Source organism: Anastrepha obliqua, chromosome 1, assembly GCF_027943255.1.
Source record: "Anastrepha obliqua isolate idAnaObli1 chromosome 1, idAnaObli1_1.0, whole genome shotgun sequence".
In the NCBI taxonomy this organism is placed as follows: Eukaryota; Metazoa; Arthropoda; class Insecta; order Diptera; family Tephritidae; genus Anastrepha; species Anastrepha obliqua.
The window spans coordinates 152,395,654-152,539,832 of record NC_072892.1 but is presented as its reverse complement, the minus strand read 5'-3'; the positions used below and the strand labels follow the sequence as shown (position 1 = coordinate 152,539,832).

At 37.2% G+C, this 144,179-nt stretch overlaps 7 protein-coding genes across 10 annotated transcripts; 3 read left to right on the top strand and 4 right to left on the bottom strand.

Annotated features, from left to right (window-relative positions):
- Positions 1 to 12,747: 12,747 nt before the first annotated feature.
- LOC129235846 (sarcocystatin-A-like) lies at positions 12,748 to 14,380 on the bottom strand. Of its 2 annotated transcripts, none has more exons than XM_054870927.1 (3): positions 14,297 to 14,380; positions 13,937 to 14,046; positions 12,748 to 12,983 (listed from the first exon to the last, which is right to left on the bottom strand). In XM_054870927.1, the coding sequence occupies exons 1-3, from the start codon at positions 14,297 to 14,299 to the stop codon at positions 12,785 to 12,787; spliced, it is 312 nt and encodes a 103-aa protein (XP_054726902.1). In that variant the 5' UTR covers positions 14,300 to 14,380; the 3' UTR covers positions 12,748 to 12,784. The 2 variants fall into 2 exon arrangements, with proteins under 2 accessions (XP_054726902.1, XP_054726257.1); XM_054870282.1 differs by having other exon boundaries at positions 14,231 to 14,360.
- Positions 14,381 to 27,359: 12,979 nt separating this feature from the next.
- Positions 27,360 to 67,494, top strand: LOC129253283 (actin nucleation-promoting factor WASL). Its single transcript, XM_054869103.1, has 7 exons — positions 27,360 to 28,565; positions 61,535 to 61,762; positions 65,200 to 65,299; positions 65,382 to 65,935; positions 66,011 to 66,208; positions 66,278 to 66,454; positions 66,527 to 67,494. The coding sequence occupies exons 1-7, from the start codon at positions 28,434 to 28,436 to the stop codon at positions 66,788 to 66,790; spliced, it is 1,653 nt and encodes a 550-aa protein (XP_054725078.1). The 5' UTR covers positions 27,360 to 28,433; the 3' UTR covers positions 66,791 to 67,494.
- Positions 67,495 to 86,356: 18,862 nt separating this feature from the next.
- LOC129248429 (uncharacterized) lies at positions 86,357 to 92,836 on the bottom strand. The gene is made up of 6 exons (XM_054890557.1): positions 92,392 to 92,836; positions 92,183 to 92,329; positions 91,787 to 92,034; positions 91,324 to 91,620; positions 90,244 to 91,246; positions 86,357 to 90,179 (listed from the first exon to the last, which is right to left on the bottom strand). Exons 1-6 carry the CDS (start codon positions 92,578 to 92,580, stop codon positions 87,594 to 87,596), a joined length of 4,470 nt encoding a protein of 1,489 aa, XP_054746532.1. The 5' UTR covers positions 92,581 to 92,836; the 3' UTR covers positions 86,357 to 87,593.
- A 4,547-nt stretch (positions 92,837 to 97,383) lies between these two features.
- LOC129235331 (pre-mRNA-processing factor 39) lies at positions 97,384 to 106,769 on the top strand. 2 transcript variants are annotated; one of them, XM_054872885.1, is made up of 8 exons: positions 97,384 to 97,498; positions 97,806 to 97,903; positions 98,153 to 99,248; positions 99,305 to 99,531; positions 99,674 to 99,799; positions 101,603 to 101,877; positions 104,405 to 105,688; positions 105,766 to 106,769. In XM_054872885.1, the coding sequence occupies exons 1-8, from the start codon at positions 97,459 to 97,461 to the stop codon at positions 106,028 to 106,030; spliced, it is 3,411 nt and encodes a 1,136-aa protein (XP_054728860.1). In that variant the 5' UTR covers positions 97,384 to 97,458; the 3' UTR covers positions 106,031 to 106,769. The 2 variants fall into 2 exon arrangements, with proteins under 2 accessions (XP_054728860.1, XP_054736311.1); XM_054880336.1 differs by lacking the exon at positions 97,384 to 97,498 and adding an exon at positions 97,571 to 97,673.
- A 4,305-nt stretch (positions 106,770 to 111,074) lies between these two features.
- On the bottom strand, positions 111,075 to 115,922 carry LOC129236487 (protein dalmatian). Its single transcript, XM_054870916.1, has 9 exons — positions 115,431 to 115,922; positions 115,075 to 115,368; positions 114,823 to 114,996; positions 114,677 to 114,760; positions 114,303 to 114,509; positions 113,760 to 114,215; positions 113,031 to 113,698; positions 111,902 to 112,963; positions 111,075 to 111,560 (listed from the first exon to the last, which is right to left on the bottom strand). The coding sequence occupies exons 1-9, from the start codon at positions 115,477 to 115,479 to the stop codon at positions 111,309 to 111,311; spliced, it is 3,246 nt and encodes a 1,081-aa protein (XP_054726891.1). The 5' UTR covers positions 115,480 to 115,922; the 3' UTR covers positions 111,075 to 111,308.
- Positions 115,923 to 117,615: 1,693 nt separating this feature from the next.
- Positions 117,616 to 122,506, top strand: LOC129236486 (lysine-specific demethylase 2B). Of its 2 annotated transcripts, none has more exons than XM_054870914.1 (6): positions 117,616 to 117,820; positions 118,714 to 119,401; positions 119,460 to 119,984; positions 121,271 to 121,682; positions 121,746 to 121,905; positions 121,977 to 122,506. In XM_054870914.1, exons 1-6 carry the CDS (start codon positions 117,762 to 117,764, stop codon positions 122,161 to 122,163), a joined length of 2,031 nt encoding a protein of 676 aa, XP_054726889.1. In that variant the 5' UTR covers positions 117,616 to 117,761; the 3' UTR covers positions 122,164 to 122,506. The 2 variants fall into 2 exon arrangements, with proteins under 2 accessions (XP_054726889.1, XP_054726890.1); XM_054870915.1 differs by lacking the exon at positions 117,616 to 117,820 and adding an exon at positions 118,400 to 118,543.
- A 7,277-nt stretch (positions 122,507 to 129,783) lies between these two features.
- Positions 129,784 to 142,719, bottom strand: LOC129236485 (phosphoinositide 3-kinase regulatory subunit 4). Its single transcript, XM_054870913.1, has 15 exons — positions 142,486 to 142,719; positions 142,244 to 142,424; positions 137,254 to 137,424; positions 136,904 to 137,187; positions 136,256 to 136,844; positions 135,027 to 135,222; positions 134,618 to 134,836; positions 134,069 to 134,549; positions 133,881 to 133,995; positions 131,992 to 132,199; positions 131,716 to 131,910; positions 131,137 to 131,593; positions 130,638 to 131,067; positions 130,393 to 130,568; positions 129,784 to 130,328 (listed from the first exon to the last, which is right to left on the bottom strand). The coding sequence occupies exons 1-15, from the start codon at positions 142,572 to 142,574 to the stop codon at positions 130,094 to 130,096; spliced, it is 4,026 nt and encodes a 1,341-aa protein (XP_054726888.1). The 5' UTR covers positions 142,575 to 142,719; the 3' UTR covers positions 129,784 to 130,093.
- Positions 142,720 to 144,179: the final 1,460 nt, after the last annotated feature.

Below are 144,179 nucleotides of genomic sequence, written 5' to 3'. Positions count from 1 at the left end.
ATTATTTTCCACATAGAAACTGCTCTTTGGATTATGATGAAAAAATTAAAAATACCAATTTCTCAAGTATCAAAATGTTAATCAACATTTTAAGAAATATGAGGTAAGCACTGTTATTAAAAAGATCGCAACTGTACATATTCTCATGCGCGCTTCTTCTATTCGGCAGAAATACCAACAACTAACAGCACTAACCAAACGCTTAACTACCCTTGAATAATAAAAAACATTTTCTAAATCGTGCAAAATCGTAAGCAATTAATTCACGGCTAACAAACGGTGCGCCGGCTGCGGGGGTGACTGCTGGCAGCCCAGCCCAGCCCAACCCAGAAAAACGATAAAATGTTAAGAAAATTAAAACCATTAATTAAAACTAAAGTGAAGGGAAGAACAAATTAACACGCAAAACAGTTAAGCTAAACTGATGGCAACAACAAAATATGAAGCTAACCACAATAGATTGTTTCAATCTCTAGATAGGAATGTTAAGGCAGTTGGACAGTTAGGGCCGTTAAGGAGAAAGTGTTGAGATGATTCCATCTCATCCTCCAAACAAGTGTCGCAAAAAGGACTTGAGGTAATGCCGAGTCTCACAGCATGTGCATATACCTCGCTGTAAAGACACCCACGAAATTCGAGAGCTGAGACTTTCTTAACCTCAGGAGATCCCTCGAGCGCCTCCGATTCACTCGTGGCCAGAGAGATTTCGCAACCTTACAAGCTTGTGTACTTGCCCAGCGCTCGTTGAGTTGACGCGAAGCCCACTTCCACAGAAGTAGACCGCAGGTAGTCAACGGAATCCCAATCCATTAAGATACATCCTGTTAATATCTAGTTTTCCTACCATAATTTTGTTCACATACCGGTTATATAGAAGGGCATAAAAGATCAAGGTAGATGAGAAATACTCAGAATCCGTCCATGCGTCACTTGAGCAAAAACTAATTTATTTTAATGAAACTGGGTAAGAAACCTGTCGCCTATAATAGCCACCCAAGTTCTTAGAGAAAGTCGTGTTTGACGTCCAGAGATTTCTCAAAGATTTCTTAAGAGTGTGGGGATTTTCATCGGCCCAAATATGTATATAGTGAAAATTAATAGCTCTATCTCGTGTACTCCCAGGCCCATCAGTCAAAAGGATATTGTCAAGAAGTTGAAAGTTTTGCGCATCATTGCATAGAAACCAGCAGCTAGTTAATTTAAAACCTTTATTCGTTGTACATGGCACGGGGAATATTCAAACACAAGCAGCACCAATTCCTACCTCGCCTGATATTCTCCGCCTATTCGTCCCCGGATTATGTTCTATACTTGATGGACTTGATGGACTTGATGGACTTTGATGAAGAAGCTAACTGAGGACCAAAAATTGCTCAGGATTCAACATTCGAAATACCTCATCAGCGAGAAAAAACGAGAACTTCCTTGGGCCCCAGATGAGCCACCACTCTAAAAATCGCGTCTGGAGATGTCAAAAATCAAGTCGATGCTCATTTATTTTTACGATTCCAAGGGAGTTGTCCACAAGGAGCTCATGCCAATGGGCCAAATCGTCAATACAATTTTCAATCTTGGCGTTTTGAAGCAATTGTTGCATCGCATTCGTCGAATACGCCCTGAATACCGCGAGGAAGGAAGCTGGCGCTTATTGCATGACAATGCACCATCTCATAGATCCACTCTTGTACTGATTTTTTGAGTAGAAATCGCATTTAACCATCAATCGCTCACCGTCTTCGCCTGACATGGCTTCCTGTGACTTCTACCTATTCGGAAAATTTCATTTGGCCATGAAAGGAAAACGTTTTGCGTCCGTAGAGGCCATCAAAAAGGCTTGTATTGACATCCTGAAGGGCCTTCCGGATTCCGGTCAGTGACCTGAAACACTCTTTCGAAAAGCTTTTAGATCGCGCAAAACAGTGTATCGAGGCCAGAGGGGACTATTTTGAATAAATAAATTCGAAGTTATTAGAACAAAATTTCCTGTCTTGTGTACTTTGGACTTCACCACTAGACTTTGGACTACTTATATACCGCATTTACGAGCATTGGTTTTTCATGCTGAAGGGAAGAAAATCAATCAAATTACTATAATTTAGCATAAGGTCCGAAACATAATTGCAGAGGAACAGCGGGTAACGGGTTGACGAGTGGTGATCAGCTGATCCACTTCCGTCGAGGAAAATTCGGTCGTTTAAACACAACTGTGACTGGGACGGGAAACAATATGACGACGACACGGTTTCCAGCTGACATTTTGTGGTTACAATAATAAATTGATTTTTTAGTGGAACCTTTTAATTTGCTGTATTTGAAAAGCAACTCGTTGAAGCTCAGTGTTACCGGACAACAACTTCTATCACAATTATTGATATTTTGCGGGTTTTCTTGTGCAAACCGAATATTATTTACTCATTATTTGCCTGCTGTTGCTTCATCAAGTAATCAGAGACACAACCCTGAGCCGTTAACCCGTCGGAGAAAATAGAAATGAATCTAATTATTTTGCCACCCGAAAAACAACCCACGGCAAGAAATCCGTCTCCGCCGCAATTCTGTGAAATTTTATGCATTTAAATGTGTTCTAATTTTGACTGCGGGTATCCGTCAACCCATTACCCGTCGTCCGCTGCAATTCTGCTCAAATAAAAAATCAATTCAAAAGTGACATTACATATTCAAATATGTGCATACATACATACATACCCTACAAGACAGCTGGCTATCATATAAGCACTCATATTATCACCATCACTATCCTCATCCAACTACACATTTTTGTTCTAGCCGTGGGAAAGATCTGATAGTTTCATTTAGAAGAAATATATACATATTATTTAAAAACAAGTGGTTAACAAACAATGACATATACGATTAGTTGACAATTGATTACAAGGATTTTGCAAGATCTGTTGGTGTTTGACGGTTAAGCCGACTTTGGGTAGATTTTTCTTTATTTGGTAGTCTTCTCATCATAGGATTTGTATGCGTTAATAGTCTACTTATGTGTCTTCTGCTAGCGCTTTGTATTGTTTCATCAATAGTATCGATGTCAAGGTCGCGATGAATATCTGCGTTAGGTATGTACCAAGGTGCATTAGTTAAGGTCCTAAGTATTTATGAAAATAATGTTTCAATTCAATTGAGCAATGCTTTCTTTGACCAATTCTATATGGAAATGAATGCGTTTGCAAACGATGTTTTCGGCTATGAACAAATGTTGGAATCGAATGAAAAAGGAAAGAAACGCGAAATGATAAAAAAAATTCTTGGAAAATTTAAAATGAATGGTGCTTCATTGGAAAAATTCAAAGGTAATAAGAACATACACAAGATAAATTAGAATTCGAATTTTTAGATTTATTTTGTTTATTTCTCATTTTTTCAGAAGTACACCACACAACAACTCATTCCAACTCTGATTTTGAAATCCTGTTGGAATTGGTGATCGATAATTTTGTCACTATAATGGTCAATGGAAATTTGCGTGTATCAGACCCTGCATATTATTTACCATATCAACTTTTTATGGAACATATGGACCAAATGAACACAAAAAAATAATTTAGTTTTGTTTTGATTTTTTGCAACATTTTGGTTTTCAGTTAATACAATAAAAACAATACTGTTTTTTCGTGAACACAAAATTCTAAATTTATTACGTTGTTTGTTTAAAAAAGTAAATTTGTTTATTGTTGCTATTTGTGAAAGCGTAGATATTTGTAAGTATTTGACTATAATCCTAAAAGTTAATGGAATACCACTATGACAAATAGAAAACATTTTTTCAAAGGGGTGTTTTTCGAAAATTATAAAAAAATTGTTTTCAAAAATTTTGAAGAAATAAAGTAAAATAAAAAAATTTCGAAAGCATGAAATTTTTTCAAAACCAATTTTTCCTCAAAGAGATAAAAGAAATTTCTTCGAAGAGGTGTTTTTCTAAAATTACAAAAAAAAAATTTCAAAAATTTTAAACAAATAAAATAAAATAAAACTTTTTCAAGGGTATGAAATTTTTTCAAAACAAAATTTTCTGAAAACCCAAAAAAATTAAAAAAAAATGGTGTTTTCAAAGCATTTCATATTCCACTATTAATAGAGAATACATTTTTTCGAGGGGGTGTTTTTCAAAGCGGCAAAAAAATCTTTTTTAACAAATCAATTTAAACTTTTACAAAAGTATGAAATTTTTTCAAGAACAAAATTTTCTCAAAAACGTTAAATTAAAAAAAAATAGTTTTTTCAAAATATTTAATTTTCAGCAATTAACTGAGAAGAAATTTGTTAGAGCGAAGTGTTTTTCAAAACTTCAAAAAACACTTTTTAACCAAAAAAAATAAACCTTTTTTCAAAAACAACAGGAATGATAACATTGCCTAACAATTTCTGCACTTTTGCACAGTCTAAAGAGGCATTGATACAGAGTGTATTTCCAAACATAGTTCAACAGTACAAGAATCATGATTGACTCAGCGAAAGAGCAATTTTAGCTGGGAAAAATAAGGACGTCAATGATATAAATTCAGCTATTTTAGATCAAATACCTGGTGACATAGTTGCGTATAAGTCAATGGACACTATTACTGATCAAGATGAGGTCGTAAATTATCCAACTGAATTCTTAAACTCACTCGATTTGCCAGGCCTACCACCTCATAATTTACGATTAAAAATTGGAGCACCGATTATTATGCTGCGCAATAGTAATGTGCCCCGACTTTGCAACGGTACCAGACTCGGTGTGAAGAAGCTAATGGGTAACGTTATCGAAGCAACAATTTTGAAAGGGAAGTACAAAGGATAAGACATTTTGATAGCCTGAATTCCACTGATTCCGGCGGATTTACCATTCGATTTCAAACGTTTGCAGTTCCCTATTCGCCTTGCCTTCCCTATGAGAATTAATAAGGCGCAAGGACAGTCTCTACAAATGTGCGGTATTAATTTAGAATACCCAATTTTTTCTCATGGACAATTGTATGTAGCTTGCTCACGAGTTGGCAAACTATCGTCATTATTCACGCGAAAGATGAAAAAACCAAAAACGTTGTCTACCAAAAAGTGTTACAATAAAGTTCGAATGAAATTGTATCAAAGAATTTGCTTTGTTTCGTATTAATTTTATTCTCTTTCAGCAAATCATTGAATTTATCGTCTAGCGAAGCGGGCGAGGGTACGCTAGTATATTATATTTACATATTTAAATTTATTCTAATAATATATATTTTTTTTCATTTCTTGCTTACAAACTAAGAATTTTCATTTACATATTTACAGATTTAAAGGTTTTACATATTTACAAATTTAAAGTTTTTCTATTAATATATTTTTTTTGGTTACATCTATTGTGTATAATAGTTTTCAAATTTATAAGGAAAGCCTACAACAGAACCTAAAATTGGCCATAATGTCCGATTCGAACTTTTAAATACTTTCAGACCATCAATTCCAACATCTATATAAACCTTATCTACATCTTTCAAATATTCAAAATTTTTTTATTAAGAAAAAAAATGAAAAAACTAAAAGAGTTTTAGCGGATAAAGGTATTTCTTCAACCTTAACCTTCTTCAATGTTTGCAGTAAGTCAGTCAATGCACTTTTGTTGTTGCAACTTAAATTTTGATTGTAGACAAATTTATTTCGTGTATGATCTGAAAAAAAGAAAATTTTTGTTAGTTAGTATTTAACTACTTAAGTTTATGTTAGTAATTTACAATACCTTATTTAAAGTTCACGTTATATTTTCATTGATGACAAATTGCCGCTTTTATTTAATGTATAATCTTTTGAAAAAAAGAAAATTTTTATTATTTCTATATTATTATTTCATTATTATTATTATTTTTATATTATTATATTTATTATTTGTACTTTTTGTGAAAATATTATTTTATCGCAATTTTCACTATTTTGAACAAAATATCACAACTTCTTCAGAGCAGCCACAAAACTGCAACTTCACACGTTGTTGTTGTTTTTGTTGTAGAAGCATAAGCATTCTCCATACATATACGTAGAATACTGCTGAAGTGCAGTCCATGGCCGGATATTAATTCGGTAACGTAGAACGTTAAAAATGCTTATGAAACCACGATAAAATCACATTTGGTTAGAATTTGAATATGCATACCTGATTTACACTCGATTTATTCACAATCCACTTTTCACTGCGGCAATATTTTAAATAATACTCGTATCACAATAAGCACAACCGCCTTCCACGAGGAAAATTTTTACAATTATGGATAACTAGATGCGCTTTTTGTTTGAAAGCGCGCCTAGAAATTCCTTTCAATACTTCTTAGTATTGCCAATTCCTGGGAACAACTAATAGTCGCAATGGCGTGCTACCAGAAATGGAGCACAAAATATAATTGACGAAAACAGTTCGTTTTTACGTTAAAGGAAAAATTTCGCGATTTAAATGTAATGCATATAGTTAATTGTTTTAAAATATTATATAAGATGTATTGTGGGTCATAATATAATTTTTATGAGACCACTGTCAAATTCAATCACACTTTCCTGAATACATTTTGAATACATGTAATTCTATTGAAAACTGAGTGTTGGTTTTTGTATGTAAATATGTATGTTTTTTTTTTAATTTTTTGCTTATTTATGTATTTACACAGAGTATAGCTTTTTTTTTATACTTATATGTATCTACATCAATGAAAATAAGGAAACTGTAAATTCCCAATTTTTGTTGTAAAAAATACCCAATCAATATTTCTCCCGTTGTGGCATTACTGACGAATAGTATAAAAAAGGAGCATTTCAACAGCGCTTTCACGAGAAAAAGAGTTTCAAATTTAGTTATCTCTTTTGCTCATTCGACAATTTTCAATTTGTCAATGCGCATGTATTAGAGACTAATAAAATATTTGTCAATGTGTTGGAATTTTTGGCGAAAGTACTCAGCACTGTCTTGTAGGGATACCTATATGCCTCCTAAATGTATACTTTAATATGCTGAGTTAAAGAAACGTATTAAGCAGGAGTTTAAGAATGAAATTTAAATGAAGATTAATACTAGGCTGAAGGTAATGCGTATAACAACAAAGGTGAAGCGAAATTATTGGCAAGGAAAATAATAAAAATAAATATGAGCATAAAGATATATTATAGATAAAAAACCACATTTAAAGACAATTTAAGTTAATTTACTCATGCAATAAATATATACATTTTATTTAAAATATAATATTAGTTTGGGGAAAAAGAAATCCATTATTTTCTCGAAAGATGGTTGTAGTGATCGATATCTCGTAAAGTATCGATAATGCAATTTAAAGTTAATGCTCGTTGTCAAGGTGGCATTTCACACTAAAAAAAATCTTCTGTTGTTTTTTGATTGTTCCATCCTGTTGTGAGTTACAGGGTGTTAACAATGGAAGTCGACAAAGAGAAAATTCGGTAAAGGCGAAAATGCAATCCAGGCCAAGCAATTGTGAGTGGTGTTTATTAGGGCGGGTCGATTTAAAAATCGCTCATTGCTCTATGAAAATCGTATTCTAGGGATCAAAATAAGAAACTTTGCCGAAGAAACCATACCTCTAAAACGAATTCTGATGTCCCCCAATTTGGGTCGAACGAAAAATCCCACTTTGACCCATTTAGAGTGCTCCAATCGAGTCCAAATGTATGACCGACCCCCACTAACTTTGGACGGCCGATCCACACATGCCAGTGGCACACCCCCTGGAACTCCCGTGGGGGGTTCCCCATACAATCATTTCAAAATATCACCATTTTTGGCCTTTACATGAGAAAAGAAACTAAAAAGTTCGACCCAAATTGGGGGACATCAGAATTCGTTTTAGAGGTATGGTTCCTTCGGCAAAGTTTCTTATTTTGATCCCTAGAATATGATTTTCACAGAGCAATGGGCGATTTTTTTGCCTCCCCACAAATCGACCCGGCCTAGTGTTTATGGAGCCGATACTGGAACAGCTAATTACGTGCAGTTTTGGTTACGTCGATTCCGTTCAGGCATTTTTGATGATCAGTTAAAAATCGATGAGTTAAAGAAAATGTCGATAAAATCACAAAAAGAATCGAAGATGACCGTCAATTTAATAGTCGTAGCATCGCCCAGGAGTTAAAGATCGACCATAAAACAGTTTTAAATCAGCTACGCAAAAATAATGGATTTCTTTTTCCCCAAACTAATATTAAATTCAGATCAAACATTTTTCTGGGAATAAGTTTCCGCCCTCTTTAAGAGGTGTCGCTGCTGATACCAATTTTTTGTGCGCTCGAGCGATTTTTTCAACGCTCTTAACAAAGTGATTGTAATGAGCAATGTTAGTGGCGTTGGCCGTTTAACTGTCACGCGTGGCGGTAACGTCACTAGGTTACGTGACTGGGACTCTTCTAGCTGGGTTTAGTAATATACTGGTGATTTGAAGGTGTATATGTAAGGTCTCGATCGCAGTAGCTGACATTCGTTTCAAGCGTAAAGATCCTTTTTCATCTGACTTCACAAATTTCTACGTTCGTCCCGAAAAGCAGCATTTGCGGGAAATCATGCTTCATTATTACCTTTAAAAAAAAAGTGCAGTTGAAACGTATCGTATATTGATCAACATTTACGGTAATCACGCTTCATGAAATACATTTTGTAAAGTGTGGTTTCAACGCTTCCAATCTGGCAATTTCGATTTAAGTGATAAAGATCGCGAAGGGGTACCGAAAAAAAGAAGTTACTCAACTACAACAATTATTGGATGAAGACGCACATCGAACCATTCATGATATATCTAAGGAGTTGAATGTTGACAGATCAACCGTCGGTAAACGTTTGCACGCGATCGGAATGGTTCTGAAAGCAGGTAACTGGGTGCCACATCAATTGAAGGAGAGGGATATCGAGAGACGTTTGGTGACGTGTGAGATGTTTCTTGAACGGCAGAAAAGAAAAGGTTTTCTGCATCCCATTGTCACTGGCGATGAAAAATGGATCTATTATGATAACCCAAAGCGTCGAAAATGTTGGAGCCTGCCAGGCGAACCAGGCCACCGACAGCAAAAAAAAATATTCACACTTCAAAGGTTATATTGTGCATCTGGTGGGATCAGAAGGGTGTCATCTATTATGAACTCCTTAAAACCATCGCTGGCGATCGTTACCGACTGCAGCTTTTGCGTTTGAATCGAGCTCTCAAAGAAATGCGCCCGGAATGGAATGGTTGACATGACAAACTGATTTTGCTGCATGACAACGTCAGGCCACACGCTGCTAAATCGGTCCAGAAATATTTAGAGGAACTAAATTGGGGAATCTTCAGCCCTATCATGCAATTCATTGTAGACTTTTTTTCGTAGAAACTAAGAAATTGTAATCATACAATTCAAATAGCTCCGAACTTACATTCGAAACTCGTAGAGTAGCACTCACCGAATACACGCGTAACGTCAAATCATAGAGTTTCGTACAATTTTCTACGACAACGTTAGACTAACGGACAAAAATTAGAACGAGAAATAAAAAGAGGATTTAAAAGGAAAAAAATAAAAAGGTAATGTAAGTAAAATGTAAGTCCTATATTAACTAAATTATAAATAAAAAGAAATTTTGGAAGTATATGTACTTTTATGTGACTTCCATAGGTGTAAAGTTGTAACAACACGGCAGCATTACGCCACTTTGTTGGAGCTAATAAAGGAGAAATCAATCATGGCATGGATACTGTATTAGCCCTTCCGGTTGTAGTGGAGGAATTTTTCTTTAGTGGGGGAAATAACTTTTATGTGCGCCCCATCGACACACAAAATGATGCCAGGAAATCTGTATTTTTGATAGAATTCCATCTTGCTTTGCTGTTTTTCATTGGCACTCATGTCGAGATTTACCCACTGAGGACAGCAATCGAGTTTGTAGTGACGCCAATACGGCTTTGAGTACATAGCTAAATGGCGACTGACAGATTGGCACATCGAAATCTTTGCCAACTCCTTGCTGATAACCTGCCTCCACAAAAAGCCGTAAAACAGATGATAATCGGAGAACTGGAGTTATGAAAAAAGAATTCGCTGAGCTTACGCTGTCTTAAATAAAACTCAAAGCGTATGTAAATGCAGCTTTATTTAACTGGTAACTTTTTAAACCATATTTAAGTAAACTTTTTCTTTAACAAAAAGGCAAGCACTTACATTGGTTCGTCCATATCGAGAGGGTTGCCTGCATCTCTCCGTATTTTTCGCTCAATTCTGAGACTCCGTTTGCTTCTCTAACTTTCCTTCTCCATTAACCCAACTGCAAATGTTAAGGAATACATTTTAATTTGAAAATTCAGCTAACTTCACAAAAAACTTAAAGATTATTTGCTAAATTGTCTTGTTTACATTGAAGTGAGCTGTTGTCGAAATATTAAAATTTGACATTTGAGTTTGTCAGTACTTTTTTCGTGCTCTCATGTAACTCTCGATTACAATTTTTTCGTATTCGTAATAAACATTCATATTCGAAGGTTTTCTACGACGTATTCTACGATAGGGCTGCTTGGCCCACCCGCCGTATTCCCCAGACATTTCACCTTCGGATCTATTCCGTTCAAAGCTATCAGCACTTATTGGAGAGCGGTTCACTTCTTACGAGAGCATCGCAAACTGGCGCAATGAATCGATCAAGTCAAAAGAACTCGAATTTTTCGTCAGAGGCATCGGTATGCTGTCTGAAAGACGGAGTAAAGTTGTAGCTTCCAATGGCACATACTTCACATAATCGTTTAAATAATTCGTTACGGACGGAAACTTTTCCCATACCCAATAATTTTGTTTCAATAAAGTCTTTAGCATTGTTTTTTTTTTCTTTCTTTAAGGCACTTCTTTACAGCTTCAATTCAAAGGACATGTTTCCACCAAAAAGAAGCCCAGGGTTTGCAGATTTTGCGTTTGAGAGAACTGTCAACTGTTTCCACTTCGTGTTTGTTGGAAATTGTGTTTAGTACTTAGCTTTGGATATTTCTGTTTTATAACCAAACCAAGTTTTTAGTGCTTAATTGTAACTTTATTTTATAACAAAAACCAATGGTCGTGATAAATAGCTGTTTACACAACGAGAGACTAAACGTAAGTGACGTTACAAAATTAAAGCGAATTTATACTAGGCTTACGGTTTGTTAAAATATAGTAACGGGAAATAGGATTACCGTTGGCTTATGTACAGTAGGTTCTGTTTTTATGCGGTAGATACGTTCCGCAAGAAACAGCATAAAAAAAACAGCATAAAAAAAGCTACTAGTTCTATAGTAAAACTATGGATACGTTTCAAAAGTGCTAAAACCGCATAAATCTGAAATAGTGTAATAAAATCGCATAAAAAAGGGCACTAGTCCCATATTATAACTATAGATACGTTCCATAGACCGCATGAATCTGAAATAATTAAATAAAATCGCATAAACAAAATATTGTATTTTTGAAAAGTATATCTTTATTTAAGAAACGTCAGAATCGAAAAATAAATGTAAGTCAGAAATAGAATCAGACAATACCCACATGTTGCGCGTTCGTTTAGGATTTGGCGTAAAATCACTTTCGTCACTTGAGGAAATGTACACGTCTGATCTAGATAGTTATGCAGGCGGTTCCATACTTGTAGGGTTAGCATTTCTTATGTAATCTGTGATGAGTTTTTGCTTAGCTGGTTTAGAATCTTGTTTATATGTACAATTCCCGATAGGTCGACATACATTTTGTAATTTAAAAAAAAACCGCACTATTTCAAAACCGCATAAAAAAAAGCCGCATAAAAACAGAACCTACTGTACTAGAAATTTAAATGCCCGAAACAAATGAATTAAGCAAGAGTCAAATGAGCATCGAATATTAACAGTAAACAGGATAAAACGTAAGAGAAATTGAGTGATATGTTGTCGAGTCAGTTAGCTGGATAAAGGGTGCTCCACATATGATTAATTTTCTAATTTATTTGTTTTTGATTTGCATGTTCGCAAATTAAATAAAATGTGGAACTGAGTTCGCTAACCGATCGATTATAATAACAAAGAATGAAAAGTGCGCGAATACTAGGAAATACCCTAATAAATTTACGGTATTATTAAAAGAAATAAGCTGTACGCAGATTTTCTGATTGCCATATTTACAAGTTGCTGCAATACTTACCGTTATGTTTTCAACTATACATTTCTTTTGTGTTCTTAATCAATTTAATAATACTTGCAAGGTGTACGCAAACTTAATGGGTTATGTGTACATTTAAATTTTAGACGTCGACCGCCAATCAAATTGTCTCGACATTGACAAGATGCTTAGCATTGTTGCCACGCATCGATAAGAATGCAATAACAAAAGAGAAAAAATTGGGTAAATGAGCACTGCTGTCACCATTTATTATTGAAATGCCTGTGAAATGGGCTTGGGCTATGGTATTTGTGCGAGATTTTAGAAGTGTTATCGCTAATTTTTGCTCTTAAATACGCTGACGGTAGAAAACCCAAAAGTTACATAGCTGCGATGGAAACTTTATATTATCACGAGAATTCGTATTTTCTTCGGGTCAACTCCGCCGTTATCGGGTTCATTCAACCCTGATTGCACTGTATTTTGAATACATACTATGTAGCTCATCGGTTTGAGAGCACCTTAAGTAATTGAAAAGCACTCTACACTTTGGTTTGTTTTTTTTTTTTTTTTTTTGGTACTTGGTTTTTGTTATTATTGTAATTTTTTTTTTTGTTTTCTTTTTTTTTTTGTATTTGGTTTTTGTTATTTATCATTATTCGTTCTATTACTTCAGCTCATACAATAATACTTAAGGGCTGTGCTTCTTCTTCACTACTTCCTCGCCGGGGCATTTGAAAGTGACCTCTGTACCATTTTCCAACCATGGTTGATTCCAGATTTCAACATTGCAGTTCTTCTTAGCGCCATAGCTGTCAACCAATTCCACATCGTATTTGTAGAGAGTACCCGAGACAACTTGGCGGGTTACTGAGATGATTTTTGAGAGACTGTTTGAGAGAAAGCCAGTAAGATAAAGAAAAAGTAGGTGAATTAGCAAATGCACACTCTCAATTGCATACACACAGGTATGTGCATATTAATTTGCATATTTATATTGTATATCATCGGTTAATACTGGTGAAACCGGAAATTGTATATAACAGGCGCTAAACAGAATTTATGAACTGCGTTTTTAACTTCCAACACCATCCAATCCACACATTAATACCTTTCTCCCAATAACGCATTATTTTCTTTTGTTAAATATGTACATATGTATTTATATGTATCAATTTTTGTTTCTTCAAACAGCGCTAGGCGAACACTATTACTTTTTTATAGTTTTTGTAGTATAGTTTAAGCGAACAAACCTGAGCAGTACTTTCTCATGCGAATTTTCTACATATTTGCGTTAGCTGCTGCTTTCACCAGTGCGACATGCACTGACAACAGAACTTTTTTCTGTACCAAATGTGAAAAAATGATTTGTTAAAAACAATTATTTCATCGAGAAATTCTCAAAGTGTCCGAGATGTGGGAAAAAAGTTTAATGATCTGGGAATGATCTTCCTTTGAATATCTGAACATTCTACTTTACCAAATAGTATTTGATTACATAGAGATAATTGCGATAACTACGATAAATACATGCAGTACATACATACATACAAATATATATATACATTTGTATATATCCGGCGATTTCTGCAAAGTTCTTTTAGTTCCAAAAAAACATTTGCGAGAAGAGCGGTTTTCATATTTTTAATTTTATGTGACTCCCTAAGAAAATATAAAGACGCGCTAATATGAATTTTATACAAGGCATAAAAGCAGTCCATATCAGCTCTCTTTTTCATTTTATAATACTCTCCCATTCATATTACTCATTCCATTTCACTCAAAAACATATGTGCATATGTATGTTTCTGCATTATTTCAGTTGCACTATCAGCAAACTCACTTGTAGTTAGGTCCATCTCCGGCAGCCAATTTGCTTAAAGAGGTTTTTAAAGTTTCTTCAGCTTCTTTTAAATCAGCGCCACTAAGCTTGCTAGGGGCACCAACTAATTGCTGAATAAATATAAACGATGGAGAAAAGATATATAATATAAATAGATCTTACGACAATCTGACATGTATACACATACAAATTTACATATATAATATACATATATATAAGAATAGACAAACATTCTTAAAAGCTTTACATACAAGCACATACATACATTCCTATGTATCTATAGAATAAACTTACTCCTTGCGGCACAGCGAGAACTGCGACGAAAACACAACTGAGCAAAACAAATAACTTTGTACTAACCATAATGAATTTCGAGCTGGCTATACCTTCTCTGGAAGAATAAGAAAATTAAACTGTATATAACTTGAAACAAAGCTTGTTTATATACCCCAGTGAGCTTCACTATTCTCAAATTTATAAGTATGCACGTAAACAATGCTTTATGTATGTATATACTCGTATACACATGCACTTACTCATATACACAAGCCATATGAATACTCATATGTACGCCCATTGATTCCCATTGTAAGCAAATAAAATGAGAAGTGTTAAATAATAAATAACAAAAACATAACAACAAAGAAGTTCGTTCTCTCAAACTACAGTGTACTCCGGTCAATGTATACATTAACGTTCTCAGCGAGTCGTGTGTACGTGAACAACAGTCGGATGTCACCACCGGGTACGACGTCAGTAGGCATGAAACATTAAATGAACATAGAAAAAGTTATAAAAGCTGTCCGCACTTCGATAAAAAAAAAAATAAATAATTGGCGCATACACTTCTGTTAGGTGTTTGGCCGAGCTCCTCCTCCTATTTGTGGTGTGCGTCTTGATGTTGTTCCACAAATGGAGGGACCTACAGTTTCAAGCCGACTCCGAACGGCAGATATTTTTATGAGGAGCTTTTTCATGGCAGAAATACACTCGGAGGTTTGCCATTGCCTGCCGAGGGGCGACCGATATTAGAAAAATGTTTTTTTTAATTTTGCTTTCACCGAGATTCGAACCAACGACCTCTCTGTGAATTCCGAATGGTAATCACGCACCAACCCATTCGGCCACGGCGGCCGCCTGTCCGCACTTCGATAGACATCAATAAAACTCTGAGTGCACTTGTGTCTGAGTAATTTTTTTTTAGAGAAATTAGAACATCGAGATTTTTCAATTCATCAGTACAGTTCAGTACAGTTTTATAGTATTTAAATAAAAAAAAATTACAAACTTATTTAATTAAGTAACGAAATTAATTTCAAAATTTTTAGAACGAAAAATAGCTACATTTTTTTTATCATATGTATGTATGTGCCTACAATCAATGGGTATAAAGGAACTAATAGAAAATGCGAAAACGTATTTAAAAAGGAAAAATAATTACAGGGTCCGGTACTCAAAGTGTAACCAATTAAAAAGTCCATAAATTTAGTTTGGAAAATTACTTTTATTCAATTCAATGTAAAAAATGTGTGAAAATAATACAAAATTAAAAATCAATTTACTTTTGCTCGATATGAACACCTTTTACCTTTACTATGTCCTTGAGACGGTCCAGAAACGAAACGCAAGCTGCCCGAATGTGACTTGCAGGTATTTTAGCCCACTCGCGGACAATGGATTTTTCAGTGCCTCGAGACTGATGAATCTTCTAGTTCGGACCTCGCTCTCCGAAATGGCCCAAAGAGAATAATCCATCGATTTCACGTCTGGTTAATTTGAGAGCCATTGTGTGGACGTTATGAAAATCGGAACGTTGTTTTTTTGCCATTCTTGGTTCGCTTGAGCTTTGTGAGACAGTGCCGAGTCTCGTTGAAACACTGATGGTCTGTTACCAAAATGTTTGTCTGCACACGGCTTCAAAGCAACCTCCAGAATACTTTCCCGATAATATTTCACATTTACCTTGACGCCAGGCTCGATGAAAACGATTAGAGAGCACCCATCTGCGGTTACAGCGTCCCAAGCCATTACCTGTGGCGGGTGCTGCCTCCTGGTGGATAATCAATGACTCAAATTCTCATATGAACGGTCGGTCAAATAAATATTCGGAAGTTTACGAATTGGTCTATTTGAAAAATTTTGTCGTCAGAAAACACAATGTTCGAAAATTTACCGCTTTCGCCCAGCAAAGCAACTTCTTCGCTCTCTCAAGTCTGACTTGTTGCTGCTTTGGAGTGAGATCATACGCCTTTTGGGTCTTGTAAGGCTAGACTTTGAGATCCTTTTTCAGTATGCGGTGGATGCTACGGTCAAATATTTTCAGTTCTTTCGCCATTTGATTGGCCCTTCATCGGGGATTTCGCTCAAGTTGCTTCTTCAGTTTTTGAACTATTTCACGGGACGTTGCAGTCTTTTGATGACCATCTCCATGACGTTTCGTGATTCTCCCAGTATCATTGTAACGAGTAATGCTGCGATAAACAAAAACTTTATTTACTCTAAGGTGCTCGAGCTCATGAACAATTGCTGGTTGTGATTTTCCAGTCAATTATAATACAAACTATCGCATTTACTCTCGGCAAAATGCTTCCGCGCGCTTGTAAACAATACTCTGGACTGTCATTTACCCAACTCACAGACAGCTGATGCACGAGCGGTCTGAAGTTAGTTACACTTCGAGTGGCGGACCCTGTATTTTTTATTGTGAACATTATTTTGCCCACGGCTACAAGCCCTGAAAACTGAATTTTTTCATTTCATTACATTTAATTTTATTTATATCAGTAGTACAGATTATGACTTAGGTATTTTAATAGTACTTCAACATTATTTTATGCAACTAGAAGGATTTTAACATGAAAATTTCTTAATCTAAATTTGTGTACCTGTTCATTAACAAATCAATCCAATAAATGTAACTTAACAGTAGTAATAAGACACGGTTTTGATAGTAAGAAAATAAAAGGTAGATTAAGAAAAAGAAAAAAAGTAGTTATTTGATAATCAAGAGAAACATTTAATGCCCTAATTCCATGCAATCAAACACTTTTGAAGTAATCATAGAATTGTGCCCTGTCGTTAAATCTGTTAAGTCCAGCCTTCACAGTGTTGGGTAATGAGTTTCACACTCTAACAGCGTTAATGCAAGATAATCTAGCTGATGCTAGATAATTAAATGTTGGAACAATGCAACTTTTGTTGCCCCGACACCTTACTGATATCAGCTTCTCTAACAGATAGGCAGGTAACTTGAATATAGTAAGTTTGCACATAAATATGCAATTCATAGCAGACAGATGATTTTCAATACTGCAGCCAAGTATTTTTGTTATACAGGCAGAAATATGCTCATATCTACCAATCCCATATATAACGCATAAAATTATTAAATGCCACATTAAGTTTGTGGCAAGATATTCTACGATGTATTAGAATTTATTTAAACAGCTGTTGTACAGTTATTTAATAAATAGTTGAAAAATATATATCAATTTACATAGAAGAAAAATTTCAAACACAGTGTGACAATGAATCATTCAACGTACGTAAGTATGGACTATGTGTTTTACAATTAGCACAGAGAACGCCAATTAACTGCGGGAAATGTACCCCATGCTCAACGATGCGCATTTGCGGGGAATGAGCTTTTAGCGCGGGATTTGGGGATTCGCAAATGCAGCTCTATCAATTTCCACTACAGGAAACGTGATGATTCTACGACGAATGCCGATTGGCACCGCAGAGCACCTCTCGAAAAACATATCTCCAAAAAAACTCTGTCATGGGCTTATTTGTCAATATTTTATTATTAATATTTTTTAAAAACTTATTGAAAAGATGTACAATAACATGCAACTGATTTTATTAAAGTATCTTAAGCCATATTTCTGTAAAAAATTCAAAAAAAAAGTGTTTTTTGTTTTAGCGCTAAACCCTACCACCCCCTTAACACGAAACTGGAATACAAGGTGAAGTCGAAAATAAACAAGACTGGCGTCATAAAAATGTTTTTGATGGCGCAATCTTTTTAATCAGTTAGTGGGTTGGAAGTTACATCCCTAGCTGACTTTCAGTGAAAGCACATTCGGTTCAGTGGAGGCGATGTTATTACGTCTAAAGTGTCAGTTATTGCCCAAAATCAGTAATCACCGAAAACTCCATCGAAATTGTACGTAAAAGTGAACCGAAACCATCGTTGAATTTCATGGAATCGGAGTTGAATATCTCCAAAACATCGATTTAGCGCATTTTTACTGGGTTGGGGCTTACGATTGGTCTGTGCACGTTTCATTCCGCACAAGTAACTGAGGACCAAAAATTGCTCAGAATTCATTAAAGAGGCGAGAAAAGACGAGAACTTCCTTTACAACATTGTAACTGGTGATGAAACGTGGTGTTTCCAACATGAACCTGAAACCAAACGTCAAAGTGCCGAATGGAAGGCCTTAGACTGCCAACATCCAAAAAATCGTGTTTGGAGAAGTAAAAAATCAAGTCGATGCTCATTTGTTTTTACGATTCCAAGTGAATTGTCCACAAGGAGTTCATGCCAACGGGTAAAACCATCAAACGGGTAAATCCATCTGCGAAGGAGGAAGCTGGCGCTTATTGCATGATAATGCACCATCTCATCGATGCACTCTTGTGACTGATTTTTTGACTAGAAATCGCATTTTAACCATCAATCTTTCACCGTATTCGCCTGATATGGCTCCCTGTGAGTTCTACCTATTCGAAAAATTGCATTTGGCCATGAAGGGAAAATGTTTTAACCTAGCCTAAAGTAACTTAAAACTTGAAATCACCAAATAATAACGGGACTTATTGGAAAGCGTAGGTTGCTTTGTTAGAAAAATGAAATCAGTTAAAATTTAAAATTCGTGCTTTGTGTGAATAATTTTGTCCCTTAAAAATATGAGGAATTGTATAAATTTCGTTATGGAGTAAAGTTTTGTTAAGTTTATGTTGGATTTAAATAAACAATAAATTTTTATATTTTTCTCAGAATAACATTTTTATTTATTGTAATATACATTAATTTTTTCTCAAGATACAGCTTATCGAATGAAAAATTAGTGGTTGTGCGCATAATTTTGCCCGTGTTTGTATATGAAAAAATAAAAATTTTATACAAATTATTAGTGGAAAATTTATGCTTCTGGGTTGCCGCATCCATGCTGAATGTTCGCGAATTCACTAGTTCTCATGAAGGCCGCTCTAGCAGTTTCTTTTCTACCGCTTATTTCGTGATCTTTGTCCCATTGGTCGTTCAGCCATACTCTTAGGTATTTCAAGTTTTTTACTCTTACACACGTCCACTATAAAAACTTTCAATCTCGTCGTCAGCATTGGGAGCATATAACAGATGGGCTGAAAAGTCCCGGGCCCAAAACATATATGGCACCAGTTTTATTGCATTCACCTCCTTTCCTGTAAGTACTAATTCTAACCTTAAACAAACAGCTGTGAAAATTTCATGATATTCCTTTCATTAGTTCATGAGTTACTGCGCTAAGAGTGACGCTACTTTTGTTATTTTCAAAACAGTGGATCAAAAAGAATTTCGTGTTTTAATTGTACGCTGTTTCTTGGTGCGAAAAAATACCGTTCAAGCGCAGCAATGCCGTGAAAGTGTTACGGGGATTCCGCTCCATAAGCAACAACAAAAAAATGATGGTTTGCTGACTTCAAAAGTGGTCGTAGAGACACCGATGATGCACAATGCAGTGTACGTTCAAATGAGACGGTACCCCAGAAATATAAAAAAAAATCCACAAAATTGTTTTGAATGATCGAAAAGTGAAGTGGCGTGAGTGTGCTGACATCGTAAATATTTCAAAAGAGCGAGTTGGCTCTATATTGCATGAGCATTTGACCATAAGAATGCTCTGTTCAAAGTGGGTGCACCGTTTGCTCATCATTTTGTCACAAGTCAATCCAAACAATGGCACATCCACCGTATTCGCCAGACTTGGCTTCCAACTACCACTGGCTACACACAGACCTAAAAAACAGCTCGCCGGTAAGAAATTTTTCTCGAATGAAGAGGCTATCGACCTCGGTAGTCTAGCGTAAGTGCACTCGCCTGCCATCCCAGAGGTTGTGGGTTCGAATCCCACGTGAAGCACGGTCCACGCACTTTTCCTCATTTACCTACTTTCCCTCTTTCTAATAATTTTCCATCCCAAAAACATTTTCAAACTCACTCTCAAACCCAAATTTGTCCTTTCCATCCTCACTCCTGCTTAATAGACAGCGCATTATTTGCATTGTGGCTACTAAAACAAACAAAAAAAAAAGAGGTTGTCTGTAAAGTCGGTTTACTGACGATAGTTTAACGTGATAACGTCATAAGAAAATACTGATTGAATGGTTGCATTTTTCAAAAGAAAATTTTAATTTTATTTGTTTGATAGATATTTTGTATGGATATAGAGAATGAGTTAACATTAACATAACATAACATAATATACTTTAACATAGCATAACATAACATAACATAACATAACATAACATAACATAACGTAACATAACATAACATAACATAACATAACATAACATAACATAACATAACATAACATAACATAACATAACATAACATAACATAACATAACATAACATAACATAACATAACATAACATAACATAACATAACATAACATAACATAACATAACATAACATAACATAACATAACATAACATAACATAACATAACATAACATAACATAACATAACATAACATAACATAACATAACATAACATAACATAACATAACATAACATAACATAACATAACATAACATAACATAACATAACATAACATAACATAACATAACATAACATAACATAACATAACATAACATAACATAACATAACATAACATAACATAATATAACATAACATAACATAACATAACATAACATAACATAACATAACATAACATAACATAATATAACATAACATAACATAACATAACATAACATAACATATCATAACATAACATAACATAACATAACATATCATAACATAACATAACATAACATAACATAACATAACATAACATAACATAACATATCATAACATATCATAACATGCTGTTCAAGCAAGGTAACGACGCATGAGCAAGATAACGACGCATTTTTTGGTGCGTGCAGCCGGCTACATAGAATTATAAGACGTTATCACGTCAAAAAATAATAATAACATTAAAACAACAGGTATTATTAACTTGGTTTTATTTTAAATTCTTCAAGTAAATCAAATTAATAATAATCAATAAGAAGGCATATGTAAATACAAATACGTGAATTTATATACGTACATATGCGCATATACATACATATAATATATACGCTCACTTAAGTAGGAGAGAGCAAGATGTCGAACGTTGCCGTTCGTTTGCTTTGTTTGCTTTGTCGTTCGTTCCGCGCTTTCGCTTGCAGTTCATTCAAGGTAACGGCAATGAGCAAGGTAACACTAATGAGCAAGGTAACGACACATTTTTTCGTGCGTGCAGCCTGTTAAATCGAATTATAAGACGTTATCACGGCAAAAAAAAAAGAAAAGCACACAGTTACACATTGCATCAGCGACGCCAGTAAGAGAAAGCGGAAGCGGGCCACCGCGGTAATAGCGCAGACACTTCAACTTTAGCGAATTCCCCAACCATCTGTGCGATCCTTCTGGCAGGAAAATGTAAAACACAGATGGCCCTCATTGTGAATTTCGATCGCTCGACACATTTACAATAGATAATTTTTTCTCAGCTGATACAGCAAATCAAAATAAAAGAAAAACCGATTGTGTTGAAATTCTTTGCTAACAACATTTTTAAAAGTTAAAAAAATTATTTTTTGTGAAAATGAGTACAACGGAGTTGTGGTTCGACGATTCATCGGACGATGAAAGATTAGTGGAACTAGCTAGAAGTAGAAAATAGTTGAGGGGCGCATCCAACCCCCTAGAAATGGCTTCCACTGAGTAAGTTTAGAATTTTCAAAATGTGTTGACGTACTTAATATTACAGAAATTTCCTTACAGAGTTTCAAAGAACTTTAGATTATCCAAATCCATTCCAAATATTTTAAAGCTAGCCACAGTTCTGCGATTTTGTGCTCAGGGATCGTACCAATTGAGTATTGGTAATGAAGTTATGCTAGGACTTGCTCAACCCACTGTGCCTGTTGTGCTATCGGAAATAATAGAAGTCCTGGAAAATTATATTTGCCAAAGATGGATACAATTTAGTAGTACAGAAGCTGATCTGCAACAAAGAAAAGCACATTTTCATAGCAAATACCGGATTCCAGGAATAATTGGCTGTGTTGATGGCACGCATGTTAAAATTGTCGCTCCCAGGAAAGAAGTTCAGCATTTGTATTACAACAGGAAGGGATTCTACAGCATTAATGCTATGCTTGTAATTAGACTTTTGCATATATTTAAATATGAGTCATAAATTCTAAAAGCGAATAATGTAAATTTTAGGTTTGTGATCATACAATGAAAATAACCTATATAAATGCGAAAAATCCAGGAGCTACTCATGACTCCATGGCTTTCAAGATGTCGCCATTGAAAGCGCATTTAGAGGAGCAACATCTCAATGGCCGTCGCAATACTTGGCTCCTCGGTATGTAATAAACACCAATTGAAACTCCGTTTTTAATATTTTTTGTCTGTCTCAGGTGATGCTGGATACGCTCTAAAACCTTATTTAATGACGCTGTTCAGAAACTCTGAGGAAGGGTTTCCACAAAGAATATACAACAAACAACATGCTAAAGCGAGAAGTATCATTGAGAGAACAATTGGAGTCTTGAAAAACCGATTTAGATGTTTGTTGCAGACAAGAGCTCTCCACTATTCTCCAAAAAACGCAACACAAATTATTAATGTGTGTGCAGCTTTGCACAACATTTGTCTGCTTTACAATATTCAACTTCCGGATGAAGAGTTATCCGATGAGACCCTCAACGATGATGCTGAAGATATTGAAGTGGAGTCAAATAACGGAGAAGCAGAAAACATAAGAAATGAAATTCTTAGAATATTATGGAAAAAACTAAAAAGTATTAAATAAAAACCTTTACGCCATAGTTTCTTTTTTTTTTTTTGTTATAAATTTTCCTTATTCAAATAGTCGTCATTCAGCAGCCAATACCTGCCAAGGGAAAATAAAAATGTATTTCTACAAACATCACAAAAAAACCATTATTAACCTTAGTCCATTTTGCTGCCGTTCTAACTGGTGGTCCCAATCAATTCAGCTCCGTTGTAAACTCCTCCCATTTTTTTGCTGCTTGAACTGTTGTGTAAATCCCTTTTGCGAATTTTGGATTCTCTTCCATTAATGCAACTAGCCTTTCTAATTGCTGTTTGGTACTCACGACTTTTGACCTGCGTAAAATTAACAAAATTAGTATATCTTTATTATTTGGTTACTATAAAACAATAAATAATCGCAAAGAACTTACATTTTAACTAATTTTCCCACAATACGCTACACAATCGAAAGCAAAATTGCATTCGACTCTAAATTCGGTAAATAACGAAAATTTCGATAGAGTTGCACCGCTCATAATACCAAATTGACATTCGATTTTCGATCTTCGACAACCAGCGAATATCGAAGATCGAATCTAGCTCATAATAGGGGCCTAAGATACTTTGTTTGGAGTGCAAAAATAAATATTTCAATCATGCTAAACAGTAAATTTTGAAATTGCTGGCTGATAAAATTCTCATATCCTCACATTTTTCTTAGGCCCTGTATTTATCAATACAAATACATTATGTAGACTGGTATTATATTAAAGGGTTATATACAGTTAGGAGGCCGAAAAAAGGGAGTTTTCCACAATTTTTTCTGAGAAAACTTTTAAATTAATTGATCTAAAAATTTGTACACGTATTATGTTATCTTTTAACTATGCTTTAAGACTTAGTATTAGGATATTTATTGAGAAAGGAGCTACAGCTGATCTCCGGGAGCTCCTCTCAAAAAAGACGTTTTGGCTTGACGACTATATCTCTGAACTGGATCCTCTGAAACTAAAAAACGAAACAGATTTCGTTAAAGTAATGTTAAATCTAGTAGTTAATCGAAGGAATAAGCAAAATACTTTTTTTTTACAAAATGGCGGTTTCTCAAAAAAAATCGATTTTTGACCAACATTTCGGCCTTAAGGGGTTAGGGGTAGTCAGAGGCTCGAAAAAATGATGATTTTCACGAATTTTTTTTTGTTACTTAATTAATTTATTTAACAAAAATAAAAACATAGCATAAAAACATCATGTTTTAACTTGACTTCACCAAAATTTAAAAAAAAAAAATTAATAATTGCAAAAGTTATCGCTGTTTGTGTGAAGCCCGTTTCTCCAGAAGTCCCTTGCGGTGAACATCACAAGTCCTTGCAGATTCATCTAAAACCAATCGGACAAGAAAAATTAGTTTTATTAATAGATAATCTTGTGCCTGATCGAAGCTTTTTTTTTTCAAAATGAACAAAATGGCGGCCTCAGAAAATTTTTTTCCAGATTTTCGGGAAAAAACCAACAGTTAATTGTTAAAAAAAAATCGAAATTTTTGAAAAAAAAAATCCTTCGATCAGGCACAAGTTTTTTATGTTTTTCAAAAGCTGTATAAATTTTATTGAAATCTACGTAGCGGTTTTTAAGTTACAGTGTTCACCAGTTTTAAAAACATAGTTTTGAGAAAAACGCATTTAAAGTTTTGCTATCGGCTCCGGAGCGGCCGAGCGCCCTTTGTTAATTGTTGAATAACTTGAAAAGTATTTGTCGGATTCACTTCAAATTTTTACACAATATTTTTAAAACATTATACTTTAAGAAAATGCAAAAAAAAAATAAATCGATTTTTTGAAAATTCTGACTACCCCTAACCCCTTAAATTGAAATAAAAAAATAGTAATGAAGTAATAATAATTACTAAAGAATATATTTAAGAAGCTCGTGTTAAAATTTAGGACTAATCGATTTAGCCGTTTCCGAGTAATGTTGGTCACCGTTTTGAGAAAAACGCGTTTAAAGTTTAAAAAGCACTTTACATGGGCTAGGTAACGCCTTTTTAAATTGGCGTGTAACTTCGAAAATATTCACCGGAACGATATGAAATTTTCTGTGTGTATTTCTAAATATATGTATGTACATTAAGAAAAAAAAATCTAATTTTTTTTTAATTCTGACTACCCCTAACACCTTAATATAGTGCAGCATACAAAGTATTTGCCTCGAGCTTTGTGATGTACTGGTAAAAATGTAACAGAGACTCTAAGCAAATGTTACTTACATTGTTCACCTACAGGTCTTTCATAACATCCAGTTGCACAAAAAATCGCAGTGCAGCTAGAACGTAGTAATATGAAGACAGAATTTAGAATTGAATTTGCCTGAAGTTTACAAAATTTACCTCAGTCGAAAACACTGTTATTCTGGAGCCTCTAAGATGACAGTCTAGCTGAAAAATTATGTCCTCAGTCAAGGCTGGAGTTAACCGGAATAGTTTCTATAACTCCCATTCAGCCAAATAAATGTCAGTCCACTCTTTGAGAGCTCATTACCTCCTCTCCACGCGATAATTCTCGAAAGACATTTTCGCCTTTTTTTTTAATAGATGCAATTTTGGTAATTTAATTTCACGGCTTTAATTCGAACTACCAATTTTTGTTTTCTCGTTTAATTGAAATGCATCAAATTTTTGTCGTTTAGTTTGTGATAATCGAATTATACACCAAGACAGATGATTTTGTCTTATCGATTTTCGTTATGAAATGGGTTGCCGAATCGTTAGAATTGTGGTAACAATGCAAATATCGTGAAAATGTGTTAGTGAATGCCACTACTGAAACTATTTCAACACACTTTTTCACAAAGCGAATTGATTACCTTAGGTGGCGCCATTAAAAAACAAAACTTTATTTTTCAAGACTTTAACAAGTCTCACGTTATCAATACAAAAAAAAACACAAACAAAGCAAACAAAATTAGGGGAAATTACTTAAACACAAATATTGCCGCACTATTTTATAAACGTTTTGGAAGACGCCACCTTATGTATTCAATTCGCCTTGTTGTAAATTATAAAAAAAATGTTCAAGTGCTGCCAGATATCTTCAGAATCAAGATTACGCATGGACTTTTATTTTGTTTTTATTATCTTCATGCTATGATTTTTCTAACTAAAGGTCAGTCAGCAGACTGAGGCTGACGTTCTTGAATATTTTCACTATAAACACGCATTTTATAACGAATAAATGCAACTCTGTAAAAAATGACTATACCCTAAACAATATCAAAAGATACACAACAGTGTGTTCGATATTTCGAAAACTCAAAACAAAGTAAAGTAATGTTATGCGAGTTCCATTTCATAAATATGACTTTTTCAAGGATGATAGATAACCAGGTTTGGAGGTATTTTAATAATTCGTGCTTCAAAAATTTGACACACGGCACTTCCTCTTTCCTCGTTTGTTTAATTTAAAAGTCACAAATCTTTAAATCGCAATATTACCAACCCATTCATTAAATATTCGCAAACAAGCAATTTCTATTCCTTCTGTTTGATTCGTTTATACATATATTTGATTCTATTTCAAGCGATGACGTCGTAACTGGTTGCTAAGATCGCGAGAAATGAATTAGTGATTTTCGAAGGGCGCCACCTTTAGTTTCCGTACCCCGTGTGATGACAGTCAAATGTCAAATCCGCAAACATTCAAATTGCAGTTTTTGGAATTCGCCACCTTCGAATCTTTTCTTACAGAAAAGTGTAAATTACACTTTAAAAGCATTGACGACAGTACTTCGCAAAAAAGGTTCATCGAACACTTTTTCTTGTACTCTATTCATTGTACAGATACATAAATAAAAACAATCTCTGCTGGTTATCAAAAAATTTCCATAGCTCATCACCTGTTATCAAAACGCTCTTTTAGCATGGTAAAAATTACTTAAAAATTCAGATGTTTTTCACTAAAAACCATTATTACAGCTAAGAAATATATTAAATGTATTTGTTATTGTAAATTCTCCGAGTCAAAGATTTTATTTTGCATTTTTTTTTTAATTTACCCTGCCAATACGCTTAAGCAAAAAGCACTAACACCATCACACACTTAATCGCATGTCAAACTGACCCCAAGGATACCTATAAAAAAATAGCCAGATAATGTAAATACATATAATAAAATATATTATCATTATAATATATATAAATTTACGTTCCCTAAAATAGGAAGAATAATATTGTTTTTATTTTCGTACAATGGCTCTAGAGCAATCCCCGAACAGACCTAGTGAATTTTTAACAATGTTCTATTCCATACGTTCCAATTGTTGCAATTTCAAATATTTTTATATATTTGTCTCCCTGCAGCGCAGCTTTGTCCGTCAGTTGTTGTTTGACGTTTGATATCGCTGGTGAAAAGTTTCTGAAAAAAAGTTTTCTAATTGCAAAATTTTTCGATTCATTTGCATTTTGATTTTATAACTTCTCATTGGAATTCGCTTGTTAAAAACGACTATAACATATACTAATTGGTGCCAAGAAATTGAAACAGTGTATAGATTTGACGAAAACAAAACTCAAATGTGTGGCAAACGAAAACAACCAGTTTAAAAAAAAGAGTGGGAACGATACATTGCAAATATTGAAAACTCAATCCAGACGCGAAAAATCAATTGATGAAAATCAAAGTAACACTGGTATAGTTTTCTAATAGCGTCTAATAATTTTACAGCGCCAAAGCCTACAAAAGCTTCAAGACAACGTATCCACGCCCACATAAAATTGTTTCAGTAGTGAACGGTTGAAGGCTGTTTCCCGAACGTTAAATATTGTACTTAACACGTATTGTGTTTTTGTGCATTCCTCAGCTATAGTGAGTGGATAGCCTCATATATAGTGCCACAATTTTGATCCACGGCCATTGAATTGTAAACGATAGCTTCAATTTTCCATTCTGAAGTAGGCATCTATGCAGGAGACTCTTCATGTAACAACAACAACAAAGACGATTAAGACAGCAAAAACTACGTTAGTGACTCAACAGCAGCTGCTACTGCTTCCAACGCTACCAGCACAGCTCATTCCAGTTCGTTGTGTTGCGCTTCACACGCATTTGCTGTTGTTACAAGTGTTTCTCAACTGGCGGTATTACTATTGTCACTCACTAACCTTACTAGCTTTTAATGCTGCACACATATTAGTAATCAAGCAAATTTGGCAACTCGAGTGTTTCATTCATGTAGCTCCAGTGCTGCACGTCACTGCACTGGATCGGTCTTTTAATGGATTGTTTTGGAATGTACGCGTTTACGTAAACTTTAATTGAAGCAAAAATTTGCATGTTATGCCCCTCATATCAAGAGCAGAGCTCTATTGTTTGTTTTACTCATTACACAAAAAATAATAAAGAAACATTAAATAAAGCTGTTCTCGGTGCTTGAAAAAAGTCGAAACTAACAAATTTATAAATGAGTACCGGTATGAGATCACAGGAGGGACAGGCGGGGTCGGGACCACGACCAAAAATGAATACATCTAGTGCATTATTGACGACAGAGGAGAATGAGAGTGTCTTCAGACTGCTGGGGAAAAAGTGTCAGGTGAGTGCATGCATAAGCTTATGTACATGCATATATGTATGGCCGGCTAAGCAATTCAATACAAAATTTAAGCAAATCAAAATAATTTTCATAGGCACAAATCATGATTCAATTATTAAAAGTTTGCTCACTAGTGACACTCGAATTTTGACACTCCCTTACAAAAGGTTGTATTTAAGAAGGTGCATAAAAAAGAAAAAAATCAATCCTTTTTGGTAAAAATGGTAGCAAAATAGTATTATATTTTGTTACTTAAATGGAAACAAACTGGGAACGGTTTAAAAAATAAATTTTAATTAATATTTGAATGTAAATAATGGTATAGATAGAAGTGATTAGCGGAAATTGCCTAGTCTAATATTAAAACAAGAAATTATTTCACAAGTCCAAGATTTTATTTTGTGAATTAATTTTTAAATTTAAAACCAATCGCGACGTTTCGCCAATATGAAACTATTTTGTGAAAAATAAATAAATAATTGGCACGTAGAATTCTGTTAGGTGTTTCGCCGAGATCCTCCTCCTATTTGTAGCGCGCGCTCCACAATTGGAAGGCCCTACAGTTTAAAGCCGATTCCGGTAGATGGTTTTTTATGAGAAGCTCTTTCATACTGGTATTGTGCTTTTCTAAGCCTCCTCTGGACACTTCATCCATCCATAGGAAGGTGGGCTCATTGGAAACAAGTTCTGCCGATTTTTTTATAATGAGGTCTGCAATGTAATCGATTACGTCGGGACTATTCAATAATTCTCCCTTCTGTTACTCTTTAGCAAACGCTACCTCTTTGCAAAACATGAGTTCCGTTTAAATCACCACATCATAAAAAATAAAGCTTTGTAAATTCTCCATCTCGATCTCGGATTGCGTCAAATACTCTATCATGTCCTGACTTTAGCGGTATCTATTTCATGTCTTACTACCATAGTCTTGAACATACCGATGAAAACTCTTGAGCGAATTGTTGCTGGTAAGCAGTCCATTTTGAAAATGAAATGTTTTTCTACAAATTTTACTTTTCCTCCACTTTTAGTCAAAATTTCTAGAGCTAGCAACCCAGTGTCTTGCTAAGGGAGCCGATTTGTCAAGAGGGAATGAGAAAGCTGCTTACTGAGCAAACCTTTTATTATTGAATCATGGGCACAAATACATGTGGAACTTTTTTTATTATATTATCTTTTGATAATTTTAAGTTGGATTTCTGGGTTTACTGAGTGAGTGAAAAGCCTGGTCTAGTTATTTTACGTACATCTTGGGGGGAATGGCGTACCTACTTATGTGACGGCCTCCTTTAATTTCTTTTCCACTGGTCGGCCAGAACGTTATTAATCCTTAAGCTCAGCAAACCCAGTGAGAACTAAAATTTCATTTCATGGTATTTCAAGAGTGTGACTTTTATATCATCGAAATGCTTGTATTTAAATTCCTCATAATTTACTATTAAATTAATATTCTACCTACCATATACTACACACCGAGTGTCTGACGACGTTAAAATTATCACATTGAAGCTATAAAAAAGTACTTTTACGAGCCGTTTTACCAATGTCCGGTATTTAACCGAGAACAAACTTAACTGAATCACGAGTTGCAATTACAATTTCATTTTTACCAGCACCTGCGTGGGTGACATCAGGTTAGTTTGACCGTTAGGAGTATTTTACAACAGAATATACAAAACTCCATAATGAATACTCGTAAATTGCTCCAATTTCATTTGAGTTTTTATTTCGATTTTTTTTTACTTTTAATTGTATTTCCTAATATGTAATATAATTTAATAGTAATAGAAAATAAAACAAGACAATCGGCTGAGTGACACCTGAATCGTTCTCTCGGCAATCGGTTCTAAGTTATCGGAATCAGCCGAATTTATATGATAGTCCAATGCCAGCAGTATGCCCCCACAAAAACGACACCCCAATGTTATGGAAAACAAGTGGATGGTAGCGCTTTCTCTGGCGAAGAAGAAGCGATAGAGAATTTTAGAGAATCTCTAGAATGTTTGGAATAACTTTAAATATTATAATAATTAAAAGATTTCCGACTTCTAACAAATAATCTTTATGCACTTGCGAATCGTTGGCAAAATGGAATTGAATATATTAATTTCACTATTATCAGCTGCCATTTTTATTTCGTTCAGCACAAATTATTAGAAATTAACTGACAGATGTATGTTGGTCAAACATTTAGAAAATGGTCCTAAATTAATGCGATATACATTCGACGTCAAAAAAAAGTGTACACCGTACATATTGACAAGTTTTTACTAATTATTTAATTACTTTTCAATTTCAATTATTCTTTTATATACACACAGTTCGTAATACGTAATACAACAAAAGCTATATAAAACAAAGTTTCAAATTTTGTACACAATTTTTCGCAAAATTTAGGCAAATTCTCTAACTTTTTACTCAGAATTTCTGAAAAATTTTCAAGTATGCAATTTTATAGCTCATTAAAATTTGTGCAAGTGTTAAGTAGGTCAAAAATCACACTGTTTATTGAGAATTTTTTTCGGTCGCGGTCTTCTGCATTTTCTACATTTAACGCCTACTCCACATTTTTTTGTATGAAAGATAACACCCAACACCGTCAGTAGATAAAATGGTCAGAAATCAACGCGATTTTTAAACCACTTGAGACTGACATTTTATCGTAACCAAAAATCAATGAACTATAAAACTGAAATTTTTCTAAAAAATCTGGGTAAAAATTTGGTTATTTTGATGAAAATTTATAAAATGCAATAAATTTTCATCAAAATAACCAAATTTTTACCCAGATTTTTTAGAAAATTTTCAGTTTTACAGTTTTTATATAAAAACTTCAATGCAATAAATTTTCATCAAAATAACACAATTTTTACCCAGATTTTTTAGAAAATTTCAGTTTTTACGAATGGTATTTGTTGTAGTATAAACTAAATTTTTATAAAAAAATAATTAAAATTACATTTTTTTATTATTTCCAATACAAAGTACAATCTGTTAGTATTAACAATAAGTAATAGGCGTGGTTGGTTGGAATCAAAATGTTCTTTTCCTTTGGACGAGAGCATTATTGGCTTTCTTAGTTTCTTTCCGAGTTTAACAAAGCGCGCCAGTAGTTTCTTTCTCGTGCTAACCGGCGCCAGTTGGACACACCAAGTGAAGCCAAGTCCTTCTCCACCTGATTTTCCAACGCAAAAGAGGCCTTCTTCTTCCTCTGCTACCACCAACTGGTACCGCATCGAATACTTTCAGAGCAGGAGCGTTTGTGTCCATTTGGACGACATGACCCAGCCAACGTAGCCGCTGGAACTTTATTCGCTGTGCTATGCCTATGTCGTCGTAAAGCCCATAAAGCTCTTCGTTCCATCGCCTGCGATATTCGCCGTTGCCAACGTGCAAAGGTCCAAAAATCCTCCGCAGAATCTTTCTCTCAAACACTCCAAGCGTCGCTTCATCGGATGTTGTCATCGTCCAAGCTTCTGCGCCATACGTTAGGACGGGCATGATGAGAGTCTTGTAGAGTGTTATTTTCATTCGTCGAGAGAGGACTTTACTACTCAATTGCCTACTTACTCCAAAGTAGCACTTGTTGGCAAGAGAGATTCTACGTTGGATTTCAAGGCTGACATTGTTATCGGTGTTAATGCTGGTTGCTAGATAAACGAAGTTTCTTACAACCTCGAAATCATAACTGTCAACAGTGACGTGGGTGCCGATACGCGAGTGCGCCGACTGTTTGTTTAATAACAGGAGGTACTTCGTTTTGTCCTCGTTGACCACCAGACCGATTTGCTTTGCCTCTTTATCCAGTTTTGAGAAGGTAGAACTAAGGCGGATGATGTCAATATTGTTAAAGCCGATGATGTCAATATCATCGGCATACGCCAACAGTTGTACGCTCTTATAAAAAATTGTGCCTGAGCGATTAAGTTCTGCGGCTCGTACGATCCTTTCCAACATCAGGTTAAAGAAGTCCCACGACAGCGGGTCGCCCTGTCTAAAACCTCGTTTGGTACCAAACGGCTCGGAGAGGTCCTTCTAATTCTGTCGGCGATGCTGGTGTTGAGCAACGTCATCTTGCATAGCCGTATTAGTCTTGCGGGGATACCAAATTCAGGCATCGTGGCATATAGGTAACTCCTTTTCGTACTGTCGAATGCAGCTTTGAAGCCGGCGAAAAGATTGTGTGTGTCGATTCTCCTTTCATGGGTTTGTTTCCAGGCCTAAAGCCACACTGATAAGGTCCAATCAGTAGGTTGACGGTGGGCTTCAGCCTTTCACACAATACCTCGCTAAAACCTTATAGGCTTTAGTATTAGTATTTAGTTACAATTTTACTAGCATAAATAATATTAAAATACGATGAAAACCTGGTGGTATTTTGCGCTTAAGTCTTCTTGGTTGAAGTCCCATTACTAGACTCATTTTTAGACTCCTGGTATCAGACTCATTTTTAGGTTTTTGTGCTTTAGTTGTCGCAAGATATGCTTACTGCTGCTTCTCTTTACTGTTTCAGTGACTGTGTCTATGCCGAGGTCGTGGTGTATATTGCAATTTCTTATGTGCCAATCTGTGTTTGTGATTGTTCTTGGCATCTTAGATTGGCTGCTTTGTATAAATTGTAGGTTTGATTTACTGACAGTTCCCCATTTTTATAGTCTGTATGTCCATGTCGGTCTTCTTATTGATTTATACTCGTATATTATTTGCTTATTAAATGAGCTTAGGTTTGATTGTTTTCCTAGTAGCCAGTAGAGTAGTCGGAATTTGTTTGTCATCTCACTTCTCTTGTTCATTATGTGTTGTTTCAATCGTGTTTGAGCCAATTGATATTCCTAAATACTTTTTATTTGAGTATACTTTTATGTATTTTCTTTTAATTTGGATTAAATATCTTGCAGATTTTCTCTTTGTGTTTTGTCTGAATTGAGGTACTCCAGCTGTCGGGGTTATGATTTCAGAGCATTCATCGTCGTATTTTATGAAGTAGTGTCTGTCAGTTATATAGCTTTTAATTACAAAATAAATAAATAAATACTCAAAACTTATCAATATATGGTGTACGCTTTCTTTTGACGCTGAGTACATTTGAAGAAACTGATTTTGTATGAGGTACTGGGATGAGTAGAGGGCGCAAAACACCTTAAGGGGGCAGCTCTTGCAGACATCAAGTTTTTCAATTATTTTTTGCGAAAAACTGATAGTATTTATTATCTTAAAATAAATTACATATTAATATTCAATTTTTTTTTTAATAAAAATGGTTAGTGATAATTAATAATATATAAAAATTGAGGTACATGCAAATGCCAATAAGTTAAACAATATCGCTGTAAAATTTTAAGTTGATTGTTAACTTTTTGAGTTACCCTATGATCAGTTGATCAATGTTTAAATAAAATACAGGGAATGTTTAAATAAAACAACACAGAGTTAAATTTCAGGCAAATTTATTTTATTTCCTTTAAAATATGACTCGTCTGAAGCAATACACTTGTCCCAACGTTTAACTCAGTCCTCCATGGACTCCTGGTAGGATGATTAAGAGATGGCATTCAGCTCCTTCGTCGCATTCTCTTTGATCTCCTCTTTCGTTTGAAATCTCCTTCCATGAAGTGGTAACTTCAACTTGGGAAACAAAAAGAAGTCACACGGGGCCATATCAGATGAATACGGTGCTTGCACGATGGTAATTACTTGGTGTTTGGTCAAGTAATCCAGCACGATTTGGGCTCGGTGCGATGGCGCGTTATTATCATGCAAAATCCAAGAATTGTTTGCCCTCATAACGGATAAATAATATTCTTTATTGGCTGTCTGGCCTGATGGAAGGTACTCATGGTGTCCTACGCCTTGGCAATCGAAGAAAACAGTTAACATCACCTTCACGGTACTTTTTGATCATAGAGTATATTCGACAGCGCGGAAAAAAACGTATTGCGAGAAAAACACGGTTAAAGTTTTCGTTTTTACTCGTCTTTCCTTCGACGCTCATCACTTCACTGACTTTCTGGGGACTTTTTAGACTTTCTATTGAGCTTAAAACATTGACAAGATATTCTTTACATTGTATATGAATTTTTAAAGCAAAAAAAAAAAAATGGAAAATTTGAAAGTACTGGAGGAGCTGCCCCCCTTAGGGTCAAAGTGCGAGTTTTACCCTTCTTCAATTCGTTCCATGGCGCAAACATCCTTTGTTGGCTGTTTGGCCAAGCTTCTCATCTAATTTGTGTTGTGCCTCTTGAACGACAGATGGAACTTCTACATGGCACATCTTGCCATAGCTTGCCTATTAGAATAAAGCTCTTGTATCAGCACAGCAAATATGAAAGTTTATACATAGATTTCCAGCAGCATTTTTTACGAAAAATGTATACAAATCCAAATAATCTAAAATAAGGGCGACTGTTTATGGCAATTCTTTTTGTTGATTTTACAACAAATATCTTACCACATACACACTCGCATATTATTATTGTCGCTCTGAAGCTATGTTTTTACTTACGACCAAACGCTGTTGTAAACCTGTCGCCTTCGCCTCAGCCCATGTAGGCACTCAAATCAAAACCCATGCCTTACGTTTAAAAAGCGACCCAAATACGGGACTTGTATACATTCCGTCATCGTGGTCAGCTTAAAAAAGTCGATTTGCCATCTTTGTAATTATTGCACAAAACAAAAATGAAAAAAAAAACAAAAACAAAACAAATCCACGGGCTTAGTAAAAGTAGAGGCATAGATAAAAACAAACATTAACAATGGTAAAACGCGCTTTTAAAGAGCATACAATCGATTGCAACAACAATAATGGTTTTGACAAAAAGCCGATGAACGATAGATAAAGCAACAGAAATAAATAAATATACATTTAAAGAAAACAAACACGCAAGACACCAAAAGAGTAACTAATAGACACATTTTTTTGTGTGTTAATTTCCAAGACATCAAAAACGTAAGGCAATTATAAAGTTTTGTTATATTTGCATTATATTTACAGACATAAATCTCAGCTACATATAATACATACATACATATGTATGTAAATCACAATTCCACAAAACGATTGTGCATTCACAAAACATCTGTTCGTAAATTATACTCGTACAAATATTTACGATTACGTCTAACAACAAATTACGAATACTAGCGGGAATGTCGTTGGCTTTGCAGTCGGTTTTGCTTTGGTTTGCTAATATTTCAGTTTATAGGTCCACAGTTCTCGCAAAGTGCTGACAATGGAGCAGAATTTCCCAAATGTATCTAAGTTCTGTGTGTCACTGATTCGTTCTCTAAGTTCTCTTCGTATACTAAACGGTTTTCCGATAACAGGTGTTAGGCGTTAAACAGGAGAGATGATTAACAATTTTTTATGACCGTATTTGGATGGTATTAGTCTGGACACACTTTTATTTTCAACAAAACGGCGCTACGTGGCGCTACACAAGCAACGAAATCATTTATCATTTACGGGAAAAGTTTCCGGACCGTGTTATCTCTCGAAGAGGTGATCACAAATGGCCACCGAAATCTTGTGATTTAACTCCTTGTGACATTTTTCTTTGGGGCCACGTGAAAGAGTAGGTCTGCGCCAACAGCCCAGGGTCGATTCAAGACCTCAAAGATGGAATTAGTGAGGCTATCGAGGACATAGGGCAGCCACTTTGCAATTCGGTTATGGAAAATTTCATGAAAAGAATATTGTCATCTAAGCGTGGTCGTTGAGGTCATTTGCCTGATGTTATTTTCCACTATTAACGGCACACCTTCCTCTTTATAATGAAATAAACATCCGATCATTTATATTAAAAAGTAGCATTTTTCTTTGGATATCAAAATAACATCTCTCATTGGAAAACTCTGTATTTTACGAGCCATTATAAAATGACAGTAGGTTCTACATTACCAGATCGATCAGAATTTACATCGGGTCGAAGACTGTTACTTCGGTAGCATTTCTCAAATGTTTATACTTTAACAACAACAAGAACAAGTTTTAGAAAGCACACGGGTAAAGAAGGAGACAAATTCACTTAAGGTGGTCTAGAGCTCGAAAATCAGGAATTTTTTATACAATAAAACAAAATAAAAAACTATATTATATTTAAATTATTCCGGCTTTTTATTTAACTTATTTTACATACAAAAAAGAATTTTTTTTTTTTTAAATGGCGCTGAAGTTGACCCTCCCGAAAAATTGGACCTGAACGGGGTTGTGCATTTTTACTCTTCGATTTATCTGAAACACAAAAACCAAAAAAATTAATAATCAGTGGGCTTGTAGTAGCTATGCCCCGTACTTGAATAAAAAAAAATTTCACAAAATGGTGCGGTTTTGTATTTAACACTCTAAAAATCGGTTTCTTTTCAGTTTTTTAATCAAAAAAATACGAAATAATTGAAATAATAATATGATTGTAGTACGGGCTTTAGCCATTGTTGTTGTAAACAACATATTAAAATTACAAACGATTCGGTCGAATAGTTTGTTTTTGTATTTTGACAACACCAGGCCGAAAAAAGTCGTTTCGAGAAAAATGAGTTTAAAGTTTAAGGTACAGGAGGGCGCGCACCGCTCTCTACCTAATTAATGGGCTGTAGAAGCTATAATATGGGGAATTTCCGTATGAAAATTTCACAGTATATTCTTAAGATACTGTACTTTCGAAATATCGAAAAAACCAAAAATCGATTTTTCGAAATTTCTAGACCACCGTGTCGCCTTAAATGATAAACGTGACTTCGGCGGATATATTTGTTGAGCGGTCACAGCTTGAAAAACTTTGGAATATTTATGGTGGTGGTGGAGGTGTTGTCTGAGTGACACAGCCCAAACCCAATTAGCACAAAGATGCCATTTTGATACACCACTTGTAGAACCACTACTTTTTACTGGTCGAACCTTCTAGATTTGACTTTGAATCTGCCTGTGTCGTCTATTTTATTTTCTGCAATTTCTTTCAAGTTAACATCGAGCATTCTACTACGTAGAGCACCCAGACTTGCGCACTCTCACAGATGGTGAAATATAATACTATTTCTTTAGATTCTTCTTGAATGCAGCTTCTGCATCTCTCGTTGTACGTCCACCCCATCTGCCTGGCATAGCCTCCCAAATTATTGTTGACGTAACTCTGCGACGCATTATTTCTATTTGAACTGGTGTTTGCCCGGTAGCCGCCCAAAGATCATCGTTGCTTATATGATAGTATCAGGCCAGAATATCCGGATTGTCTTTCGTATCCAACGGTTTAGGAAGGATTGCAATGATTGTGATATGCTTGTTGTTAAGTTCCATGTTTCGCATCCGTACAGATCTATCGACTTCACGTTGGTATCAAATATTTTCAGTTTTGTGTGCCTGAAGATGAGGGTTGATCTCCATACCTTGTCTATCATGCCAAATGCAACGCTTCCTTTAGATATTCGATTGCGTATGTCAGTTATTGATCCGCCGTTTTTTGATTTTATGCTCCCAAGGTAAGCGACGTGTCGGCAATTTGAAGGACTTGCGATCGGTGTAGTTAATCCGCATAACTTTGGTCTTTGCTTTGTTAATTTTTAGACCTGTTTGTTCTACTGCATGGCATACCGCTTGTAGTTTAGCTGATGCATCTGAGTATTTGTGCGATAGTAAACAAATATCGTCCGCATAGTCTAGGTCTTCAAGCCGGCTGCCTAAACCCCAGCAAATGCCCCTGCTGACCGCACACGCTTGTCGCATTGCTAGGTTCAGGACTAGGTTGAACAAGAGTGGAGATAATACACATCCTTGCCTAACACCGGTTTGAACTTCGATACAACCACTTAGAGCGCGGCATAAGGAAAATATATGGTCCGTTTAAAACAATAGACTGCACTTACCGCATTCGCCCGCAACAATGAAATCGAAGAAATTCGTCAAAGACAAACTGTACGTTTTCTCAAAGCCCAACGGATTAACTGGATTGGACACGTACTGCGCATGACGAAAGAGCGAAATGCTAGGAAAGCTTTTATTTTAACACCCAATGGAGGAAGAAAACAAGGGCGCCCACGGAAAAGATTAGTAGATGCGTCGAATGAGGTATTAAGGAAATGAACGTACACAACTGGAGAGTTGAAGCCATGGATAAAATAAAGTGTAGAAAAATTGTTGATGAAGCTATGGTCCACCACGGACTGTGAAGCTAAGAAGAAGAGTAAGAAAATAAGTTCCTATAAATAATGTATTGCGACTGGCAAAGGGTTGTCATAGATTTCAGTAATAAAAACAGTTTATCTTTGTGTGCAGATCGCTCAGAAAGGTAGAAAATTGATATACGATAACATTTATGTTCTACTGTTTGGTATTTTTTATTAATACTTTTACAAAAGGTGCGTTCGAGAGTAAACAAACCTTTTAAGCAAATAAAAATGAAAAATTTTATTTTTGAACGGAAGATTTATAGAGCGAAGTTGGTAGCACGTTTGCGGAAAAAGTCCTGTTTAGCTTAGTATGCATTTTTTATGTAAATTTACCCCCGAAAGCTAGTAATTTGTCATTTCTTCTTTTGAAAATGTACTTTATAAGAAATTTTGTGACACAGGCATACCAATAGAATATTGAAAAATATCTACACTTTTTTAACAGTTATATAAATACGAGTAAGTGTGGTCATATACTATATATGTATGTATATATGTGTTTGTAGTTGCGATATACATGTGAGTATGTGTGTAATAGGTTGTGATAAGATAAGTTGTTGAAAAATTGCTGCTATAATATCAAAGTTATTAATACGCACACTCTTGTCGCTGCTATTTGAAATTCAAAGTTAAAAATTTGTTGAGTCGATTTTTACCTTACCTTTTTACTTTTTCTTCAGCTGACTAATTTCAAATATTTCTCTTGGTAAACATACTTCATTGCCACTACTATTTTAAATTAGTCACTTTACAGGGAAATATGCATCAGCGCAAAAATATTTTTGGAACAATTGGTTGGTTGGTTAAAGTGGTGATTATTCAACTAGCGATTCCGCACCGTTTTGTTGCCACATCCTCGCTTAAACGAGTTGTTAACAATAATTTACAGCAAAACTTTATTCAGTTTGTGCGGTTTAAGAACCTTATTGAGTTGTTAATATCTAAGCCAGACAGCTGTTCGAGACTCTCGAGACTCTGAAGAAAGATTGTTTCCTTTTTCTCCGGTTGTTTACAACTGTGACAGTATGTATTACAGGGTTTGATTGAAAAGTATTGTGCCTTATTTTTTTTAAGCAGTTTTATTAAACCTTTTGGCTTATACAACTAATATTCTTCAAAATAGGACCCTTGAGCGTCAATACACCGCTGGTAGCGGTCCTTCCACTACAGGAAATATTTTTTAAACTCATCTGCCGGAATCGCGTTCAATTCGGCTTTCACAGTTTTTTGGATCGCCTCAATGGAGTCGAAACACCTCCCCTTCAGCTTTTTTTTCAGGCGCGGGAACAAGAAGAAGTCCGGAGGGGACAGGTCTGGGCTGTAGGGAGCGTGGGGAAGCAGCGGAACCCCCATCTTGGCCAATGCAGATGTGCAGAGGTCGTTTGCGTCGTCGAAGCCCTTCCAGATCGTTGTTCGTCTTCGACGTCCTCCCGGCCTTCCTTGAACGACTTGTGCCATCGTTTTACCTGGGCACTGGACAGAAGCTTGGTCCCCGTAAGCCTCCTTGAGTAGCCCAATGGTTTCGGTACTCGTGTTGTTTAGCTTTACGCAAAATTTGATAGAGTAACGTTGCTCCAACGATCGCTGCATTTTCGCCACTGCAAAATCCTAACATACCAGCGAACCAGCGAACTGGGACCGGTTTCTAGTGGAAGGAGAAGGTCCAACGATCATTTTCCCCCACCAGCCGATTAAGTTCAGGCTCATTACTTTTCAATCAAACCCTGTATGAGGGATTCCCATTTTGTCTGCTTGTTCTCCGATGGACCAAAAGCCAGTTATGACTGCCGTTAGTCTCCAGACTTCACGTCGTTTCATGTTTATTAGTGTCGACGATTGCTTGAGGTTGTAGGTGGGCCATAACGTTCTACTAATTTTGCATGTCGTCTGGTCTCTCCATCTACAATCCGCGATTCGGAGGTATACATATTAGGGAAATTATTCTCTTGACTGCACCTGATGGTAAGAAAACCGATTCTACAAGATCGTTACTCATGGCAGATGCCCCTCTTGGCAGTTCATCTGCTTTTTCGTTCAATGTTCCGATGCCACGGGGCCCAGATTAAAGTAACTTTATAGTTTACGCTCAAGGTGTTAAGGCTATTCCACCCCTTTAGAGGTTGTTGTAGCCGAACCCAGTGGCTGGATTGCAGCTTGGCTATCCGAAAGAATAGCGATATTGCCCTTAAAAGAGAAATCTGAGATTAATAGTTTACAGGTTTCCCCAATTGCCAGTACCTCCGCCTGGAAGAAGGGAGACGCACAGATTTTTCAATTTTACCTCTGTGAGAATATATACCAACTCGAATACCACAATCCATTTCACTGCCATCTTAAAGACTGTAGTGCCGAAGTTGTTTAGAGAGAATCCCTTATTCCATTCTTCCTTAGATGGAAAGAGAGTGGCAAAATTCCTATTGAATGTTATCGGCGGGCCGATGTAGTCAGTCCTCTCCGAGGTTAACTGAGTTTGTCGCGGCAATAGGCTTGAACGAACATACTTTTTTTCTTCCCAGCGACCCGCTTGATTTAACCTAATCGCTTTTTTTTGCAGCAATATTTCACAAGAAAATACTCTGGCGCTGCTTAAAAATATGTTAAAAATGAGATGGCAATGAAATCAAGCAGGTTGTAAGTGACTTTAAGCACTCACCCACGCTTCAGTCAAATACTCTTTGCTTAAATATTTAAATTTTTTTTTTAATTTTTTTTTTTTTTTTAATTTTTCAAAACTATAATTCTAGAACCACAAAAACGCAAAATCATACTTATTTTTATCTATAACATTTGCCTTAGGTATTTGTTGAAATCTGTTTTTAAACCATTTCGGGGTCATTTGTATGCGCATAGGTATGTAAATTTTGATGATCACACAACTACTAGGCTGTTCAATAAGTTTTGTGGTTCGATAAAAAACACACAATTTTATGGTTTGAAATACGTTTTATTTTTCAGTATAGTCTCTCTGTACATCAGTACACCGGCTCCAACGAGATTCCAGTTTATGAATTTCATACCTGAAGTGAGAATCTTAAAGTGCTGCAAAAAACGCTTCCACAGCTGTTATGACCTCATTATTTGATGAAAAGCGCTTTCCACACATGAACTTTGTTAGGTCTGGAAACGGATGAAAGTCACTGGGGGCCAAATCTGGTGAATACGGTGAATGCTCCAACAATTTGAACTTTAATTCATGGATTTTAGCCATTGTCAAAATGCTTTTGTGACTCGGTGCATGCATTACCCCGACGAAATAGAATTTTTTCTTTTGCAAACTAAGTCTTTTTTCACGAATTTTTTCGTTTAGCTGGTCTAAAAGGTTACAAAAATATTGAGAATTTATTGGTTTACCAGTTTTCAGGTAGGTAATCCACAAACGAAATTCCTTTCGCATTCCAAATCACTGATGCTAAAATCTTGGCCAATTTCTGGACACAAACTCGTTTCGGAGCCGAAGAACCAGGTTCATACCACTGTTCAGCCTCTTCTTTTGTTTTGCAATCATGGTGATAAACCCAAGTTTCATCTATAGTGATGAATCGATGTACAAAATCCACTTTATCCTTTCAAAAACGCTATAAATGTTGCTGCGAAAGTCGCATTCGAATGTGTTTTTGTTCTATTGTAAGCGAATGCGGCACTCATTGTGCACACACTTTCAACATTCGTTCATAAATTTCTTTCCAAAAATTCAATCACTGCACGATACTTGATTTTTCCACTATGACATGTCGATACTAAATGGCTTGTAAACAAAAAATTAAATGACAGATTGAAATGAAACTGGACAAACGTTCTCTCTTATCGAACCGCAAGACTTATTGAACTACCTAGTAATATACAACCATATCTTTATCATTATTTTCTAGTAATAAGTAGGTGTACTATGGCTAATACTTTTGATTATTCTTATCAAAAATGTTTAGTTTGTGTTTGTTAATTGTCACAACAGTTTCGTTGCATAATGCGAGCCGCAAATCACCCAACACCTGCGTACAAATAAACAATGCTACAGAGTGCACTCTGCTCATATTGACCACTGATCGGTCCAGGGAAGTGAGCAAAGTGGCTGACATTGGCCTTTAATAAGCACCTGTAAAAATTAATACTCTGACATATTGATTTTTATACGCTCAGACCCCATGAATACATAAATACATACGTATGTGTATGTATGTGCTTATGGTGCTGCTTATACGTTCGTCTACTGCCGGCTGGCAAGCTGGAAGCAATAAGTACCGCATTAAGCTATTTGCACTCAGCTAATATTTACAACACTCAGTCTCTTATTGTTTTCTTAATGGCACACATCCGAATTGTTGTTGTTGTTAACCTCATATTCCTCTGGCCCACTTTTCGAATACTTGTGATGTGTGTCGCGAGGATTGTCTTCAAAATACGCGCTTATATTTCAACCCCGGCAAATGCTAATCGCATATTATTTCATATTTGGCTGCATTGTAAAGGGAAGGCCATCAGCTGGATTCTTTTTCAAGAAGTTATTAAACAAATAAATAAAATTAAATAAAATGGTGCGTAAACTTTTGTTATGTGTTTGGCCGAGCCCCTTCTCCTATTTGTGGCGCGCGTCTTGGTGCTGTTTTACAAATGAAGGGACCTACAGTTTCAAGCCGACTCCGAATGGCAGCTATTTTTTTATGAGGAGCTTTTTCATGGCAGAATATACTTGGAGGATTTCCATAGCCTGCCGAGGATTCATTTTTCTATCATTTTGCAGTTTCATGAACCTACGCACTAGTCACGCACCAGCCCATTCGGTTACGGCGGCCGTCTTATAAAACAAAATTCAATGGTTATGCTCACTAAAAAAAGTAAATCTTCCGAATATAATTCCATATCAATAGTTGCCTGCAGTAGCTCATCTACTAATCCTATTTTCCATGATCTCCTTGTTGGTTTCTCACGCACTCTTAAACTTAAGGGCCTAGAGCGCATAGCATCATTATGTGTCTAATCTCAGCTCCGAGGCGGGCAATTGGCACACATGAAAGAGTGAAAATGAGGAATACATTTCCACCCCACTGTCTTTTTTGTGCTCTACTCATTACATTACCTCATCCAAACCCAATCCCCTCAATAAACCAAAAAGCCGAGCGTAGGTGCCTTTCTTCCGGCCGAGATATTTAATCTTTAATTCTCACTATGGCATCACATTCGAGAAGAAGGTGTGTTGGAGCTTCCGAGAATTGGTCACAGAAACGACAGACGTCGGTGGACCATATCGCCAGGCTGTGAAGTTGACTGTGCAATCTGCAGTGACCTGTGATAACGCCAGTGAGCAGACTCTCTCTCTCTTTCTTAGCTTCAGAGTCTGAGGTGTACCATAGCTTCATCAACAATCCTACTCTAATTCAGTCTCACTCTGTTGCCTCATATCCCCAATTACGAACGTTAATTGCTTTTAAGTCTGTTTCGACGTCATCAAGTCATCTCTTTCTTGGTCGGCCTCTCTTTCTTCCTCCAATTGGTCGCACATTGGGTGTTTACTCCTTTTTTGGATTCTTTCTTTGGGCATTCTTATGATGTGGCCAATCCATTTAATCCGCTGCGCTTTAATAAAACATATTACATTTTCACCATCAATAAGGTTTTCAATTTCGTTGTTGGAACGGATGCGATACGTGCCGTTTTCAGGCCGAATAGGACCGTCGATTTTTCTCATTATGGTTCTTTCAAATCGCAATAGCTGGTTTATATCATTAACTTTCAGTGTCCAGATTTCAGTTAGCTGACTCAGTTTGTCCTTATATTATACTTAGGGAAGATTATGAGTTGCCTGATCCTCTTTTGATTATACCCACATATATATATATTTTCCCGTGGTTCCTAGGTGGAACAAAGGGCCTCAATGAACAAGTTAAAGTTAAATCTATTAGAAGCTAGGAATTTTATTTGCCGCCAGGAGCGGCCTGCTTGTTGCACTTCTGTTTCTACTAGTCGCCTCCACGTGTTAGATGGTCTGCCAGGTCTGCGGCTGCCTTGGGGGTTCCAATCCAGGGCTGCTCTAGTGATATCACCATATGGCTTTCGAAGTGTGTGACCGATCCATTTCCATTTGCGGCGTCGAATTTCGAGATATACCCACATAGTGCCAAAGAAATAGATTTTTTTAAGAACCGTGTGACAGAGTGCGCCACCCTTCTGAGACCAAAGGCCGTTCAAATCCATACCCTCGAACTCAGTCCATAAAATATTTTTCTAAGAGCCAATTTACACGATGACTTTTCACCCTGGGTGACTTTTTAGCGCAGCGAAATTCAAGGGTTTTTTGACATTTCGCTTTTATCGTATTCACATTTCGTATTTTTATTCATGTGTACTTTGGGCTCACCCTTAACGAACGGTTGGCCCAAGAAAATTGCCCGCTTAAACGTCAAAAAAACGAAAGAAAAACCGCAACAAAATTTTGAACTTTTTCAATTTTCGAAGTAATTGAAGTAATGCGCAAAAGTTTAAAGGAAAAAATGTTTGGTAAAGAGCTCTGCAAACATAAAGATTGCATTTCTGTGAGAACTTCAGAGTTTTTTTTTCCTATACTTATTTAATGAGCTGCATTTTTTGTATTATAAATAAATACTGGTTCTCCAAATCTAATTTCAACCCAAGGGTTCGGCTGTGCCCGTCTGGTCGCCTGGCACTAGTGATTCGCAGTGGACAAAGCTTCAAACTGGTCAAAATACATTCTTTCAGCTTTTAACCACGGAATGCAACACCTTCAAAAAGAAGCTTCCATACTCCCGGTCAAGGAGCTGAACAAACACAAGCACAACTAACTGGGCCGGACATTATATAGGCAGACATTACACGAACTTTGTCGAGAGGGTCTCACCACCTTCATAAACTCGCGACTCTATAATGCAGTCATCGGAGTCCATCCACCACCTATTGCAGACCTTCAGCTGCCTGATGAGATTCGCATGACTTTGACTCAGTTATTCGGAATCGATTAATACTTATTCAGAATCGACCCCGATATACTCAATATATGTCCACCATGTTAAAGCACACCGCACGGCACTTACCACCTATTCATATGCCCCCTTAAACCCACTCGTCTAACACCCCTCTCCCTCTGGACCCGACCTGTCGAAACGGCACGTTTTTGCTCCTACCGCACTATGAGGATCGGTGACTACACCGCACTGGCGGGGCCTAATGAACTGCCACAACAACAACAATATCAACAACTGCAGATGATGTCATTCCCTCGACAATCGGTTCAACATTATCGGAACGACCTGGATTTATATCTGACTGTCTCTCCAGCACCATTCCCCGCAATTGTATGTGGAATTTTTATGCTGTTACAACAACAAACGGCATTTAATAAAAGTAGTCCTTTGCAACGTAATTCTTAAACGAGAAGCAAAAAAGAGACATCATTACAATTAAAGTAAGTTCAGCCGATGGTTCACCCTTTGCAAGTGCGAATGTGGATAGGGCACCTGTGCCAATCATCAATGCGCTAATACCACCCGAACAAAGACAAAAGAAAAGCGTATGGCACTTATCAGAAAGTGGCAAAGTTGTTTGTTTGGCGTTAGATTTCGCATCGATTTGAAAATCTATGATAATAGTTTAATACTTGTACACTCAAGTCATATGAGTATTCACCACAGACTTACCTTACTTATGTATAGACATACATTCTGTAGATTGTAGGAGTTTACTGTTTTTTAGCCAGACCAAAAAGGTTATTTTTTTATTTGTGCAAATTTATTCCGAAATTTAATAAACAGTTGCCTAGTTTTGATTTAAACAAAAAGCAGTTTACGAGGGTCATTTGAAAAGTCCGCGCAAAGTCAGAGAGATGGCTCTATCGACGTATATCGAGGCTATGTTTAGTTAGTAGCGTCTCTTGAAAGAACACCCACCAAGTCTCAGCCAGATCGGTGTATTTCTTCCTTTTACATCACGACAACGTACCAGCTCACGCCACAGCAGTTGTGGTCGCAAAATTAATGAAAATAGGGTTCCAACTCGTTTCACATCCCTTCTATTCTCTGAATTTGGCTTCCTCAAATCCCTCGGATTTTCTCAATTTGATGAAATGGCTGGCAGGGAAAAAGATTTTTTTCAAACGAGGAGGTGATTGCAGAAATGAATGGCTATTTTTCAGACTTGGACAAATCCTACTATTCTTTCTTTCACCTACTTGCACAAAAGTGAGGTTATTTCGAAGTGTCATAAAATCATAGACACTTTTTGCGTTTTATTATTTCTAAATATATATTTGATGAATTTCGTTAAAGGGTTAAGAAGGTTTTGTTTTATATTCTAGCATTCTTGGCACTTATGATCCGCTGCCGCAGTGTTAGTTCCCGTCCCAACTGAAAAATGGTTGTAAGACCACATAGGAAGAAAAAATTATTTTGCTGTTTGTTATGCACTAAAAATTCAGGTCGCCTCTAATTATTTGCTTGCTTAAATCTCATGAATTGCTCTTAGTAGAGAGTAGTAATCGTTTGTCCAAGCGTTAGTAGGTCATAATGCACTTCTTCATTTTCTTGATTGGCGCGATAACCGCTTACGTGGCCGAGTTTAACAAAGCGCGTCAGTCATTTCTTTCTCGTGCTAACCGGCGCCTGTTGGACACACCAAGTAAAGCCAAGTCCTTTTCCACCTGAACTTTCCGACGCAGAGGAGGCCTTCTCTTCCTCTGCTACCACCAGCTGGTACTCCATCGAATACTGTCAGAGCCGGAGCGTTTGTATCCATTCGGACGACATGACCCAGCCAACGAAGCCGCTGGATCTTTATTCGCTGCGCTATGTTCTATGCCGTCGTAAAGCTCATACAACTCATTATTTCACCGCCTGCGATACACACCGTCACCAACATGCAAAGGTCCAAAAATCTTGCGCAGAGTATTTCTCTCAAACATTCCAAGGAATGCTTCATCGGATGTTGTCATTGTCCAAGCTTCTGCGCCATGCGTTAGAACGCGCATGATGAGAGCCTTTTAAAGTGTTAGTTTTGTTTGTCGAGAGAGAACTTTACTACTCAATCGCCTATTGAGTCCAAAGTGGCACTTGTTAGCAAGAGAGATTCTACGTTGCATTGCCTATTGAGCTATGTATGAATATTTTTCACCAGTTGCGCTACGTCTTACGGCAGATTCAGTAGCTAGACATTCTGCCACAATGTCAATCGGTGACAGGTTGAGCATTCTTTCATGCGCTGCTGTTGGAGTAGTTCACATCTCCCCTGTAGTGCAAAGTGCAGCAAGACGTTAAATACCACACTAAAGCACCGTAGGGTAATATTGGCTTTACTATAGCTGAATAGCACCAGTACATTTACATTATAGAAGAAGACAGACTCCATGTAGCTCCGAGCATCCTTTTATAGGGTGGACCATGTAAAATTTGCTTTTTGAATCGGTTATAAAAAAAAACTAATCAATATTTTTTCAAACTTTTTTTTTTATTTTGAAGATTGAACATTGTCATTTATGAATGAAAAATAATATCGTTCAAATGACTGCCACGTCTGGCTTTACAGTAGGCCATTCGATCAACCCAATTTTTAAGCACATTTTCGATTGTTTGGGCTCCAATTTCATGAATGGCAACATCGATTTCGTGTTTTAAAGCATCAATCGTCTCTGGATGGTTCGCATAGCATTTGTCCTGACGGCTCCCCACAAAAAATAGTCCAACGGGCTTAAATCACAGCTCCGAGGCGGCCAATTGATATCGGAATTTCGGTTGATTATTCGCTTTTCAAAAACGGTAGCCAAAAGTTCGAGTGTAACTTTGGCAGTGTGACAAGTTGCACCGTCCTGTTGAAACCAAATGTCGTCCATGTCATCCTCTTCAATTTTTGGAAAGAACTCGTTGAGCATGTCACGGTAACGCTCGCCATTTACTGTAACCTCGGAAGAAGAAGAAGACTCATCACTTTGGAAATAGGTTTTCAATATTTCCCAATTTTGTTCAAGCGCATGGCATCCCATTTCGTAAATGTCAAACCTTTAAGTAAATTATGAACACATTTGACATGTCATTTGTGCTACCATTCTCAAAAAAATAGGTGGTTCAAAAAGCAAACGCTATATGGCCCACCCTATACATGCATATAGTACGTTAGTGGCCTTTGCCTTCCTCTCTGATATATTGTACTTCCATGACAGTTTGCTGTCCAAGAGTCAGTTCTACGCCGACCAGCTTCGAGGGGAGCCAATTGGGGATCTTTTACTTTTTAGTGAAAAGCATTATGGTACTAGTTTCGATGCTGTACCTTGAAATTTATTTCAAAGCTGATTAACTGCGAGTAACCAAAGAAGTGGCGATAGAACACCACCTCGAGGCGTACGTAGCCAATTGGGTTGGTGCGTGACTACCAACTTTGTTTACCACTGCAAAAAGAACAAAAACAAAGCTTGCTGAAAAAATATAGAAACAAATAAAGGGTTTTCCAATAACAGGTGCTACAGGTGAATGGATTGCGCTAGAGGTAATTAACGATTTTTTATGGCCGGAATGAGATGGTATTGATCTGGACAACGTTTATTTTCAACAAGACGGCGTTACGTGCCACACAAGCAACGAAATCATTGATCTTTTACGGGAAAAGTTTCCGGACCGTGTTATCTCTCGAAGAGGTGACCACAATTGGCCACCAAGATCTTGTGATTTAACACCTTGTGACTTTTTTCTGTGGCGCCACGTGAAAGATAAGGTCTACGCCAACAGCCCAGGGTCAATTCAAGACCTGAAAGATGGAATTCGTGCGGCCATCGAGGACATAGGGCAGCCACTTTGCAATTCGGTTATGGAAAATTTCATAAAAAGGATATTGTCCTGGTCATTTACTTGATGTTATTTCCACTATTAACGGCATACCTTCCTCTTTATAATGAAATAAACATCCGATCATTTAGATTAAAAAATAGCATTTTTCTTTGAATATCAAAATAACACCTCTTATTAAAAACCCCTATAGTTTTCTCATCAAAATATGCTCACTGCTTAAAGAATGCAGTTTATTTTTTTTTTCTGAGAATACAATAACGTAAAATGTATTTTCTTCTGTTTAGCTTATCGTCTTAAGTCATTCTCAAAAAATGTATGTAAAGAAAAATTGAAAAAATTTAAATTGTTTAAAATGGGAGAACGGACCTCACTTGAAAAAAGGGAAAACGTTATTCGTCATTATAAAAAGAGCAAAAGCCAACGAAAAATTGCAGAAACTGTTGCTATTAGTTCCTCAACTGTCCAGCACATTATAGAAAGGTTTTGCCACGAAAACAGGATAGAAGATAAGGGCAGATCTGCGCCAAATAAAATATTTAATGATGCAGATAAGAGGGGATTGTTGGAAGTTAAAGAAAACCCCGATTTAAGCGCTCCAAAATTAACGAACGAAGTCGAAAAATACTTAGGCAAGATCTGTAACCCTGAAACTGTTCGTAGAGTTCTGCTACGAGTTCATGGAAGGACTGCCCGAAATAAGCCTTTGATTATTGCTCGTAATAGAAATAGAATAGAGTTTTGCAGACAAAGATATTTCGCGTTGAAAGTCCGTTGTTTTTGCAGATGAAAGCAAATTTGACCTTTTCAGGTCTGATGAGAAGTCCTGCGTTTGGAGTAAACCAAACACCGCGCTTCAACCATGTAACTTGCTCTCTAATTTGTGATGGTATGGGGTTGCATGTCCTATTCAGGCGTTAGAAATTTAACATTTATCGAAGGAAACATGAATAAAGAGATGTATCTGGATCTGCTAAAAAAAAATTTAGTAAAAAGTGCGGATAAAATGGGCATTAGGGGCTCGTTTAGATTCTACCAAGACAACGATCCCAAGCATACGTCTGTTATTGTAAAAACTTGGCTTATCTGGAACTGCCCACATGTAGTAGAGACACCTGCACAGAGTTTAGATCTCAACGTTATTGAGAGTTTGTGGTCAGCGCTGGAAAACAAAATAAGAAACCACAATATTTCTAATGCTTCTGATCTGAGACGGGCACTACAGGAAGAATGGGATAAAATTATGTAATATAGTTCCGATTATACAGCAAAACTTGTAGAATCAGTGAATTCCCGATTAAAAGCTGTTCTGAATCAAAAGGGATGCCCCACTAAGTATTAGCCGTAATAATTAAATCGAAATATTAGTGTGCTAATGTTTTTTGAATACTCTTAATTTACTGTATCATTTAAGCTGTGATCTCAAAACTGTAACTGAATTATTTTAATTTGCCATATATTTATTATAGAGCGGGGCTGTATGGAGTTGAGTGCGCAAAATGTGAGGACCGCATTCTATAAATAGTTTTGAACTCAGAAAAACTTGCAGATTATGATTCTGGATGTTGCCGGGAGACTTGATGGTCCATTTTTTTTTACCCCACCCCCTTAGTATTCAAGTAAATGGACTGAACAAGTGCTTTGAAACCATTTCAATGATTGTTTTAGTGGTAAAATTCAATTATTTCTTATGATTAAAGATAATTTTAGTTAGTCAATAAAAAAAAAGTAAAAAATAAAACACATATCTTTGATAAAAAATGATTTAATAAGAAAAAGAACATTTTAACATAAGTCATACAAAAAAATACAAATAATTAATCTTTTTTATTTTGGCAGTTATTATTAATACAGTTGCGCAACGAAATACAATTTAGTTGTAACTTTTTGCAAGAACAAGCCTTTGTTTGACAATTAGATGTACATTTGCAGGGTTGAATTAACAATTCCGGTAATGGTCGCTTCGTCAATTGTCATGGATACAATTTACCATCTTTTTTTCATAGCCTAATAAGGTGTAATCAATAGGCTGTAGTACTGTTTGGTCAGAATTTATCCATATACATATATGTTTGTGCTGAAGCTCTTAACAAATGTAAATGTAGAGCATCTGATGTGCAAATTACTTTTAATAAATTTAAGCCGAAGCCGATATTTTGACAAATTTATTTATTGCGAAGTTCATCAGCAGTTAATGTTTTTTTTTTTTTTTTTTTTTTTTTTTTTTTTTTTTTTTTTTGAGAAAAGATAGGTGAAAATGGTTTTTAATTCCGTTAACTGTTCGACTGTTAGGTATGGATTTCCTAAATGCCTTAGACCATTTTGCACAAAATCCAACGATGCAGCTTTTAAACTATTTTTTTATATTGTAATCTACACAAGACCCAGATCAAATTATCAAATTGTACATTATTTTGACTATTTTTCAATAAATAGCTACTGTCCTTATAATTCGGTATTGCAGGCTGCATACTATCTTGGAAATGAAGAATTTCCTGACAGTTTAAAAAATTCAAATCAAATTCGTTCAACTCTGCTGTAGGCTTCACTTTGATTAAATGTACTTCATTTTCCGTAGGTTTTTTTGCTGATAGATCACATTTGCTGTAACATGAGTCGAGTCTTTTCCGCTTAATGTTTCTTCATTGAAATCATTATTATCTCCATGAAGATATAACGACGAATCTCGAACTATATTTTTAGGAATAAGTAATTTTCTGTCTATATCTTCACACACAATTGACGTTAGTACTTCTTTATCGATGTTTTTAATGCTTTGTAATTAATGCCATGACCAAATTTATTCATCATATTGATTAAATTTTTCGATCGAGTCAAATGATGAATAGATTGAGCTAAAGCAATATGCTTTGGAGTCGGTTTCTCAGTAATCGTGAAGTATATATCATGAAACACTGATAACGCTCGTCTATTGTAATTTTCACTTAATTTTTTATTTTTAGCACTGAACAAAGCTTGCATAAAATTCGGTAAATGATTTGTCTTTAAAAATTGTTCAATTAAAGTTTCATCACATAAAAACCCATTTGGTATTACTTCAGTACTTAGTATTTCTTTACGAGGTTGTTTTGCCACTTGAACAATGGAGTTTGTTGAAGTTATGGTACGAATATGTTCAATGACTTCATCCAGTGGTATGTTGCCCATAAACACTAATGATGATTTCGATCGATCATTTGGATATGAAAATAAAACGTTTTCACCATACTTATCTATTAGTAGTGATTTAATATCACGATTTTCTACAACTGCATCTTCTATGTCAGTGAGTTCAGCTAGTCGCTTAGCTAATGATGACACTTCAAAAGAGTGAGTTGTTAATTTATGTTTTATTTCATTAATCAGCTTATCAAATGCCTCTATAAGAATGTCATGTGGTATTGCTGGAGTTGCTGAGTTTCTTGGTAGTCGTAGATAATCACGACAACAGTGTTTATGATACCTTACTTCCATTGCAAATAAATCGGCTGGATGTTCGCAAGTGTCAATTTGTGTAAAAACATCATCTTGTGTTTTTCGGGCAGTATTTAAGATTTGTTCCGCTGCTGACATTTCGGAGCACAAATAAAGTGTTTTGTTTTTATTTCTTGTTTGTTTACCACAGATTAAACGTTTTAGATCTTTATTAAATTTTAAATTTGTTCTTGATGACCTTCGAGTGCCTTGAGTACCTGACACACTAGCTTCTGCAGAGCAGGTAGAAATAGAAACATTCTCCTGCTTTTGTAGTACCAATTCTCGACGTCTTATCTTCTCTTCGCTAATGTAACTTGCCATACAAGTCAGTTAAGTCTGCATTATTTTTAATTTTCTCACTAATATCATCTTTTCTCCGATCTGGTGCTTTCTGAATATTTATAAATAATTGTGGTTTTGGATTCATCACTAAATTACCCATTTCATCACAAAACAAACACGAAATTTCGTATAGTTTTCGTTTCTTTATATTTATCACTTCTAAAGACATTGTCCATGTGTTTATTTAAACAAAGCACTATTAAAACACTAACTTATAAGAAAACTTAATAAAATAATTATGTGATTACGAAAAAATAAACCGTCATGCGCCACAAAGTATTTTCTACTGACTTATACGAGTGCTATGACGCAATAACGCTTGGACAAGGTGAAGGGCGGGGGAAATGGAAGGGACCATCACAGCTGCCGGCAACATGTTTTTTCTTTTGTGTAGGGTCTCAGGTAAAAGAATTTCAGCATTGTTGCCGGTCCTCACATTTTGCATACTCAATGTCCTTTAGCGCCTGCACTATTATGAATTATGAAGAAACATTTTTTGTTTTTTTTTTTTTTTTGTTATTAAATAAAACATGTTATTTAACAATTTTTTCTCTGTAATGGAAATACCATAAAATACAATATATTTGATATTTTAATCATTTTTTTTTTTTGGCTGCATCAAATAAGCTGTGAGTCATTGTATATGTCACCTGGTCTATGAAAAGGTACCTTACGTGTCAAAAAATCATTTTTCACTTTTTTGTTGATTCGAATAGTGTGTGAAAGGCTCTTTAAAATGGTGAAAACCAGAAAGTCATAATTTGTTTAAAAGTTTGTTAAAAGTAAAAACAAAGAAAAGTACAAATACGAAAAAGACTGATTTTTTTGTCATGATACAAATTAGAATAACGAAGACAATAATTTGTGCAAATTAAAAACTGAACCATTCCTGGACAGTCTGAGGTGTAATGAATACGATACTGAAGTCTGTTTTCAAAAAATTTTTGTCACCGGGTCTTATAAGTTTTTTTTTGGCATGGATGTCGGTACAAAACTAAATTATTTTTTCAAACGATTTCTGCAATTTGCATTAACTTTTCCTTATTTATTTATATATAAAAAAATGTTTTTCACTGCTTCTGTGATTTTATTGATACTGTGATCTATGCTGAAGAGAATAAGCCAAACCGGATTGAAAAATATTAATATTTAAAAAAGTAACAAGGGTTTTAGAAGTTTAAACTTTAACTGCTGTTTTCTCGAAAACTTGTTTTCGCACGTAAGGTACCTCTTCGTAGACCAGGTCACATATATAAAAGGACAGTGGACTCTGTTGTATCTAAACCTTTTAAAATGGCTTCTCTCGACACATTAATGAGTGCTCCATTAATGTCTAGAAACACTCCTAAACAATATCCCTTAAACTCCAGAGCTTTTTCTATACCTAACACTAGTGAGTGTAACGCAGTCTGTGTGGATCTGTTTTTAGTATATGCGTGTTGTGACTCTACATAGGGGTGACAGCCAATTTTCTCTAATGTAAAATAATATATGAAAAAAAATACAACAATTAATGTTGTTAAGTGTTTTTATAAGTTTTAAATATAATACTTTAGTTATTTCGTTTTATACGCAAACAAACCCGCGAGCACCAGCTACTATAATACACATATAAGTACATACTAGTATATTAGCAGTTTTTATATTATCTAACTAGATCTTTTGTGCTAACAATCCAAATTGCATTACAAAGGTACATTCATTCACTTTTAAGCCTTTTATCCTAACGAGACATACTGGCGACACACATTTTTGGCAATGTCGCAATTGCACCAATTTCTATCCTAAAAAAGAAAACAACATTTTCAAGCAAGGTCAGCAAGCATACATATGTACGTTACGTACATATATTCATACTACTTAAATGCATTGCACTAAAATAGAATCTAGCAACTGAGAAACGAGAAACGAACAAAAACGACAAATTTATCGATTTGACAGAATGCAGGTTAAAATGTGGCGCCACATATAGACCGCTTAGGGTACATCACATACACCGCGTCCAACTGCAAAACAGCCACAAAGAGGCAAACCTTAGTTTGAGCTCAAACATATATCATATATTTATAATATATGTAGAGTGTGTACACATATACGTACCTGTGATTGCTTTGGGTCAGTTGGCACATTGTGAGTGTCATGTAAACAAGTCATAACTGTGATACTCAATGACATAATAAAATTAAGAAGATTAGCTTAGCATCTGATATCCAATATAGTTGCATTATTTTGAAGAGTCACAAGCCATATGTAAATTGTTTTCTAAACATAAATGTTTACGATGGCAGAATTCTATACAAATTCCATTCGGAATTCAGAGAGAACGTAGGTTCGAATCTCGGTGAAACACCGAAATGAAGAAAAAGTTGTTTCTAATAGCGGTCGCCCTTCGGCAGGCAATGGCAAACCTCCGAGTGTATTTCTGCCATGAAAGAGCTGCTCATAAAAAAATGTCTGCCGTTCGGAGTCGGCTTGAAACTGTAGGTCCCTCCATTTCTATAACAATATCAACTGCGATTTGTCGGCGCTATACGAAAAAATCAACACAGTTTACGCTCATTTCTGCCCGCTCATGCTTCGTTGCTGTCTGAACAACAACTAATTGGATGAGTGTGTGAAATGAGCGGGCAGAAATTGTGAAATTGACGAATTCCCTAAAACGTGGCAGCCGAAATTACTCGCTCGATTCCGTTTTGCCAAACTTGGTAATCTATCATCAATGAACTGTGACAACGGTAAACACTGCTGAATCGTTCAGAAGTCGTGTTCGTGCTAATCAGTCATTACATTGGCGTCGATTTTCGTAATACAATTGTACGATTCGTAAACGTTGTTGAGAGTCTTTTGAGTCTTTCCATATGAATACCGAAAAAAATTATGTATTTAGTTTGACAGTAGTCACGTGATCATTGGATCAGCGATTATGTATGCAATTTACATAAAGAGCGATGGTCCGGTCTAGAACGCTGCAGAACTGCAAAGTGTTTTGTGACAAGTCCGAACAGAAAATTTCTACTAAAACTTGGAAGGAAAGACGTTCGGTTGATGGTCGGTATTATTACACGGCACAACCCATGGGGTCAGCATATGACCACCATTGGAATCATTGAGGACTCAATGAGCCTTTCTTGCTTGAAGGAGGCGGATAGCACTGAGTACTTTTTCTGTGAGTGTCCTGCCTTTGATAGAGCAAGGCTACGAGTTTTGGGTTCCGATGTCGTAAGAATGAGTAAAATTCGTTCTATAAAACTGGAGGATATTTACAGATTTGCCAAAGAATCTGGAAAATTCTCACAGAACTAACTACCTTTATCTCTGCCTCTATTCTTTCCTATCTCTTTCTTTGATACTTTTCTCCCCCCCTCCTTGACTATCTACCCTCTTTCCAGAGCTCTAAATACAATGGGTTTTTTAGACTGAGTGTTTTAGGAGCCACCAAATCTCCTTGGCTTGACCTATTCAAATTTCAATTTCAGTCGCGTGATCTGCCAAAATATCCCTATTGAAAAATGTGCCTCCAATTTGATCACCCTTTATTTGTCAGTTGGGCATTGTCATACAATTTTTCCAAAATGATTTTGTTCGAATATTTAAGCAATAAACCGAAAGCATTTTGGTAAAAAAAAACAATTTTGGTATAGGGTTTTTTAAAGTGATATATCTTCGATTCTTTTTCAGATTTATATAACTTTTTTTAATTAAAACCAAAAAACAAAGAGTACGCTTAAACAAAATTTAATTATTTTGTTCAAAATTTTTAGTAAATATTAATTTTTGGTAAAAAATTTATTTTTGCCATTTTTGAAAAATACCTCAACTCAGATTTTTTTCTAAGGTCGGTGATCCTTGAAAATTTCGTGGTGAGATTCCCATAACTTTTCTGGTCATATTGAAATACGTATAACCAACCAGTGAAAAATCAGTGCAAAATATCAGATGTTTTGTTTAGTTGAATGAGAACTATAGATATCGAGAACTATAGTTTAACAGCTGAGAATGACAAACTATTTTGACAGTTCTGTTCAGTACGGTTTGGCAAGTCATCATTTTAAAGCGAGATCAATGCTATCAAATTGTGGAAATTTATTTAAAAAAAAATGAAGCTTTTCGCGAAGTTCATAGGACACTGGCGGTCGTTATTTCTTTCGAAATGAGGCTGCTGAATGTTGAGTGCTGCGGTGAATGGCGAGTGCTATCGAGCCATGCTGAATGAATTTTTGTTTCCAAAAATAAATCAACTAAGCATCGACGATATTTGATTCCAACAAGACGGCGCAACTTGCCATACAACGCGGTTAACATTCGATATATTGCCATATATTCAAGCCACCATTGACGCCATACAGACAGATTAGTCAAAAGTTGGACTGCTCGAATGAACCATGTAACTCATGACCACGGCGGAGATATGCCGAATATTAGATTCAAAAAATAAATCCCATGAAATTATCTACCAGATTATAATAAAAAAAATTATCCCAACAATATTTCTGTGTCATTTGAAAATCTCAAGCTCTTAAAAAAAACACCCGGTACTACTCTAGCGAAGTGCTAACACACGAAGCGTCATTACGTACATTAGTTGTATTTTTCACTTGGATCACTTCACATTAGGTGTGAAAAGTGTCGATATAACGAGAAAGGCGCTAAAAAACTTATTTGAAAATTGAAAACCCAATCACTTATACAACGATATTTTAACATAAAGAATTGCTTGATTTTACTTGTACAAATTAGGGGTTTGCTTACTTCGATTAATTCATTACTGTGTTTTATGAAACATTTGAAATTTCCTCTTTAAATATACAAACCATCAGAGTCATCGGCAATTTCCGTTGCGTTTAAAAATTTATTCCATATTTACTACATCTGCAATTGAGCAATCGATTTATGCTTGCCGGCTACCTATGGAATTCCCTCTTAACCCCTGTAATGCACGCACTTGCCATGCTCTTGTCGTCACTGGCTCCGGACGAACACATTACATATTTTATAGCATTACATAAATTTCCATCATAGCCAACGCATTTACATATGCATTGTATTACTTCTATGTACGTGTTTATTTCCATTCTACCCGTCAGTAAATCAGACTATATCTAACTCAGGGTAGGGCTAGCCCATTTTGGAATGGTACTAGTCCATTCTTTCTTCTATGGTGGCGGAAGCGTCGAGGTGTGAAACTTTATTCCACTTTACCTACTCCCACCTCACGCGTCGCGTCACAAAACTTCCGAATTGAATGTGCTTTGTAAACGTAGCTTTGTTTTTGAGTTCCTCTTGTCTTCTATCTGTCCGATTCCGAGTGAGGCTTGCCAATATTCGTATGCAATCCCAATTAACACGCTCCCCTCCTTTTCTTTGCTGGCATTGATTCAAGCAATTAGCTGCTTACTATTTGAATAATGGCTAGCACTTCTGCGACATCTAGCTCAGTAGAGTGTCAGAAGTCATCGAAAACGGAAGGCAAATTATTATTATTTTTTTTTTTTAAACAAGCCTATATTTTTTTCATAACGTCATGAAGGTATACATTTTTATTTCCGTTAGATAGATTACTTCAAGGCTTTGCACTTCGACCTCAAGGACTTTGGCGCCTTTTATTACTTTTAGTGGAATACAAAGAAAGTTTTGTGGTGAAGCTTTCGTTAGGTAATTGCGCCTTTGGGCAGTCTTGTGAAACCAAGTATAAGAAATCTCGGTTTTTTGTAATGGACGATTTTTTGAGGTTATCGTTTTATTGTTTAGCGGGGAAAGCCTGGGAATCGAAGACTGTAAAACGCAAGAATACATCGCGACCTGCCTGAATTGTTTTAGCTGCTCCTCTTTCTGCATATACCGAAAAACGACCTCTTGGTAGACCAACGGCTGCACCGAAAGAACCAATAAAACCAAGTGCAAGTATAACCAATAAGGCTCTATGCGCTACCCATGAAGAAAAAATTATAAAAGAAGATTAACTTACTTATATTTTATCCTTATGCAGAAAGTTCTAAACAGTTTTCTGGCTAATTTTCAAATCCTGGACAATGGAATGAGTGTTCGCATGCCCTTAAGACCCTTTCTATGATTTTCTCAACATTTTCGGCGATTGGTCTACCAGAGCGGGACATTTGGAAACCTCTTCTTGATACGATTTTTTTTAAGGCTGTGGTGTCAACTTCAAATCGCCGTATATTATGGCCCGATCTTCTGTATACATCGCGAGATGTGGCTTCCAAACGGCATTAAGCGGAAAAGATTAAAAAGTTTTTACTTTACGTAGGGCACAGCTTTTCTCTAAATCACCCAATTTATCTATTTCCTTAAAATTGCCGAATACTGCTGCTGTTTGTCAGGCAAAAGTCTTTGCAGGGTACATGGGAGAGAGGAAAATATGAAATTTTTTTCCGATAATCACGCTGCAATTAAAGCTCTGACGACGCCAAAATGCAAATCCAAATTGGTCAACAGGAGGAGATGAAATTTCTTGGATGCGCAGTTAACATTCTGATCGGAGTTCAAGGAAAATGAAACATAGAGGGAAATTAAGTTGCTTGCCAGGAAGGGGTCGACTGAATTGGTCTTAGAGGTCTCCCACCCGGTCATTGGCTTCCTCTTGGGTGTTTTTAAAGGGGAATTACACAACTTATTTCTAATGAAAGCCCAGATCAGATGGAGCTCCATTTCTTCGTGTACTATTTCAAAAATCCTATGGCCCCAGTACAATAGACGCAGAACACAGATAGTCCTGTGAACTTCACGCCATTCAATTTCCAATTTTGTAGCTGTGCTTATAGGTAATTAGATGATCCGGGCTCACGCGGAAAAGCTGCGTTTACCATTTAATCCCCATTGCAGAAACTGTGGGGACTTTTCAGAGAAGGAGTCTGTGGAGCACTTTTTCTGTAAATATCCGGGCTTAGCAACCAGACGATTAAGGTCATTGGGCGCTCCTTTCTTCGACAGCCTTGGGCAGTACTCCAACCTAAAACCCATCAACCTTCTCCGTTACATAAACAACTCTGATCGGCTGCAGATATCTGCCCGTTGGAGGTCACAAATTGGTATCAAAACGGCGCTTTTCCGTAATGCTATTGAAAAAAACTGGCAAACATATACCGAACTTACATAGATATAATAAACTCAACCCCTTTCATTTTGGATACCTACAGACGTTTCCGTTTCGCGTGGCTCATACAAAATCACACAGAAAAAAAATTATTTCCTTTCACTTCGCGTTGTCTTGGGTAAAGAGGCTTAGGTCAACTGAGAACTTTCTACCTCTTAAGATTAATAGCATTTTTAAAGACTCTTCTTTACTGCTGGGTTTACACATAACTTTCAACGAAGTGTATTAAGTACTTTTGTCTACTGCTTATTCAGCAGCGCAATGCACTACGAAAATACTTGTTGGTTTTGTTGCGGGCAAGTTCCATTGACATTGTCAAATGTTGAATCTGTATGCTGATATGATTTCTACGTGCCTACAATGCCAAAATCCATATGAATACGAACAGTAGCCATTCGTCGCCCATCGACCGCGCGCACATGCGCAATCCACACCTGAAGTTGCCAGCAAACTAAACTTCATTCATTTTATTTATTTTTTTTTCGTTTTATTAATTGCAAGTGAATGTTAGTTTGTTGCCATACAACTTTTTCTTCATTACCAAAACGCATTGATATGCAAAATAAGTGATTTTTGCGCATAAAAATAGATACGCTCATCCAACCGAACCATCCATCCATCCAACCGTCCACTTACCTATCTATGACTGTAAACGACCATCCATCCACCCATACAATTACTAACCTTACCACACGAACTGTCCGTCTGTTTTATCCGTTCGTCGGCCCCCGTTCATTTGTGTCGCTGTCATTATGCGCAACCGATCGTCGTCGCCAAGCCAAAGCGCAAAGCGGCCAAATGAAAACGAAAGTGCATTGCCAGAGTTTAGACGCATCAGCGCTATCGATCGGGAAAGATAGGCGCATGACCGAAAACAGACAACAACTTAATTATAAATCGACATAGACACAAAGTTACAAAGTGGAGATTTAAATGATCAAAGCAACGAAGGTTAATTAATTGAAAACGAAGTTAAAGTACTTTATTGTACTTATTTAATTTTGATTAACGAAAATATTTTGTAATGAGTTGATTTGAAAATTGTGAAAAATGTTAATAAACTCATTAGAGTTAATCGATTGTGTAATTTTACTATGTTTCAGACGCTGAATACAGCGGTGGTACAGATCTACAAAACGGAGGGATCCGCCCATTCCCATTGGAAGAAGAAGCACACGGGCGTCGTTTGTTTCGTCAAGGATAGTGGAATGCGATCGTACTTCCTGCGCGCCTATTGTTTAATAAAAAACGAACTGATATGGGAGCATGAGTTATATGATGCGATGAAAATCATTAAAGCGCGACCCTTTCTACTCACCTTCCAAGGCCAGGTAAGTGGGTTTCAAATAAATGATCGTCGTAGAGTGTCAAAAATTCACACTTCAGTGCAATGCAAGTAATAAAATCAAATAAGAAAGAACAGCCGTTAGAAAAGTTAAGGTCTTTATGTTGGGTAGCAAAAATGCTAACAATTAGATTTGATTAAAAAAATTTTCAAAAATATGCAAGAAGAATTATGGAAATAGCTCCCACTTCTTCCATATGTGGAAAGCGCTATTCAAGACTCGTACTTTCCACACTCTTTCGATAAGTTCAGTAAAAATGTAAAGGTAGTAATGCTGACTAATATTTAAATCTTCAGTTTGGGGATAAAAATCCGTTATTTTCTCCGTAGATGGCTGTAGTGTTCGTAAAGTACCGATCTAACAATTTAAAGTTTAGGCTCGTTGTTAAGGTGACATTTCACATAAAAAAATTCTAATGCTGGTTTTTGTTTGTTCCATTCAGTTCTGAGTTACAGGGTGTTAACAATGCAGCTGAACAAAGAAAAAATTCGGTACATTTTACAGTTTTTCTTTGGTAAAGGTGAAAATGCAAACCACGCCGCTGAAATTGTGAATGGTGTTTTTGGTGCCGATACTGTACAGCTAATTATGTGCAATTTTAGTTTTCTCAATTCCATTCAGGCTTTTTTGATGTTAAATAACATATCGATAATGTCGATAAAATCACAGAAATAGTCGAAATTGACCGGCAGTTAGTTTTTTTTTTTTTTTGTGAGGACAACTAGCAAGTATAGTACTCAAACACCATTAAGACTATGATACTGCACTCGGATTCCCTTTTAATTTTCTTTAAATCTACCCGACCTCCGAATAAATCTGATTAGATCTTGTGGTACCAAGGAACCAAGGTGGTCGCTTCTTAACACATCAACGCCAAAGACCTCAAGCCTGATTCGAGCGAAAGCGGGGCAAACGGACAGAAAGTGGTCCACCGTCTCATCCTCTTCTCCACAAATTGGGCAGGGTGCATTGTCTGAGATGCCTACCTTTTCCATGTGCTTCGCCCACATGATGTGCGACAGTCGGTTTAGTCCATCTGCAGCCTCTCTCAGCCTGCCAAACTCGCTTGTTTCAGAGTTTGACCAGAATTAAGCCTCTGGCAGCACCACATTGTATCTCTTTTCAAGTACAACTCTTGATGGCATGGGGAGAATCGTTGGATCGAAGTCCATGTCTTCTCTGTTGCCCAATGCCGGACAGGGGCCGTACCAATTCCCATTGTGTTTCAGCCTAAGTGGTCTACCACCCAACCAGAGCGTCTAATGCTGGGCCTGAAGTAGGCGGAAAAGCTCCGTTGCAACAGATGGCTACAGTGTGTTGTAGTCTCGATAAGGTCCTCCTGACTCCCACTTGAGAGAGTCTACTCGTCCAGACCACTGATGAATAGGTGATGATAGGTCGTAACCGTGTAGATCCATAGAATCTTGCTAGGACAAAGGCATGTTAGTAGTCGGAGCATCGCCCAGGAACTAAAGACCGACCATAAAACAATTTTAAATTATTTGCGCACAAATTTTACTCGAAAATAACGGATTTCCTTTTCCCTAAACTAATATATTCAAGGAATTATGGTAATAGCTCCAACTTCTTCCACTTGTGAAAAGCGGTATTCGAGCTTCGATCTTTCCTTATTCTTCCATTAAATTCAGTAAGTATGTAAAGGTAGTAATGCTGACAAATATTTGAACCTTCAGGAATCCGAAGAAAGTTGGCAGACCTAACCAACAGATTACCAATCCATATTTAACGTAAACACGCGACCCAAGCGTGAATTATTCTCAAGATGTATCGATAATAGTGACGTTTAGATTACTTAAAAATACAAGCAAAAAAATATTTTTTTTAATAAATTATTAGTTTCAGCAGTATTTTCCATGGGAAATTTTAAAATGATTTGATTCCAAGCGCACAGTGCGGCCGATTCCCGAAAAGCTGGCCAAAACTCAAAAAATTAAGTAATTGATTCAAAATTTCTTACTCGGGGGTTGTCGGGGTCGCTGATTACGAATTTGATCTTAAAATTTTGAAAATCCACCCTCTTCCACCCCTATTGGCCACCCCCTCACGTGAAATAGCGTATATTCTAGAACATAATCAAGATGCATGTTAATTTATATGTTTTCGGGGTCGCAAGGTAGCAAGTGGTAGCAGCTGAATCTTGTTTTATTCAGTAACCATTACTTTTTTGAGTAACCTTTAATAGGTTTCAAAGCAGCATATGACGGCGTTGTATTACTATAGAGTTTGAAAACTCAAATTTTATAAAAAAAATTGCAAAAAATGTATCTACGTATTGCTGCAGCTAAAAATTTTGTGTCGAGGTATTGATATGTACTAAAGATTTCTCGTATTTTACTAACCTTCCGAAGATGATTCCATTTGGTTTTGTTCAATTTACTCCATTACAAAATCTTTCAAATGTGTACAACTTTCACTATTCATCGACAGTAACACGATGCTCAAACGAAGGCCACGTTGCGACTGAAAATACAGAGGATACTTAGGGTACAGGACGTTGCTATGAACGGTTTTCACTACTCAAGGCATTACTGTAACTAACCCAAAGACAAAAAAACTCTATCTAGAAACTTTTTTTTTTCGACTTTTGGCCAGCTTTTTGGGAATCGGCCGCACTGTGAGCCGTGATCAATTCATAGGTATCGGATTTTAAATTAAAGTAAAACAACGAAAATACAAATTGTCTGGTCCGAGACGAGACATAAATTACTGGTTGACGTTAGCGTTTGGTGCATGCGTACTTATTCTATAGTAACGTCAGTCTCGGTATTTGGATTGTTTCGACCAATATAAGCCCCCACACTTATATAAATAGTCTAGCGAAACTTATTTTAAGCTGAACTCTACACACAACGAAAATATAGATTTCTACAACACAGCTCAAGCAGGTTGTGCTGATAAAGATGTAGTTAGGGATCAACTCGACGTCAGGAGCTCCTAGAAACAGTAAAAGGGCTCCTTAATCTCCTACTTTATGTCGCACGCGAGAAGCAGAAAGGAGAGGGCTGTATGTAGTGAATATCCGTTGAGCCTGTTGACTAGATGATACAGCAAGAAAGGTTACCTTTAGAAGACTTAGGCAAAGTTTTTGATGCACTATATATGGCATGCTTGGTTTTGTGAGAAATTTAGAAGTATCGACGAACAGAGCAAAGAAAAAAAGCCGTAATGTATAAATATTTCACCTGATTTGTGGTGAGATTTAGTCCTAAAATGACTTACTTGAAGATTTCCGCCAAACTTTTAAGAGCCCTTGACAAAGAAGTTTGTATTTATCTTTCAAACAAAATTATTTATAAACTATCGGAAAAATCGAATAAAACCAAACATTTTTGTAACACAAAAGGCTAAATTTGCTAACTAGAATTTTCAATCAATGTACATAATCTACAATTCTTTGCCAGGATGGGCACGTAGGCTTGAACTTTGTGTCAGAGGAAGAATGCGAATCATTTTACAGAGCTGTGGACACAACAATCGAAACGAGAAATCGAAAGAAACTAGGTTGGTGCCATCAATTGAGTATTTTTTATAGCAAAAGTAGCGAAGTGAGAAATTAAAATTGCTTCGTCTCCATTTTCCACAGAAAAACGGAATCGTGCTAAAGCGCAAGCTGCACCAACCGTACCACCGCCGGTAACCAGAGATGCAAACAGATTAACAACAGCGAACAATCAAACGACGACGACGACAACGGATTCGAGCGTACAATTGCGTAATCATCCACAAAAAATCAGCTCCATAACACTGACACCTGGACCCAACCCGGTGGCACCATCCAAAAATTTCCTCAGCAGTAGTTTTGGTCTGTCGAGTTCATCGTCCGGCAAGGATAAAAAACGAAAAGTAACAAAAGCCGATATAAGTACGCCAACCAATTTCATGCATATCAGTCATGTTGGCTGGGATGCTGATAAGGGCTTCGATTTAACAGGCAATGAAAATGATGAAGTACTCACGAGCTTCTTCGCCAAAGCTGGCGTCTCAGAGAATGAACTGAAGGATCGTGACACGCGTGCCTTCATTTACGATTTCATTCAGAGCAACAACGTGCTAGCATCGGTGAAATCGGAGCGCATTGAATCGCCAAAGGCTGCAGCACCGATTGCACCGCCACCAGTGCCAAGTCGTCACCAGCATGTAAGTGGTTGAAAACATTGAACAATTTTGGAATTTTTGAAAATAAATTAAACAAATAATTTTACATACAAATAGCATCAAAATGGCACAACCATAAGCCAAAGAACCGCGCCTCCACCGCCGCCACCGGCGAGGCAACCGCCACCACCGGTGCCAACAACAGTACCAGGTGCGACACGTGCGCCAGCACCACCCACAAGACCACCTCCCATAAATATCGCACCACCACCGCCAGCGCCACCACAGCCCACAGTGGCTGCACCAGCGGCAGCTGTACGTTTTCACCTAACCAATGTTAATGACTTGAAATTTTCAATCAATGGATTTTCTTTACCGTTACAGCCGCCTCCACCTCCGCCACCACCACCACCGCCACCGCCGGCAATGGCCGAGCCACATTCAACAAGTATGACTGATGCGCCGGCGACTGAAACTAAACGGCGAACAGCGCAATTACCTGTCGTGCCGGACGTACGTAGCGCACTCCTGGAGAGTATACGTAAGGGCACGACATTAAAGGTATACATGCCCCCATTCACGTGATTTTTTTCTTTCTATACTTAACGCACCTTTGTCATTTAATGCTTACAGAAAGTGGATACGGCAGCGCTCAGTACTGGTAGTGGCGATTCACATAGCGATTTGATGTCTGAAATTCGCAGCGGTTTCGAACTGAAACCATCGCACGATCGTGCGCCTGTCAATCGTAACAGCGATGACGGCACTAGCCCAGCTGGTAGCGATGCACTGGCAGTTGCGCTGAGACGCGCACTATTCGAACGTGAACGCGTCATGCAGCCGTCAGATGATGAAAACGACGAGTCGTCGGGCAATGACGATGAATGGGAGGATTAAATGCTAACTAACAAACTGAGTCGATTGTAATAGCGATGTGATGTTATGCGTCTACACGTTAACAATGCATGTAGAGAGGGATGTATTCAATGCAAACGAATTCGTTCTAAAGTCATATGTTGCATTGATAACTCGTTAACTATATAAATTTCATATATCAGTCTTAATACATGCATACTTGTATATTATTTTCTACGTATCCGAAAGCTTATATGTATTTTCGATTAATTATTTCGGTTTTTAATTTAAAGCCAGTGATGCCAATAGACATATTAACACGGAAAGAAAAAAAGAAAAAATACAAGACAAATAAGCGGAACAAAGGTGAACCACAAATAAAAATTGTGTTATACTACAAATTCTTAAATGATGTAAACGTTAATAAGCAGTCAGTTGTGGCATTATCGGGTGTGTACAATTTATTTATTTCCCTACTGAGAAAAATAGTTGCGTCTCGCCGCAATATTGTGCTTTAAGGCAGCACATTAAAATTTTTGTTGTTGAATTCTCAACTGAAACTCGGACAATTTTTTTTTTTTTTCTAAAAGGTGTAAGGCACTTTTATTTTAAACGGAACTTGTGTACTAATTTCCTCGTTGACAGTATACTTAAATACATACATACAGTACAGTTGTAAATTGCATATCTCTGCTCATTTAAGATAAAAATAAATTACGTTTAAGTAGCTAATATTGAAAAAAAGATGTGAATGTGTTTGGAACTAGTAAAAACCCAAAAAGTGATAGTCTTAGGGAATATTTCACTGGTGTGAAATGAATATTAAATTCAATTGGGAAACATAAAAAACAAAAAACTTCAATCATATAACTTTGAATTCTATGAAAGTATAATGAATGTCCAAAAAAAATTTAAAATAACGAATGTACTAACAAAATTTAAATTAATTCTGTTTCTTTACTAACATGAAAAAAATATTTAAAAGGTGTGAGGGAATGTGTGCATGTGTGGCGCGGTGCGTTTTTAGATCTTTTTTAAAATTGAATAAACATTTATATATACCAATGATGAACGCCATGTACTAAATTTGTAAACTTGATTAAAAGATCGAATCGAAGAAATACTGATATTAATCCATATAGAAAGTCTTGGTGAAGAGTTGTAATAGGTTACTAGAGCATGAAGTTTCTTAACCATTAAAAAATACAATTTTTATTATTTAGGTAATATTTTCACTAGTTTAAATCCCGTGGAGTTCTTTGTTTAACGAACTTCTCAAGCCTGTTTAATGGGGTGTAATTTGTGCTTCTTTTTTGATTGGTCACCTACTATTAACTTGCGTATGTTGTTGTTGTAGCAGTTCACTTGCCGGTATAGATATTACGCATAACCAAAAGACGACTACGCGGTTTTCACTCGGGTCTAGCTGGATTTATAACTTGCCAAGGACTGTCATTCCTGCATTCTATATATAATATATTTTTGGAAGTATTTTATTACATATATAAAACAAAAGCCTGCCTTAAGGGGCTAGGGGTAGTCAGAGGCTGGAAAAAATTATGATTTTCAATAATTTCTTTGTGCTAGTCAGTTGCTTTATTTTACAAAAAATAAAAACATAGCGTTAATACATCATCTTTCAACTTGACCTTATCAAGACTTCAAAAAAAAAAAAAAAAACCAATTAATAATAGTAAAAGTGATCACTTTTTTTTTAAATTAACAATATGGCGGCCTCGGGAAAAATCCGACAGTTAATGGTTTAAAAAAATCGAAATTTTTGAAAAACCTTCGATCAGGCACTAGATTTTCATGTTTTTCAAAAGCAGTATAAATTTTATTGAAATCTATCAAGCGGTTTTTAAGTAAGAATGATCACGAGTTCAAAAAGCATAGTTTTAAAAAACAAATTTAAAGTTTTGCTATCGACCTCTGGAGTGTTCGAACGCCCATCGTTTATTGTTGCATAACTCCGACAAATGATTCACTTCAAATTTTCACACAAAATTTTTAAGATATAACACTTTAGAAAATGCGAAAAATACAATTTTTTGAAAATTCTGACTACCCCTAACCCTTTAAGATAAAATTTTCAAATGACGAAAGCCGAAATTAGAAAAACAAAATTACTGATATCCTTTTCGTGACGGAATTTATTCGATTTTTTTTACTACACAAAATGAATGTAAAATATTTGTAATCATTCGTAACTCTGCAAACTTGCTTCTAAAAAAAAGAAAATACCGAGCCGAGCAGGACTCCTGTTTTTGGCACGCGCCGTAATGTTGTTCCACAAATGGAGGGACCTACAGTTTCAAGCCGACTCCGAACAGCAGATATTTCTTACGCGGAGCCTTTTGATGACAGAAATATGTCCAGAGGTTTCCTATTGCCTGCCAAAGTGCGACCGTTCCTTTCTATCAATTGCTGTTTTTGCGCGCATGATTTGCTTCTACTGCGTAGAAATATAAAACCAAAAAAATCTATTTCAACAACAATTTTTGCGAATAAAAATATTTTTTAACCATTTTCAATTGATGTAAAAATATATGAATATTTTTTAAACGTTCAGTTTTAGAAATTCCATAAAGCATTTTTCGAACCTCCGCTGAATAACTGCCGCAATACCATCTTAATTAAAATGTTCGCGGAATATATTCAGAAAATTCAAAATAAAAGTTTCTTCCCTAATTGGTCCAGTTCTCGTAACATTTCTGGAACTCTATTTTCGGTATAGCCATCAGAGCCGTCTTCGATTTTTTCATTACTTCCTTTCAGCGGTTAAAACGCGTTCCCTGTAGTGGTTTTTTGACTCAATCAAACAGACAAAAAACGCTGGGAGCCATATCAGGTGAATTCGATGGCTGTTGAATGGTATTCGTTTGTGCTAGGTCAAAAATTCACGGATAATAATGACACGAATGTGTTTTTTTTTTTCTCGTTCACTCTACTCGGGTTCATAGGGCCTCGACAAGACTCAGTCTTGCGTTGGTTTCGTTAATCTATTTTTGCTTTCTGGCAAGGTAGGTGACTAGACTGCCGCTACCAGTTCTAAGTAGTGGGAGTACGGACCTGTCGTTGCTTAGGAACAATGCCTTCTAACTGCTTAGAGCGACATCTGTGTTTCACATTTTTTTGTCAGAAGGATCACACAGATGGTTATCATGGTGCAAAATCTACAAGTTGTTTTCCCACAAATCCTTTATTTTTTGGCGAATTGCTAAATTGGTTCACGTAAACGGCTCGTAACGCCCAAATAATAGTCCTTATTAACTGACACGAAAACGCGTGTAGAGGTAGATCTACTCAAGACGGCATAACTTTAACAAATGTCAAACAATGGCTATAAAATTCTGGTAGGAATGTTAATAACAGATGTGGCAGCCGAGCCCAAAATCAGTTGGCATAGAGCATTGTTCGGCGGTAGTTCCGGGATCTTCTTGGTGAAGGTGGTATTGCAGAAGTAATTTGTCGCCGAAAGTCTTTTTTTTCGCCACAGTCATTCCAGATTTACAATAAAAACATATCGAATTGTATTATCATTGTGAAGTCAGGTGGCGACCTCCATAAGACCTTTCGAGCGGTAAAATAATATTGACAACGTCTGCTATTTCAGCGATCCAACCCCGTTTAGATCGGTGAACCCCATGCTAGTTTGGTTATTGTTGTTGTAGAAGCATAAATACTCCCCTTGCAATAATGGGGAATGCTGTTGGAGTGACAGTTCTTGGCCGGATATCAGAAAATCCGCTCGTTCGGGTACCATAGAACCGACTGGAATGTTAAGGATGCTAATTTGGTGTTCATCTTTGGTATATATAGGATGTATGCATGTATATATGATAATTAACCATCCAAATACTAAAGTAATAAAATAAAAAAAGATAAAAAAATTTTAAGTTAAAAAAATGTATACAAAAAATTAAATACAATATTATTTAATGAAAGAAAAAAGTATGTCTAATTGTGTGTTGAAAAATACGTAAGTTACAGGTGTGCCAAAAATGTATTCATAACTTGTATAATAGTATCGAGTGCGTAGGACATACATACATAGAATAAGTATAAATATTATAAATAATTAATAGACGTATTTACTATGAGGATTGATTTTTGACGTGACACGAGTCTAGCGTGATTTTCTATGGCCAGCCATGATACTGGAAAATGTTCCCCAAGTCGCATTCGCTACTCACTTTCGACCTCTCTTATTAACGATTGGCTAGCAAACCTCGGGGGGCATTTACATATTTAAATTCGGTTACGGCCTGTAACGAAGTCGGTTTTGTATGAATTTTACTGTATTTGAGTATTCGAAAAATTTACTTTTCGAAATTGTGAAAACGTGCCTATTTATTGAAACAAGAAAAGAGAAACACAAATTTCAAACTACAATGTAAATGCATGTATTTAATAATAATACTAATATATTTGATTTCATACATATATACATGTGTGTGTGTGTATGTATTATATCAGCAAGGGAATTGTGAATGTGAACTGCACACTAATACAGATCAGATTGTGACTGAAAGAAAATTACAACTACAAACATACTTACCTAATCTTATCAAAGTGAAGAATGAAAGAAAACAAAACAAAATGGAAACATTTGATAACAAACCTACAATGATGCACTTTAAAGCCGCAATACATGAAATAGCTAATAGAACTTATTGATATCCAATACAGCAATAAAAACCCTAACCGAAGAATCATGCGAAAAATATGATTTAATGCACACACTGAGCAATTTACATACATACATACGGGCGTACAGTGTACGACAAAACTAAAGCACGAAACTTCCCATACCACCACAATCAGAAAATAAACTTTCCAACAAATAGTAATGGCAAATCTTTTTATTGTATTTAGAAGAGGGCACATTGGTTATTGTGTAAAAAAAAAATTATACAATGAACTTCATTCTAACCTTAAATATAAATTCAAACATAAAAGTAGTATTAAATATGCCGCGACAAAACTAAAGCACATTGGTATATACTTGTAAAGAAAAGTTGGTTCTTCTAATATTTCGTAGCGAAGCCCTTGTTTTTCAATACCGCTGCACATCTTCGTGGCATAGACTCAATCAAATTATTTAAAACATCTATGGAAATGCTTTCCCAAGCTCGTTCTACCTGAACAAACAGGGAGTCCTTGTTTTTGCAGTTTTCGCGTTCTATTTTCCGATCTACAATTTCCCATAGATTCTCTATGGGGTTGAGATCGGGTGATTGTGCAGGCCACTGCAATACCTTAATTTTATTGGCAACAAACCATTCTTTCACACATTTAGCGGTATGCTTAGGATCATTGTCCTGCTGGTATATCCAACTCAGTGGCATTTCCTCCTCAGCGTGGGGCAGCATAATGGTCTGGAGAATGTCTTTGTACACAAATCTGTCCATTATGCCATTAATTCTATGAATTGGACCCACTCCATTGCCGGAAAAACAGCCCCACACCATTACGCTGCCTCCACCATGCTTTACAGTACCTTTACAGTAACATGGGTTTAAACGTTGCCCTTTAGGTCTGCCTACAAGCTTCAGTCCATCAGAATTTTGGATGTTGAACTTGGATTCATCAGAGAAAAGGACGGTTCGCCACTTGCTGATGGTCCAGTTAATATGCGCCTTCGCGAATTCGAGTCGTGCTCTCCGATTCTTTATTGAAAGAAAGGTTTTTTAGCACTTCTATACGTTTTGAAGCCACCTTCGACAGTTCTTCGCTGAATGGTTCTAAGGCTAACGGGCAATGATAATTCACTTCTCAGGGATCTCGCCGATATAAAGGGGTCTTTCTGGACCTTTCGGATAATTAATTTATCCTCACGAGTAGTTGTTTTTCGGGGCCTACCACCTGAATGTTTGGTTTCAAAGGAGCCGGATGACCGAAAACGACTTATTGTGCGGGAAACTACGCTGTGATGAATCTTGAAATTTCGAGAAATATTGATAACCGATTCACCGCCATTAAATGCATCTATAATTTTTTCACGTAATACCGTATTATACTTGTTTCGGGCCATTTTTAACGTTTTTTTTATTTCTTTAGCTCGAAAATGTAATAAATGCCGCTAAAACCACGCAATAATACTGATAATGTTTTGCTTATGCTTGACGTATAATATTTTAAATCCTAACGGTTCTCATTAATAACTAACTGCCAGCTATGGATAGAAAGAGGGAGTTGTGCTTTAGTTTTGTCGCAGCAAGTTTTTGCACGTGCTTTGTTTTTGCACATAACAGTACTATTTTTCCGTTAAGAAACTATAATATTGTATTTTTGTATCATATATATTTGTTATTATCAGATTAAGAAAACACAATTGAAGGATATAACCATTTGTTGTCTTTTTTTAACTTAAAGAGTTCAAGAGGGACTTCGTGCTTTAGTTTTGTCGTACACTGTAAATGTGCAGCAGGAATTTGCTGAGTTTGATTAGTCAAAAAAGCTAAAGTTTATTGACACTTTAACTCTAGATGTATGACATTTCGACGAAATAATTATTAATCCAGCTAAAAATTAAATAATAAAGTCGATTATCCACAAAATAACTGCAGTTTGACATCGCATTTTTCGTGAATTTCTTTTGTATTGGATTTCGTTAAATTTAAAATTTTGAGTTATATGGATTCTTTGTGGTAAATATTGAAATATCATACATACGAAATATTTAATAAATAGTCAAAATTTTGCAATATATTGCGCTGCTATTATTGTGAACACAGATGTACATACTCGTATGTATATGTGTGCATATCCCAAGATAAGTCTAATAGTCCCGTAATTAAAAGAAAATATCAATTCGCTAATTTAATTTATACTTAGTGAAGTAAAAGTTACGCATTAAATGCAAAAAAAACAAAATGTAATCATTTCTTTGAAATGTAAAAAATTCATTGCTATTCAGCTGAGCGCGCAATGCAGTTGATAAAAAAATAAATAAGATCAAATTATTTATTTATTATTTTAAAAAAAAACTCATTGTAAGCAAATAAATTACGTAACGCATTAGCTATGTATGCAAATTATTATTAAAAAATAGGAATAATCCATTATTTAAAAACAAAAAATTACATTCGAAGGTGTAAAAGTTGTGTTGGTGAAATACTAAAATATTATTTTAATTTTAATTATTAAAATACATATATAAAATACGAATTACTATTCTATATATGTGTAATCAATTTAAATTATATTAAATAAAATAAATAAAAAATCACCAAAGATATGCGACTGTAGTTTCAATATGCAAATATTGCTTTTCTATGTATAAGACAGGGAAACAAAGGGTGTACAAGAGTCTCAGAATTTGCGGCAGTATTATCTACTTTTTATGCCATAGCATCACGTTCATTCCGACATTATTGACAATCTGTTGCGCATCACCCAGAGAACGTACGTAAATTCATTTAAGGGGGGAGAGCCTGGTTTATGAGGTCTAAAAATTTCATCTCTGCAATTTTTTTTTTTTAAGGAAAAAATTAATTTAGCACTGCAAAGTTTTTTGTATCTTTTAATGAACATTTAAAAAGTATAACAAATGTTTGTACTGGTTAAAATACAATAAGTTGAAAAAAATGTTTAACATAGAAATTAGTAGAGCGCTGCAACGCTGGAGTTTCCAACTGGCGTACAAGATACAGCTCGTAATTATTATCTAAAGCAAAAAATTCATATAGATTTCTAATTATCATGATTTTTTATTCTAGATAAACTAAGAAAACTGAGAGAAATTCCAAAATTTCAACTTTTTGGAAGTTTTAAAGAAAAAAATGCCTTTCTATAAAAAAAAATTCACTTCAACTTGGTATAAAAATCTTGAAAATTTTTTTTTAATCTATTTTGTTAGTTCAAATAGAAGAGAACTTAATACTGAAGGGAACAAGCTATGATTCATTTCAAAAGGTTCAGTAGTTTTTTTTTCATTCATGTACGCCAATTCAAAGATATCATAAAAATGAAAAGTCGAGAAAAGAAGATAAAGTTTGTACTATAGCTGTCCGGTCACAGCGTAACTACCTAACGCTCGCCTACCTTTGGCTTTGTATCTACGGAAATATTGAGAATTAGGCTCTGTAACTTTGCGTGAATATTCTGAAATATATTAGGAATCGCCTAAAACGAAAAAAAAACTGATTTTTTTTTACCTTATAAACCAGGGTCCCCCCTTAAATTTATTTACGCTCTCTGCATCACCAACAAACCAAGCACAAAAAATTTCACTGCGTAATTGAGATGGAGGCGGAAAAGTAAACAAATTTGGTAAGGAATTCTATCATATTTTAATGTGCAATATAATTCGTTTATTGTTTTGACCAAAAAAAATTAGTTAGACTGGAACTAACATTATTTTGATTTAAAGAAGAAATCGGTTTCTTGGTGCAAAATAATGGGCAGATCGTAATCCTACAAGGGACGAACTTCAAAAAAAAATCAAACATAGGCGCAAACCTATTAATAATTTTTGCCGTGTTTATCACTGCCTTTCTTCATTAAAAAAAAAAAATACCAGTCTAACGGTTAGACGCGATAGAAGTGAAACCTTCCGTAAAACAAACTGAGAGAGAATGAGACGAAAGCAGCATTAGGAGCGGGATAATTATAGGTTCATTATAATATTGCTATAAAGTTCATATTTTATTTTCTTCATTTTATTATTATTCATCCTCAATGTTTTCAATGTCAACAAATGATACTTATGGCTTATGATAGCTAAAATATGATACAAATGCTTTGGTTTCGATGTTGTCAACATATCTTTGAAATACCGCGTCAATGGTTGTTTTTGATCGTGTTGTCGATTCAGTGCGATTGTTACACATTTTTAAATTGAATGTTGTATTGAGAACGTCAATTAAAGGAACCGCTGTGTCCAATGCAAAATTTACGTTAAAATCGCCACTTAAAATCATTGGAACTTTATTGTAATCTTTTCTAAGTATCCGCGATACTTCTGGTGTATACTTTATTAAATTTTCGTGAATGAATTCCGTGATGCTATTTATTGATTTTTTTTTTCTGTCGATATTCACGACACTTTTCTGCATTATTTTTCGGCATAATTGCGGTAAATATTTAAAAATGAAAATATTTACGAATATAAAAATACACACGCGGTTGCTATTATGAGCGTCCCCAGCAAAACCTGCGTGACCGAAACTCTAACACAATTACATTTTTTTGAATGTTACAAACACATATGCACGCAGGTTTTGCTGGGGCGTGACCGAAACTCTAACACAATTACGCCTATGCACTCGTATTTGTTTGAAAATCGACTTTTTTTTTTGGTTCTCCGTCACCTTTGGAAAATGTGTAAACAGTAAGCAAACTTTATTCATATATTTTTCCTCATTTTTGCATCAGTAAAATTAAACAAACGCCGTAGCCGAATGGGTTGGTGCGTGACTACTATTCAGAATTCACAGAGAGAACGTCAGTTCGAATCTCGGTGAAAACACCAAAATTAAGGAAAACTATTTTTCTAATAGCGCTCACCCCTCAGCAGGCAATGGCAAAACACCGAGTGTATTTCTGCCATGAAAAAAAGCTCCTCATAAACATATCATAAAATAAAATAAAATAACTGTATAAAAAAAATTTTTTTCTTGTGATTCAAACCAAGAATTTTGGATCGGAAGCTCACATTGCTAGCCGCTCGGCTATCGCGCCATGCTGTCGGCGCTGGCCTAAAAGTTATTTAGTTCGTCGCTACGTGTATATGTAATATTCGTAGCCAAGAGTGTCGCTTTTTTCGTTTCACTTTTTCTCAAATCACTCCCAACGATTCTAAAGAAGTTTTCACTTCAATAAATAAATAATTGGCGCGTACACTTCTGTTAGGTGTTTGGCCGAGCTCCTCCTCCTATTCGTGGTGTGCGTCTTGATGTTGTTCCACAAATGGAGGGACCTACAGTTTCACGCCGACTCCGAACGACAGATATTTTTATGAGGAGCTTTTTCATGGCAGAAATACACTCGGAGGTTTGCCATTGCCTGCCGAGGGGCGACCGCTATTAGAAAAATGTTTTTATAGGGTTTTTTATTTTTCGCTTGTCATTTGTAAACTTCATTAGTATACATTTCATCATGGAACGCTACACACTTGAGCAACGATTGCAAATCGTGCAAATTTTTTATGAAAATAATCGTTCTGTTGCTGCTACTTTAAGAGCATTACGGCCATTTTACGGTCCATTTAAGGGGTTAGGTGGGTTTGAAAATTTCAAAAAATCGATTTTTTTTTTTGTCTTATTAAATAGTATAATATGTTTAAAATATTCTCCTAAAATTTCAAATTGATCCGAGTAAAATTCTACGAGATAGACCCTTCAGAAGTTCCGCCCATCAGGCCATGTCAGTGCAGCGTTTCGCAGGTACACGCGTTTATCTCAAAACTCGATTTTTTAAGTCGGTGGACACGATTTCTCGAAAAGTTATGAAGCGATTTGGTTCAAATTTTGCACACATCTTTGGAATAACATTATCAAGTTATTGAACGAAGGATTTTTTTTTATTTTTATTACAACTAATTTTTTCGAGCCAACACATGACGAAAATTTGACCAAAAAATGGGTTTTTTTGTTCAAAGTCTGTCAAAAATTCAAATTAAATTTTATTTTTTTTTCCTTCGTCCAGTAACGAGATTTACCCATGTACTAACGAAATGTTTTTGGTTTTTTGATTTTAAATGAACCAATAATGAGTTATGCTGTCCACGGCAAGAGCATTTTTTTGTGAGACGTTAAGGGAGATGAGGTACCAACGGCTGAGTTTTCGGAATTTTTAAATAAAAATTTCACAAAATACTGTTTAAATATGTATCTTTGATATGCTGAATTGTTTAAATAAAATATATGATTGTATATATTAAAAAAAAAATAGTAAAAATACCCTTTTTTTGAACCTCTGTAACCCACCTAACCCCTTAACAAGCCGTCCCGTTTTGGGGTTATGTGAAGTCATTGGTCTACAGTAACAAGCCGGCGACGATTTTTGAGCTCAGAGCCAATATTGAACGCGAAATTGCTGGGATTTCGGCCGATTTATGCAAAAGAGTGGTCGTAAATTGGGTTCAACGATTGGACTTCGTAAAACGTGCACGCGGTGGTCATGTAAAAGAAATCGAATTTCATACTTAAATGTATATGTTCAAACTCGATAATAAAAAAAAAATTAGTTAAAAAAGTCAAACCGTTTGTGTTTTATTCAAAAAAGTTCAACAGTTGAAGCGCTCTTACTAAAAACCCCTACATTAATTTTGCTTTCACCGAGATTCGAACCAACGGCCTCTCAGTGAATTCCGAATGGTAAGCACGCACCAACCCATTCGGCTACGGCGGCCTTTCTTCATTATCTCATCAGTTATTATACACATATATGTATACATATATCGGGTGATTTTTTTAGTTGCATGAGAATTATCGATAGGTTTGACAAGTCATGTTGAATCCGCAAACTTTTTGGCCAGACTTTTTCGACTTTGGACGTGAATTTAACATATTTCTATTATAGCTAACGAGTTGAGCTTCCAGGTAACTTCCTATTTTTAATTATCCATCGATTTGTGGCTATAGCCTTTTAAAAAGAGTTCTCGAACCGGACGAAAAAAGGCCAGACTTTCCGTTGAGCGACGGTTTTAAAAAAGGTGCCCAACGGAGGGTTAACGCCAGAACAAGGCTTCCAAATTGGGGAAATTTACTTTAAAAAAAATAATAATAATAATCTGTTCGCTAAATTCATACAGCGAAGTGTTGAAGAAGACACCGAAATGTCGACTCCTCGTCGTTCTCAACTTGTTGGCGTTTGTCCTTCGACTACATGGAAAGTTTTAAGTAAGGAACTTGGCTTACGTACCTATAAAATACAGATCATAGAAGAATTGAAGCCAAATGACCATCGTTTGCGTCGCATTTTTCCTCAATGGGCACATTTACTTATAGATCTACTACAAAAAGTTGGACTGAGCGAATGGACCATGTAACTCAAACATATGCCGGATACCAACATCATCTTTGTTGGCTGGACAACCCTGGTCGGGTCTTCGCCTGCTGCAGTATATGCCTCAATTGTCTCGTTTTCGTGCCTGTGTCCTCCATGTTGGAGTGGGTAATCGGAATTAGCTCGTAATATATGACCAGCCCATCTCAGTCTGTTGATCATTGTTGTGATTATTACAGACGGGGCATATACAGTTTTTCGACTTCATGACTGTAGCGCTTCTGCCATTCGTCTGTATCAGATATCGCACCAAAGATTTTTCGCAGAACTCTCCTTGCGAAGATCAGTACTTCTGTTTATCCACCTCTCTGAGTGACCAGGTTTCACCACCGTATATCAAGGATGGAATAATAATTGAGCGGTACTGAAAAATCTTCGTCGTCTAGAAGGCGCTTCTGTGATTGCACAAAGAGAAATAACAGCGATTCGCTATAAGGATTCTGTAAAGAATTGCTGCAGAAATTTTGTTGTCATGAGTTGAACAAGCGTTTTAGTTTTGGCTTCATCTCTTTCAAAGTTCATATTTTTTGCTGCTCCTCCTATAGTTTCCAAAGCTTCCCATTCAATTGCATTCAAATAATTCCGAAGAGAAGACATGAGAATTTACCCAAGTACGTTCAGGGTGGCGAACTCTTGCGACAATTCATTTTGAACTCTTACAACGTTCCTTATAGTGTGCATAGTGGACCGCGTCAAACGCATCAAGCGCTGGATATCATACTCAAAAAATAAATGCCATGAAATTATCTACAGAATATAACAAAAATTAAAATTCATTCCAATATGTTCGTTTCTTTTTGTTTTATCATTTTAAGTTCTCAAGAACTTAAAAGAACACCATTTACTTGGCGCCTACATCATTCTTTAAACGTTTAGCCGATCACCTCTTCCATTTTGTGGGGTGCGTCTTTGATGGTGTTTCACAAATTGAAGGACCTACAGATTTACGGTCCCACAGTGCGGCAAATGATTTTTTAAGAGAAGTTTTTTCGTGACCGAGATGCACTCGGATCTTTGCTTTTGACTTCCGAGACGCGATCTATACAAAAAAAAACACATTTTCTATAATTTGGTGTTTCATGCCTACACTGGGTTTCGAACCCGGGTCCTACCGAATGGTAGTCGCTACTGCATTTACTCGACTCTTGTTCTAATCAAAATGACTTGCAATATTGCAGCAGATTTTAAACTAAGCGTCAGCTAAAGAATATCAATAAAGCCACAGCGATAATTATTTCGCTCGCACAAATCCCAAGGAATTGTTCTTCTTGTTTGGCGCGATAACCGCTTATGTGATTTTGGCCGAGTTTAATAAAGCGCGCCAGTCGTTTCTTTCTCGTGCTAACCAGCGCCAGTTGGAAACACCAAGTGAAGCCAAGTCCTTCTCCACCTGATCTTTTCAACGTAGAGAAGGTCTTCCTTTTTCTCTGTCACCACCAGTTTATAGATACCCTGTACGATTTAATGCAGGGATATCTGAACGTAGTTGTTCGATGGGCAGCAGATTGCGGCTTATCGGTGAATCCTCTTAAGACGGAGCTCGTCCTATTTACGAGGAAATATAAAATACCCAGAGCTCAACTCCCCTCGATGGGGGGCGCTCCACTGGTGCTTTCTGGCAAGGTGAAGTACCTAGGTCTAATCCTTGACAGCAAGCTGACGTGGAAGCCCAACATTGAGGAGAGAGTAAGGAAGGCAACAATCGCCTTGTATGGGTGCAAAGGCGCAATTGGCAAAAGGTGGGGCCTTTCGCCCAGAGTTGTATTCTGGCTCTACAACACCATAATAAAGCCAATTTTGTTATATGGAGTCACTGTCTGGTGGAACTCACTGGAGAGGACGACATCAGTCAAAAAGCTAGAGAGAGTCCAGAGGTCCGCTCTCATTGGGATCAGTGGGGCGCTTCGAACTACTCCTACTCTGGCGCTTAATGTAATGTTAAATGTGGTACCTATAGACATCGCAGGCAGATTTGCCGCTGCTCGTACCGCAATCAGACTGAGGGGCTTGGGCTATAAGCTCAACCTCACATATGGGCACTCAAGCATCCTCAGAAACTTTGAGTTCATCCCCTCGTCGACGGTGTGTGCCTTCGCTAAGTCCAAGCGGAACTTTCTCCACCTATATTCCACCAAGGGAGGAGTGGAGCGGGGGCAACACCTGGGGACAGGGCATCGTTAACCTGTTCACGGATGGCTCGAAGTTGGATGGCAGGGTTGGAGGAGGAGTATTCTGCAAAGAGCTCCCCGTCAAACTCAAATTCAGGCTACCGGATCATTGTAGTGTGTTCCAAGCAGAGGTGGCCGCAATTAAAGAAGCAGCTGACTGGCTACTTACTTGCGTAATAACTGCAAAAAAGGTAAATATTTACTCCGATAGCCAAGCGGCCATTAGGGCTCTAGGCTCTATTATGGTGCACTCGAAGCTGGTCAGGGAATGCCTGGTCTCACTCTCGATTGCATCAGAATTCTTCGACATTAAGATAATTTGGGTACCTGGTCACAGTGACATTGAAGGAAACTGCGAAGCCGACGAGCTGGCCAGACAGGGGACCTGTGAGGCAATGTGTCCGCGAAAGGAGAGAATCGGGATCCCCCTGACAACCTGCGCTCTACTCCTGGAAGGATGGGCTATGCACCAACTCAGCGAACGCTGGGCAAGTACACGAACGTGTAGGGTCGCGAAGTCCTTCTGGCCACGTTTAGATAGGAGGCGCTCGAGGGATATCCTGGGGATGACAAAATGTCATCTCTCAAATTTCGTGGGCATCATCACGGGGCACTGTCCGCGAGGTACCCATGCCGTGAGACTCGGAATTACTTCGAGTCCTTTTTGCGTCAGCTGTATGGAGGATGAGGTGGAATCATCTCAGCACCTGCTCCTAAGCTGCCCAGCCTTCGCAGGACTAAGATTTAAATACCTTGGTTCTCACTTCTTTTCTGCGCCTGCTGATATAGCAGGCGTTGATAACAAAAATCTGATGAACTACATCAGCAGCATAATGAGGTTAACACAACCGCGGACTAGTCACCGTTCATAGTCCACAAGCACTCACCACTCCCCATCCCTTCCCTTCCTCCCCCCCCCCTTGTCCTTCAATGGTATCACAAAGGACGAACCAAACTATTTCGTCCAAGTGGGCCCTATTGGGCAACCATTACAACCTAACCTAACCTAACCTAACCAGCTGGTAGCACATCGAATACTTTCAGAGCCGGAGCATTTGTTTCCATGACGTAGCCGCTGGATCTTTATTCGCTGCACAATGTTCTATGTCGTCGTAAAGCTCATACAGCTCATCGTTCCATCACCTGCGATACTCGCCGTCACCAACGAGCAAAGGTCCAAAGTCGTCCACAAAATGTTGCTCTCAAACACTCCAAGGGACGCCTCATCGGATGTTGTCATCGTCTACGCATCTGCACCATACGTTACGCAGTTGCCTACTTATTCCAAAGTAGCACTTGTTGGCAAAAGAGATTCTACGTTGGATTTCAAAGCCCACATTATTATCAGTGTTAATGCTGATTCCTAAATAAACGAAGTCTTTTAAAACCTCAAAATCATAACTGTCAATAGTGACGTGGGTGCCGATACGCGAGTGCACCGACTGTTTATTCGAAGGCAGGACTTCGTATTGTCCTTGTTCACCACCAGACTCATTCGCTTTGCTTTTTAATCCAGTTTGAAGAAGGCGGAAGTAAGGCGGATGATGTCAATATTGTTAAGGCCGATGATGTAAATATCATCGGCATACGCCAACAATTATACGCTCTTATAAAAAATTGTGCCTGAGCGATTAAGTTCTGCGGCTCGTACGATCCTTTCCAACATCACGTTAAAGAAGTCGCGCGACAGCGGGTCGCCCTGTCTGAAACCTCGTTTGGTATCAAACGGCTCGGAGAGTTCCTTCCCAATTCTGACGGCGCTGCTGGTGTTGAGCAACGTCATCTTACATAGCCGTATTAGTTTTGCGGGGATATCAAATTCAGACATCGCGGCATACAGGTAACTCATTTTCGTACTGTCGAATGCAGCTGTGAAGCCGACGAAAAGATGGTGTGTGTCGATTCTCCTTTCATGGGTCTTTTCCAAGACTTGGCGTAGTGTGAATATTTGGTCGATGGTAGACTTTCCAGGTCTGAAGCCACACTGATAAGGTCCAATCAGTTGGTTGATGGTGGGCTTCAGCCTTTCAGACAATACGCTCGCTCGAACCTTATAGGCGATATTTAGAAGACTAATCCCGCGGTAATTGGCACAGATTGCAGGATCACCCTTCTAATGGGTTGTGCAGAGCACACTTAAATTCCAATCGCTTTTTTCTGCATCTAAAAAAAATAAAATTTGCGTATGACTGCAGAAGTTACTCTATCATATCGATCACCGCGACAACGGCATGGGCGCATACTATTTTACAGTATACACGATGTACGAACGCAGAGGCGTGGCAAACATTAGACCGTTAACCGGTTCTCAGCAATTATGAAGGAATCAGCTGATTGGCTGACCTGAACAGGCTCATGATAGCTTTTCGTTCAATAAGATTGCGAGCGGGCAAAATTTTTCTGCCGAGTACCCGGTGACGTGGTTATATAAGGTGCACAATTTAGATTTGACTCCTTTCATTAGGTCATGGGTCATTGGTCTGCCGATGTCTGCCAATTCATTTTAAACTCTTTGTTTTTAGCAATTTTCATTTAACAGTTGCCCAATATTTTTCAATGGGTCACAATTGTGGACAGTTTGGAGGGTTGTGGCCCTTTTGAGCAATATTTACCCCGTGATTTTCGTACCAGTTCATTGTACAGGGTGGACCAAATAAGACCTTCTAATGTTAAGCACAAATAACTTTTTTATTTTTTGACATATTTATTTTCCTTTTTTTGTAGGTTATAATTGAATTGTTGGAAATGTATTATGGAACCCTACAGTACAACACAACGCGTTAAAATTATCGAGTTTTTCTATTCTTGTCAACGATTAATTGTTTTAACGCAGCGTAAATATCGACTGATGTCGGATGAAGCGCATTTCCATTTAAATAGTTATGTCAACAAACAAAACTGTAGATGGTGGGGCTCTGAAAATCCAAGGGCAACACTAACATCAGTTCCACCCATCTAAATGTACTGTTTGGTGCGGTGTTATGGCCACTAGAGTTATCGGTCCATATTTCTTCGAAAATGAGGATGAAGCGCCGGAATCGATTTCTGGAGCTTCTTACAGAACATTGATTGAAAACTTTTTGCGGCGAATGACGAAGCAGTATCCTAATTTGTGGTTTCGACAAGACAGAACAACTGCGCATACTGGTAGGCAAACTATGGACCTACTGCGTAACGTTAGTAGGTCTTATTTGGCCCACCCTGTAGAACGGCTATAATAATACGATCCTAGATCGGATCACAACAGAACTGAGCATTTATATTGTTTTATGAATGGCAACAAACGTTTTTGCAAACACTCTTTCATATAAATTTCTTGTTTTATAATATCCATCAATATCCGTTTTGCTTTTCATACCATATTGACAGATGGCTTCGCAAACCAAACATTTTTTTGGTCCCTTGTCCAATATTTTTAGCTTAAAGGCACTTGAGACTACTCCTTCTCTCTTGGCTGCAGTATAAAACTCAGCGTCCTGAATCTATTTAAAGTCTGCTTTTACGTACATATATTTCATCGTCCATAACCACCCAGCCATATTTATGAAAATCTTTACTATATAATTTTCGCGCACATGTTTTATTACTCTTATTTTATTTATCATTTCGATTGGGTCCAACACTCTCCTTACATGATCGTAAACTTTTACTTTTGCACTCCTTTTCGTATCTTTCCGACATACGGGCCTGTTTTGCAGCATCTCAAAATCAGCTTTTTTCGAAATAATGACACCATTTTTTGGCTTTTGTTCCCAACGGAAACCCTTTTTTTCTTCCACTGCCAGGAAGTACGTTCCATCGTACTTTTCGGACTATTTAAAGTTTTTGCTATGTCATTGTACTACAAATGACAATTTTCTTGCTTTCTGCATACAATGTTCGGAAATTTACCGTTTTCGGCCAAGCGAAGCAACTCCTGCGACCTCATTCGACGGTCAGACGTTTTCAGTTCTTTCGCCATTTGATTTGCCCTTCGTCGGGGATTTGGCTCAAATCGCTTCTTTACTTTTTTAACCATTTCACGTGACCTTGCAGTCTTTTGATGACCACCTCCACGACGGTCTGCGATGCTACCAGTACCATTGTAACGAGTAATGGCGCGAAAAACGAAAACTGGATTTACTGTAAGGTGATCGAGCTCACGAACAATCGCTGGTTGTCATTCTTCAGCCAAATATAATGCAATCACGCTTTTACGTTTAAAATCCATTTTTCGCGTTTACTATCGGCAAAATGCTTCCGTGCGCTTGTAAACAATACTCTGGACTGTCATTTAGCCAACTAACAGACATCTGATGCACGAGCGGTCTGAAGTTGGTTACACTTCGAGTGCCGGACCCTGTATATTTCACACTAAAATAACAAATACTCCCATATATTGGGGTTTGTAGGTATTGAGTTGAGTTTTAGCAGGCATTTTGAACGACCACTGTTGGGTTCCGGCCATGTCAATTTGCCTAATTCAAGTGTTGCTAGGTTTTGCCGCTTTGAATTTACTATTTTTAAAGGTTATATACAGTTAGAAAGCCGAAAAAAAGCGAATTTTCCAGAATTTTTTTTTTTTTTTTTTTTTTTTTGAGAAAACTTTTAAATTTATTGATCGAAAAATTTGTACACATATTATGTTATCTTTTAACTGAATTTTAAGACTTAGTATTAGTAAAAATATTTATTTGGAAAGGAGCTACAGCTGATATCCGGCAGCTCCTCCGAAAAAAGACGTTTTGCGGTTACCACTATATCTCTGAACTGGATCCTCTGAAATTAAAGTAATGTTAAATCTAGTAATTATTGGAAGAAATGAACAAAATAAATTTTTTTTACAAAATGGCGGTTCCTCAAAAAAAAATTGATTTTTGACCAACATTTCGGCCTTAAATTGAAATAAAAAAATAATAATAAATAATAAAATAACAATAATTACTAAAAAATATATTTAAGAAGCTCGTGTTAAAATTTGAGACGAATCGGTTTAGCCGTTTTCGAGTAATATTGGTCACCGACTTTGAAAACCTCATTTTGAGAAAAACGCTTTTAAAGTTTGAAAAGCTCTTTGAAGCACTCTGAAACGCCTTTGCAAATTTGCGTGTAACTTCGAAAATATTCACCGGTATGATATTAATTTTTCTGTATGTATTCTTAAATATATGTACATCAAAAAAAATATAATAAAAAAAATCGATTTTTTGAAAATTCTAACTGTATATAACCCCTTAATAGTTCATCTGTCTTTCAGTAAAATCATTGCTGTAACAACAGTAAAACTTCTCCATAAGTTTGTGGTAGAACCGTTGTTAGGTCAACATTTGCGAGCATCGATGGCCAAATATTAAAAATTGTATTCAAATAACCTGAAAATTATTGTTTTAAAAAATTATTTATTATGAATCTTATTGTTTGTTATTTTTTCATACAATTATCATATTTAAATCAATTATACAAGTCTACAAAATTTACCTTTTGTTTGTGTTTTTTTTTTTTCTTATACGAGACTGATTTCCTATGTATTTTTATGCGCTTGCATTACAGTGCATCCAGGCTTTAATTTTAATATAAATTGAATTCTCTGGCAAGTTTGATTTTTGAGAAAAGAAGGCGTAAAAACACTCAAAACCCAGTTTTATGGATTTTTATCCCCCAATTTTCTCAAAATCGTGACGTCCACAGAAACTCTGAAATCACTGAAATCAGTCTCGTATAAAAAAAAAACATGTAGACAGATCTGTATTTTCGATAGCGTTGGTATTTTACTTTTTTATTATTATTATTTTTTGTTTTTTTGCCTTACCAAATCATACGTGTTCTACATTATGTGATTATATATTTTTTTCTGGTAATATTTGCTTACAAAAGAAAATAGATGTACTTATTATGCTTCTTTGTTTCATATAGTTAACAAATCTTTGTTGAATTTCCACATACATAAGCTAAAAACTTATAGCGAACATTTCATTACTCGAAACTTTTCATGTGTTGGTGCAATGGAACCAGATTTTCGACGCATGCATATTTGCGTGACGCTGCCGCTTAACTTATTGGTGCATATAAATACATGTATATATATTTACGTATAAACTAGAATATGAACATATATGTGTGTGTACATAAATACACAAAATCAAGCGAATCGGTGTTACTCTGGTAAAGTAGCTCAAGGTTTTGACCACAGTTGGGATTTGTAGAAAATATTTTTAAATACTTAGAATGTTTCTAAATCCACCAAATTTTAGAAATATTTTTTGAAAATTTCGTTTTAAGCTACTTTACCAACAAATAAAGTAACCAATAAACTAGAATAATAAATTATAAATATCCTGTTATTAAAATTTTTATTTGTGTTTTGCAATTTGAGGAATTTAACTTTTTCTATTATAACATTTTTAAATCGATCAACCTTACGCTAAAATATATATTTAATCAATACAAAAATTAACAAATGAAAAAAATGAAGCTTAAATAGACCTAATTGCTTAATAATCACTGAAATAATTCAAGAGAAAGCGACCGCCATGAAGTTATCAAAACCAACTAAATATGATTACCAATAATAAACTTAAACTAATTGAACTCCCGCTTCTTACTTTCATTCTATCTGCATTTTCGCCACATTCCTAGCTCTATTATTTAAACTTTATTCATTAATTACTTGCTTATATTTGTTTTCATGTTATGTCGTACGGTTTCATGTCTATTAACATCGCATTGCTTTGCTCCTCGGCGGCATTGTCAGCAACGTTCGCTGCGCTCGTGCTCGCAGCAGACGTAGCGGCAACGTCATCTTGTAATTCACGCTCGATATTTGCATTGTTATTGTTTTCGGCGATTTCATTTATATTGCTGTCGTCTAGCATGAATGGATGATTGATCATTGTGCTTTGGCTCGATCTGCCAATGCTGCCGCTAGCGCTGACAACTCCGCTGCCGCTGCCGCTACCGTTGCTACCGTTGCTGCCATCAATGCTGCCGTTACTGTTACTTGCGTTGCTATAACTTTTCTCAGATTCGGGATCATCCATTCGCATCGGCACACCACTTCCAGACTGTGCGTCTGTTTGGCATGCCTGCTGTTGCTGCATTTGAGCCTCAACTACGCTCTCGTTCAAAAGATTTTCCGTTTCTTCTGCGATTTGATGGTTGGGCTCAGTGACTTCTAATGTTAGCCGTTGAATTGCTTGTGCTTGCACGACCTCGTGATTGAGCACATTTTGTGCCTCTTCAACTACGTTTTCAGTAGCCTCGCCAACAGCGACAGTAGTATCGCTCTGGATGGGTATATCGAGGGCTATGTTTGTATTCGAGTTCAACTGTTCAATCTGTGGTGTATCGACTGCGGTCACTGGTTCTGCGCTACCGTCCGAGAATGGTTGGGCTTCAAGTAGGGCATCCTTGCCTTGACTTACCTCTATGCACATAGTTTCAGCTGCTGGGATGATATCCATCGCTTCTTCTGCCGTACTCTTAAGTGGTATACTATCTGGTAGATCAGTGTGATCATCAGTTGCCATACTAGTGCTTGCATTCGGCACATCGGCTACTTCCATCGCCTCTACGGGTGATGTTATGAACGATTTTTCCTCATCCATCTGTTTGGGATAATCATCAAAGCTGTTCGAACAACCAGCTACGACATTCGCAATTTTCAAGGTATTCGCTTCAGCGGGCAGTTCCATTACAGCATCAGGGTAGTCCGTCTCAGCAGGAGGGGGGGCTATGTCCATTATTGCTGAAAATTGATTAGACACATCACAATCCGCCTGGCTATAAATGCCTGTTATCATGAACGGGGGTGGTAAAAGCTCTGCTTCATTTGCTTTTAAATGTTCGGCAATAAGTAACGTACTCGTAGTAGGCTCATTTTCTAAAGTACTTGTAGTAGGCTCATTTACTAAAGTACTCGTAGTAGGCTCATTTTCTAAAGTACTCGTAGTGGGCTCATTTACTAAAGTAGCATTGATGCCTTCTTCACTTGGGCACTCTAAGTTAGCGTTGTTTAGCTCGGTCTCCAATTTGTCTTCATGCACGCTCTGATTTTCGGCAACTTCGGAGTCTTCTGTTGATAACAACGGCGGCAATTCAAGTTCACGATATTCACGTTTTTCCTCTTCTTCTTTCTTAACGCCTACCCAATCATTATCGTCATCGTCATCATCTTCTTCCTCATCATCGGTTTCTTCATTGTCCATACTATCTGTATCTTCTTCATTTCCAGAATATTGAGATTCTTCACCGTTGGAACATTTCATGCCATTTGGTATGGCATTTGCCACGATGTGTGTATTTGTCATTTCCACGTCCGACACTTCAACATCCTTTTCTTGTTTTATTTGTATATTTGTGAAATCAATATTGTTCAAATACTCTTGCTCCGCAATTTCTCTCATTGACAATTCTTCATCCACAAACAGTGTTTGGGCCTCAGTTGGATTTTTGGCTGCTTCAAATGCATTAAACACATCTTCATAGCCACGATCAACTGGCTCGGGTTTAATTTGAATTTGAGAGTATTCGCCAATATTGGTTTCTCCAGCACTAGTGATCGTGTTTGTATTGCTCTTGCTAACCCCTGCTGTCGATTTGAATGCCTTGGCCGCACGTGCTTGTGTCACAGACCGTGACTTTTGCTCCGGCGCCTTATGCTTAATAGTTTTAGGCGATGTCTTAGCTGGCTTACGGTGTACCACTTCACAAACGCTGCCAAATCGATCTTCAGGCACCTGCTCGGAAACAACGTTTGTGGTTGCAGGTGTGGCGTCATTTACAGCCTCTACGGCGTTTGCTGCTTCGACGACGTTTGCTGCCTCGACGGCGTTTTCTACCTCTGTTTCCTGATCCATCTGCACGCCAGAGCTGATACTTGTTATTTTGAATAAAAGATCTAATTCAGCTTTATTCGGTTTAATGTCTTCCATCTCTCCCTCATCAGTGGTAATATCTGGCGTTGCTGCAGCATCGCTAGTCTCAACATCAGCTTCCATATCGTCAGATGTCGTAATACTATCGCCAAAGGCGACACCACTCGAAACCGCAGATATTTGGAATTGGGGTATAGGTATGGTTGTCATAACAGTTGCTCCCGCCTGCATAGTTTCACTACTGTCTGCAATATTGCTCTCAGATTCTTCATCGACCTCATCTAAGCGCTCTTGTTTGATGGGCCTCAAAATATTTTCATGGGGCAGAGAGTCCCCACCCCTTTCAGTTTCAGCAGGTACTGCTGGAATCTCGTGTGCATTTTCATTACCCTCCGACTAAAAAGATAAATTTGTTTTTGCTTTATTTACTGTTGTATTTTATGTTAAAACGTAAACTTACCAATTTATCCTTATTTCGCTCGGTTTCTTTTCGTTTTTTCTTCTTCTTTTTCTTTTCAACTCGCACACTTTGCTCCTCTACTATTGATGAATTTAAAGTGCCATGTTCTTTTTTAATTTTCAATTTTAATACTGGCATTTTTGCGGCAGGTGCTGAGTTCTCGTTGTCCACGTCAATCACTTCTTGCTTAATATTTACAGCGGTTTGAGTGGCATTCTCATCCACTGGCTCTTGCTTTATAGCTATATCTTTAGTACCTATACTAGCACTTGTATTCTCATCCCCATTATCCTCGCTAGTTGCGTCACCATCGCCATGGTGAAAATCATCGCTGTGCGGAAAATTATCATCGTCTACAACTCCTGAATCCTTTTCTTTATTAGTAGTCTCTTCGACAGTTGCAGGTGTTTCAGGCTCTGTTTCCACATGCACCTCTGGTTCATGTTTAATGCTCACAAGTGCATCCAATGTTGATTTTAATAAGTTGTCGACCCTTTTAAGATCTTTACGAGAGACTCCCTTCTTACAACCCTTTTTCCCTGGTGTCTTCGCATCATCCGCCGGTGTAACGCTAGTTTCATTAGTATATTCTGGCATATTGGTACCCTGGCTGGCAGCCATTATTTCTGGTGTTGATATACGAGTTAACGACACTACTGGTGCCATGTTAAGTGATATGCCAGCATTTCGTGCGAGCGCTTCGGCGGCAGCTGCCTCTACGTCGTTCTCATTTTTAATGCGAATTGTGGATTCGGCTGCTGCAGCAGCTACTGGTATATGCTTTGAGTAATTTAAATAAACTTTTGCGCAATGTGCTGCGTGACGCTGATACTCGACTTCGTTACGTAACTGGCGATTGCAACCTGCACACTTTTTGGTCTTTACAGCACAAGTGTGAGTATTGTACAGAAAGTTTGTTAAGAACGTCTGATGACATTGTGGGCATTCGCGATCTAGTACCCAAAGATTTGGCGGTATTTCCACAGTATGATCCCGAAGATGCCTGTACAAATGTGGTCCATAAATTTAGCAATTGATATGTCTTATTAGAAATATGTTTAGAAAGGTAAAAAAACGTACCTGGAATATGCATAAGAGCTGATCAGTGATTGATTACAGTGACCGCAGATATAGGGTGTTTTGGATAATTTATGCCATAACTGATGGCTTTTGATGTCGTTAGTTTTTTTTATTGTTTCATTACAAGCCGTGCAAACGTAACGTGGAATGTTAGGCAAATGTGTTGTTCCGACATGTTGGTCCAATTTCGCTTTGCTACCAAAACGCTGATCGCAAATGTTGCAGACTTGCCGGAATTTTGTTACATTTGGAGTACTTGTAGTAGACGGTTTCTCTATTTCCGCAGGCTCCTCTTTTCTGTTAATAATAATTTTAATCAACTTTGCTGATTTTATACCATAAAATTGGACCTACAGACTTAAAATGTCATATGACCAAAATATTTACAAGGATCAAGGGTTCCAATTTTATTTTTGAATGAAAACAAACCAAAATACCACAATTTTCTTAAATACATACTTACATTTCCTCTTTGGGTTTCACTGTTTTATCAAATTGTTTCCCAAGTTTGCCTTTCTTTTTAGTTGGTGGTTCTGGTGGTGGCTCGTTCAAACGTTGCTTTTTATTGCTGACTGGTATTGGCGCTGATTCGCGCTTAACTTCAGCTACTTCTTCTCTTGCTATTACTTCATCCGACTTGCGTTTTCGGCCTCGCTTCACACCCGTTTCCTCCTTTATATCAATAATTGGCTTGACATCTGCAGTAATATTCTATAAAGGAGAGTAAATACATACATATACATACATTTATGGTATATAGATATATACACATACATATATGCACATATATATAATATTTATATATATATATATATAAATACATATATGAGAATTTTAGCATAATCTTCTAATTTCGTACTTTTTTCTGAGATCCACCTTTCAGTCCCAACAATTTTCTAGTCTGTACATCTGTGGCATAACACATTTCACGAAACTCGTAAAAATCATTGATTTTATCCACACATAGTACACAAGCACTTTGTGGCATTTTGTCGTCCTTACAGACCTATGAAGTATTAAATAAAATTATAATAAATTTGTAACGCATATAGATGGATTTCATTTTACTGTGATCCCAATGCATTGTATAATTTTTTGATGGAGCTTTAATTCGCCGTCACAATCCACCGGCAGTTGTTCGTCTGGGGTTCCAATTTCTAATATGTCGACTTTTTCGTCTCTATCGATTCCGCAAAGGCGACAAATTTTATATAAGTTCGCTTTTAACGCTTTGTCTATCTTAAATGCAAACGACATCCTCACAGAAACCGAAGGTTTGCCAAGCCGTTGTTAAAAAAAGTATCGCTCGGGTGTCCACCACATAAAGGACTATTGTAATGGTCCAATTAGTTAACCAGCAACCTTGTTATTATCCGTTCTAAAATATTACTTTTCCACAATATTTGTTTGATATTAGTACACAATAATCATATCAATTGCATTAAGCCATTAAGACATTTTCATATTTTAATTTATCGAATTCGTGAAAAGTTGAAGACACCACCGCAATCGAAAAATTCTACTCCCAGTCTGTCATAATTATTGTCAATGGAATTTTAGAAGAAGAAGCATTAGACAACAATTTCAGGGTATCCCACTCTTACGCATTAAAAATATATTCAGTATTCCATTAGGCGTATTCCGACATTCACATAAACTTTATTTTAAATTTGATTAAAATATATATATTTTGTAACTTAAAACTAGGAAAACGTACCGATCTTACTTTTTTCTGTAGACTTTCCCTAGTAGGTTTATTATAAAGGCTAAAGTATTGACTATATGAGTATAACTACTTTCCTAATTTGTATATAATAATAATAATAATAATAGGCCTGTTTTATTTGACTACCATCCTAAGCTAAGAGCTTATTTTGTAAGGGAGGCTAAGCCAATATAATTATATTTCACGAACGGCAGCGGTCGGGTGGACCGTGGTTCGTAGAATACATATTTGCATTTGTTTCGTATAAAAATGTAATAAATACTCTATTTAGTGCTTTAAAATAATAGAATATTTTCAATATATGTATATAATTCAGGGTTCTATGCATTATTTAAATAATAGTAATACAAATTAAGAAATCATTTAAAATATTATTATTTAATTCGTTGAATCAATAAAAATTGTTATATACATATATTTTATTTTACACACATATATTTTTTTGAAGTGAAACTTCTTAGGCGTCGATGGACGAGCGAGAATGGAAAGTAAAATTTCAAGGCCATGCAACGTTTTGGGCATTTTCATTCCGCGAGAGAGAAACAAGATATAACGTAGAGGAAAAGGAGAGAGGGCTATACCTTACATATATCTTAGATACATTTTTGGCTATTTTTCCTGAGTTTTTCGTTGTGGTTGCTAATTTCTAGTGAGTAATAACACTGCCTACTTTGTGGCACTTGTTTGTTGGTACAAACTTGCAGGAAATATATTTTTGGTACCTACTTTTTGGCGTTATATATCCTTGGTGCCTACTGTTTGGAGCGTTTTTTGGTCCCAATTTTTTTGGCGCTTATTTCCGTTTCCTGGCTAGAGCTTGTGCTTATTGGTATTGCCTTGTGGTAATTTGTACCGTTTCTGCGGTCCTGGAATCGCTGCGTTTGTGCGGGTGATAAACGCTCGGAGTAGTGCGCGTTGTTGCCACGGTTTGTGTCCGGCGATTACCGACACCGGTCGACCTTTCTCCGTTTTTTGTAAATTTTGTCTATTTGTATTCTCTCCAAATGTTGTGAATTTATTTAGATATATATTCTTTCTCTCTCTCTCTCTCTCTCGCATTCTCTCTCGGTCCCTCTTTCTTTGTCAACCAGGAAAGTTTCGCTTCTGTTATGTGTACTACGCTACATGCACTTTTTTTCAAATAATCTCATGTTACAGCCTTTTAAATTTCCTATTTCGCTTGAGCGTGTTATCTACAATTGGGGTGATTTTTCGAAGGATATGTTTCTTGGTCTCTTCTTTCCTGATGTTGTGAATTTTAAAGTGCAGCTTATTTGTACAATGCTCTTTATTTATTTAAATTACTAATGATTTCATATTTCATGTTTCAACATTGATAAAAAAAATAACACTAATTAATTCCGCATTTACACAACACACAATTACAAAATATGTTTTCACGAAGTAATAAAAATAATTCTAGACTTTTTCGAAATATTTGCATAGTTTTTTTAAACTTCATTGACAGATGTATTCTGCCAGGTTCTCCACATCGTTCCGCTCCAAACATTACTATTCGATTTTTACAACAAAATGAACTAAGGTATTATTTTATTAATAATGGGATAAACTAATTAAGTCTTGCAAATACTCTTAATATCAGAATGTCTTTTGCACCAAAAATTATCACTATGAACAAGTTGCTTGCTATGTCGCTGCATCTTTGAAAATACATTTTCAGGTAAAAAAATGTTCATATCGTTACGTCGTGACACATCGTCGTCAATTGTTATAGTCTATTGTGAATAAGCTCTAATTTTTTTGGGAAGTCTGGTACAACTGCGAATAGAAACATACTTTGAACTGGCAATGCTTCTAGTTTAATATGCAAGCCAAGGTAAATTTTCACAAGCTAATTAAGTAAGGTGTGTTTTGTTTGACCGTCAATAGCTAATATCTTAATGTTGACAATTAGACAGAATTTAATAAAACTGTCATATGTGTGTTGGCAATACTTTCACAAGGCGGTAAAAAGCTAATAATGGGGAATAGGAAGAGATTGTAAATTTTCGAAATGGAATAGTTATTGTATGCTTTTTATATTTTAATTATTTGCAGAGGTACCATACTTGCCTCACCTTTTATTAAATTTGCCATTTTGTACGTTCACTCGTTCTGTTCATACTGTAATGGTATAAAAGGTGCAGTATACAGAACCTAAAGGTGGCGTTTTCCGAAAGCCACGAACGTCATGAACTATAATAATACAAAACAAACAAAAGAAGGATAAATTACTTGTTTTTGAATATTCAATGAATGAAATATCTCCAAATGCAGTTGTTTGCGTTTTTATGCGAATGACGCCATGACAGGAAAGTGTGTGTATAACTTTTTCTTTTTGATTGTTGTTGTTGTAGCAGCATAAACATTCCTCATACATACACGTACGGGGAATGCTGCTGGAGTGAGACTCCTTGGCCGGATATAAATTCGGATCGTTCCGGTAGCGTAGAACCGAATGTTGTAGGAACGTCTTCTGTTTGGTAGTTTCTGTTGCTTTCGCCTACTCTTCCTCTTCACAAACAAGTAATTCCCCTTCCTTTTGTTTGTATATTCTAGGGGCATGACGTCGTAATCAATTCGGAAGGTACAATCTACTTGTTGTTGTTGTTGTTGTAGCAGTATCTTCGCCCTGTCAGTGTAGTGTAAATTACCGGTCGTCTTCGTCTAGCTCATCTAACGTTAGGCCCAGGAAACTGGCAGTTTCGACGGGTTGGGTCCAGAGGGAGAGAGGTGTTAGATGAGTGGGTGCAATCTAGTATTTTAGTATAAGGATAAAATACTAAAAAAAATGCAATCTAGTATTTTATCCTTATTGTTGCGTTGGTGCGTGACTAGCATTTGGAAGTGCACAGGCACGAATCTCGGTGCATTAAACACAAAATGATAGAAATAGTTTTTTCTAAGGACCTTCGCGCACGGGTCGTATCGTCATCGTAGCGTATGCGACCAAATGTACGCGAATCATACACTTTGTTGTCGCACACTTGTGTTCAAATGGCAAACCGCACACGTCTCTTCAGCTGCTCGTACTCGTTATAGCAAGAATGCAGCATGACGCATATCATACAGCAGAGTCGTCAAATATACTGTACGCTTGTATTATGTTTTTCATTTTCTGTGTTAGTATTTTGCTTTTGAATAGTCAACTTCAATATTTTTACTGAAATTTGTAATTATCCTCTTGTAAACTCCCTTGTGGCAACGAATAATCTGCTTTTTGAGTTATTCCTATTGTACAGATTCACCCAGTACCTCCTGTTTTTTATTTTTCCTTCGATGGAGAAGATAGTGCAATAAAATAAAATCCTTTTCATCGCTCGACATATTGACAACTCGTATTTGTACGATAGCTGGTTGCAATGTGTGCAGACAAACTACATTAAAAAATAATGCAGTGCCGCTGATGATACGATGACGATACGATCTATGTACGGAGGCCCTTATAATGACTTATCGAGGACGAAAAGCTGTTTGATTGAAAAACTGTAATATTTTAGTTTTACATTAAAATTTGAATGTTATACATATGTGCATGTTCCAAAAACAAAAAAACAAATAGTTTTAATTTGAAAATATTAGTTTGACGCCAAAACAAAAGTTTGCACAATTTTATTACAAAAAGCTTACAAAATTGTTCTCCCAAAATCTGAGATTATAAAATAATCCTAGATAATAATCATACTTTTTGACATACAACCCTGTGTTTTCTGTGTAATATTGTAGTTCATTATTTTTACGCGTGTAAAGAAAAACGTCGAAGTAAAAACTAAATAAAATGGGTGTCGGTCGGCAAAGAAAACAGGTTTGTAGACATAATTCTAATAAAATTTTTGTTAGGTATTAACATGCATTCATATAACAGAAAAAAAGCGTGTGTCCTCTTATTACTTAAAATAAAATGAAATATCGAATTTCGAATGCGTATTGTTGCCATAATTTTTTGCAACCTCAGTAGACGTCGTGTACGGTTTTCCTGGAGCTCTCTATTACTAGCAGCCAATTGCGCAATTAAATTAACTATTCCTTCTCCTTGTCTTTTCTTCATATCGTTAATAATTAAACAAACCAAAAACTCCAAAATATTCCACCAAAGCAATTGCTATGAAGAAAAATCTTTCAAAACAGTATTGACAACTGATTGTCAATTTTGCAGGTCATCTGCCATGTGTGAACGGATAGATTAATTTTGTGGATTTATTGCATTTTACTGCATATGTGAACGTACTTTAGTTATCCGTTGTAGTATATGCTAATATGACCAGGGCCAACTGATAATTGAGTGCCATCACGATACGATTGTCGATTAATTATCGCTTTTTGTATCGGGTATTGTGCAATTGCCTTCATGCAACCCTGTTTGCTGTCAGCGCATTAAAAGCCTAGATTACTTTTGTATTGCATAAAAAATGGCGTCGAAAGAAGATAACGTTTCTGGTGAAAATCCAGGTAACTATACATAAAGTGCATATATAAAACTAATATATCATTGTAGAGATAGCTAAAACGATGTGGGCACGCTTTATATGTTTTCGTTTTGGTTACTAATTTTTTGTTCCAAAAATTGGCGCATTGCTGTCTATGCTTGATTTTGTACTTGTGACATCTATGTGAAGAGAAAAACGTGAGCCTCGTGAAGTCTCCGATAAAAATATGTATTAGAAGCATAGTAAAGTGGCAAAATAAGTTAGATTGTATTTTGCTATTCATTACGATGTTTATTAAAGATTTATTGATTTCCCTAATAATTTTTCAGTTCGACGAACGAGATCCGGCAGAAAAGTTGTAGCACCACCCGCTGCTCCAACACCAATACGCTCGTCTAGACGAACAAAAAGAGGCGCGCAGGAACAGGTTAGTGACATTGTTAAAAAAGTAGAAATTAGCAAACACATTGACTTGGCGTCGATATTATAAAATTGATGATAAAATGCATGTTTGTGTAAATGTGGCGAAGTTCCATTTACACATGATTTGCTACAGCGAATGTGATTTCATGCAAGGGCCAACTGAATTATCGAACCAAGTCATGCGAAGCTGAGTTAACCTATATTTATATGTTAAGTGTTGATAGTAATGATATTAACTGTTTTTTCCATACAGATTGTAGAAACTGACGAGGACGAAGTTCAACAGATAGATGAAAAAGATACTGACACTGCTGAAGATCAATCTGACGTTATTAAAGAAATGTTGGAAGAAGCAGCCCAAGGCGTAATAATTGACAACCCAGATGGAGATGATGATGTCATCATATATGAGGAGCATATTGTAGAATCGGAGGAAATAGTTGAAGAAGTACCGCAAGACGATGACTGCATTGTATATGAAGAACAATTGGTTGAGGAAGACCATCAACCGGCTGAAGAAGATATTGAAATGTACACCGTGCAAGAAGAAGAGCAAGTTGTCACAGAAGTGCCCATTGTATCAGAAACAGGAATCGATGAAAAAAGCTCTTCGTTTCCTTTCGGACCAACTTGTGGACACTCCGAGACTTCGGAAGATGTACAAAACGAAGAAGGAACGAATGAGACTGGAGCAGTAGAAAGTTCTTTACTAGCTTCCTTAGCCGGTGACAATGCCAATAGTTTACCATCCGTTGGAGGGGGTGAAGAAAATGACGTTAAAAAGGATGACTTTGAAGCAAAAGTACCGCCTGTATTGACAAATAATGAAAAAATGGAATCAGACGATTCACTATCTGAGCCGGCAATTGCAGAAGACATTGGAGTTTGTGCGGATGCCAGTAATGCAACTATTGTAAACACTGAACTAGTTTCGGAAGATGAGTTGCCTTTGCCTACAAAACCCGAAATAAATGATGCGGAAGAGGTATCTGACGACGAACTTCCAGCACCTCAGCGCGCCGAATTGCCTGCAGATGCCGAAGTAATATCAGAGGATGAGTTGCCAACTGCAACCGGGCAAGCCGAAAAGAAATCGCCGCCTGCATCACCTAAAACTCCCATTAAGAGTAATTCTACAGAATCTGTCGCTAAGGAATCTATTGGTCAAAAACGCAAAGCTATTGACGCCGATAAGAGCGATTGCAATTATGAAAAACAGCGTAAGCTAGAGGACTCAAAGAAAAGAAACGATGAACAATACAACCCAATGAGTCCAACGTCAGAGAGTAACGATGCTACACCAATTGTAACAGTAGAGAAGAAACCCAAAGCTGAAAGTAGCTCTGGAGGTAAGTTGTTTCAGATCCGTCATGAGCAATAATTTTTGAACTACTTGAATTTGTAGAAAGCGAAAACAAAGAGAAAAAGAGAGAGAGAGAGAAAGAAAAAGAACGTGAACGTGAGAAGGAGAAAGAGAAAGTAAAGGAGAAGGAAAAAGAGAAAGAAAAGGAAAAAGAGAAAGAAAAGGAACGTAAACGCTTACCAGATCTAGATAAATATTGGCGTGCCGTTAAAGAGGATCCTGCCGATTTCACAGGATGGACATACTTGTTACAGTATGTAGACAATGAGGTATGCATAAATTAATTAATTATTAGCAGTTACTGGTGCAATAAACGAAAGTTGTACGAGCATAAGTTCACTACTTGCACTTGCTTGGCTATGTCATGGCTGCTACTTTTTAAATAATTAAAAACATTTTGTAATTATTTAGTCTGATGCTGAGGCGGCGCGTGAGGCTTACGATGCATTCCTATCCCACTATCCGTATTGTTATGGATATTGGCGCAAGTATGCTGACTACGAGAAGCGCAAAGGCATTAAGGCCAACTGCAACGCGGTGAGTACAGATCAAATTCCGTTCATGAATATACTTGCGATATTTTGTATTTTCCAATATACATTTTATAATGCAATTTATTATAATTTAAAAATTACAATTAATAAATGGAATTACAAAAACAGAAAAACCTCAAATCGAATCAGGGGCAGCGATGTTCTTCAACGTCTCAGTTTTAGTTTTCGGTGTTAATTTTATTTATATCACCAGCACTTTTGTACGTGTAAAGTACACGTCTTTTAGCGCGAAAAGAAAGACGGTGTTGTTAAGGCGCCAAAAATTTGCCAGAATCGGTTTTCGATCTTTTATTACTAATTTGTATAGTTTCACTTGCACAAATAACTAACAGGCGCCATTTTCTTCCAACAATCTCCAGCTTAGAGCAACAAATAGAATTCGGTGGAACTCAAAGAGTCTATCTTACCAATGATTTTCTTAAAAAAAATTCTAATGGCAGTACAGTCAACTACTTTAATTTTAGTTTTGTTTTTAAAAATTTCCGCGTAACGTCCGTGTCTACTAAATTTTATTTGTATGTTTAAAAGAAAGAAAAAAATAAAAACTTGAATGTCAGCACTACACTTATCTAAGGCAGCGAGAGCATTTCTTTTGCATAATGCATCACAAACAGGCCATGCGTAAGTACAAATGGCGTTTAAATGAAATTTTTGTGAAATGAAATTAATTGTGTTATGTTACTAAGTTAAGTTAAATTATATAAAGAAATAAATTGTATTTATATGTATATAAAATCATGAATTCCAGCTTCGCAAACAATGTGTACTGGTGTATTGTTGAGTGCGTGTGGTTTCATTTTATCCCTGTCTAAGCAGCACCTACTATCCAGACTTTAAATCCCTAACTCCAAAGTAATAATTTTACTAGTAATATCCATTTGAAAAATACTACTTTTTAGCGCTTTCGAAATTACAAAAGCGAGACTTCGAAAAATCAGTTCTCCTCATATGCCAGGAAGTTTACAATAATCACTTCGAAAGGCGTTAGTAGTAGTATAAGTAATGTTGCGCATCCAAAGTGGTGGAGCCTTTCTTCACAATGTATGAATGGCAACAGGTTTCTGTAAACATTTGCTTTTTAGCGCAATTGGAAAGTTGTTTTTTTTTTTTTTTGCATATCAGGTGCATCCTAACCTGTAAAGGATGGACAGTCGAGTTATACGGGTCGTCCGGTTATTTTTTATCCCCCCGGTTATTTTTTATCCCCCCGAAGCCTGGAGGGAGCATTCCGCTAAAATTTATGAAGAATTTTTATATTTTTTTACAACAGAAACTCCTCTTCACGTAACTACGGTTTCGCAATGATAAAGTCATATTTGTTTACTCGCTTAGCTAAATTGTCTTCTTTCAAATCCAACCGAGAGTCCGAATTTCCGACAAATGGAAAACTCTAAAGTTTGACGTTGTCTCTGTTATGAGAATCTTTTTCCAAGTCAAATGCATTTGTTATTAGAAACAAATTTTCATAGTCCGGCAGTCATCCCAAGCGATATTACTTCGGTAACTCTGTAAATGCCTTTTCCTTCCCAAATTTTCCTTATCATATCCCCTTAAGAAATATTATACGCACAAAACGAAACAAAACAGAATCAAGCTAAGTATCTGTGGATTACATTTTGTTAACTAAACATTTGCCAACATTCTTTCTTCTCTTTTCTAATTCACTCCACTTAATGATCACGCGCGTTTGCTACTCCGTAACGACGACTATTACAACTACTACAATCAAATTGCACAACAACCACTTGATACTAATAATAAATGCAAATTAATGCCTAAAATTTAGGTATTCGAACGCGGTCTGGAAGCGATTCCGCTGTCAGTGGATCTCTGGATCCATTACCTAGCACACGTAAAGAGCAACCATGCCGAGGATGAATCGTATATTCGGTCACAATTCGAGCGTGCAGTAGACGCTTGTGGTCTGGAGTTCCGCTCCGACAAGCTCTGGGATGCCTACGTTAAATGGGAGAGTGAATCAAAGCATTACCAAAACGTTGTAAAGGTCTACGATCGTTTATTAGCCATTCCAACTCAAGGCTATAGTGGTCATTTTGATAAGTAAGTAAATCAAAGAAAAAAAATATTTATGTATAGTAGACATTCACCGTTTAAAAACCATTGATTCGAGATGCTCGAAGCGATAACGGTTTTACAACTTTAAATTCTTTAAGATTTCGAGTTATAAATGCAAAGCATAAGGGCAGAAAATTGTTTTCGATGACTAGGAATTCAATGCTTGAATTGTTTAAAAAATACTTCTAATTTAATATATTAAAAAAAAAAAAACCGACAGTTCAAAAAGATTTATTCTGCATAAATAGTTCAAATTTAATTTATTTTATATAAGGTTGTCAAAAAAGTCTTGCGGTATTTTCATTGAATTTTCAATTGTTCATAAAATTGGTTATAATAATGCGATTTAAGTCAAATATGCACCGTTTTGTTCGATGACGAGTTCCCAACGAGATGCCAATTTCATAATGCCCCTCTTATAGAAGCTCGCTTCCCTATTGTCAAAAAACTCGGAGAGCCAATTTTCACAGGACTCTCTTGTGGACAACTTCCGACTACCAAGCTCTTTCGCCATAGACAGAAATAGGTGGTAATCACTTGGTGCGAGATCCGGACTATACGGTGGATGCAAAAGAACCTCCCATCCGAGCTCCCGAAGCTTCTGGCGCGTCACCAAAAATGTGTGTGGCCTGGCGTTGTCCTGATGGAAGACAATTCGGCCTCTGTTGATCAAAGATGGCCTCTTCTGCATGAGTGCTGCATTCAAGCGGTCCAGTTGTTGGCAGTACAGGTCCGAATTGAGCGTTTGGCCATAGGGGAGCAGCTCATAGTGGATGATTCTCTGCCAATCCCACCAAACACACAGAAGAACCTTCCTGGCCGTCAATCCAGGCTTGGCCACCGTCTGGGCAGCTTCACCGCTTTTCGACCACGACCGTTTGCGCTTCACGTTGTCGTAAGTGACCCACTTTTCATCGCCAGTCACCATCCGCTTCAAAAACGGGTCGATTTTGTTGCGATTCAGAAGCGATTCGCATGCATCCATACGGGCAAAAATGTTTTTTTGCGGCAAATCGTGTGGCACCCATACATCGAGCTTCTTTTTGAATCCAAGCTTCTTCAAATGGTCTATAACGGTTTGATCACTCATGCTCAGCTCTTGGCCGATGCTACGGCTGCTACTATGCCGGTCTCTTTCGATCAATTCAGCGATTTTATCGCAATTTTCGACGACAGGCCTTCCGGACCGTGGCGCATCTTCGATCACCTCTGCACCAGAACGAAAACGTTGAAACCATCGTTGTGCGGTGGAAATGGAAACTGCATCGGGTCCATAAACTGCACAAATTTTATTGGCAGCATGAGATGCATTTTTGCCTTAATCGTAGCAATACTGTAAAATATGCCGTATTTTCTCTTTATTTTGCTCCATGTTTGCGACGCTATAACTCACGACCGACTAAAAGCAAACAACAATTAATCAAACACGTGTTAGCACGTGAAAAGAGCTTTCCAAAAAGCTCTAACGTGAACCGATGCGACGAATACAACTAGAACTATGCGCTTGCAAAGACAAGCTTGCGGAAATACCGCTAGACTTTTTTGACAACCTTATATGATGCTCACAAGCATTTGTTAATAATTTTTTTTTAGGTTTTTTAAGTTTTTTTATTTTTTTAGTTTTTTTAGGTTAATTTATTTATTTATTATTAATATTTTTCTTTTTTTTAAGTTTATTTCTTTTTAAGTTTATTTTTTTTTTTTTTTAGTTTATTTTGTTTTTTTTTAGTTTTTTTTTTTTTTTTTTTAAGTTTTGCTGAGTTTTCGCAGTTAAAGTTGCAGTAAATTGATAAGAGTAAAAATTGAGAATGTTGTTGAAGTCACAACACAGCTGAAAGAAACTCAATAGTGCTGTTCTGTAGCTTCGGCTGTTGAAACGTGCACAGTAGGCCGGATCGATTTGTGGGGAGGCAAAAAAATCGCCCATTGCTCTGTGAAAATCATATTCTAGGGATGAAAATAAGAAACTTTGCCGAAGGAACCATACCTCTAAAACGAATTTGGGTCGAACTTTTTAGTTTCTTTTCTCATGTAAAGGCCAAAAATGGTGATATTTTTAAATGATTGTATGGGGAACCCCCAAGGGGAGTTCCAGGGGGTGTGCCACTGGCATGGGTGGATCGGCCGTCCAAAGTTAGTGGGGGTCGGTCATACATTTGGACTCGATTGGAGCACTCTAAATGGGTCAAAGTGGGATTTTTCGTTCGACCCAAATTGGGGGACACCAGAATTCGTTTTAGAGGTATGGTTCCTTCGGCAAAGTTTCTTATTTTGATCCCTAGAATACGATTTTCACAGAGCAATGAGCGATTTTTAAATCGACCCGCCCTAGTGCACAGCAAAGCAAGCCTCGGCATATTTTTTTTTTTAATTGTGCTGCTGTTATGCTGGCAGTACATCGAATAACTCGAAATTTTAATATTTCTATTTCTGACATTTATGTCGCGCGTTAAAAAATGTGCCCGTATTTGGTCATTCATACTAAGCTTACGGTATTCTGACTTATTTTCAGTTTCCAAGACTTGATAAATCAACACTCCATTGGGAGCACCATAACTCCTGAGGAATTGAGGAAGGTGAGGGCTGAACTACGCGAAAGTAGTGCGTCTCGCTCTTCGTCGTCTCGTTCTAAGAGTCGACGTAGTGTTTCACATGAAAAGGAACATGAATCCCATGATGAGAAGAAAGGTGACGAAGAACGGGGCAGCAAATCGCCAAATGCAAAAGATCCTGATAGTAATCAGGATGAAACACCAGTAATTTCTATTAGCGAAGCAATCGAAATTGACCGCGAAACAGACGCTGCTGCAGCCACCACCGAAAAACTCAATTCAGAAGATCTCGGCGATTTAAGCAACCTCAGTGAAGAGGAAGAGGCAGCTATAAAAGACAAAATTATTTCGATTCGTCGCAAATTACATAAGGCCACCGTTGCTGCAGTGACTGCTCGTTGGAATTTTGAAGAAGGCATAAAGCGCCCATATTTCCATGTGAAGCCACTCGAACGCTGCCAACTTAAGAATTGGAAAGATTATCTCGATTTCGAGATTGAAAAAGGCGATCGCACTCGTATTTTGGTGCTTTTTGAACGTTGTCTAATCGCATGTGCATTATATGATGAATTCTGGCTGAAGATGATACGCTACCTGGAGACACAATTGGATCAGCCGGGTATCGTGGCTATCACCAGCGATGTTTATCGACGGGCATGCGAAATCCACCATCCCGACAAACCAAGTCTACATTTAATGTGGGCAGCATTTGAAGAGTGCCAAAATAATTTTGATCGCGCCTCCATGGTTTTGGAAAATCTCGAAAAGAAATGTCCAAATTTACTACAGGTTGCCTATCGGCGCATAAATGTGGAACGCCGGCGTGGCGATATGAGCAAATGTCGTGAACTGTATGAGCATTATATAAATACGGCAAAGAATAAAACAATCGCTGGCAGTTTAGCGATTAAATATGCACGATTTCTGAATAAAATTTGCGATGATCTGGATGGCGGATTGCGTGTGCTGCGGCAGGCATTGGACAAAGATGCGGCAAATACGCGCGTGGCACTGCAAATGATAGACTTGGTATTGCAACGACCAAAAGTGGATGAGGATGAGGTGGTGCTAATAATGGACAAATTTATGGCACGTGAAAATATAGATCCCGAGCAGAAAGTACTATTTGCGCAGCGCAAAGTTGAGTTCTTGGAAGATTTCGGCAGCACGGCCAAGGGCTTGCAAGATGCGCAGCGAGCACTACAAGTAGCATTGAGCAAGGCAAATGAAGCCAAAAAGAAGCGGTAAGTTGATAACATATTGTAATTAATTATCATTATCAATTAATATATATTTTTTTTAATATATTTTTTGCCTACAGTGAATCAAGTCCTTCCCGCAAATCCTCATCGAGCAGCAAAGAAATTTCTATGTCAAACACAGCTGCATCATCAGCATATAATAACGGCGTCAGCGCTACCGCTTCGAGCTACAACTATAATTCGGCAAATTCAGCTTATTATGGGCAACAAAATAGTAGTGCCTACACAACGCAGCAATCATATGATGGCTACTACAACCATTGGCAGTATGGCTCGAGTTATGGAAACTATGGGCAGTGGAGTGGATATGGAAATTACTATTAAATCGAGTGCAAACGTATAAAATTTCTTCTTAAATTTTATACAATGTTATCAGTCCCAGCACCAATCATCACCAAATTTATTATTATTATTAAACAATTCTTTTATTAGTACTAATGCAATAATGAATCACGTTGTATAAATTTTTTAAGACTTTCTGTTGACCAAAAAAAAAATACAATATACATTTTCTATACGATGTTCTGGTAAGCAATGCATCTGTAAAGCTACATATGCATATGCATATGTACGTAACCTTCGGCAGGCGGCAAGTTTTTGGGGAAATATTTAAATGTTGACATACGTCGTGAGAGTGAGGAACTGAAACTCATGGATATGAAATTGTAATCTACGACATGTGGTGACTGGGGAAACAAGCAAAAAGGGATGATTTCCAAGGCCAACATTCACCCGATTTTCATTCGTTTGATGAATAATTTTAATTTTTAATATATTATATAAAACAGCTATGTAATTTAATATTTTTAGTTTTTGGTGGACTTTATTCTTCAATTGTTGGTATTCAATTAGTTACACATACTCAAGTGCACACACTCAAGTGCACGCACTAGTGAGTACATACATACTATTTGTGGAAATTCTTTTAAAATCTGCACTCGCTGCTCAATATACCACTACCATACCTACTTTTATTCATACATATTTCTGTACGTTCACTGTGCTCTGCATAATAATATCCAATGCCATTTTTAATTTGTGAATATGGGAAATAAAATACTAAAGCAAACAACCTGTGGTTTTATTAAAACAATCAGAACTACTAAAACAAAAAAAAATCAAAGTGACGAGCGAGCACCGAAGTGCAAGAGATACCGAATCTTGTATGCCTACTGCACGTTTTAGTCGACAATATGCAATTGTAGTAGGTTTTGAAACTGATATTAAAACAGTCTAGAACAGTTTTTCCGAAACGGCGCTTAATTGTCCAGGTTGCGGTGGCCCGAATGACGACGGAGCGGTTTAAAGGGTTAGGGGTAGTCAGAATTAAAAAAAAAAATTGGATTTTTTTGCATTTTCTTAAAGTATAATAAATATATTTCTAAAAATATGTAGTATCTTAAAACTATTGTGTGAAAATTTAAAGTGAATCCAAGTACTTTTCGAGTTATGCAACAATTAACAAAGGGCGTTTGGGCGCTCACGAGCTCGATAGCAAAACTTTAAATGCGTTTTTCTCAAAACTATGTTTTTTGAACTGGTTATCACTGTAACTTAAAAACCGCTTGGTAGATTTCAATAAAATTTATACTGCTTTTGCATAAAAAACTCGTGCCTGATCGAAGTAGTTTTTCTGTTTTTTCAAAAATTTCTGTTTTTTTTTTAAACAATTGATAGTCGGTTTTTTCTCGAAAATCTGAAAATTATTTTCTGAGGCTATCATTTTGTTAATTTTGAAAAAAAGCTGCGATCAGGCACAAGATCATCTATTCATAAAATTAATTTCTCATGTCCGATTGATTTTAGATTAATCTCCAAGAACTTGTGATGATCACCGCAAGGGACTTCTGGAGAAACTGGCTCCGCACAAACAGCGATAACTTTTACAATTATTAAGTGAGTTATATATATATATATATATATATACCCCCTGTTACCTGCTGCCCGGCAGGATATCACCCTGATATAGGTGCGCTCATCAGAGGTGAAAACCGATTGGTTGTAGGTGACTTCAATGCGCATCACGATCTTTGGCATTCAAGCCTGCCAAATGATCGTAGGGGACAGTAACTGGCAGAGCAGATAGACGATTCGACATTCAGCACTGTGAACGACGACGCCCCCACCAGGGTAGTGGGCAATTGCAGCAGCTCGCCTGACCTAATAATAGCTAGCGCGGGTCTGATAAATAGCATAACGTGGCGAGCTATGCTATCGCTTGCATCAGACCATTTGCCCATTATCGTCTCGATTGAGAGGCCTGCCGACTTTGTTTCCGCGAATCACCGGTCCTTCTTTAACTTTAAAAAAGCTAATTGGGCCGGCTTCACGGAATTCACCGAGAACACCTTCGTCGCTCTTCCCATCCCTACTGATGTACGCGTAGGCGAACGCGCATTCCGCAAGGTGCTCACAGCTGCTGCGGCTCGCTTCATTCCAGCTGGAAGTTTTAAGGACATTCGTCCCCATTTCCCAGCCGAAACAGCCAGCATTGCAAACGAGCGTGACCACCTACACCAGGCCGATCCGGGGGATCCCCGCATAAGGGATCTCAATTTGGAGATCCGGCAACTGGTAAATCAACATAAGCGGACCAAATGGGTAAAGCACCTGAAGACCTGTAACCTCACCTCTGGGGTGAGTAAGCTCTGGTCCACCGTTAGGTCCCTGTCGAACCCGACGAAGCACAACGACAAGGTGGCTATCACCTTCAACGGTTGCACTTCGTCCTCCGGTCGACAGAACCAAACGTTGTGCTACCAGAAGGCTGCACAAACTGACGAACGACAGTGCGCCACTTACTTTCTCCGGTGATGAGGTTCAGGGGGCCATCAACAAATTGAAATCATCAAAAGCCATTGGCCCTGAAGGATTAAACGCGCTGATGCTGAAGCATCTGGGACCTCTGGGAGTAGGACTCCTCACAAGGGTCTTCAATCTGTCCCTGGCCACTCTCATCATCCCTGACAAGTGGAAAGCAGGGAGAGTAGTCCCACTACTGAAACCTGGGAAACCCGCCGACCAAGGGGAATCTTATCGGCCGATAACTCTCCTTTCCCCAATAGTGAAGACACTTGAAGCCCTCCTACTCCCACTCTTCACGAGACACCTGGCCCCAGCACCACATCAGTACGGACTCCGACGAGTGCATAGCACCACCACTGCACTCACCCCCATAAACGCCCAGATAAACCGCGGGCTTAACCAAAACCGCCCCTGCGAGAGGACTGTCCTAGTAGCGTTGGACCTGAAGAAGGCTTTCGATACAGTCAGCCATTCCACGCTACTAGATGATATTTATCAGTCGACAGTCCCGCCAGGGCTGAAGAGGTGGTCCGCAAACTACCTGAGCGATCGGCACTCGTCAGTGATTTTTCGAGGTCAAACATCAAAACAGAGGAAGATTAGGCAAGGTGTACCACAGGGTGGTGTCCTTTCTCCCTTGCTGTTCAACTTCTACATTTCGTAGCTCCCCCAACCACCAGCGGGAGTTTCCCTGCTCTCATACGCTGACGACTGCACGATAATGGCGTCGGGCAATGACATTGATGGCCTGTGTTCCAAAGTGAACAACTATCTCACCGACCTTTCTCGCTTTTTCACTGCGAGGAATCTCCAACTTTCCCCCACCAATTCCAGGGCGACCCTCTTTACCACCTGGACAAAGGAGGTCAAGCTGTCCCTTAAGGTAAAAGTCGACGACACACCAATTCCGACGGTAAACAACCCCAAAATTTTGGGTGTAACCTTTGACAGCTTGCTCTCCATCTCTGCGCACACAACCGCAATTGCCACTTAAGTCCAAAATCGCAACAAGGTGACACGTAGTGGATAAAGCTACAGACATGTCAAAATACCGCCATTCGGACAGCGACCGGTTGCCTCCTGATGTCTCCCATTCAACACCTGTATAACGAGGCCCAAATGCTCCCAGTAGTGGAGCACAACAAACTGCTCAGCAAGCAGTTCCTGCTTGGATGTTACCGCAGGTTTCACTCCTGCAGACACCTGCTTGAGCCTGAGCCGCCTCCCAGGCACGTCAGGAGACACCTTTTAGACTACGCTGACGAAATCCAGGACAAAACTGACCGCAACGTACTGGACCGGACAGTATTTAGACAGTCAATAAACGACATCCACCGGGAGACCGTCATCACCTTCATGAACTCCCGTCCTGTTAATGCCGTAATCGGAGTCCAACCCCCACCTATTGCAGACGAAGAGCTCCAGCTTCCCCGTGAGACTCGTGTAACACTGGCACAACTCTGGATACTGTAGCAGGTTAAACTCCTACATATGCAGAATCGACCCCGACATTCCAAACACATGTCCGGCATGTGAAGGAACCCCGCACGACACTAACCACCTGTTTACATGCCCTCTAAAACCGACTCATCTTACACCCCTCTCCCGCTGGACCCAACCTGTCGAAACAGCATGTTTCAAGGGCCCCCTAGATGAGCTAGACGAAGATGACCGGTGATATGCCCTACACTGACAGGGCTACCATTACTGTTAAAACAACAACAACATTTATTAAGTGTTTTTTTTTTTTTTTTTTTTTTTTTGAAATTTTGCTTAAGTCAAGTCGAAAGATGGCGTATTAATGCTGTTTTTATTTTTGTGAAATAAGACAATTGATTAGCAAAACAAAAAAATTATTGAAAATCATAATTTTTTCAGGCCTCTGACTATCCCTAATCCCTTATATAATAAACGTTGCTGCTAGTAACTCAGAGTAATAGTCAAACAAGTTTTCAGTGCTCTCTGTAGTTGGAGTAATAGCAAAAAACTTAGAATCGGCCGGAGCGCTACTTGTGAAATTATCCATGCGCACTTCAGCTACCGCTACTGCACTACCACTCTCCTTTCCGCTGCGCCATTACTACTCCCATAGCTGCTATTTGAGCAGTATTCGTTTTTTTTGTTAGATGCATTTTTGCGGGGGTACACTGAAAATATAATCGACGAATTAGGTATGTTAGTACACTGCACAGGTTGTAGGCATGGTTGAATACAACTTAAAATTATATTTTTTTTGTAGTTCGTTTAAAGTTTCCAAAGTTTAACACGTTCACGCCGGCAGTGCTATTCATGGTCTTCGCCCACAGACGGCAATGTTTACATCTTTTCGCTCTATCGGACGGGAGCGATTGCAGGTCATGAAACGAAATTTTTCGTAAGGGTAGTCGTTTATGGCATCTCATCTCATAGGTACCGTCTAATAAAGTACCATTGGTGGTACGCGCTGCCAGATGATGCAATCTTGTGCGGGCCACCGGTGGTACGTAAGTAAACTACATTCCTCACATCGAATATTTTAGTAAAGATATGTTTTCCTAAGGCTAAATGAAAAAGAAATTAGGCATATGTAGTTTGCCGATAAGTTGATCATAGATTTATTTTTCTATGTGCATTTATGTCCACAGATTTGCGATGTACGGCGTTAAAGAAATATATGTGTATATCCAAAAAAATAAACGATTTCATTTATAATACCGAAATACCTTTAAAAGGCAAATAAAAATACATTTACATACATATATTCATGCATTACAAGTAATAAAAGCTTAAATTATAAATTATATTGTATATTTTCACACTATTCCACAAGCAGCTCGTAGTTCTCCACTTCCTTGCACATGCTGTTGAATTCACTCACAAAAGATTCCAATTGAGGATTTGCCTCAGGCTCATCGTGTGCTGCATGTCGTTTCTTCTTTTGAACCCTTTTTTTCTGCTTGTGTTCGTCCTCTTCAGAGTCTGAATTAGATTCCTCACTGTCGAGAAACATAACGAAATTTTTCACAGCTTTGCGTTTTCGCTTTACAGGTCGGGCATAGGTCCGCTGTGGCTGTTGCAAAAATAAGCAGTTATTCGGTTATTAAATGCATCCAAATATATGTAATATGACTTTTCAATGTATAAAAAATAGTTTAACGATTTAAAATTTCATGACGAATGTGGGAACTGCATACTACCATTAAAGATGTGCTCGAATCTTTAAGGCCCTGTGAGTTCGAATTGTTCAACATTTGTGTGTTGATAACAATGTTCTTTATTATAGCGACATAAAAATGCTTGAATCAAACACCCTTCTCATCCAATTCAATAAGCATAATAATCGCAAAAAGGGTATTTTTGTAAATATATTTAGAATTATTTAAATACTAATATTTCCCTATTAAATCTTACCTTTTTCTGAAATGAATCTTCCGGCTCATAGTCATTAAAAAAATCTGTTTCAATTGGTTGCACATCACCCTCTTCCCTATTACATTCTGTTCTTTCATCTTTTCCAGGACGTTTGTCATGCATTTGGTTAATCATGGTAGAGCAGAGCATTTCCTTAATAAGCCGTTGTTTCGGTCTGTCTCCATTTTCGTTAAATACAAAAGGCGGCTTTTCGGATGTGTTGGAAGTATCACGAACCGTGTCTTTTGGTCGCCACTTTTTTAATTCCTTGAGTTTTTTGCGTAAGTTTCGTTTTGTTGATATCCTCTTCGCCACTGTTTTATTGCCTGCATTTGAAACCTCATCATTATCAGAGCTTTGATCTAAAAATTCCTCGAACCCAAATAAATCGTCCGCATTATGTGTTTCATCATCTTTGTTACTATCAAAGTTAACTGTTTTAACGTTTTTTTCGTTTTGATCATCACCATTCGTTGGTTTTTTCCACGGCGGCAAATTTATAACTTCTATTACATTAATGGCTTTGAGTGGGGTTCGGTATTTGAGTGTCCGGCGGGGATTAGGCAATTCATTGAATATGACGGCATTCTCATCGTTGTTCGATAGATTTCGGGCAGGAGTTACTTCTGTTGGCGGCATATTTTCTGCATTCGAGTCATTTCCTCGTGAGCCTTGCAAGCATCCACTCGAATCGCTGCTTGTTATATTATTCGGTATGTTGGTTAAATTGCCCTGCTTTGTTACTGGAGACTTCTCAATTGGCACATTGGTCTCATTACCCAATTGAGAACTATTATTTGATTTATTCTTTTTCGGAGTTGCAGGAATATAATCACTCGAAAATGTTGGCAAATACGATGTATTTTTGGTGAAATTAAATACACTCGGCAGATGCAAATCTTCATCGATTCGCCACGGTGAAGGACACACTGGGCGACTTTGCATGCTGGGTGCTTGAATAGGTGATATATCGGCTGTAGGCAGATTTCCCTTCATCCGGTTCGATGCTGGCGTACTAACAAATTTACGAGCGACTTCGAGCAGGCGTCGTTTCTCAGCGAGCTATAGATAAACTTGATTAATATCATCGTTATAAATAGAAAATGTTGCCTGAAAAAACGAAACTTACGGTCTTTATGCGAGTATTTTCATATTTCTTTGTTTGTTGCAACAACACTGATCGAGCTAAGCGGCTAAAGCCTCCGTCACTTACATGCTCGTCTGCTTCCGCATCTTTCGTTGCAGAGTAACTTAGATGATCATTCAAATTTTGACTACCATTATCATCGTCATGGTCATAATTGTTATGAACTTCACTTTGAAGCACACCATCTTTAATAGTGGGTGCTGCAGTTTTTTTAGAGGAATCTTTCTCCTGCGATGTTTTATTTTTGCGTCCAATCTGTTTCTTCCGTCGATTTTTTCGTTGGCATCGTTTCAAAATAGGTCGGCCCCTCCCCTTATTATTAACAGCCACACGCACCTTCCCATCAGATATCATTTTTTTTATTATATCCGCCGCTGGGTCTTTGCATTTATCTATTTGGGTGTTCGAAGTATCGGATTGAGATAAAAACTCAAAAATATTTTCCGACTCAGCTGGTAGTTTATTCGAATGTGGTTGAGTTTTGGGCGAACGGTGGAAAAATTTATGCGTTCTATTTACGGGCTTTGTTGCCTGGCTTTCGTTTCTTTCATTTCGTTCTTCTCTTGTGTGTGTTTGTTGCTCTTCATCGCTACAAAGTAATTGCTCTATCAAATCGGGCTTATTTGCGATATTTTTGGGTAACCGATTTCCTGCAGTGACAAATTAAAATATAACTACTTGTAAATTAATAACTATTTTCCTTACTCTTACCTTCTGAATTAGAAGAATCTTTATTTGGCCCACTTCTATCCCGACTTTTCCTCGTCAAATTTAGAGATTCTTCATTGCACATTTTTTCGCTCAACGTTCCTACATCTATCGCATATGTAGTTGAATTTCTTACAGGACTAAATCGGAGGGTTTCAAGTGTTTTTGTGGCGTTACCATCTGCTGAAATCCGCTTACTTGTCCTTTTCCTTAAACTTAGCTTATTCATATTATTACGATCATCCGGGGTCATAACTAAATCCATTATTAGGCCATGCTGCTTACGGAACAAATTATTTGATATAGACGCTTTCTGACTGGGCGTTTCTTTTGATTTCGGCGTTATATCAGACCCTTTGGAAATTTTATTTTGAAATCTGGTCTTCATCTTAGTGTTAGTCACCTTTTCGACTTTTTTTAAATTTTCGTTTAGTTTTGAAGATTTAAATTGTTTGCAATCTAAAAAAAAAGATACGTCTGAATGTGAAAAATTTCGAAACTATAAGCACGAACTCCTTTGTAGAATAGTGATTGTCTGTTCTTTACCTGATTTTGTGACTTTAGGTTGTATTGATTTTTTTGGCACATTTTTTGATACAGACGCTTTCTGACTGGGCCTTTCTTTTGATTTCGGCGTTATATCCAGCCCTTTGGAAATTTTATTTTGAAATCTGGTCTTCATCTTAGTGTCAGTCACCTTTTCGACTTTTTTTAAATTTTCGTTTAGTTTTGAAGATTTAAATTGTTTGCAATCTAAAAAAAAAGATACGTCTGAATGTGAAAAAATTTCGAAATAATAAAAAATAATAATTAAATTGTTTGCAATCTAAAAAAAAGATACGTCTGAATGTGAAAAAATTTCGAAACTATAATTTTCAAGCACGAACTCCTTTGTAGAGTAGTGATTGTCTGTCCTTTACCTGATTTTGTGACTTTAGGTTGTATTGATTTTTTTGGCTCTCTTCTAAGCTTTGAGTATCCAGATACTTGATAATTAATATTATCTAAAAATATAAGGTTATATGAATAACATTCGAAACTAATATATTATCATTTCAGTACTAACCTCTTGCTTGATAAGCAGATGCCAATGGTCTGATAAATTTGAAGCGTTTTAACCTTACCACTGCCTTTTTAACCGATGTTAGTTGATGATTTGCTCCTTTAGGCTCTTTACACAAGCTTGGGGAGTACTCACCTTGCACATTCAATGCGGTTAAAGATCCAAATAATGCTGATTCTTGAAAATTAATGTAAAATAAAAATATATGTGCATAAAGAACTTATTCAAATCTATTACGTTTCCTAAAGAACAAACCTCTTGATAGATCAGTGGGTGCTAGTCTGGTAATGGTGTCAAATTTAAGGCGTTTTAATCTTACCACTGCTCTTTTAAATGACTTTGGGTCGTGACACTTTGACTTAGTAGTCTCTTCACTCAATTTAGTGGTGCATTGATCCGGCAATGCTACTGCGTTTGCACATCCAGATATTGCTGATTTTTTTGGTTCACACTCATGTTTCTTATGAGAGCTTCGTTCTTTTTCCTTTGAATAGCAAAGTTTTTTGTCTGCATTTATTCTTTTTACTTTTACCGTAAGCTTTTTACACTCTATAAAGAGGTTGTATATCAATATTAACAAACACCATGATGAACTGAATACAGTGGCAAACCTTTTTGCGCATCCTGTTTGTGAGACGATTGCGCACACTTTTTAACCATTTGGTTTTTATTTTTTGCCCTCGTATTTCTGGGAGTAGCTTACTTTGCTCAACCTTTTTTTGTTTGAGGTATAGATCGAGTTGTTTCCTTACATTTAGTACAGTACACCAACGAGTCTTTACAAACCACACTTTTTTTAGCAGTAGCATTCATCCAGTGAAAGTTATTTATGTTGAAATCTGTTCTAATAGGGCGTAATTTAATGCAGCAATTAGGATTAACCCCTACAATGATAATTTTTGGCCGATGAAATTCTGAAGATCTAATCATAAGTATAACGATACACAATTTTCTAAGTTTTTGTATGCACCACACCACTCACAATATTAGTTTCTTAAAATTTGCTAGGAATATGAACGAATATAATTATTCCCAAAAAACAAACACGTATTAAAAACTCCACAGCCGCCAATTTTCTTTCACTTTTCTTCTTCTTGATCGGATTCAAAGTAGCCATTAATGCGAATTCATTTCCCCCAAAAGTCGGCGAATTTATAAATTCGCCTGCGTTAAAATATCCATTACCAGCAAGGCGAATTGAGTATCTAAGGAGGCGCTATTACTTTATTTTTTGTGATTTTAACTAGTCTGACGTCTGCTCCCTTCACAATACAAAACAAACGAAAAAAAATTAAGAGAAATTACATGTTTTTGAAAATTCAGTGAATGGCTTGGAACTAATGAAATCGAAGTGCCCAGTTTGTTTGTGTTTTTATGCGAAGACGCCGTGAAAAGAAAGTATATGTGTGTGCGTATAATTTCTTGTGTTTGGTTGTTTCTATTGCTTTCGCCTACTCTTCTTCTTCAGAAACAAGTAATTCCCCTTCCTTCTGCTTGTTTATTCATGGGCTCTTACGACACGGCGAATCCGGAATGCGCAATCTTTTTCTCTGTCATTCTAGCAGTCAGGATTGATTCTTCCTGTTGGTATTCGGATAATGATGTTTCAGGTGTACAAATACCTAAGGCAGGAATCATAGTGAGTAGCGAGCTAAGCATTGAGCAAGACATGGAAAGAGTAATGATCCAAGAATGATAGAATACAAGGTTAGGTATTTTCATGAATAAGCGAACAAAATGAAAAACGCAAAAAACTGCATTTGGAGGCATTAGGTATATTAATTAGTGCTTTCACAATAAAACACGTGACTCTTTTGGACACACTTAGTTCGTTTAGTTAAATTGTCACAAGTCACAATATTATCAAGCCATTCACTAAATTTCCACAAACATGTACTTTCTCCTCCTTTTGCTTGTTTGGTTCATTTGTTTTGTATTGGTAAGGAACCTGACATAAGAATGGTTAAAATCGCGAAAAATAAAGTAACTGTTTTTGGAAAACGTCACCGTCTATTTTCCTTTGCAATAGCCCCAAACGCCACAAGGCGTCCTACATCATTGTTTAAGTTGTATCTCACCATGTTTTATAACTATTGCAGTTACTGTGCTGCCGTGTTGCTTACAAAATGGAATTACATTCAATACAACTTTTCTTTTTCTATATAGTCAGCTGTGATTCTTTATTTTTCTTTCCCGTATTATTTGTTATTAATTTTATATCGACGTGATACCACCAGTCGAAAAAAGAATTTTTGCAATCAAACAAATTCTTAGACAATGAGAACAAATGAGAATTTTAGTTAGAAACATTAGATATTCTGAGTTCGCTGTGACTTCGGGTACCGAGATTATGCAAACAAAAGGAAAGGGAATCACTTGATAGTGAAGAGGAAGAGTAGACAAAAGGAATAGAGACTACCAAACACAATAAATTATACACACACTTTCTTGTCACGGCATCTTTTACATAAAAATGCAAAAAACTGCATTTGGAGGCATTATATTCATTTGTGCTTTCACAATTTAACACATCGCATTTCGTTTTCATTAGTTTATTTAGTATAAATCTCAGAAATCACAATATAACCAAGCCAGTCTTTAAATTTACACAAACTTCTGCTTTTGTGTGTTTTATCTATTAGTTTTGTATTATTTAGATGTCTGACGTCACATTTGTCAAAACCGCGAAAATAAACTAACTGTTTTGAGAAGGCGCCACCTATAGTACTCAATTCGCCTTGCCCATGTAGCACAGACAAGTCGGTATGTGTACATCCTGCTTTAGTGTGTGGCTGTACTTTGTGGCAATATCTGGCAATGCGCAACAGTTGGCAATCTTTTATTTGTTGATTGTCGAATTTCTACTTGTACCGCAACTTGTTTTATGTGAATTGGCAGAAAAATTAAAGTTTCAGAAAAATAAAGTGAAAAGTATTTATACAATGAGTAATAAGAAATTGAAACAAACAGATAACATTGAAAATTTGTGTCCGACGGCAAGGTAAGACAATATTTTGGTCAACGTCCTGCATTCTACGTTATCAGAACGACCCAAATTTATATTCTACAAATCCAACACCATTCCCTAAATATTTATGAGGAACGTTTAAGTTGTTATAAAAACAACAACCATAGTTTGTTAAAAATGTGTAAAAAGGTTCCAATGGGGGTCTATGCGCTCTTGGTAGTCCAAATAAAAAATTTCGCAAAAAAAAGGCGCAAATTATGTCACGGGAATGACAGAAACGGGCGCCAATGACGAGAACGTGTTGGACCGAATAGTGCACACGAAACGTGGCGCTGAATGTGGGTGTGTTTGTGTTTTGGCTTTGTTTACTTGTGTGTAATGACTGATGGATTGTAATGCGCATAGCCGATCGCCGCCGAATGACAGTAGTTGCCTTTGCCGTCAATTTTTCTTGTTGTCAAACAAAAGTGGCGCAGTTTTTGTCTTTTTGGTGTATATCATCTGCGTTTCTTAGTTTTTTTTTTTAAGTGGACCATTGCTGGAATTGCAATTTAGCATTAATTTTCATATGAAGAAATTCTGGTAACGTGCAAATTTCGTTGTACCTACATATGTTGCGAAGAAGTCAACAAATGTTCAATGTTATAATTGCAATGACTTGTGGTGTTTGCTAGCTGGATGCCTTGATTTGAACTGAAGTCAAGTCATAAAGTGCTAAATTGTGCTGATCAATTAAATAAGGTTTATGACCCAAAGGTGCTGGGTGGCGATTTTTTTTGCATATTTCTACATTTCTCTTATGCGCCTATAGCACGCTTTGCGAACCTGGCTATATGTCGTGTGTGTGATGTGGAATGCAAAGTGGAATTGAAAATTAAGTTACAGTTTTGAATAAATATTTTATTAATATTTTTGGATTTTTACAGAAAACGTGTTAAAACTACACCAATCAACAGTTGGAAACTAGCCAAACTGGAATCGAACTCATCACCCAGTACTCTTACAACGGAATATTTGGAAGAGATGGGCATTGGAATGCTTGACTCGGAAGAGAGTTCATCTTCGGCAGCTTCATCTATAGCATTGGTATTGAGTGCAAGTGCAGATGAAAACTCGAATGGTTGTACACCGAATTTGGATGCTCCAAAAATGTGTCATCAACGTATGACGTCTTGTAGACCATTGGATAGCACACTAGATAGTACACTGAGCAGCGATAATAATACCCTAATACCTAGCCCCAACATTAACCACATTGAAACAGAGTGTAGTAATTTAACCCAAAATTGCAATAACAGTAATAACAAAGCTTTTGATGAACAAGCTGATGGAAGCAAACAAACTCTGCAAAAGCAACAAATTCAATTAAAAAATGGAGACAAAGTATTATCACAATATAGGAAAGTAGCTATACTTGGCATGGGTGCGGGCATCGCAAGTAATAGTTCGTCGCCCGTTTCATCAACATCCGCATCACAACTGCACAATGCAAATTCCAATTCTAACTCGCCTTCAGCTGGCAGAAGCACACGTAGTCCTCTGGCCACAGTTTCTGGTAACAGTCATAATCGAGCAGCAAGAACTACTTCACAACATACTACGCAACCGCAACAGGTATTTTGATAGAACAAGAAAAAAAATTTATTTATATTATATTGACTTTATTTGAAAGGTCATCGTTGGTAATGGTGATGCCACTATAAATAATATTGCTAATACTCATAATAACGGTAGTTCAACAAATTCCGGAATTGTGTCATATTCACCGAACTATATGACTATGCCTTCAACAAGCAAGCACATAACTTTAATCAAACAACAACAAAGACAACAGCTTCACCAACAACAGTTGAAAGTACAAAGGCGCCAGACAACGCAACCATCCACTGAGCAGCAGCCACATATGACTTTATATGATAATTTCTTTCTGTTTCGGCAACAGCAGTTGCCCGATAATCTTACAGATGGAAAAGACCATTTTACTACATTGTCGGATGAGATTGTATTGCAGATTTTTAAATGGCTTCCTAAAAAGGCATTAGTCCGTTGCAGTTACGTATGTCGGCGCTTTAATAGGTGCGCCAGTGATGAGTCGCTATGGGCGCGTTTGGACTTAGGAGGACGGTTTTTACGCGCCGGTGCCTTAGAGAATATATTAACGCGCGGCGTAGTAATACTACGTTTGGCACAGGCTGAGGTAATTTGAAATAAATATAATTAATTATACAATTTACTTTTAATTCAATAGGTTAAATGGTTGCCCCAAACGATAAGTGTTCACCTTGCCTTATCGGCCGCGTCCTTTGGATGAGTTTCCGCTTTGACCTTATTTTCGCTTATTCTGCCGAGAATAGCCTGAGACCTCTGGTAAAGCTTATACCTGGACGGACCTTTTTTACGATTTGTCGCTTTTGCCCCTTGGCATCAGCGGATTTTGGTGTTTAATGCAATAGCACCATAACTGGATAAAACTGAGAATGCTCACGGGTATTTTCACAGGCGACTGCAGACTGCGTAGTCATCTGCACATGATCGGGATATGGTTTACTGACTCTTGTCATTTCTGCGATCAATTCCAGGAGACTCTAATGCACCTTCTCCTTTAATGTAACGCTATAGCGCGAAGAAGGTTGATGCATCCTCTTTTCGCTCATTGACACCTAACCAAGAACTTCGTAAAACTGTAGATTAGTGTAAAAAAATTAAAATGCTAAAAATATCTAAAGGAAGCTTCACTTAAAGATATCAAAGGCATAACGTCAAATTTTATTAAAAAATTTTACTCCTTTAATTAAGCTTGACTTCTTCTTCTTAATTGGCGTGATAACCGCTTAAGCGATTTTGCCCAAGTTTAACAAAGCGCGCCAGTCGTTTCTTTCTCGTGCTAACCGGCGCCAGTTGGACACATCAAGTGATGCTAAGTCCTTTCCACCTGATTTTTCAAATGCAGAAGGGCACTACCTCTTCCTCTGCTACCACCAGCTGGTACCGCATCGAATACTTTTAGAGCCGGCGCGTTTGTATCCATTCGGACGATATGACGCAGCCGCTGGATCTTTATTCGCTGCACTATGTTCTATGTCGTCGTAAACCTGATACAGTTCATGGTAAAGTAAAGGTAAAGTACGGTGCACTAGACAGGGCTAGTATACTGGGGCGGCAGCCCTTGGTCGGGAAAGAAAACCCGAGTCATTCCGGTAACGTAGAACCGGCTGCCATGGGAATGAATCTGGATCTTTATTCGCTGCGCTATGTCTACGTCGTCGTAAAGCTGATACAGTTCATCGTTCCATCGACTGCATTATTCGCCGTAGCTACAAAATCTTGCTCTCAAACACTCCAAGGAACGCTTCATCGGACGACATCTTCCAAGCTTCTTACGATAGGAGTCGTTATTTATTTATCATTCAGTGAATGACCATTAAAATTGTTATAGTTGTATATGAGACTTTCATTAAAATAGTTTTTCTTTTATTATTTCAGTTAAATCATCCTGTTTTCGATAGTGAGTTTCTCCACGCCGAACCGAAATTCGAGTCGAAGTTGCAGTATTTAGATTTAAGTATGGCATCTCTAACCAAGTCTTCGCTAAAGATGCTATTGTCACACTGCCGCCAATTAAAGAAACTCAGCTTGGAACATGTGCCCATTAACGATGGGATTTGCAATGAAATAGCTAAGAACACCAATTTAGAGGCATTAAACCTGGCAATGTGCATAGGACTGGAGGCCTGGAGTGTACGCAAAATAATGGAATCGTTGCAAAATTTGAATAGCTTAAATATTTCGTGGACAAATTTGTCGGTGGATGCCGTGACGTCGGTGGTAACGAATGTAACACCTAATCTTATGCGGTTAAATATGTCAGGTTGCCGCAAAACTCTGTATGACTCACGTAAGTTGAAGACACATAATGAACAATACGAATAAATTTGTTAATAATTAAGTATTTTTGTAGATGTGGCTAGCTTGGCTAAACGATGCACACAACTTTTAGAAATAGATTTTTCCGATTGTACTGCATTGACTGGAAATGTGGTTAATATTATTTGTAAATTTAAAATGCTCGAATATTTATCTTTGTCGCGCTGCTATCTCATCCCAGCCTCGTCCTACATGTAAGTACATTAATTGCCTTATTACTCAGCACATTCCGAAGTGTGTAACTCAATCGATGGTTTGTATTTAGGGATTTAGTTAACTTGCCTACACTCACCTATCTCGATATATTTGGAATGCTCTCAGATACTGGGATGGAATTGTTGGAGCAAAACTTCCCCAATATAGGAATTAATAAATTCATATACAGCTCAGTGGCCAGACCGACAGTTGGCACGCGTCGCACATCGGTTTGGGGTCTCCGTACGCGTGACTAGAATAAAAACATGGACGATAAGAATATTTGTAGTTAACTTAGTTTGTGAACAAGACAGAAATCCACACACAGATGTAATATGAAGTTTTGTATTAGTTTTTTATTAAATGTTTTATATATGATACGGCTAGTTTCTAATAAAATTGTCATATTGTCAAAAGGCGCTTATAAAAAGCATTAATTATGATAAATATAAAATAATGATAGTTATGTTTTAATTTTAATAAGAATAAGTGATGCCGTGATGAAGTTTGTGCAAACTAGAAATTCACTATCTACGTATTTGTATGGCTGCGTCCCCAATTTTTTGTTTAATAAAACATTGTATTTTGTCACATAAATAATACTTTATTTTCAATCTGAATAATTCATATTAGAAATCTGTAACGGTATTGCATAAGCGATACAAAACAATTATTATATTAATATTAATCCTTTTGCATCACCGCTCGAAATGCGCGATGTACTCAAAAGTCCCGTGTAACCTTGGCACAACTACGTTCTGGATACAGCAGAAGGTTAAACTCCTACTTATCCAGAATCGACCCCGACATACTAAACATATGTCCGGCATGTGAAGGCACCCTGCACGACACTAACCACGAAAGATTTGGGGTAAAATACGGTACACTAGACAGGGCTAGTATACTGGGGCGGCAGCCCTTGGTCGGGAATAAAAACCCGAGTCATTCCGGTAACGTAGAACCGGCTTTGACAGCTTGCTCTCCTTCTCAGCGCACACAACCGCTATTGCAACGAGAGTACAGAATCGCAACAAGGTCCTCAAGTCGCTCGCCGGCAGCACTTGGGGCAAAGACAAAGAAATGTTGCTGTCGACTTTCAAAGCAATAGGCCGATCGGTTCTTAACTATGCCGCGCTCGTCTGGTCGCCTGGAACCAGTGATACGCAGTGGACGAAGCTCCAGACCTGCCAGAATACTGCCATCAGGACCGCGACAGGATGTCTCCTGACGTCCCTGTTAAGGAGCACAACAAAATGCTCGTCAAGCAGTTTCTGCTTGGGTGTCACCGTAGGCCTCACCCATGCAGACACCTGCTCGAGCCTGAGCCACCTCCCAGGCACATCAGGAGACATTTCCTCAATTACGTGGACGAGATCCAGGACAAAACGGACAGACCACTCCAGGATCCAACAGTGTACAGACAGGCCATTAACGACATTCATCGGGAGACTCTTACCACCTTCCTAAGCTCCCGACCCCCGAATGCCGTTATCGGAGTCCAACCACCACCTATCGCAGACGAAGAGCTCCAGCTTCCCCGAGAGTCCCGCGTAATCTTGGCACAATTACGTTCTGGATACTGTGGAAGGTTAAACTCCTACCTATCCAGAATCGACCCCGACATACTAAACATATGTCCAGCATGTGAAGGCACCCCGCACGACACTAACCACCTCTTCACATGCTTCATCAAACCCACTCATCTAACACCTCTCTCCCTCTGGACCCAACCCGTCGAAACAGCCAGTTTCCTGGGCCTACCGTTAGATGAGCTAGACGAAGACGACCAGTAATTACACTACACTCACAGGGCGAAGATACTTCTACAACAACAACAACAACACTAACCACGACAGTCGGTTCTACGTTACCGAAACGACCCGGATTTATATCCGGCCAAAGACTGTCACTCCAGCAGCATTCCCCGTATGTAAGCATGGGAAATGTTTATGCTGCTACAACAACAACAACAACACTAACCACTTTTTCGCATGCTCCATCAAACCCACTCATCTAACACCCCTCTCCCTCTGGACCCAACCTGTCGAAACAGCAAGTTTCCTTGGCCTACCGTTAGATGAGATAGACGAAGACGACCGGTGATCACACTACACTGACAGGGCAAAGTTACTGCTACAACAACAACAATTTGTTTCACCATTGGATCGTGGCCTATGGAAAATCCAAGATTCGCGTATATCTTTTAAAAAATGTACCCAATTTTTTTTATATTAGATCAAGTAAGACCTAAGCAAGTTTCGATACAGCCTTCAGTGTCACTACGAAGAAGGTGAAAAGTGTGAGCAAGTGTCGGAAAAAAATATTATTGTTTATCGAATGCAATAGTAAGGCGTTTTCGATCTCTTGTAAGCTAATCCTCCAAAGACGTCGGAGATTATGGCATCGAACCAGTAACCATTGACCAGAAGCTGAAAATTAGCTAGAAGTGTGAGAACTATTTGCATTACACTGGACGCAACTGGAAGCTTGATGTCCGGGTGGCACTCAAACATTTTGATTTTCCGCGATACCAAATCTCTAAACAGATGACGATAAAGACGGTGGTGCTGCACGATGGAGTCCTTTCTTCTTTGCTTTTCAACTTCTATAGTCCGAAGCTTTCTCAACCACCAGAGGGAGTTTCTTTGATATCACACGTTGACGATTGTTCGATATTGGCGTCCGGTTATGACATCGATGGTTTGTGTTCAAAAGTGAATGGTTACCATTCCAGACTTTCTCGCTTTTTCACTGGACGGAACCTTCAACTTTCTGTCGGCGATTCTATTTAGCATCTGGACGAAACTATCAGTGTAAGTGAAGTCGATGACGCACCAGCATTTTGGTCTGCTTGGAGCTTTATCAACTGCGTATCATCACTGGTTCCCGGCGAGCAGTTGGGCGCTACATAGTTAGATGGGTCGCTGACCGATTACTTTAAATGTCGTCAGCAACGTTTCTTTATCTTTTCACCAAGTACTAATGACGGTTGTAGGCGGCAAGAAAGGAAGCAAAGTATCGAAGATTACACCCTGTAACTTGGTTCTATTAACTACCGGAATTTATGTGTCATCGAAAATTTAACTTTAAGGGGGTCTTCTGGTCTCCAGCGAAAAAAAAAATCGATTTTTTTTTTTGCATAATTTTGTTGTATGTGTATGCGAGAATACGCCACAGAAAGGATTTTTTGAAAATCGCATTTTTTCACATTTTTCTGGGCACCGAAGTGTACCCTCCTCCGGCCGTTTTATCATAAACTTTATCTTTAAACGCGTTTCCCCGAAAATCGTGTTTTTTAAGCATTTTGGTCACACTTTTCCTAGTAGTTATACTCCGATTTCAATGGTTTTGGTCTTAAAAGGTTCGGAAAACTTACCGCTAAGTTTCCCCGTGTACGATTTTTGAAATTTTTTTTTCATTCCATTTTTATAACCTTTTAAAGTTCAAAAAATGAGCAAAAAAAAATTTTTTTTGCAAATTGTTGCATAACTTTTGAAAAAAATTAAAAAAAAAAATCTGTCACGGGAAAACTTAAACAGGGCAACTCTGAAGACAACGCATATCTAATTTTTGCTTTCTGATTACCCAGGTGGAAAAACCGTGACCAAAATGGAGACCTGTTTCGTTTGGAGGTGGACGTCTTCAGCGCCATTTCAAGGTCGCGGGTGTTAATTTTTTTCAAAGTCAAAACCATTTTTTAAAAGCCAAGACATGTACCTTTAAAATAAAAAAAAAATTTTTTTTAAATATTCACAGGATTTGTCACAATCAATCCCCAAAAAAACCCTTCATTTCAGGGCCTCGAGACCAGAATATCCCCTTAAAACGAGTTCTTTTAGTTTATAAGAGATATATTAAACTTTCCCATTCAATTGAATGAATGGAGCCTGACTTTGTTCAGAAAAAAGGAAGGATAATTTTCTAATTCTTCAACGTATAAGCAGGCAGCAGTCTTTGAACCTTGCAAAAAAATGCAGCTCATAGGTCGTTATTGGACAAGGGTGATAGATTACCAGGTTTGGCCAATTTGCTATGCCGAAAAGCAATCAGCCCTATCATAGAATCCGTCGTGGAAAATCTTCGAATACGAAAAAATTGTAATCGTGGGTTCCATGTGAACATGAAAAAAGTTCTGCCAACTCAAATGCTAAATTTTGATATTTCGACAACAGCTCACTTCAATGTAAACAAGACAATTTAGCAAATAATCTTTAAGTTTTTTGTAAAGTTAGCTGAATTTTCAAATTAAAATGTATTCGTTGACATGCGCAGTTGGGTTAATGGAGAAAAAAAGTGAGAGAAGCAAACGGTGTATCAGAATTGAGCGAAAAATATGGAGAGATGCAGGCAACCCTCTCGATATGGACGAACCAATGTAAGTGCTCGCCTTTTTGTTAAAGAAAAAGTTTACTTAAATACGGTTTAAAACAGGTTTATCAAAAATTATCGGCTAAATAAAGCTGCACTTACATACGTTTTGCGTTTTGATGAAGACAGCGCAAGCTCAGGGAGGTCGTCGTTCATAACTCCAGTTCTCCGACTATCCTCTGTTTTACGCGGAGGGAGGCTGTCAGCACGGAGTTGGCAAAGATTTCGATGTGCCAATGGGTCAGTCGACATTTGGCTATGTACTAAAAGACGTATTGGCGTCACTACAAACACGATTGTGTGCTCAGTGGGTAAATCCCGACATGAGTGCCAATGAAAAACGACAAAGCAAGATGGAATTCTATAAAAAATATAGATTTCCTGGCATTATTTTGTGTGTGGATGGGACGCACATCAAAGTTATTTCCCCCACTAAAGAAAAATTTCTCTACTACAACCGGAAGCGCTACTACAACATCAATGCCATGATTGATTTCGCCTTTATTAGCTCCAACAAAGTGGCATACTGCTGACGTGTTGTTACAACTTTACACCTGTGGAAGTCATATACATAAAAGTACATATATTCCTAAAAGATATTTTTTTTATAGTTTAGTTAATACTAGCAAACCCGGCCCCCTTCGCTGGGCACACTAAAATAGAATAGATATGGTTTAGAACAGAAAATATATGGTTTTCATATTATTTATTTCTTTATTTTTTATTCAAGCGCTTTGGCATAAACAATATTTTTTGTTTTTCTATTTGTTTTTGAGTAAATATAAAATATAAATTGAAAATCAGGAAAAAAGAAGATTGTTTTTGAATTTCAAATCAACGCATATGAATAAACAATCGTCTTTTTTCCTGATCATCCATGAATTTTTCGTTTCAATTTATATGTTTTATTAAGCATTGGAGCTTTTTTAACCATTATCCATTTATATTTTTCAAAAAACAAAAAACGAAAAAAATTGTTTTTTCCACGAACACATAATTTCATTCGGATTTCACATTAAATTCTCAAATTTCGTAAGAAATTATTCACTGTTCCAAAATCCCCTCCGAAAAAATTCACAAACAATTTTTACATGTTGCACTTACGTTTTTTCCTTATGGCATCCAAATCAGAAAGAAATATTGACACATTGTAACTCACACTGTCAATTTGACAGTTCAGTTCCGCCCCAAGCGTTAAAAAAGTAAGCGACATTATGGCTGGCTCAAAAGAACGCTGTACCCGTTGCCACTGCTCCGAATTACAACCAAACTTTACGAAACCCATTTTCAATACTTAACAATGTGCATAAGTTTGGTTTAATTCGGTGCAAAGACACGGCGGGTCCACGTTTTGGCATATATGTCGAGACCCTAGTCATCAATAGGTATGAAAATTACCCCGTATTAAAGCACTTATCAACAGCTTTCATTTGATACCCATATTGTACATACACAACCAAAGGTTACCCGGGTCCACGTTTTGACCTATATCTCGAGCCCTATCCACCAATAGGTATCCAAACTATACGGAAACCATCTTCAATATCTTCTTAACAATGTGTGTAAGTTTGGTTTAATTCGGTGCAGACACGGCCGGTTAGCGAACACACACAAAAGGTTGACTTTATTTTATATATAAGATTTTTTTCAGTTTGTGTCCGAAAAATCCAAATATCTTACGGAACCCTATTTTTTTCCAAAATAAAATGTAATCCATGTTACTCGTGGATAATGTAGTTTTCGAATGGTGAAAGAATTTTTAAAATCGGTCCAGTAGTTTTTGAGCCTATTCGTTACAAACAAATAAACAAACAAACAAACAAACAAAGTTTTCCTCTTTATAATATTAGTATAGATAGGTCTTACACTTTACAGCTTTTTTATTTGTTTACTTTTCCTCTTTTTATTACTCCTGAATTATATAAAATTGTATCTTTGACTCCAGATACATAGCACTTGTAACACAATGAACCCTAGGAGCCTAAGATTTTTTTACAGATCAAGCAATACCCCTAACCTAACTTCGATTGTTACGTCATCGGGTACTCGGCAGCCGAATTCTGCCAAGGATGATACATTACCAGGCTTGCTATTTAGTTATGATGAAAAAGAAAATTCTGAGGCTGTCATGTCACTTTTGGATTCGGCAGCTGAGTTCTGCACTCTCCTTTCACATGTATTCACACTAATTCTATCACTTGTTGTTCAGACGGCTACGAAGCAACATGGGCGAAGACTATTGATTTTTTTCGTATATCAGCAACACAATCTGCTTTTTTCGCAAACAAACCGCTGTCATGACCTCGGTGACGTCAGCCGATTTGCTAATGCTTTCAAATTCGCTGAGGGCCTTTTCTTTTTACTATGGTTATTGCACGCTGGTAAAGAAAATAAAATGATTTTTTTTATTATAGAATTTTTTATCCCATGTTGTTCTGTTTTTTATTTGATATCAATATTTTTCTTTTTTTTTTTGCCATTTCCTTTTCTCACAGTAAAGGGTTGCAAGAAAGAGAGAAGTAATAATTCATTTTTTTTTGGGCTGGCTTACAATTTGGATTTACAATTGCTGTAATGTTCATAATTGTAAATCAGTTCCCTGCTGGAATATAGTCTTACTACCTTCTTGAACTCTCACGTGCCGAAAGTCGATTTCGGAGTACAACCATCACCTATTGCAGACCAGCACCTAATCGCCTCAGCTGTTTCGTGAGTTTTGCCGTATTTTGGCACAATTCTTCTTCATCTTCTTTTTAGCGTCACAGTCCTTGGTGAACCATTGCTTCCTTCACAGCTTCTTGCCATCAACCTCGATTTATAGCCACTTCCCTCCTACATTAGGTAGGTTTGGCAGCCGCATCGCACATAGAGACAACGATGCCACTTAGACCACTTCCCTCCTACATTGCACGCGCATTTTCCTAAGTTCAGCTTCCACATCTTCTAGCCACCTTTTCCTGGGGCGTCCCCTTCTTCTTTCTCCAATTGGGCGAAGATCTAGTGCCTTTCTCGTTGATCGCTCCCTTGGCATTCTAGCCACATGTCCCAGCCATCTAAGTCGTTGATACTTAATAAATCGTATTATAGTTTCTTTTTGTCTATGTCTTCGAGTTCGGCATTGTGCCTAATGCGATAAGTGCCATCTGCCAGTCTAAACGGACCATGGATCTTTCGAAGCACATTAGCTGTTTTGTCTCGTTAGCTTTCAGCGTCCATACCTTACAGCCATAATGTCGACCAAATGGCTGCCGCGGCCTCGCCGGCACACCTCCTTCCGATGGTCCAAATTTTCGATGACGCTGAAACATTATTGAGGTTCTATGTCGTTAATGTGCCGAATTATCTCATCCTTTAGCTCTTGAATTGTTGCTGGCTTATCGACGTACACCTTTTCTTTCAAATAACCCCAAAGAAAGAAGTCCAACGGTGTCGTTGACGTTTAGCAATTTTAGATTAGCATTATATGTTTTGTTGGCACAATTACGTTCTGGATATTGTACTATAGCAGGTTGATTGCAATTGCACGAGTATTTTGGTTACTAGTATAATTTTATTAAATATTCCTTATACATACATATACGATTATATTTACACATGCATGCATTTTTATGTTTAAAAATTATAATGAAATACAAAATGTTCAGAGTTCTCGGCGTTTTTACACAAAGCTTTATATATAACACTAAAGTAGGCATAAAACACAAGGTGCATTTGAAATGAAAAATGACGAATCACAGACATATATGCACCTACATACACATACATTTATATAAAATATTTTAAGCTTATACATATATAATAATCATAATAAATATTTATCTACTTCCACAACTTTATAACACCATCGCGGGCAGCAGATGCAACATAAATTTGCCCTTTGTCCGTTTTACACATCAATAAATCAGTGATCGCATCGTGGTGACTTGACGACGGCATATCTGGACCGGAACGAGGCTTTTCCTCCAGTGAACAGCTGGCTGAATTCAAATCCGATGGATTACTCAATGAGACTGTTTGTTCGAAAATCACTTGACTTCCGTCAATCATTTGGGAACTGTAAATAGAGCGGAGTATATATCATTTTAGCTAACATTCGGACGTGACTACAAATTACGTACTCATAGTTGAATGAAATGTTTTCCATATTGTCTTTGGCAGCAGGCACTTTCAATGATGAATTCTTAGGCTCGTTCAGATCCCAATAACGTATACGTTGATCTGAGCTGCCAGTCAATATGAACGGTGTTTTGTCCACTACGCCGCTTAAGATACCACATGAAGTTGACGTTTCGCTCTAGAGGGAAGACGTGCATTTAATCGATTATATCGATTATTTGTGTAGACTAAAGTTAATTTAAATTACCATTTGAGTGTTCGACAGCAGAGATGCAGAGCTGGCCCACAATACTGTTTGGCGATGACCTGTTTCAACATTCCATATAGAGACTTCATTATTCGACTGTGAGGCTGAAATTAAGTATGAAGGCTCTGTGGGATGGCATGTAACTTTGCGTATGCGCGAGCCAGTTGGGTGCTTAATTTCAGCGATGGGCAGCTGAAAGCGTAAGTCCCAGCAAATATGCTTGCCTCCACTCGTGCCGGTAGCCAACCACGAACCAGCCGGATCAACGCATATTGTTGTTATAACTCCATGTTGCAGTTCATTCTCCAAACGCCAAACGGCCTTTTGTACGCGCGTATCCCAACCGACGATGGCGCCATATACCGTGGCATAGATGATAACACTTTGGTCATACGTTTGCATATCAACAACGGGTCCATCGCTTTTCTCGCTACAACAGGCAGATGCAGTAAAAATTCAATATTACAATTCAGTACATTTTATTATACATGCAATTTACCCTTCATCGAGATGTAAAGCTTGTTGTAGCGCCATTTTCGATGAATTCCTATCAATACGCATAATTAACAGACTGCCATCTTTGCCACCAACTGCCAGAGACTGGCCACCATCGCAAGCAACCAGCGAGTAAATGGGTGTATTTGCTGAATATACTTGGCGTGATCTGTTGATACCCTGATTACCATTCAATTTATTACAATCCCACAGCCGCACTGTGCCATCAACGCTGCCACTAGCGAAAATAGCGCCGTTCGGTCTTAACGACGTCATTCTAATAACCGACTCGGCATGTTCGTGCAGATGAGCTATCATGGTGCCATTTAAAGACCAACCTTGCGGATATGTTGAGTTTAGTGTCTCATTGTGGCTGTGCTGGGAAAACGCAAGCGTGCTGTAACGATTCTTAAACGAAATTCGTAGTGCGTCTAAATCTTTGAGACACTCCGAAGAACGTTCTGCAGAAGCGAAAAAAATATTAAATGAATTACTATTCTACACATATTCTACAACAACTCGTATACTCGTAACTCGTTCGAGTTTGTCAATAAATTTTTAATACAAGTTTGGATGAGCATACCCTGCCAATAGTTACGTTCCGGCATTGTATACTCTCCGAGTGAAGTGGCAGCGTTCACTGTTGTGTTTGGCTGTTGAGCCGTAGCGCCCACTAATGTAATGCCCGTCGGTGGGCTACCAGCAGCACCGCCAAGTGGCGAAACAACTACATCCGATGCAGGAGACGCAGTAGCGGTCAGACCGCCTTCGGTTGCGCCTGCATATCCAGTGCATCAAAAATTATACATTGTTAGACTAATCTACAGAAGTTAGATAATGATTAGAAAAAATAGCATACGTGTTTCCTGTGGCGATTTGTTTAGCTTTTCGGCGAGCGGATATTCGTGGCATTGTACATATTTGCGGTTGATCACTATACGTCCGGACGAGGGCTCATCCGCTTCTTGCTGGGATTTATGTTTTAATTTCAATAAGTACGCCTTGAAAGCGAGCAGCTGCATTTCAACCAATTCATTGAGACCTTCCGAGCCCAACCGGCAGAAAAGCTGGAATAAAAAGTGCAAAAAACAAAAATGATTCTTACAATAAAGCTTTTGCTTTGCGAAAAACACTATTAAAAGCGAAAGAAAAATTATTACATTTAGGTCAGTCATAAATTCTGTTACTAGTTAAGTCCGTTATAGATATGAAATTTTAATACTTTTTTTTAATAAAGTAAGGTATATAGTTAGGAGATATTCTAAAATTTATGAAAAGCACATACTGGTTTTAGGAGAAATAGGGAAAGCACCCACGCGGCATCCCAACGAGCTATGAGCCTAAGTGTGTCCCACAGGGCAACCGCTTCAACCTAACCTAACCTATCCTAGTTTGATTTAATCATGAAAAATGCAAAATGTTAATTTTCTTTCGAAATGGTCACCATTTACACAATTCTTCAAATGATTAGGCCATTCGGCTATTGTAGCGCGCACGGTTTTCATGGGTACTAACGTCGCTGCTCGATCCAAAGTTTGTTTGAGACTCTCCAAATTTCTGTGAGCTCTTCGACAGGCCATGCTCTCTAAGCCTAGTTCTCCAAGTCCAATGGATTCAGATCTGGACTTCCAGACGGTCAATCTTCTGAACCCAGGAATATTGTTTTTTGACCACTCCTGGGTGGTTTTTGACTTATGGATTGGAGCGGAATCTTTCTCAAAATTTCAACATCCTGCATTGAAGAGCGTACTACTCAACTGCTACACCTCACGCCTTCTAAGGCATCCTTCTGGTACACTTTTGCCCCGGTCTTAACCACTTTTTTGCAGGCACTCCTCACCAAACCATTACGGAGGTTGGATGGTGGCCACACTGAACAACATTTGGCCCTTGGAACAAAATTTTTTTTTTTTTACGTCTTTAGAAGTTTTAGCATAGATTTTGTCGTTTTGCTTATTAAAAACTTCTTGCACAGTGAAAATTTTCTCATCTCTAAAAATAATATTTTCATGGCCGTTGACCGCGTGCCACCGAGTGCTTGCATCTGTTGAGTCTAATTTTCTTCAAGCGCGTTGTCAAAAGATGACCAGTTGACCGACGGAAGGCTTTCATGTGGAGAGAGAACATCTCTAATTAGTCTTGACATGGATCTGGTCGTTACATTCATTTCCCTGGACATGATTTTCTGCTTTCTGCGAATTCTTTCTCGAACGGATTTTATGGCTGCACTCGTTCGAATCACTCGAGGACGACCACTTCTTCTTCTGTCTGTCACTTCAGGCGTTTGTGAAAAACGTTTGATCGTGCGATAAACAAACATTCTCGAAATCTCACTTGCATTTTTACCACATTTTTGGAATGAATTTTCCTTAGCTCCCGACTCCATTGTTAACAAGAGAAATTTGCCACGAAACTCACTATCATTTATGAGTAAACAATGCATACGAGCACAAGCAAAAATTACGGAACTTGTTTCTGCTAATTTGTTCTCAACATATGCATTGTAAAATTTGTCACAGAATTTATGGCAAGTCTAAGTATATGTATAGAAGATTATTGATCGATTATACCTATTAAAGAAAATATTGTATAAAATAATCTCATACATAGCCTTAAGCAAACCATACAAAAAACTACAAAATTTATGAAATTAACGCAATGAAAAAAAAAATAAATAAATAAATAAAAACAAAAATTAATAAATAACAAAAAAAAATGTGTTCCTTCGCTAGTAGCAGCGAAACTCACATTTCGTAATGCTTGGCTGGATTCATCCTGTTGCGCCACCATTGCTTGTGTTGGATTATTGCGTGCTAGTGCGCGACTTTCTAATTCGTTTAAGAACATCTGAATGTCGTGAAATCTAAAATGGATATTAGGATAAATATATGCCTGTTTGATTATAATTAATTAAAAAATAAAACTCATTAAGCAACCTCAATACGCTATCGTAAATTTGTTGGGGAATCGGTGGCTGCAAGCAATCCAATAGCAAATCTGGCTTCTCCACTTGTATTAATGGCATTTTTAGGAATTTCCGTATTGCAGGTATTATCTTAACTTGCACATCTATGGCACTCAAAGTGCGCGCCGCTGTCGAGATCATGCCACAAATTTCATGGCGTATCCACAAGTTGGGATGACATAAATAACAAGCAGTTTCCTTAATAATCTCAGTGATTGTAGGCTTCTTTATATGACCTAATTCGATGAGTATGGTAATAGCACGTATCGCCTTGCTAATGACGAACTCCTCTCGATCCGTAAAACCCTGGTGCAATAGCGGTACGAGTATATCGGACGCCTGCCAACCAACATAGCCAGCAACGCCGGCAATATTGTCATAGAAAGAGCCGCGTAAATTTTTGTCATCATCATTAAGGAATGTCATTATGTGTGAGAGTATTATATCATTAGCTGAGGAAGTAGCGAGAAAAAAATGAATAAATTTTTATACAAATTTTAATGCGTTGCAAACAACAAACCTTTCTCTTTGCCAAAGAAGCCGCACAAATCACAAATGCCTGACTCCATGAGTGTTTGCTTGACGACCGCTTTCGAATCGGTTAAGAGGCTCAGCACGTTTTGTTGTATTATGTCATGTAAGGCATTCAATTCGGCCTCGTACCTACGCGCAGGCATGTCGTTTGGTGCATTGCGTTGCGTCTCTTCCAAAAAGTAAATAGCGATTTTTGCTAGTTTGGCTTTAAATGAAAATAATGACATTTAATAAATAGAATTTTAGGAATTTTTGGTTTATAACAGTATAACACTTTTTAGGAAACTTGCTGAAGTGATAGTCCGTTGTCGGTTACAAATCTGTGTCGTTCCGGTAACGTAGATTCGTCGGGAAATGGGGAGAACGGTAATTTATTTGTAATATATTTTGCTTACCAATATTGCGTGCAAATGCCATACGCACAATAACGGCGCTTGGTTCGCTGGATAATTTTGATATGGAGGGTAAAATGTACTCGGGAAAAACATTCGCGTCGCTGAGCGGTATTTGTTTGACCACACTGAGGCAAGCGGTTAAGGTTTCAATTGCTTCAACTTGAACTTTTTCCGAAAAGTTTTGTGCGAGGTACAGCTAAAAAGATTAAAGTCGAATTTGGTTAAAATTTAGCAGATAATAGATTTTATTTAAAAAAAAAAAGACACATTTGTTGATAGTGAAACATTATAAAGGGTCTTTCAAAAGTGGCGCCTAGAAGTCAGTAGTGACTAACTTCTAGATGGTACCTTTTTTCGATGTCATCTTTGACATTTCTTAAGTAGACAGATGCACAATTTTACACGATAGAAGAGCGCCTTAAAATCATTGAAATTTATTATGAAAATGGTTGATCTTTAAGAACAAAGTGATGAAGCTCATTTCACGCTAGATGGATTTGTTAACAAACAAAATTACCGCATTTGGGGAGCAGAAAAACCCCGAAGAATTGAAGAAAAGTCATAACATCCACCAAAATGCACTGTTTGGTGTGGAATAATTGGCCCGTTTTTTTCGAAGATGAAAACGCAAGAGCTTTTACTGTCAATGGACATCACTATAGACAACTGATTGAAGATTTTTTGTGACCTGAGCTTGAAAAAATAGACATAGACGATCGATTAATTGCACGTAATGGTGACATAAACTGGTCACCTCCTAGATTATGCCACTATACTACTTATTGTGAGGTTGTTTAAAAAGTAAAGTTTCTGTAAATAAGCCAACATGGGTGTTTGGCCGAGCTCCTAGTCATATTTGTGGTGTGCGTCTTGCTACTATTTCACAAATGGAGGGACCTACAGTTTTAAGCCGATTTTGAACGGCAATGGGTTTTTATGAGAAGCTTTTTCATGGCAGAAATACACTCCGAGTTTTGCCATTGCCTGCCAAGGGGCGACCGCTATTAGAAAAAACTTTTCTTAATTTTGGTGTTTCACCGAGATTCGAACCTACGTTCTCTCTGATTTCCGAATGGTAGTCACGCACAAATCTATTCGGCAACGGCAGCAAAAAAAAAAAAAATGATAAACCTGAAAGAATATAAATTTTTACGTTTTATTCTGAAACAACATCTAGGCGCGTCTTTCGTAAGACCCTTCAGGTTTCATAAGAGCGTTACTATACTTACGATGTAAGGCAGTATGCGATCCAATATGGTATCTGATGTTGTATACCTACATAGTTTTTGTAGTATTTCTAGCGAACAAATTTGTGTATTCGATTGCTTTAAGCCCCGGATACAAGAGGTAACAACGGTGATTATTAAAATTAGACCATCCTGTTCAGTAGGCAAACGTTGGCTTAACTCATCCTTTTTTTCGGCCTGTTCAGCTTTTTCCACGTCATTTTCATCCGGCGTTAAATCAGTGGCATTAGTTAGTACTTTAATACAATGGCCAATATCGGAATGTAAACGTAAAATTTTATCATCTGGTGACATTATTGGCAACGATGAAAACATTTGCAAATACGATTGTAGAAAAGAGTAAAAATATTCGGGAAATAGACGTCCGCGCTCTCCATCTAAATAATCTTCTGCACTTTTTCTGCACATGGGATTAAGGTTAATCATAGAAGAGAGTAGCGTGCGCAGGTGCTCATTTTCTATACTTTCCAAATGCTTCGTCACCAATTCATTATCACCGCTCCGGTAGGCAAGTAGCTGCGAGAGTTCGAACGGTGCTGTACCCTCAGTCCATAGTTCCAATAGTGCGCAACTAAAAATAAATGTTTCATCGTAGTATTACATTGGAGTTTCCTTATGCGGTAAGCTTACCCTGCAGAGAATATGTCCATGGCGGGCGTCAGAGTATTATCGGATATATAGGGTCCCAAGCGTATAAGCGAATCAGTGGGTAGCATGGCGCCATAACCTTCGGCATCATCCGATGAGAAGGTTTTCACAAAACGCTCCGGCGCAATATAGCAAGTACGTCGCCTGCTGGTATCGAAGAAATATGTATAATCTGCGGGGTTGTCTTCGGGCAGATAAGTGGGTTTGAAGGACGCAAAATCCGACAGCAATACCCAATTCCATGACGTAATCAATATGTTTTCCAACTGTTATTCAAAAAAATTTGTTTGGTATATTTTTTTTTATTTTCTGTAATATTATTCTGTACTAACCTTTATATCGCCGTGACAAATTTTTTGTTTGTGACACTGATTCAATGCGCAAAGTATTTGAAAAGTTATCCATTTCTTTTCGAGCGTTGTTAAGAAAGGTCGTGTAGAAACCCGATCATATAAGCTGTGTTTGACGTATTCTCGTACGATGTACGCTGCCTTATCAGTGAGCTAATAAAGAAACATTTTATAAATTTAACTTATTAACATGCGTGTGCATATAATTAGTACATGGTGGCACAAAATTAATCATCCGATTTTGTTTTTGAAGAATTCCTTTACTAAAAAGAAAAATGATTTTGAGTGATGGAAATATTTATTTTGACCCTTACGCGCGCCAATGTTTTTCTGTTTGTATACGGCAGCTGTCTAGTTAAGGGGTTAGGGGTAGTCAGAATTTTCAAAAAACTGGATTTTTGTTCTTGGCATTTTCTTAAAGTATAATATCTTAAAAATATTGTGTGAAAATTTGAAGTCAAACCGACAAATACTTTTCGAGTAATTCAACAATTAACAAAGGGCGATCGGGCGCTCCGGAGCGTTCGAGAGCAAGTAGCTAGCAGCAGCTGTAAGCAACCGACTTCTCGGGTTTTATTGTTATGCTACGTAGGCAACAGCAACTCGATATTTTGGAAGCTGCTGTGACGGCTGAGGAACTATTATGATATATGGCCCAGGAATAGGTGACACAGTGTAATATAGATAAATAATTCGTATAACTCGACATAAGGGTCTGGTCAAATACTACCATAAATCGATAGCAAACTTTAAATGCGTTTTTCTGAAAACTATTATGTTCTTTGAACTGGTGATCACTGTAACTTAAAAACAGCTTGGTAGATTTCAATAAAATTTATACTGCTTTTGGAAAGCATAAAAACTGGTGTTCGATCAAAGGATTTTTTTTTCAAAAATTTCGATTTTTTTTTAAGAATTGTTGTTTTTTTTTTCTCCAAAATTTGAAAAATATTTCCTGGGGCCTCCATATTGTTAATTTTGTAAAAAAAAGCTTCGATCAGGCACAAGATTATCTATTAATAAATCTAATTTCTCTTGTCCGATTTGATTTTAGATGAATCCCCAAGGACTTGTGATGGTCACCGCAAAGACTTCTGGAGAAACGGGATGCAATAGGATGGCTCTAAAAAAGAATTACCTATAAGCCATATTTATCCCTACGCACTTGTGAAAAAACGATTTTTTGGGCTATCCTAATATGCACAGGAGAAAATATACTTTGTCTTGATGCCTAATTCAAATTCTAGCCGGCCTTTACTTTCAGTTTTTCATTTCATTTACTTCGGCTATATTTGGATGCGAAATTCGAAGCTGCCACAACGAAAGCGAAGCAATGCCATAAAATAGCCGAGGCTGTGCTGACGCTTTGCTGCGAAGATTGTTTCAGCTACAGGGTTCGGCACACGAAGTGTAACCAACTTCAGACCGGTCCAGCAACGTGCAGGTGCCCGTGCATCAGGCCAGAGGTGGTCAAATCGAGCAAAAGTAAATTGATTCTTAATTTCGTTATATTTTCACACATTTTTTACTTTGAATTTAATAAAAGTAATTTTCCAAGCGTATTAAACCTGGGCGTCTGCAACCCAAGCTGGTCGGATTAATTTATTTTAACCGTTTGAATGGCTATAACAAATTTTGGCCGGTTTTGTGTTTAAAATAAATATTATTTTTTGTGGACGAAATTTATTCTGTGTTTATGCATTTGTAACCTTTTTTGGATGTAAAAATACTGTACTACCAACATTACTAAAGTTATTCACGAGATACCCGCCGAAGTCCTCCAGCGAGTCATGCAAAATTGGTGCTTATCTTTAAAAAATAAATGTCATGAATGGTTGTACACAAAAATTATAATGATTGCCAAATCAATTTGAATTTTCGTTGTTTTGTTTCAATTTTAAATCCGATACCTCTAAGTTGATCACCTTTTAGAAACAAAACGTTTTGCCCCAAAAAACTGATAAGTAGAATTTCCTAGCACCTCCTGTTTGTTTTATGACTTCTTGACATCTTTAATGCATTGAATTTACGAAATTTGAACATTTATCCGAAGAAATAGAGTACTTTAAAATTTGGTTCCACAATGTTTCCCTATTTCTGGCTTTGAAATGCCTGATTATCAGGCAATCATTATAATTTTTGTCAGTTCTGCCAAAAGTTGCGCAAATGGGTTTAAGCATTGAGTTAGTGATAAGATAGAGCCACAATCACTCAACTTTTGTCGGTGGGGTGAAAAGAAGGGGAAACATCGTGACGAGTTGTAATTGGCGAGCGCGATGTCTTTGCTCGTGCCCACAAAACGAAATCGACACGAAGGAGGTGCGGTCTCGATTTGCATTAAGCACTGAGCAGGCCATGGTGAAAAAAGGCAGGTGTGGTCAATATCAGACCGTTAATCGGCTCTCAGCGAATTTAATAGAATTAACTGATTGGTCATGACTGTGGTTTGTTCACGAAAAAACTGAGATTGGGTTGTTGATATACAACAAAGAAAAAAAAAACACAATCTTCACTCATACTACTTCTTTGACCTCTGAAAAATGACTGATTGGACGAGTGTATGAATATGTGCGAAATTAGCAGGCAGAATTCCGTAGCCGAATACCCTATGAGGTGGCAGCCGAAAGTACTCGCTCGTATTTGACGATTTTTAATTTTGGTTGGATTTTTTTACACAAAATTTTATAGTGTTATATAAATTATTTTATTTTAATATGTATCTCATTATAAAAGTAGATAATTTTGTATTTAACATGCATGTGCATACATATTTGTTTTTGTCCATAAATGTTAATAAAAATATATGCCCTTTATTCAATAAAAGTTGTCGTCCAACAGGCGAAATCGATCAGATTGTCAAACTAAATACATAATTTTTTTCAATATTCATTATGGAACAATCATCGGCCCATATTTCTTCACAGACGAGGCTGGCGCCAATGTGACAGTGAATAGCGGACGCCATCGCGCCATGATAAAAGACTTTTTGATTCCGGGAATTGAAGCGCGTGTTCTCCACAACAGTTGATTCAAACAAGACGGCGCTACTTGCCACTTAGCACGTGAAATAATGGATTTACTGCGTCGTCGTTTCGGTGAGCAATTTTCCTCTCGGTGGATTGACCACCATTGTCGTGTGTTATCACACCTTTGGACTGTAAAGTCTAAATGCTTTGTGGATAAAGCAGCTTAGATTGAGACATTGGAAGCAAACATTATTAAAGTTATTCACGAGATACCGAGTCATTCAAAATTAGTGTTTACGGATGGCAGAATTGCGCTTAGCATTTGAAAGGGATTTTTTTTTTTATTGGCGCGTACACCTTTTTTGGGTGTTTGGTCGAGCTCCTCCTCCTATTTGTGGTGTGCGTCTTGATGTTGTTCCACAAATGGAGGGACCTACAGTTAAGCCGACTCCGAACGGCAGATATTTTTATGAGGAGCTTTTTCATGGCAGAAATACACTCGGAGGTTTGCCATTGCCTGCCGAGGGGCGACCGCTATTAGAAAAATGTTTTTCTTAATTTTGGTGTTTCACCGAGATTCGAACCCAGGTTCTCTCTGTGAATTCCGAATGGTAGTCAAGCACCAACCCATTCGTCTACGGCGGCCGCCGTAAGGGGTTCTCTCTAAAAAATAAATGTCATGAAAGAACCATTCAAAAATTTACAAAAAGAATAAAGATTGCGACTTTTTGTCGATTTATTTTAATTTGAAATCCGATACCCCCAAATTGTTCAACCTTTATTTAGTAGAAAATCGTATACTGCTTGATTCTTTTTCGCTTTATTGTTAATTGTGTGCCTTACAGTTAGTTGTATAACCTTTATTACATTTTTTGCTACTGCACTGTATCTAAATTTAGTAATTTGTTTGTTACATTCTTGAAACTTGTCTCTAGTTTCTTTTATATTTTCGCAAAGTTTTGGGAAAGTTGTCCATTCATATTTTCTGGGTAGTATGTTCTGATAGCCTCTTTCTCCTTCAATTACTCTTCCCCCATTGAGCATTTGCTTACTTAAGTTATCTTATAAAATCCTCTATGAAGCACAGCGTTAATTTTGCATTAAGTGGAATCACATGCCTAATTACTACAGTTGAAACATCTCTTTTTTTACCTATATGACTTCTAGGTGTGACCCAGTCTGCCTCTTTTCTGCATTGCCTTTGAGGCAGAATTGAAAATTGTTAATGCCAAAGGAGCTATATTCTAAAGGTACCTCTCGTATTACACCACAAACGCATGTATTTTGCTGTTTTTTTTTTAGCCACAGGAGACACAGAGTCCCGGGCTCGTACGTACTAGACGAGCAAGACCTACAATTGCTCCCTCCTTAGGAGCTGGTTCGATTCCTCGGTATACTAAATAATTAAAATTAAGTAATTAGGAGCGCACAACAGATCAATCTGGTCACAGTTCACAAAGGCCTTAGCCTAACCCGTACAACCATTACCATTACCATTACCATGTTAGTGTCAATGGTGTTATTATTAATTCTACATTTAATTTTACGTTAAAACTGAATTCGTTCCGTTTTTGTTTACTTTTTAAGATTTTTATTCCCATTAATTTTGTTTGTTAACAACACAAAATCGCTAACTGATACCGTCACCGACAATAAAGTCAGCTTTTGCCTTTTTGGATGCAATGGGAGGTATTTCATTTTTTACAATTTTTATAATTTAATGCTGTCGCAATGACACACTTAGACCTTTCGTAGGTCCATTGTAAACAGTAAAATGTGCTGCAACGCGACACAATGGCCGGAGCACTGTCGGCAGGTATATTAAATGGCACTTACTACTAGGAACTTGTTGGAAATGTAATCTATTGAACACTACTTTTTTGACACATCTACTCGCCTCTACACTCCTCTCAGAGTACAGTCATATCATTTGTTTTACTAATGTTGATGTATTATGCTAGCAGTATTTCATACACAGATTTTAGCATTTTGGTTATGATACTCACCTCAACTCTTTGGAATGGTAAGCAGTTCACCGCATTGGATAGTTCCTTCTTTATATATTCGAGGCGTTCCTTGTGATTCTCTAGTGGCAATGTAGGGTCATGTCTCACGAATATCTTGACCACCACGACACCTTCTTCCGATTTAGCTTTGGCCACTTTGAAGAATCGTGTGCTGCCCATACTACACGAAATATTCGTTTAATAAATATGTTTTATTTCGTAAAATGTTGTTACACACTCACTTTGATTCGAAAATAAATTCGGAACCTGAAAAATAGTGTTCCATCGGGTAAATTTGCGATGGTGCTATACCCACCAGCTGGTTACCCATTTCGCTGCCCGTTGTTGAAGAACAATTGTCACTGTAAATGTTTTCTTTCCTTCTTAACCAATTAGGAATTCTTCAGCAGGTAAATGACGATAAATTAATAAAAAATGTTTACGAGTAAAATCTCTTATGAACTGAAAACAGCTGTGTTCTTACATCTGGACACCAATGGTGTGTTGGTAAACGCAGAAAAGAAGCGAATATTGACTGGTTCATGACTTTGCTAAAGCTGATTTAAAACATGTTTGGCAACAATCTAGCCGACCAGCGGCTTTTGCTGAATCTACCTTCGTCATACCTTTTTTACGTAAAACTAATGGAAAACACATACAATTTCGTCAACATTTTATTACTCTTTCAGACTCTGTTCGTACAGATTACTAATTTTTTTTTTCCAGATAAGTGAAAGATCTACAATCTCATCCGCCATCTAACTATATTTTCTAAGGGATGATTCTTTTTTTTGAATAAATTAACTTAAAAATTATCCATCGTGAAAATGCCTGTTGTGAAAGTGTAATCGAAATTTTCGTAAACAACACAATTTATTTTTTATGTCATTTGTAAGGCGATTCCCTACGTTTGAACCATGATTCAATTATATAAGGTTAGGTAAGTAAGCAGCTTTCTCGCTTCCTCTTGACAAATCGGCTCCCTTATTTGAAAACATGTTGCTTCTTTACAAATATACGTACATGACTTATGAAAAAACTTTTAAATTGTAGTAAAAATTAAACTTTTGGTGCAAATTATTATGTCGGCAACACCGTTTCCATTTTGACGCTTCACCTTATTCATTATTCGTTGAAAATTAATTATTTGGGTCGATGGTGGTCGTGCTTCTGAAATAGTCGGATAGACAAGCAGTTATCAAGGTCACCTCGGATATATGGGAAACCTTTACAATAAAGTGCGAGGACATATACAGACTGAACGAGCTGGCGAGTACAACCACTACAATATTCCAATTATGTGGGTGCCATGAAAGAACGTAAAAAATAAAGAAATATTTAAAAGAAGTACTTTGGTGAAGAAATTCATTCATTTGAAAATCTTCGGCAGTCTAAAATGTTCATTGACGTCCCACTTAGACCAAACTTCAAATTTCTTTTTACTATTGACGAACTGTTTTAACAGTTACTCTCTAGATCCTAAAAGCTGAAGTGGAACTTAAGCTAGGGGGGCATTTGGGGCTATTGTTGATATAATCACACGATCCATTCCTTTGAACAATTATGCTTCGGTAAGACAATCTTCATGAAGGTGGTCCTATCGAGTTCAGCCCTAAGAACATTACTCGCTGTATTTATGCGATGGTCCACCTGCTTGAGCTTCAGAGACTTTAGGGATCATGGGACAATATGGACTGTTTGGAGCATTGCTGTGATACAATAAAAAAAATATTCCAATGATAAATGTAGCATTCACATGCAACGAGTGTATCCTAGCATTGGAGTTCCAGGTGGTACTTCCTAATAGATATATTTCAGACCAACAGTGAATCATTAAGTATAAAAGGGTATTTTATCCCTTAGCAGCACTCACAATATATGTACCTATACTAGCAAATTGTGCACTGAAATACGTAGATCCATAAATTGAGTCGGC

What these genes read in the sequence shown, in the direction of transcription:
- LOC129235846 (XM_054870282.1), bottom strand. Translation starts at nt 14,299, where the DNA reads ATGGTTAGTACAAAGTTATTTGTTTTGCTCAGTTGTGTTTTCGTCGCA. An exon ending in TTCTCGCTGTGCCGCAAGGA is followed by an intron (nt 14,047 to 14,230) that starts GTAAGTTTATTC and finishes ATATTTATTCAG; the next exon opens with CAATTAGTTGGTGCCCCTAG. An exon ending in GGAGATGGACCTAACTACAA is followed by an intron (nt 12,984 to 13,936) that starts GTGAGTTTGCTG and finishes TCTCTCAAACAG; the next exon opens with TCTCTCAAAAATCATCTCAG.
- LOC129253283 (XM_054869103.1), top strand. Translation starts at nt 28,434, where the DNA reads ATGAGTACCGGTATGAGATCACAGGAGGGACAGGCGGGGTCGGGACCA. An exon ending in TGCTGGGGAAAAAGTGTCAG is followed by an intron (nt 28,566 to 61,534) that starts GTGAGTGCATGC and finishes ACTATGTTTCAG; the next exon opens with ACGCTGAATACAGCGGTGGT. An exon ending in GAGAAATCGAAAGAAACTAG is followed by an intron (nt 65,300 to 65,381) that starts GTTGGTGCCATC and finishes CATTTTCCACAG; the next exon opens with AAAAACGGAATCGTGCTAAA.
- LOC129248429 (XM_054890557.1), bottom strand. Translation starts at nt 92,580, where the DNA reads ATGTCGTTTGCATTTAAGATAGACAAAGCGTTAAAAGCGAACTTATAT. An exon ending in GTGAAACCCAAAGAGGAAAT is followed by an intron (nt 91,621 to 91,786) that starts GTAAGTATGTAT and finishes TATTATTAACAG; the next exon opens with AAAAGAGGAGCCTGCGGAAA. An exon ending in AGCGAAATAAGGATAAATTG is followed by an intron (nt 90,180 to 90,243) that starts GTAAGTTTACGT and finishes TTATCTTTTTAG; the next exon opens with TCGGAGGGTAATGAAAATGC.
- LOC129235331 (XM_054872885.1), top strand. Translation starts at nt 97,459, where the DNA reads ATGGCGTCGAAAGAAGATAACGTTTCTGGTGAAAATCCAG. An exon ending in CGTTTCTGGTGAAAATCCAG is followed by an intron (nt 97,499 to 97,805) that starts GTAACTATACAT and finishes ATAATTTTTCAG; the next exon opens with TTCGACGAACGAGATCCGGC. An exon ending in AAAGAGGCGCGCAGGAACAG is followed by an intron (nt 97,904 to 98,152) that starts GTTAGTGACATT and finishes TTTTCCATACAG; the next exon opens with ATTGTAGAAACTGACGAGGA.
- LOC129236487 (XM_054870916.1), bottom strand. Translation starts at nt 115,479, where the DNA reads ATGGTTAAAAAGTGTGCGCAATCGTCTCACAAACAGGATGCGCAAAAA. An exon ending in AGATTCTTCTAATTCAGAAG is followed by an intron (nt 113,699 to 113,759) that starts GTAAGAGTAAGG and finishes TTGTCACTGCAG; the next exon opens with GAAATCGGTTACCCAAAAAT. An exon ending in AAGATTCATTTCAGAAAAAG is followed by an intron (nt 111,561 to 111,901) that starts GTAAGATTTAAT and finishes TTTTTGCAACAG; the next exon opens with CCACAGCGGACCTATGCCCG.
- LOC129236486 (XM_054870914.1), top strand. Translation starts at nt 117,762, where the DNA reads ATGAGTAATAAGAAATTGAAACAAACAGATAACATTGAAAATTTGTGT. An exon ending in TACGTTTGGCACAGGCTGAG is followed by an intron (nt 119,985 to 121,270) that starts GTAATTTGAAAT and finishes TTATTATTTCAG; the next exon opens with TTAAATCATCCTGTTTTCGA. An exon ending in ATCCCAGCCTCGTCCTACAT is followed by an intron (nt 121,906 to 121,976) that starts GTAAGTACATTA and finishes GTTTGTATTTAG; the next exon opens with GGATTTAGTTAACTTGCCTA.
- LOC129236485 (XM_054870913.1), bottom strand. Translation starts at nt 142,574, where the DNA reads ATGGGTAACCAGCTGGTGGGTATAGCACCATCGCAAATTTACCCGATG. An exon ending in GGCATTTGCACGCAATATTG is followed by an intron (nt 134,837 to 135,026) that starts GTAAGCAAAATA and finishes TTTCATTTAAAG; the next exon opens with CCAAACTAGCAAAAATCGCT. An exon ending in ATTTACGATAGCGTATTGAG is followed by an intron (nt 133,996 to 134,068) that starts GTTGCTTAATGA and finishes TATCCATTTTAG; the next exon opens with ATTTCACGACATTCAGATGT.